Genomic DNA, 111,638 nt, shown 5'->3' with positions numbered 1-111,638 from the left:
TTTGACATCTTGCAAAATGGGGATAAACTACATAAACTGACTGCTATCTGATCTCAGTCATTTTAAAGAATAGTTGAGTGGAAGGAAAAAGTATTAAAAGATTTCAATTTCAAGATTCACCACACAGATGTGGTCAGTCAGCAGATCCGGAGCATACAGCTTTGAGGTTGTCACTATTTGTGCTATACATCCAGCAGAAACCTTCTCTGGTATTTTTCATTAAAATACCTTTTCTGATATATTAATGAAAGTACAACAGAAGAACTTTGCACCTTGTTGCCGTTAACAGGCTCTGGCCAACTCTAAACTGTAGCAATCTGAATAAAAAACAGAATAAACACACAGTTGCTTGAATTAAACTGTATATTTTACAGATCTTTGTACACTTTAACAAAACTGTATAGTACTAAAGTTTTAAAATCAGTTTTTTTGGTCAGAGAAGATTTAATCGTCTTGTGTGCAATTACCATGTATATACAAAGTCTCATGTTAGTGATTTTCTCTCAAAAAGAAAACAAAAAGCAACCAAATAACTCAAACGCTCATACACTGAACATAAGACATGGCTTAAAGATAAATATATTAGCAAATAAATATTCAGAGAACATAGTTCCATTTATGAAATGTGTTTGCTATACAGGTACAGAATATACACAGATCGATTTCTAGCCTCTTTTTGTCTTTTTAAACATTTGTAATCGTATGACAGAAAATAATTATTCTTAGAAAATTAAAAAATATTAATTTTTTACACATTTTTTTTATCTTAAGTGCTAGAAACAACAGAAAAAATTAAATAGTGACTCAAGTACCCGAAAATGTTATATTTGCCGTAGGTACATATCTCTATTGCAAAGGCAAAGATTAGATTCTCACTTGATTACAGCACTGGGTTAACTTTTATAAATAGGGTTATTTCAGGTTTTCCTCTGTGTAGAGAACGTGTATATTTCATAGAAACAGTATAAAAACAAAACAGTCTGCAGTACAAACGGAAAGGCATGAATGACAAGCATTGATATTGCATGAATGTATTATGCACGGCACGTTATGATTCAAACTGATACGCTGTGGTATGTAGAACTGCATCATTTAACAAAAAGTCACAGTACAATAAGGAACCCTTATGAGATACAACTTTAGCTACTTTCCTTTGGCCTTAAGATACAAACTAGGATCTTTTACTGGTATAAGAGCACGCCTCACAGAGGAAACTGCTTATTTGACAGCAAAAATACATTTCTTTCGGGTTTCCAAAACACCTGACGCAAATTGAGTCTGAATTTTGACCTTACGCAGTGTTTAATATTGCTGTTAATATCTCACTAGAATAAGGCTCTAATGTTGCTCATGTCGTACAAATAGGCCTCAATGGAAAGAAATTAAATGCATAAACAAATTCTTTATAGTGACTATAATATAAACCAGTGTCAGCCTTGCATTCACATTTCTTTGCTCTTCTGTATTTCATCATGTGGGCCCACAACTACAGACCCATTTTTCTGCTCTTCAAACAAACAAAAAAAAAAAACAATCATGTCTTTCTGTTTTGGTATAGCTATGTCCATATAATTATTTAGCTTTATAGGCTGTCATTATTCATCTGCACAAATACAAAAAATATACAAATGCAGACATGCTTCCATAAATAGTAGACAGTGGACCCCTGGTATTTGCAGGAACTGAGATAAATGTATACTTGGGACCCCCTCTAAAAATGCTCAACTGCTGATTTTAATAGTTCAGACACCAAATGTACCATAATATGCAACAATACACTCGAAACAGTCCTGGCACTACCGCAGACACTAAAATCCACATTCTTCCTTATCTCTGCTCTTGGGATTACAGCTAGTCAGCACTAAGGGAAGTGAAGGTATTTCATCTTTCCAATCTGTTTGAATATTTTTTGATTTGGTTTAAAAAAAAAAGCAACCTCTGAATAAGCAGGGGTCCACTGTGCTCTTGTTCCTTCAGCTTGCACGTACAAAATTGTTTAAATATTGATTTTATCTAAAATTAGGGCCTTTCTTGGTGGCGTACAACCTTTGAGTTGATGCCAATGAGCCTAATCAGCTTTGAGACATTAGGGGCCACAGGAACGAACATGATGCATTTCTTATCTTAGGGTGCGGGGGGGGGGAAGATACCATTTCAGTAGAAATCCACACAATCTTAGATGATAACATTCAGCGCTCAGAGAGCAATTTTAGAGCAAGGCAACTAAAGGTTTTAAACGACTTGCTGACAGCGTACCACTATCCGACTTTTGACTCTTCTTTCCGGACTCGTGCTCATATTCCCAGATCTCCCTCATTTGTTGAAGTACTAGATCCCTGTACGGTCAGGCTTGCAGAGAGCTGAGGGTGGAATAAAGCCCTCGTCTCCTCTACCTGGCCCAGCTGTCCTGAGGGGAAGTACCTCTCCTTATGCTCATGGTGCTCCCCTGTCTGCAGCTCTGCCTCCATTGTTATGCTCACAGGTAAAAAGCTGCTCTGGGTCTCTGCCCCCAAACCCATTTCACAGTCTGTGTCCTCGGGAATTATGGGTATCCTGTGGTTGAGTTCGCAGCAGCCCTGTCCTGAGCAGGCATCCGAGTCCGAGTGTGCGTACTGCACGTTAACGGCGTAGTCCTCCGTGTAATGTCCCGCTTCGGCCCTGTGCACCTTCATCTCTTTGTAGAAGCAGCAGGGCAGCCCTTCATAGCTCACCTGCTCAGAAGGAGGATACAAGTGCTCGGGTGTGAAGTAGTTCTTAGGGGAGGAACTCTGAAAGTCTACACCCCGTTGACAGTGTCCCGAGGCTACAGGCCCTGCTTGGTCCAAGTCCTGCCCTTTGCTTTCTGCATTGGGAGGAATCACCTCAAAACAGCAGCTACAGGCTGCAGCCCCAAGTTCCCCCGACGACTCCTGAGCCCGCGTCCCCCTGTCAGCTGCAGCGGCCTCTGGGGCCCCGGCTGAGGTAGTGCTCGTGTTAATGTTCTCCCTGGGTTCCAGTGACGAACGACTGCTGTAGTTGGGCTCCAAACTGCAGTTGGAGTGATGGTCCCCCAAGTTGTATCCCGATGCGCCAGCCGGAAGCTGGAGGCAGTCATGTCCCAGTGGAGCAGGGATTGGTGAGTCCTCAGCGGGGGCAGTGGTGCAACCCGAAGCACCCGGTTCCCCCATGGAGCCCCGACAGGGACTCTTGCTCCTGTAGACATAAGGGTCGTAGTCGCTGCTCAGCGAGCTGCGGAAAGTGGAGCAGCTTCCATAAACCCCCTGGTTGCTGACCTCGGTACAGTCCAACATGGAGTCGCTAGAGGAGCAGTGGCACTGGCCTGAGCTGCTGCTGCTGCTGTCGCTGCCCGGACAGTCGGCGAGGTAACCGCTGCACACAGAGCGGTGGCCATGGTAACAGCTCAGGCCAGAAGTGCTGCCACTGTCCCCTACCCGTGAAGAAGAAGGAGGCGCCATGTGTACCACTGTGGGGTACAGGAGTCCTTGCTGGAAGGCTCTGCTGTGGTGGCCCTTGTGGGCTCCTGCCCCTCCTCCCAGCTGCCCAGCCAAAGGCCCTTGCGCCCCCTCTGGCTGCTGAGGGAAAGACAAGCCCTGGAAGTAGTAGTGCTGATACATGGTTTCATACTGGGAAAAACAAGCTGCTCGGGAGAAGCTGCGACCGTGGAACTTGGGTCGTTTAAAAGCGGTGTGATGCTGCTGCGCGGAGTAGGCGGGGGGTCCGCGGTGCTCCAACCTGCAGTGGTGGGGGTTGAGTGAATGTTCCAGATGCAGGGCGGGGTGGTAACTCCGGAGGAAAGCCGACGTCGACTGGGGTGGGTACAGACCTTGAGGGTCCGAGTGCTGGTCCACCGTGAGAACGGTGATAGGGTTGCCATGGGGGTCCATGCTGGTTCTGGTCGGGTATGCAGTCACCTGGCCGGCGCGGTGCACCCTGCCAGGATAATGGACCGGCAGCACCACCCGCTGCCTGCCGTGGAGCGAGCTGCCAGGGTCCATGCATGCTGGTCCTGGGTTTCCCTTCTTTTGTTCTGCATCATAGAAAAACAGAAAATAAATGGTTAAACATTTAATTAAAATGAATGAAGGGTGGCCTTGGACAGGTTCAAACAGGTTTATGGGTTATATATAATAAAAAAAAAACATGCTCATTACACTTATCACAAAATCAAATACTTAGATAATGATTTTTGTCTGCTCAAGTCTGCCTATTTTAAGCTTTCAGAATGAGTTGTTGTAGGACCTCCTGTCACTTTCAATCCAAATAAGCTACCAATTTGTGACGTTACATTCCGCTAATTTTCTAGACACCAAAATAACAACAAAAAAATATACGTATTGCCAGAAAACGCCTGGGCAGCTTTTTTAAGAGCTTGGGCTGTTTTTAGAAGAAGTAGAAGAAAGTCGGAAATTGCGTTCAAACATACCAATAATGTTGTGTCTGCAGTGGGGACAGGTGTGATGCTGAAGCAGCCAGGGGTCAACGCATTTCTTATGAAACCTGTGAGCACAAGGGATCACCCGCAGCTCCTGTAGAGGAAAAGAGGAGGAATGAATCAATTCAGTTTATTTAGGTAACACCAATTCATAAAAAATGTCACCTCAAAGTACTTTCCAAAAGAGAGGGGTTTTAATTCGTTATATCCAGAAGTATATGATCAATTAAATGAACTACAATGCATGTTGTATAGCAATATTTTAATTTAGTCCTAACCATAACATAAACCAATCAATCTCAGATTAGGTTAGCCGAGTCCTTTGCAGCAATCTGAGCAGTCATTAATAAAATCGGCCATTAATATTATATTGTAAAGGCCAGCTTCATAAATGCACATTAAAAAAATCTACTGGATCATATAAGTAATGTATTTGGTGTAAATATCTGTTAGATATTCATTTGGATGTGGAAATACGTTATGTTGCCTCTGTCCACAGGGTGGCAGTAGAGCCACACAATTCCCAATTGTGGGTTTAATACAGTCAATAACTGAAGAATAAGATTCAACACATGCCTCAAACTAAACTCGGTTATTTCTTCTGAAGAAAACAAGAAGTTCACACTTGAGTATTAGTATAAATATAATTGGATTTAGTTGCCATATTGGCTAAAAGGAATTTGGAGACAAAAGCTGGAACAGTTAGAATGTTCTCCACCAAGAAGTCTCTCGTTGCCTTTAAAACTGTGGCTTAATACATGACTCATCTTCAAGCTCTTTTCCATCAAAGCCTTTGTTGCTTAGTTCACTCCTCAAAAACTGCTTTGATGCCATTCAGCCTTTTATATCGCCACTTCCTTCTGTGCAATCCTGGCGCCATGCTTTGTTGTGTTTTCTTCTCCTCACCAAAAAGACTCATAACCACAGAGAACACACACTCACAGACTCTGTGCCCCCAGGGGCAACAGGGTTTGTCCCTCCAGCATCCATGAATAAAGGATGAGCAATGCAGTTACAGTAAAACCCTAAAGTCCAAGACTGGGATACATATTTTGATTGTGACTCCATGGAGATTTAAAGAAGGCCGTGCTTAGGGGGTGCTGGGACAGGAAGTGTAATCACAGGCTGGTGTACTCTGGGCACCCCTTATCTCTCCAGGTGCTGTGAAAGGCTCAGCTACATGTCTAAAAAGGCGCCGGAAAGAACATCGGTAAAAAAAAACCCTCAAGGCTGCAGTCCCCAAGCACATCAGGGGGACTTCCATTCTATTGTCCACTGCAATTTTGTTTCATGTCTGCAGAATATGTCATGAACAGAAAACAAACTCAGTGGCTCCGTGAACACAAAGGTCAGCCGAACATTTAACGTAACTTGAAAAAGCCTCGACAGCCGTTGAACTTCTTTGTATTTTAATTAGTTTTAGTGATAACTGAAAGTAGAGAATGAAAGTAGAGAAAAAGGAATATTTGTAGATTTTTAAGGTGTATCTTGCATATCTAGAGACCTGCTCTGATTTTTCATCATTTCTTGGAAAATTGCTAAAGTTCAGTCAGACTAATAGAGCATCAGCAGACAGCAATTTTCAAAACTCACCCTGGACTTTTAATAGACCATTGCAACCCAAACTTTTTTGTGACTATACCGTTGCAGAAATCGATGCAAAAAAAAGAAGAAAAAACAGATCTCCACATTTTTTACACTATGCAACAAGCTCACAATTTTGCCAAATTTTATTTTATTTTTTTGCAAAAAATGGTATATAAAAAAAACTTTTTAAGTGACAGCTAACTCCTATATGATGGCAGCAGTATTTCTTACATCTACTACACTATTGCGTCATTCGTACTTGATGTCAAGTTATAGTCTGTGATCAATATTGCGAGTAGCAAAAAGTCACATTTCCCATCATGCATTAAGTGAAAACATTGCAAAATCCCTTGCAATCAGAATCAGTAATTCGGATTGCAAAAAATAAAAATGCAACATAAAGTAATCAGGAAAATTTTATTTTAGTTTAATTTTGTTTAACCAGAGCAGCTCCTCCCACATGGCTTGTGATAATTTTCAAACACAATACTCGTTCTTTTGGCTTTTTTCCCCCAATAATGGCATTTTACAAATCAACATACTTCTGAAGGTAATTGGTGGCACCGGATTTTAGAAAAACATGCATCATTTCTGTTTTACTTCAAAGCTTTTAACAACTTTCCCAAATTCCAGTGACACTTTTAATTATCACATGAACCAGCTGAAAGGACAAAATGTATTTTTTTAATCAAGCTTTATGCCACAACATCCATAAAACAGACTCTTTCCTTACCTCCCCATCGATGTATTTCTCCAGACAAATGGCGCAGTCAGAGGTGGAGCTGCTGCTCAGCGAATCAGAGGCTCCACAGCTGCTTTCGCGCAGACCCTTCCCTTTCGCCTTGAACTTGCGTGTCTCCATCTTTTCCAGCGCCTGGATGGCCATTCTGTTCATGGAGCTCTGCCGTACAAAGGGAAAAAATATATATATATATTTTTTTGTTTGAGAAAGTTTTGCTGAACCTACACAATCACTGCAAACATTCCCTAAAGCATTTATAAATGTGAGATCAGAACTATAGCAGAGAGAGGAGGTTATACGTTTAGACTTGCCCTGGTGACATGTGAGGAACATTCACAGAAGACGCATTAGGAGCCAGATGTCTAATTATCCTCCGTCTCTAATTTGCTTCCTGTAACCTTAACAGATAAATGACTTTGTAGAGGTCAAGTCATGAGTCATGTCCAACAGATTTGATGATTTAAAGCAGACGGCGACTCAAGAAAGAAATATTTCTGTTGACGATTAATTAAACCGCAGCGTGGGCGTTTCTGCCTTTTTACTCCATTGTGTGTAAGATAATTGCAGACGGTTAAGATGGAGACATCAGATCAACAATGAACTTTGGCCAAAACATCATTCCTAGACGAGGCTTTGAGGAAAGCTATGAATTACTTTTTACATTTACGAAATGAAAAAATGAAAACTGAGCCAGACACTGGTCAATCCCAAAGAGCGTCAGCTCACTCTTGAGGAAAATTAAAAATCAAAAGCAGGCAGCTCATGCATCCTGGCTGGATTACATTCGTCTTAACGGATGCCGCTGCAGGTTTCCTGCCCTGTCATGACATCTCTGTGTGCTTTGCGCCGTCAGCCGGCTTCTCATCAGCATTAATTAAATGCTAATTCCAATTCATGCATCTCGACATGAGCCTCCACTGAGAGGTTTTTGTCAACACACAAGAGGAATCCATCAGCGGCGGAGCTGCTGTCGCATGACTCGACGCCTGCAGTGGAGCTATTGTAGAAAAAAAAAGAAAAAAAAAAGACACGTGCTTCGGCGCTCACAAGTTTGTAGCCGAGTGAGTTACTGACCTGACTTCTCCTTTGCTTTAGTTTGATCTTGATGAGGAGGATGAGACAAACCAGCGACACCACGACAAAAAAGGCCAGGAAGATGCCCATGTCAAAATACTCCGTAGGCTGCTGTGGAAAAAACACATTTAAAAAAAAAATCAATGTTAGGAAGTTTCCACATGCAGCTCATAAAAAGGTTCATATTGACTGTGAAGACATATCTAATAATTTATATTCACTTTAAATATTTATTCCCTTATACATGTTCTGTGACAGAAATTTACACAAGTTACAACTTTGCCACGGTTCACACAACCAAATTTGACACGACTGAACAAACAAATCGGTATGGGGAAAAGAATGTGTACAATGCTTTGTTTAATCCTCTTTTTATTCAGATTTGGATTTCAGTTTTCTTTGGTAGAAGTGATTTGGTCATATTCGCCCAATCTGCCCAGCAACAGCTCATCAAATCTGTCAGATGTTGAGAAAATCTCCCTTCAGCAGACAGCAGAGATTTTCAGTCAAAATGAACTTGTTTTGATCCTTACTTCTGAAATGCCTCTTATTCTATAGCTTCAATCAGAAACTTGAACATGTTGGGAGAAAATGTACTGGTGGTTTGGAATAATTCCATCCTCTCAACCAGAAAGCCCGACATGATGCAGCCACCACCGTGTCAGGAATTGGTCAGGAATGGTTTCATCAGACTATCAACTCTTCCACCAGGTTTTGGGAGGTTTTAGATGCTTTCTTTGGAGGAAAAGGCTTCCTTCTTCCAACCATATGCTTTAGGCCATGAATATGAGAATAAAGAAGATTATACTCCCATGTAGAAAATGACTAATAATTGCTATAAATTCCTCGTCACCCTCTTGGCAGGAAGAGGGTGACATCAGCAGCGACATCAATTTTGGATGTTGCTGCTGTCCAATATTATTAATGACTTTTCCTTACAGTGCGACACAACACTAGATCTTTTCACTAAAGGATGACTGAATGCTGAAGTTTTGTCACACTGTTTTTTGTTTGTACCTTTCCCTTTAACAGATTTGTTTTTCAGTCATCTTGCGGTTGAAAAAAGTTTTGAATTTATTTTTTTGCTATGTAGCTTAACTTTGTAAGACAGATTACATTTTTTTTCTGTCAATTTTTCCAGTATTTGATCATTTGTGTTCCATTAAACTCTTAAAACTCGCTGCTTTGTTCTGAATTGAGTCTTAAGATCTAGAGTAAAAGGCGAATACTAATACTTCAAAGAAGTTCATTTTATTCCTCACCAGAAAAAAAAAAGGCCTTTTATCCCAGAATTTCATTATGTTAAGTTATTTGACCTCCAACCTTGCTGGCCTTTTATCAAATAGCCAAGCAAACAAACAGGCCTTTGACCGGCTGATATTAATCTGTCACAGAGCTGTGAAAAAGCCTTCAGCCTCGGGGCACCAAGCAACTCAGACGAAAGACGGAACGATTTCACAGCTGGAATTTACACGGGTTTCCTACATCTGAAACTTTCACCACCAGCATAAGCTCACAGACATTTTCCACGTCTTTGTCGTGATCCAACATGTGCTTCAGATCCGTCTCACGCGCGCTTGCAGCATCTTTGCTCTGAAGTTGGAGGCGTTGATGTGAACTCTTACCCTCGGCGGCCTGTGTTGGATCCGAGCTCGGGCCACCTTCTGCTTGTTGACGATGTTCATGAGCTTGACGGCGTCGTTGCCCTTCACGTAAACCACCGGCCGTTTCAGAGGATCCTCCGCAACCCGGTTGAGCTGGAGACAGAAGGAAAAAATACTCTTTATCTTAACAACATGCTGCTAATTTTGCCTGAGTATGTACAGCGAAGGGAAAAGATGAAAAAAAACATGGATCAGAAACTCCAACACCTTCTGAAATGATCTTTCTTTATTTAGCGCTGATAAAAATAATAAAATTACAACTTATAAATCTCAGGTGATTTAAAAAAACCATCAATATTGTAAAAAATAAGATAAAAGAAATTGTTTGATAATGACTTTAAAAGTTGGTGCTTTGGATTTTCATGTTCTTCTCAAATGTAAGCAATATTTGGGTGCAGCTCTTCATCTGATATGAACCTTTTGACCTCAGTTGAAAAAAAAATTGGCAACGACAAGAAACCACCTGTAGTTTTTTTATAGGGGCGATACGTATAACCACTTCACCTATGTGGTTAGACATAATGAAGTCTCACTCACTCAAAATATTACTATAAACCCTTCTCAACTGTCAAGTCTCACACTAAGCAGTTAATGGTTCAGCTTTAGCCAAGTTGGTTGCGTCTCCGTTGGTAGTGCGTTCCTCACTATGTGGTCGACGCTCTGATGATGTCATTTTGTGCGTGCGCTCAGCTTCTCCAAAGTGTCTCGGTGTTTTTGTTGTGGGGTCCAGTGGACGCCGAATGTGCCGCAATTAATAAAAAGCTTTGGACATCAAGACTTGACCATGGAATTATGGTTTTGCCTCTTGCCAACTAATACAGTCTGATTGGGAAAATGGTGGTTGAGATATTGTTGTTGACATAAATCAACGGGCCAAACAACAAGCCAATCAAATTGCTTGTGCGCAATACCCAGCTAGGTCCAGCATGCACCAGTGTACCAGCATGTGTCTCTGGGTGGATCCAGAAAGGAAGAACTGTGCAGTATCTCACAAATCTTTCCTGCCAGAACGACTCTTTGAAGATATTTGGATACGACTTATGACAATATTTAATTTCCTGGATAAATAAGGAATTTTTCTAACCTTACCACAATTTTTGGTTTGTTTGCTACAAACAGATTGTTCCATATCATTAGTATTGTTTCTAAATATAATGTGTAAACATGGATGCAACAGATCATCTTCTGATCAGATGGAAATCACAGAGACACAAACCTATAAAACTGAATCGGAGGGTGTAAAAACACACACTCAACCTTTAGCATGCCTTTCATGCTAAACACGCCGCTGCATGAAACGTATGCAGCCCTGACACAGAGATGTGTCACAGCACAGAGTCTGACGTGGATTCATTTTATGAGGTGACATGACTGTGAGTACAAATGGTAACGTCTCCTCTCAGTTATCAGGTGAAACTGTGCGTAGGACAAAAGATATGGAAACCATAGCAACAGTTTGCCAGGCAGACTAGAAAGAATGAGTCAAGACTTTTCAGTCAGTCCCATCTGTCCTCCCTGTCCTACTTTCCCCTCTGCAGGTTTCATTTCTTCAGTTTGCATCTCGTTTAAGGAAAGTTTCTAACCTTCTAAGTTCTTGCAAAGCAGCCGTCGGCTTTGCATTATATGACAAATTTGGAGAGAGAAAAAAAACAAAAAAAACAAGGTCAAGTGTATTAACTTTACAAGACTTCATCTAATTTTGGCCCAGGGACCTTAATTCTCCCCGAGCTCCTCCTCCCTGCCCCTCGGCCTTGCGGCTCCTGTCTCTGCTGATCGCTCTGCTCTGACTGGAAAAGCCTCTCGGGGGAATTTAACACAGCCGCCCAAGCGCTGCCTTTCATGTGGTCTGCGCGCAATCCCTTTTATCTCTCAGCTACGCACTTTACGACCCAGCAGCAGAGAAGAAGAGGAAAGGAAAAAAACTCTCTCTCTCTCTCTCTCTCTGCAAGTCCAGGCCTGGCGTTGCAGGATGAATACCACAGGAGAATTCTTGTGACAAAGGCGCTCAAGGGAGCAACTGAAGCATTATGCAGCAAAGACATGGGAATCAGAAAGACTGAAAAGGGCAAGCATGTGGATGTGTGACAGCAGATTTATGTTACTGTACTGCATGCTTTGAGGTCTCAGGAGGTGAGGTAATGTTCTCTACCTGTGCAATTAAGAGCTTCACAGCGTTTGGTCATGGTCAGGGAGAAGCTAAGCTTGAATCCTCCAAAAGTGCGAGTTGTGGAGTCGAACAGCAGCAAAGAAAGTACATTGCTTAGACAAACAACACACATGCAGACGCGGCGAGGAGAGCAGGGCATGCGGCCAAGCTGCTTTCAGAAATAAAAAAAAAATGAAAAGGCCAAACAAGAAGGATTAAATGGAGAGAGTGAACGCCTGGGTGATTCTAGGTGTGTACAAACCTGATCGATGGCATCCGGATTCTCGGATACATCAAAGATGACGGCCGTGGCTCCGCGCTGCACTGCTCTCTTCGCCTGCCAACACAGAGCACAGGAGTAATCAGACATGAGCAACAAATGTGCACAACAGGTTGCATGATCAGCTGCAACCATCTTGCTTGTTAAACTGACAGCCACTAGAGGGCGCTGTCTCCCTGAGATTAACCCTCTACAAGCATGCCATGAGAAAAGAGAGTAATCAAAGAGAGAACCAACAGAGAGAAGTAAACAAGTCAGTGATTACATTTGCTGGGATGCACATGTGGCCCTTTGGTTCATTCCTCCAAAGTCCCGTGATGTCATCCCATGTAAATCAGCACCACATTAAGGCAAACCCATGTGACAGAAACCAAAAGCTGCCCCCCTCCACCCCCTGGCCAAAGCCAGGACTAACGCACCAATTTTCATGTGATGCAACCCTGCACGGCAAGAGAGGAATTTGAACTGAAGTCTTTGGAGCGCGCTCGGAAAAGTTGAACAAAGTTATCAGGGGTTTCCAGCTGTTAGAAAATGTGAGCGTCTTTCATGTGAGAGGCAGGAAAAGTTACAGCGCAGAGGCCCTTTTGAAGAGTTCTGCTACAGGCGAGAGATAAAAGAAACGCTTGCATTCGCAGAACCCAAGGTATCTCCTCGCAGAATCCAAATTGGCATTCCCTCGTCAAAAAGGAGGAAAGGAAAGGAAAGCTGTTGTTTTATCTTAACTCCTGCCTTCCCCAACCATCCTTCCTCAACCCTCTTGATTCGTACTGCCCTATTTAGACAACGTTTTGATGTCTGCTCTACAAGATCTAAAGGAGCGCAGCTAGGATCATATCCTGGTATTATCAAGTGCCCTTGGGTTCCTGCCAGCACTCTTAATAACTGGCGGGAAGAGGAGGGGGTGAGGATCAAAGTGACAAGGCGCAGCGCCGCGACTCTGCTGCCGCCTGGCTGGAGAGTGTCTCCACGCCAAGCTGCAGGCCAGCTGAAAAGGGGGGCGCGTGGCGGTATGTGTGGGTGAGGCTTTCACAGAGCGTGACGTTGATTCCTGAGGTGACGTTTTCAGAAATGTGATGCGGAGCAAGTTTCTGGACAATTTGTCCCAGAGAGGAACAGGTTCAAGGAATTAAAGCAAAAAGAAACTTCAGTGATGTTTAAGAACAAAGGAATTCTGAAAGATTGTATTGTTATTCATCGGGCGCTCATTCTTTTACCCCACGAAGAGAAGATACGATCTCCTTTTCAAGTCGGTTATCTCAAAGGCCTCAGTTATGCATCTCTAATGGTTGTTTCCAATCTAGGCAAGACTCAGCTTTTAGGTGATCATTTCACCACTTTGTCATTTCATACATGTGAATTTTTTGTCAACGAAAAGTCAACGTCGTGTCCCGACCTTGGGACAACTTGTGCCCGTTTTGTGGACGTTTCATACTTTGACGAGCAAAATGTTGTAATCTAGTCAGTTTACTACAAGAAAATGTGGTTACAGTTGCTGACCTTTGGAGAGGTCAAGAGTTATCCATCATACTTCAAACAGAATGGAGTTGGGATGCAAGGTAAAGTCTTAAGACATTGAACATCAGAGGTTTCAGGTTCCTCGCCAACTTGAACATCATCTGATATTTCGAAACATTTGATGAACTTTGCATCTTTTGAATCATCAAAGACTTGATCATATGTAAAGTGACTTTTGCTGATGGTCTGATGCAGCCTGCATCTCTGACCTCTTCTCGTCCTCTGAGGTCTTCTGGTCTACGGGTGTTAATGGTTCAAGAACACATCTTAAGACTTTAGACCAGCACAATTCACATGGATTGTGCTGCTTCTGTCTTTACACTTTTGGTTGTGTTGATTCTTTTCAGAAACACATGAAAACTAATTTATATAGACAAGGTTTTAGTTTGTTTTTGACTGTATGATATTTCTATGCCATATATGCTTTTTAATGCTTTTCTGTTTCGTCCTTCATGTTTTTATTTTCCTGCCTGTTTTTATAGTAGAGAACTTTGTGATTATGCAGAGCTGTGAAGTGTCTTAGAGCATTTCCTTACTATGACTAACACACAAAACACTCAGAGCTCTGGTTTGTACCTAAAAACAAATTAAGCCGTGAGCCACATTGTCTCCTGTAACCGTTCTGCATTTAACCTGAACTTGGCGTGACATGAAAAAAGAAAGACAGAATTTGAAACCTGTCATGCTTCAGACTGATCCATTTGACTTTTTCACCTGTTTAAACTGGCAAAGACTCCTTAGGGAAAAAAATAAAATAAAAATTCAAAGCTGAATCCAAGATCACATTTTGTGACAATGTTGTCAAACATCCGCAATGTTTACGTTGAAAATATATTTAATCAACTAGTTTTTTATTAGTTTATCATCATTTTATATCATCTATAAGTAAATTATGATATAATCTGCTCATCAAAAACAATTGGGCTGAATAGAAAAGTTACATAACCAAACCAACAGAAGGTCTCTGATATTGAGACGCATATTTATCATTATCTGTTGATTTAATTTTGAATGTAAACACATCACGACCCTCTGACTCAATTAGATTTCCCCTTGGTTTAATCCACAGAGAAGATGTTTATGAATCAGTTTTTCAGATCTCATTAAAGGCCAATTAACCCAGCAGGCCGATTCCATCTCTCCCAGCGGTAAAATCAGCGACACGCCATAAATACGAGCCTCCTGTTCCTTCGCTCCTCCACATAAACTAACATCACTCTTTTCATGCTTTCATCCATTTTTGTATTCGGAAAGTTCAAAAGAAGGAAGAGCGGAATCTCAGCTCGGCTTTTTCCTTCTCACCCAGTTTTCTCTCAGCTCCACACCGATGCTGCCCCCCCCCCCCTCTCTCCATACTGCACATTTAATTCAGCACAAGTCTGCTGCTTTGATGTTAGCTCTCGCAGTTAATAATTAATAGCTCTTGGTAAGACGCTTTGAGAAGAAAGAGATCTCCCTCCTGAAGAATCTCCACTCGGGCAGGCCTGCGCTGCAGTGCAGGGACTTGCCTGACGACAACAAAAATGCACCCACAGGCAAACCTCTCCTCCTTCAAACACACGACACAAAACTACAACCTCGGACAACACAGGAAGGATGAACGCTGCTAAAAGATTGCTAAAAACCCAAACGCTTCAATGAACAAATGCCGTTTACCTCACAGCCTCAAACCAGCTATAGAGTTTCAAGTGGCAGCGTTCTTGTGTAAGGAGATAATGCTCAGGCAATTTGAGATGGCATTCAGTCTTCTGTGGAAAACTTTTAAAAAAGAAGAATCACTTAGGAAATGCAAGCCTTTATTCATACGCTTTTTATTGAGACCAAATGGGGATTTTTTATTTTTTATGTTTTGGAAGTACGGTCATTAAAATGACCAAGTGCTTCTCCTTGAAGACGACACTGAGACAAGATAGATGAAAGTTTCATAAAGTGAAGAATTTTGCAGTAATACTCAGATTTACAGATTCAGTTCTGAAAACAAGGGACTCCTCCTGCAACTTTTTAGCAAAGTTTGTTTTTTCCTTACAGTCATTGTTAAATAAAAACACGGATATTGGCAATAAAACACACAGAAACAGAGCTGTACATTATGTGTTGCAAATGTAAAATGATAGCAATATAAATATATTATAAAAATTGGAGAGACCTGCTTGGACTGCGACAAACGTTAGCCAATTAGCATGAATTAATTCAGCTTCTATGCACCACAAACTTCCATAAAACTGCAAAACAGCTGAAACACTGCTTGATAATTTTCAAGAATTTGTTTATCTACCAAAACAGTAGATGCAACCACATGTCACTTTATCAGCAAAACTGAGTTGTTTAGATAAAAATAATGAATTAAATATTTTTCCAGGAGTCTGTGGTTCAGAAAGACATCAACACTGTCAGGTATTTTATTATTTAGCGCAAAGAACCAACAGAAATTCATTCATTATCGCATATCACACATTTTCCTAATATCACGAGGAAGCTGAAATGAAAAAGCTGAGATTGAAAGTGCAACCTTGCTACTTCCAGATGAGTTGAGTCTGAAAGTAGCAGCCAGGAGCTGCTAATGTACTTCATGAGATGATCGTCATTATTTGTGAACTCCATAAAAGCGGTTCTCAGCCAGTTTGCCGTTTTAGAGCATACATGTTGGTGAGGAACAATTGTTCATGTGGTGATTTCCAATCTATTTAGACCCATCAGTCTACTGAGAGGAAGAGTATTTATAGGTGGAAAAAGGTTGAGGGCAGAACAACTTGTTCTCCTTCGTAAAAATATAAGCTTACATTAGGAAAGCTCATATTTTGTCATGATGTATGACATGTTTGGTGAAAGCCAAATACAGCATATCTGGTGGTAAACATTTTTGCCAAATGTCAAACACGGTGGTGGAGGGATGATGCTGCAAGTCAATCTACTAAGTTTCTTTACATCAAAACATTTTTGAACTTTTTTGAATAATAAACCAATCTTGACTGGATTGTTTGATAACTAGGATCACTTGCAAAGTGTGCATGACTGAACTGAATTGATTTTTTTGTTAGTTTTTTTTTTTTATCTTGATATGATTGGTGATATTTAAGCAAACTGAACTGAAGTGAGTGATTATTTGGGCTTGTTTTGCAAAAACAGGACCTTGGAATCATTGAGTCAACCACAAACTCTTTGTTTCAGATGAAATGTGAGGTTGTCTGTCCAACAACTGATAATCAATGAGACAATGACTCCAAACAGCTGCAAATTTACAAGACAAAAAAAAGGAAATATTTGTCGTTTCAACAATCTAGTTCAGTTGCATACCACAACGTCACGTAATGCTTTATTTGCACATTTCAGTGTTAAGAGTTGTTTTTAATTCTTTTCATTTTTTGAGTGAACTCCACTTTTCAAAATAACAAAAATGTGCATTTTTCCTATTTTCTTTTTTTACATTAACACTTCATTTGGATTTAGCCTCAAGATCTTTCATCTCATCTGCATTTAGCAAAATGTGATAATTTGATGACAAACTTGTAAAGTCATCTATAGCGCCACCTGCTGATGAACTATTGCAGTCTGCGCTGCTCACCTGATGCACAGTTGTAATTTACCATCACCTGTATGTGCAGCCTGGTGCTGAAATCCTTGCATACCTGTAATCTTGTAATAATCCAGATGTCATGGAAACCACTGCTGGTTGCCAGTGATACTAAACACAAAAACAAGAAGTTTCCCCATCAAAAATCAAAAATATCATTGATGGGAATTAATATCCGAGTGTTGTGCCAATTTCTTTCACACCACTAAAACTGAACACATTCATACTCACTAATTATTCTGAAACAATTTCATAGTCAAATTATTATCCTAATCACATATCAACATTTTTACAAAACAAAGTGTTTAAACATGCATAGATCATCATGACGATGTGTCATGTAGTGATCTGGAAATGTAACTGTAGAGCATTTGCAACCTGACGTTTAACTCCAATGTCATTCTAATGACGTTAAACTGTTATAAAAAAATGCAGTCATTTCTGTATTTTTATGGAGATTGGCGCCAGAGACCTCCGTGAATCTGAAAAAGTCAAGCTGCTATAAACACTGGATGATTGGTTAAACTCGAGTGTTGCCACAAATCCTAACTCATGTAACGCTGAGACAAAATGTGCTCAGATATACTTAAAACTGCAGCGGTCAGGTGTGACTGCATTAAGCTGTGACTTTTTCCTTCATCTATTCTGCACCCACAAACTCTTACTCCCTGCTTGCATCAGACCTCTGCTGAGTCCCAGCAGGAAACGGATACAGTTTACAAGATGAGTGCATGAGTTTTCTGTATGAATTATGCTTAAAGCCATGAGGAATATGATGTAGAAATACATTTTCAATAGCAGGTCTTCATAGAGATATGTGGGCAGCGCACAGAAAACACAGCAGTCACCACCCTCTCAGCTTTAAGGGAAAATATCGAAGCTCTTTCTGCATTTTTATGTTTTTACATCTTTTATTTGCTTTGTGTGATATCAGGGAGAGGTTTGTTCAGCCCAAAGTGGACATTTTCAAACAATAACATGTTTGTGACAAATCGACATAAATTTGGATAGAAAGTTACAAAAAAAAAAAAAAGAGATGAAACATCATCTTTGGTCTTTAGTAGAAGGTGAACTCTCAAACTAATCTGTGTGACCTGAAGAGGCGGTGTGGAGGGGTGGGGGCTTCTCAGGCACTTCAAAACACTGCCGGCTTAGCAAACTGCCCACTGGCCCGAAGGCATGAGAATTAGGGAATGATCTTCCCAGAGCGAGCAGAAAAACCACAGCAGAAAGTACTAAGAGCCCAGTCTAGACACAGAGAAAAATGAAAGCTATGTTTAGCATCCCTAAGTAAGCCCGCCAGCTTGTAAGATCTGAGGGAGAGACGTTTTCGCTCGTCTAGAGAGAGACTTTTCTCAGCCTTGCACCCTATCCATCACTCACACGGACAAAGGCTTCTCGGATTTCACACACCTGCAAAATAATGTATTTAGTTATGAACATATGAACAAGAGACTTGCTGAAATCCAGACAAACACACACAGATACACCTGCAAAGCATGGCCGACATGCTTGTTCCTTTATCACATTACTCCCTCCGTCTTCCCTGCTTTCTTTTCATCTGCTCTTTTCTTTTTTTCCTCCTCCTCTCCATGCGTTCCCTTCCCTCTCTCTGCACTGCTATAATTAAGGCAATTAAGTCTTCAGAAGACTCTCCACTGCTATTATGCCGTAATTTCATGTTGCCTCCTGGCTTTACGGTTTATTAAAAGATAAAGGCATACTTTTCTCCCATGGATTTTCTCATATGTGGTCTCTCCTCCTCCTTTTCCCCCTCTATCCATGTCGCAGCAGGCGAGTGTGCCAAGGCATTATTTTCATTCAGCTAAAATAAAAATCCTGCTTTTCAAACGAGAAAGCAAAAATGAGAGCTGCTGACTTTTGTTTTTTATGCTCCCTCATGAAGTCATCAGTTGTCCAACATCCAGTCAGACGACATTAATCACTCCGTTTCTTACTGTTTGATGTTAGCACATAATGTTGATGTGTCATAGCATGTTGTTTTTTAATAATTTATATTGGCTGCGGATCATTTAATCAACAGGTTTGATACTTGTTCTGCTGGATCTGCTCACTTGCAAGCTGCAAAGTGAAGGACTTTCCCGTTCCTGCGTTCGCTCAGGCTGTAGTCTGCAGCCGTTTTTGTGAAGGCAAATAACCTTTGAATCAAACCTGCTAGTAATGACTTTTTATGAATCCATTTTTAATCAGATGATGAGAAATATCTTGGAAATGTGGAATCTTACAGGAGTTAAAGCTGGGTGAATCCTACGTCTGACTGTAGGTTTTGACAATTCTTGCATAGTCTCAAACTTTTGAACTCTTTTTTTTCCCCGTTTAATATTAATGCTGTCGTTCCTTCACTTGAGATATTTTAAAGTAATCTCTTGGAGAGTCTGATGCATCTTTTCTTCTTAAAAATCCTCTCCTGTGGCCTACCGGTGAGCGTGTCTCCTCAACACTAGTGATGGGTAAATGAGGCGTTTCGACTCATAGCAACACTGTATTGATACTGTGTCGATACTGTGTCACTCAATACTGACATCTGCTGGACATTAAAAATTCCTACAGGCAAAGTAGTGATTTCATGACCTAGTCTATACAATAGGATTTAAGTCTTTGTATTTTATTGAATATTATATGTTGTATTATGTCACATCTTCAGTTACATTTAAAATATATTTGATATACAGTCAGTAAAGAATGTGAACATGTACCATAAAGTGAAAATTTAAGTGAATGTGTTTGGAATGAGGATGCATGGACTGTTTTTTTCCAACACATTTTTATTAAAAAAAAGTTTTTACAACCTTTTGAAATTAAGCCTGTTAAGCTTTTTTGACAAAACTTCTGCTGTAGAAAAAAAATTAAGTAAACACTACATTTACAGCGAACCCTTGTTTTTCGGTTGCGTTCCGAAAATAACCCGTGAGGCGAAATCCGAGAAGTAGTTACCCTTTAGTTTTTACTACATATTTATTATAAATATATACTACGTATATATTTATACTACACAGCATAAATAAATACTCTACATTGAAACCAAAGAACAAAACCTGTTTTCAGGTCAGCGGATGTGCGTGTGCATCAATCGGGCCTTATTAATGTGATCCGCAGTCATGTCATTAAAGCGTCTCCTCCAACCTGCACCGCCAGATTCACAGCTGTATCTACGGCAGAGCGACGGATCTCATCAAACGAGCCTCCGGTTGGGTTTTGCGCTGCCTCTGGCCAGTTTTTTTTTTTCCCAGCAGACTTTGAAAGTTTCAGTTTCCATCTCCTGAATGGCCAATCTGTATTAAACACCGTAACGTTACTGGCACTCAGGTAGCGCGGAAACTGTTTTTACCAATCATATGGTCAATCAGGACGAAGAACACTGGGGGAAAAAAAACTGCACAAAAAAATCTGCGAAGCAGCAGCGATACCGTGAAAAGTGAACCGCGTTACAGCGAGGGTTCACTGTATATGAAATAATTTATAAAAAGCAACTGAGTAATTTGTAGAATGGCTGCATATCTGAGTTTATCTGGGTGAATCTGGGACTTCATTCTCATGCTTGGCCTCATAATGCCTCAGCATTTAAAAAGTGGATTTATTTAAATAAGACAGTTTAGTTAAACATATGCGACACTTAACCTGCAGAACATAATATAAAAGTAAACTAAAAGTCAGTTTCAGCTGAATTTGACAAGAACCGGATGAAACGACTAAATGAAAACACATTTATTTTCCAATATAAGATGAAAATGGTCCCACACTACTGCGGAAACATTTCCTTTGAAGCTGCTCCATAGATGACAATGTAAAAGATCAAGAATTTGTTTGGCAAATGCTTTTGACAGATTCGCTTCCTTATAAACATAGTTTGGCATCCAGTGTCATTTCGAAACAGTTCCTGTATTGGTCACGTGACTTGCTGAAACCAATACGCGCACCGACACAGGTGTTGGTCTATGGCAGGGGTGCCCAAAGTCGGTCCTTGAGGGCCGGCATCCTGCATGTTTTAGTTCTCTCCCTGGTGGTTGTAACAACCTCCTCAGCAAGTCAATGTTCCTCTTAGGCCTCTAATGAGCCATCATTTGATGCAGGTGTGTAAAACCAGGGAGAGAACTAAAACATGCAGTATGCCGGCCCTCGAGGACCGACTTTGGACACCCCTGGTCTATGGGCTTGACGCATGCGCCGGCGCGTCGGTGTTGCTGGACCCATCACTACTCAACACCTCTCCTCTTAAACACTGCATACAAACTGAAGGTTTCCTGAATATGAGGAAAACAAAGATGGTTTGAACCACTGTGGTAACCCTGTGACCACCATTCTAATATCAAACATGCACACAGGAGGCAGGGAGAGAAAGTGAACGGTGAACTGGTCACTGCTGCTTCTAAGTGGGAATGACTGACCTAAAATTGGCTGCAAGACTCCGGCTCTCATTCCCAGAGACCAATAAAATGTTGACGCAATAGGACTAAAAGTAAAATGTCCCCACAAGTCAGGAGTTAATGGGCTCGTCTCGTAAATATGGCACATAATCATTCAGAAACCCAGGCAAAATTCACTCACTTTCCCCCCATATAAACTAAAACAAATGACTGAATATCCACCAAGAACACTGAGTCCATATTTTCTTCTATTTTGTCTGTTATTTGAGGAACTTTTCTCTCTGATGATGGTTCTAATATAATTTTGAAGAAATGCTTGAGCATAAGTAGTCAGTGTTTTAGCTACATTTTTTCCAGCATTCAGAAAACTTTTCACTAAAGTAGCAATCTGATCCCTAGCAAGCCAACTCTGAGCAAACATGTACCCTAAGCTGCTAGCTTGACTTTGGTGTTGGTTTCCAGAAGCACAATTGAACCGCAAAAGTCCAAATGCAAAACTAGAACCATTAGATGTAGTTAGCTTGACTTTTACGCAAATTCCTTTCAATATGAGAAAAGGATTTACTTTTTAATCAATGTACATTCATTGACGCAAGTTGCTAAGTAAGGAAAGTGTCAAAGGTTGTTTTAAAAGTAAGATTACGCAGATGATACACAGTTCTACATTGCTATGTCACCAGATGACTCTGAACCAATCCAAACACCAAACAGATGGTTAGAACAAATTATTGCGTGGGTGTGCCAAGGTTTCTGAATTTCTGAAGTTATTATCTTCGGACCTAAAGAAGAACAATCAAGATTGGCACATAGCTCCAGTTCTTACAGATAGAAACCAGAGATCAGGCCTGAAATCTGGGTGTAGCGATGGACTCAGACCTGAACATTCAGAGACACATAAAGATAATCACAAAGTCAGCCTTCTATCACCTGAAGAAGAACTTCCCTAAAAAAATATTTAAGAAACTCATCCATGCGTTTATCTTTCGTCAAGTCGTTTACTGCAACAGTCTCTTCACAGGTCTTTTCAGAAGATAAGAAAGTATCTGAGCAAGAATATGAAAAATAAGAACTGTTGATCTGAAAGACAGATTAATTTCTGATACATTTTGATTATCAGATGTGAGACTTTTTAGTAGTCATGGTAAAGGCAGTTAGCGATGTTAAATTTGTTTGGGTAAAAAAAAAAAGTTTAAACAAAAAACAACTATAATATAAAAAGTGAACAAACAGAAAAAGCTGCAGACTTTTTGTACAGAAACCAATACTTTCATATAAAGTGTTGAAGTTTATGTAATATTTTGAGTTACAGGCATATAAGCCTGTAACTCAAAAGAGACGTGGAGCGACAGATCTGAAACGTAACCATGCAGAGAAACCAATCCAGCCAAGACTGCAATGATTCACTCCTGTCTGTACCAACCAGTATGCACACACTGCAACAAAAAGTAAAGCCAGTCTGTCCTGCAGTGATACCAGTCAGGAGGGAGAACCCGTTCTCATGGGTGGTTTAAATCCCCAAACGCAGGGAGGAGCTGAGCAACAAACACAAAACCACATGAAGACTTTTTGGAATCGGTTTTCATCAGAGGTTCAATTCTGGACGCTTCTCCACTTCTCCAAATCCACAAATTGTTAAAGCTAAAAAAAAAGGAAAAAAAAAAAAAGAGAAATCACTCACTACACATTTTGTTTGTCTCCATTTCCAGTTCAGGCTTTCTTCAAAGCTCAGCTAAGAACTTAAACAACAACCTCGCTCCTGTTCTGCATCTGCCTCAGCGCACAATATAGGGTGGCTATTCTCCCAACATTGCGTAACATCAATTATACAAGTGAACTGTGCGATCAAAATGTGTTTTTGCACAGGCGTGCATGCATGTGTGCGTGGAGGCACCTCTCAGGAGGCCTGCCAGTGTAACTTGGCAACCAGCCGGCCCCATTAAAGAGTTCAGGGAGGGAGAGAGGTGTACTGAGAGGTGCCTTCTCTCATCATAAGACATGTGTTTGGTACTTGAGTTACAGTGAAACTTATGAGCAATATTAAGTCTTGAAATAACACTGAGGTGACAGAAATGAAGCTGCTCTGCCAGATTTTCCAAAACGTGTCCAATTTGAACAGAAAGTTGTCTAAACTGGGTAATTTTATTATACTATATTCTACTATAAATGAATTGTTTCTAATCTAATCAGAAGTCTTTGCAAGTCTTAGATGTTACTTAGAAAAAAAGTCCATTAAAAGATCATCACATGCTGAATCTCTACAGAGTATATAGGGCAATGTGCAGTGGGTAATTCTCAGCATGTGATTGCCACTACTAATTATAATTACATCAGCAGATCAAATGTTTGCCAAGCATAACTTCCTGTCACATGTCCTTATAGAAGAAAGTTTTTCTCAGATTATTGCTATGGCAGCTATAATCACTAGAATAAACATTGTATATTAGGAATTTTAAAAAAAGAAGAAATTAATGAGTGCCGCTGCAGCTACTAGAAAAATCCTACATAGATCAGTTTTCTATTATAGCCTGATTGCTAAACTGAAATAAAATATAATTATAAATTATCAGTTTAAATAAGAAGCTGATGAGGAATAAAAGAACCAGAAAGTTGGAAGAAAAGTGAATAAGCAACTTTACTGGAGTTTATCTCACCTTTTTCAACAAAAGTACATTTTGATTTATAAATTACATGGATGGAGATAAAACCGTGGGGCTTCAACATTAAAATATCACAGATAAATACCAAAAAAATCTTAAAAAACAAATTGTGATTGAGAAAAAATATAAAAGTTATTAAACTGTCAGTACAGTCTTTAAGCTTCTTCAGCCAGTATAAAACTTTTGTTCTTTTCAATACTATTTAGCAAAATTGCAATCATTTTTTTTTTATGTCATATTACATTTTTCATAGGAACAAAAATTAAGAAACCACTTAAAATGATCAGTTTCGCTGATTTTACGTCTTATGAAATGAGTAAAATGAACATTATTCTTTCAATTCTATGAACAATTGAAAATGAGAAATGGTGAAAATAAAGATGCAGTGCTTTCAGACCTCAAAAAATGCAAATAAAACAAGTTCATATTCATTTAGAAACAACAATGCTAATGTTTTAACTCATTAGATGTTGGGGTGGATTTAGCTTGAGAAAACCAACATGAGCTAACATGCTCCACCTAAAACAAAAATCCCATAAATATTGGCAACATTTTCTGCACATAAAGAAAATATGCTGACTTTGTTATTAAAGCAAAATCAAAACTATGGTATATACCTTGATCGTATTTTGGGGGATAAAATATATCCTAATTGCTGTTTAGTGTACAAACAAGACATTCTGAGTTGCATTGAAGTGAAAGTTAAACAAATGTTTTGGAGATCGAGACCCAACAACTGATTGGAGAACAAAGTTCACCAAGTTTCAACATCAAATGAACCGGCGCAGAGCTTTAATCAGGAATTATGTGAGAAAGAAAGAATATAAATCAGGGCTTCATGTTGGATTATTGGTTAGCATTATGACCACACAGCAAGAAGGTTTTCTCCTTGTTTTCTCTGAATACAGTAAAAAAAAACATCCATCTCATCCACTGTGCAGTCTTAATCATTTTGATGCTTAATTTATTTAACTTGGGAGACTGAACTCAGAAGTTCTTATAAAGTGACACATTTCAAAGTTTGTTCAAGCTCAGAGTTAGATTTTCTTTTTAAGCACTTTTACTTTCTAGAACCCACGTTTTTCGGGAAGAAGTGGAGCGTGATGTTAGTTCTTTCCGAACTCATGAGATTGGATAAACATAAAGTGATGGATGAGTCTCCATCCCTTGATTCCACCTTCCTGAGCAGCGCAGAGTCGTTTACATCTCTAACCATAAGCTTTTCTTCTGCTTTGTGCACCGCAGGAAGCATTTCCTGCCTTTCTCCGAGCGCCTCGATGTCTTTCAGAATCGCTCGCACACAAAAATAAGAGCGCAGATGCAAATTCACAGACTCAGACCGCCACTAATCAACAAGCCCTTCAGTCTTCCCTCTCCCGCTGCCCATCATTCCCGTCCTGCTGAGAACAAACGCCGAGCCGGGAGGAGCGGACAACCGCTAATTAAATTTCCTCCTCTTTTCCTCCCTGTCCCCTTCCACGTTGTTTTGTTACCGGTTTTGGTCTCTGGTCTTTTGTGAGTCACAGGAAAAACAAACATGATTTCCGGCGAGGCCCAGGAACACTACTCTTTAAGTGCCCTTTTCTCCTCCTACTGACTAAACAGGAGTTCTTTGGAGAAAAGTGGCCTAAGTCTCTGAGACGTTGACAGATGAACAGCATTTTTTCCTCGTTTTCTTGAGCAGTTTTTGTGGAGCATAATTCTCGTTATTGATTGATTGAGTGTTGCTACCCACCACTTTATATGAATTCACAGAATTCGTTTATATTTCTGAACTTGTAATAATATCTAATTGTGGGCTGAGCTTCTCCTAGAAACAGAAAGTTTTTCAAATGTTTTCAAACATCGACAGACATAGAAATTAGAAAACAAAACCAGAAGCATGGAAAGAATATTGCAGAAGCATATTATGGTTGAAAACATGCTAATCGAAAACATGCTAATTTTTCTTCTCCGACTAGAAAGTCAAGCTGAAAAATTACTGTTTTTCCCATCAAGTCACTACAGAAGAATCTGAATGTCTGTTTTTACTGTAAATAAAAACAAAATTAAAAAAATCCCACTTCTTTCAGTATGTAAACAGGTCAACAAACTTTAATGTGCTGTTTGTTTTGAGCTTAGTAAAAATCAGATAAAGTTAGGGATGTTTAAGTTCATGCATAAAATAAGGACAATCACCTTTGTTTCACTGTCTGGTTCAAAACTTCAAGGTATGTGCAACACATTTTTCTTTCCTCTTTGTGTAAACATTGTTGTTACCGATCAATGAAATGTGACCAATTTATATTGCGTTTTAAAAAAAAAGAAGAAAAATCAGGTCAGAACTCTAAAAACCACAGTAAATGTGCATGTCTGTAACAGATTGTAATTCTTGTTTTATAGTTTTAACTGAAGGCAAGTCTTTTCAGATATTTAAAGATAAAGTCAGTGATGGCAGTTTGAGATGATTATTCTTATGCAAATAAAATCCAAACACAGATCTCAGTCAAGCCAAGCCATCTCCACAAACTGACACTTTTCCTTTACTCCTAATTCGTCTGAAGTCAGACGATTCTCACTAATCTCCCTCCACCTAGAAGCTGCTGAAGGAAACCGTGTCCCTCCCTGCTGCAGGCAGAAGCTGCTGCCTCTGCTGCTGGTGCCTCGCTCTCTTCAAACATCTGTCCAGCTGCTGCCTGCTGTCGTCTCTGCCTGGGCGAACAGCAGAGAAGTTCAGCCTCATTTTACACTTTACGTTTTGATTCTCACTGGACAAGCCAACCAGATGAGTTCCAGTCATCGAGATCAACCAAACCATTAACTGTTTGAGCTGAACAACAAGAAAATAAGCACAGGCAGAAGCAGCCTGGCTCAGGCAGATCAGGACCAGCTTCCTTCTCACTGACGGCTCAAAATCGAAGCAGCAGAGCGAGGTATATCGTTTTTAGTTCATGAATTCATCTAAATCAGAACTGGCGTCTGCATTAGTCACACTTCAGGCCTACAGCTAGGTTAGAGGAGGCTACTACAAAGTTAATTTAGCTCATCCTCCTTGAACAAAGTGATGTTACGCACCAGAACATGCACAGAAGCATTTATAGAGGTGGAAACAGACACTAATTGAGAACGCACTGCTATTTTTCTGCTTTTAGTGGTGAATGACAGGCTTGAATTCTTCCAGTGGAAGCATTAACTGATCACAAAGCAGATGACAGCATGAAAAAACTGAGGAAAAGGATTTTCATTTCATTAGGGTTGCACCGATTACAGTTTTCTGATCCTTTAAAGCCGACCCGACGATTCCGATTTTACCCAATAAATGTTTTATTTTTGTCTGAAAACGTTGGTAAGAGTGTGGCGACTATTGTTAATCACACACATGCAGACATGACCTGGTGGGCCTGCTGCTGAATCCAAAGTCTCACTCTGCACTAAACACTTTGTTGGATATGAATTTAAGATATCTGGTATGTTGTCGTTTCATTTTTTGTGAACTGTCCAACAGATTGGTCAACAACTGCACACATAAGAGGGACGACTCCCCGAAAGCTTCATGAGGCATTCCTGTTTGGCCACCGTCAACAGAAATAGTAAATCATGCAATAATGGCAGCAGGATTTATGCATCTACAGTAGAAGTGGTGAAGACGACATGCTGGAGTTAAAGCCAGGCAGATGCGCTGGTCTGAGTATTTCAGAAACTGCTGACCACACACAACCTTATCTCGGTTTTTCAGGAAATGGTTTGAAAAAGAGAAAATATCCAGTGAGTGGCAGATCTGGGACAAAACATTCCTTGTGGACGTTAGAGATCAAGAAAATGGGCAGACTTTTTTTAGATGATAAAAAAAAAACAAGCAACAGGTCAAATACACGCCTGAAAACTAAGATATGCAGCTATGAGGACTGTAGCGTCTACCGTCTCCACCCAGCGCCCCAAAAGAACAATTGCTGAACTGCAAAGTTACTAGGTGTCACTTCTGTCAACCAAGAACAGGATTTACAAACTCCTCTATTGGAGAGGAGTCTTAAGCTTAGATTCAAAATGCAGATTCAGGTGTCAACGCCATAAAAAGTATGGATCATTCTGCCTTGCATCAACACTTCAGACTGATGGTTGTGACCTCCATCCCCTTGGTGACCACAGTGCACCAATCCCTTCTCAGAGTACCAGGTAAAAAAGTTAAAATGACCTCAACAGTGAAATATTGATCCAACAGAGCAGGATGCACTGGAACATCAGATCTGAATCATAGACAACAAATCCTCATCAACTTGATGCCATCATGTCAAAATGAACGAAAAAAAATATAAAACATTGTTGAATGTATGCCATGAAGTAGTAAGGCAGTTCCAGCAAAGTGCTTCCCATAAAGTGGCTGGTAATTGTAAATGCAAGAGTTTTGTCACTCGCAAAATACATCTTAGGAGTCAGATAATTACCCAACGAAAGATTTATCATGTGTTCCCACATTTCCGCCGGGTTCCCTTAATTGTATTGTCATATTGGGCTCTAATAAGTAAGATCCCCACTCTCTGCCAGACACATTCCCGTTCTCCGTCCGCTTCCTATCTACATGTTTCATTTCTCCTCTTCCATTACCTCACCATCTTAAAGTGCAGCCAGCTCCGATGTTGCCCCCATATATCCGCACACACATCGTCTGTTTCCCTCCACCGTTTCCAACTTTGCCGCCCTGGCACGACTTAAAAGAGCGTTCGAACCGCAAGAGCAGGATAGTTTTCACCCCTGCTAACCCTCCACCAGAGGATTTGTGTGTGCATCAGATTAGCTGTGTGGGACCAGGAAGCCTTAGTTTCCAGCTGCACTGCCAGGCCATGTGCCCGGGTTTCAGACAACTTCCCTTCTGATTCACACAGCCAGGAGAGCAGAGATCCTCATCCACACAAGTGTGGGCTTAGTGGGAGCTGCAGAGAGAAAAGACGGGGCTTTGTTTGGTGTGGGCGGATGTCTGTCTTTTCTGAGATTTACTCCTTCCAAAGCTCATCTTTTGATCCAGCGCAGGACCATCTCTGAGGCGTTTTTATCCTAAAACCGGTGTGTGACTTTTTGAATAATTATAATTACGGAACATGACGGTTAGAGGGGAAAAACAACTTCTCAGAGATGCCGACCAAACTTTCCTCTTTTCCATCATTTCCGACTGTCGTCTCCCATCACCTTCCACTTTCTCTCCCCCAATCTCTCTCTCATCTCAGGTCCCCTGGGCTCCTTTCTTCTCTCTTTAAATAGAGGCCTGAGCTGTGAAGTCTAATAATGGTCATTTGGCCTCCCATTGAAAGGCGGGTAATTCGGCCCAGGAACGGCTCACTTTGAGCCACATGACACAAGGAGCTTCCCAGTGACCATGGAAACAAGCGCAGTGGGATCCCGGGTGCCTCCAACTGCCGTGAAACGTGGTGAAGCAGTGATTTAAGAGGAGGGGAGAAGGGCGGGGGTTATTTGGGATTGAAATAGGAAGGAAGGTGAGGGCTCCAACACAGGCTGGTCAGAGTGGAAACCTCTCCCGACACCCCGCCAGGAAGAGCGGCCAAGATAATATCAGCAAGTTGAGGCGTACACAAACATGAAAGGAGAGCTGGGAGGCAAACCCCTGAGTGCTCCATGCTTCACAAGTTTTTTTTCTTTACTTCCCTAACCTTTTTTTCCCTCTGTGTTCTCCCTGCTGCTCCTCCTCTCTTTTGCAGTTTCTCTTTCTATCCCTCCCTCCATGCTGCTGTGTTTGTGCAGTGGCTTTGAAGCGCAGAGCAGGGGGAGAAATGGCTAAGCTGTTAGCGCGCACTTTACCCCGCAAGCCCAGAATGCAGCTGCGGATTTGAGCTGGATTTGGTCGTAAAGTTCAGTTAATAACGTCTTGATTGGATTCAAAGTGTTAACGCACAGCCATTAGTCTTAAAAGCATCAGAGGAAACAAAAAGTATCCTTGAGAAGAAAGCTGCATCGCCCTCCACAACTACTGGCGTCTCTGTAAAAATGTATAAAAAGCCTTGAAATTGCATTCATCTTTTCTTGCTGTTGCATATTTTCCCCACTTAAAAGATTTACTGCGCATATTAGATGTCCTGTACTCTAATGGGACTTGAACTTGGGTCATGTGATTTGGTTGAATGAGAGAAAGTTTGAGCTTTTTCGGCAACCAGGTGGAGCCTGGAGTGATTTTTGTTTTAAAATGAGAAAAAAGACACACCAATCAGACTTTTTCTTTTTATATTCTTTGTGCTTCAACTTCCTGATTGTGATTTCTTTCCTGTCTGAACTACGACGTCCTGCAGATTCCCTGACAGAGTTAGTAGTTCCCGATTCAACAGATTAGCTCCATTAATGCATCAAAGCAAGTCTCATCTAATCTCTCAAACTCTTAAAGGTCCAAAGCACATCCTGTTTTGCTCATCAACCCCAAATGTCAGCTACTATTTTTTTTATGTATTTAATATGGTTTTCAGTATTTATCAAGTAAAAATTGTTACATTTTTGTTTGGCCAGTTGATTGGTGCATCTCTTGTCTTTTATGTTTGGGTGAAACTCAAACTCAGCCCATAATTTACCCAGATATCATCTGTCATTTCAATTTTTATTGAACAAACGTGACAGTGATACCGATTTATCAATTTTAAACCACACATCTTATTAGAACTCAACCTGATAATATGAGTGTGCAGAAGATTCTATTTCGAACTTTATGAAATATTTTCAAGACTGAGAGTGAAAGAAAAAGACTTCTGAAAGGGAACTTTTGTTGTGTTGGAGCCCAGCAGAGCTTAATTGACGAAGACGAGAGGTTTGAGACGTTACCAATAATTAGCCTCAGTTCTGGTTCATGGAACAGCTGCCTGAGTTAACCACAGTGTTTTACACAACAAAAGATATTGATTTTCAGTTTTCAGCTCCCAGCTGAAAGGAAGTAAGCCCCATCAATTTTGCACAAGCACAGGGAAAAATTGTCTCGTCAATACGATGCGCCATGAAAAGATTTCTTTCACAAAGTCGGAGCATAATCAAACTTCTTCTGTATCGAACAAAAGAGGCTCTTGTTAATCGATAACTACTGTGGCTTCACAGTACTTTACACACAGGGTCTGGAGTTTGCAGAAAGAAGAGCTGTATGGATTTTTTCATTTTCTTTTAGGCTCCATTCTTCACCAAGTTTTTCTCCAGTGAGGGAAGAAAAAGGCACAGAAAAAAGGATGGTGATGAGACAGAGGCGGTGAGTCATATTCAGCTGTCTGCAGCAAAACAAGCTGACAGGCCAGCCTTCTGCTCGTCTTTTCCACACCACTCAACACTTGATGATGAGCATTTACATCGTTTTCATTCAAAGTAGCTAATTATCTCACTGACTGGACTGATTCCCATTTTTATTTATTTATTCTTTACTGTAGCTGGGACTGAAAGCAAGGTCAAGCACAGGCCTTTTTAGTGGAACGTCGTTACAACAAGCCATATGACACCCTACTGGCACTGCCGTGGCCTCGGGGCGACCTCCAACACACACCTGAGTGTGTAGAACAGCCAACCTGGCCAAAGGCTGGAAAACCAGTCGCCAGTAACATCACACTTATCTGTCTGTTGCCATTTTTCTTTCTAAACGCGTCTGCCCCTTCCCTAGCTGCTCTTGTGTGCCTTCTGCACCCTGGTCTTCCCCCTCTCTCCCGCTGCTTTGCAAACATTCATGCGCACTCTGGCAGCTAAAGCCGACATGCCAGACACAGTTAAGAGTCCAAAAGCCACTTAGCACTAAGATGCAGCAGCTGTTTGCTCTGGCCCGCTGTCCCGCAGTGCCAGCTTCGTAGGAAAAGACACGCTCGTTCGCTCACTCACTCGCATTGTTCCATGGCAACTGTGGTTTTAGGATCATATTTGTGTCTGTGTCAAAGATGGAGCTTCCCACACAGGATGCACTTTTTATGGTAGTGTGCCTCTGGCAAAAGAACTTTAAAGCAGTGAGGTTTATTTCTGGGAGGATGTCAATAAAGAGTTCTGAACTTTTCTCGTTGCCCCAGCTATTCTTAAATGCTTTTTTAGCGGCCGGACAGAGGCCAGCTGTGACTGTTGTCTTTGGCTGGAGTTTAGTGGAAATGATCACAACTTTGAGACAAACTGGTTAAGGGCAGGACAAGGCCACACAACAATCACATACCACGGAGTTTTACATGTAATGCCAGCCGCAAGCTGCATAACTCTGTGGGAGGATGGGTCATATTTTTCTTTTTAATTTCCAATACACAATCTCTTTCTTCTCGTCGTCTCCATGTTAAGAGGGCCTCCGGCAGGATGAAAGACAGAGGGGCCCGGTTTGGCCTGCTGGACTTACACCGCGGTCCTTGAAAGAGGAGCTATGGGACTGGCACGGCGTCAAAGACCCCCCGACCGGTCCGAAAGCCAGTGGCATGACTTTATGTTCCAGAGGAGCTGCCAAAGACTGCAGAGTATGTGTGCAAGGCGAGCGCACAGAGCCGGGACGAAGGTCAGTTCTGAGAAAGTCAAGCAGCAGGAAGGAAATGACTACTAAGAACACGTTACCGAATGCAATAAATAGTCCAACTGGAGAACGGATACATGCATGCAGAGGTGTGAGCATGATTTACAACATCTACAAACGGCCCGGAGGAGGCAAGGACTTGATAAGCTGCAGCTGAAGCGAGTTAACATGCAACACCAGGGCTCTTTGTTATGCAGTGGAGCTCTGGCAAGACAGACTCTTTCAAAAATAATCACATGCCTTGAACTTTTACCCTGTTTTTTTTTTCTCCATGCAACCACAAATTTTAATATATTTTCTGTGATGGACCAAAGTGCATTACTGAAATGGACAGAAAAGTGGTTTTACTACCTTTCAATTAAGGCAGGGCAACAAATCAATAATATATATCATGATAGGCATGTGATCAATATTAGTAGAAATTTCATCTGATTGTTCAATAATTCCATGAACTCTGATCCAGAACCGCACAGCACTCTGGGGGATGTAGAACTGGCTTTAGCTAGCTAAGCTAGGTGGGTGGCATCAACTAACTCAGTTTTGTGTTTTGCTACTTTGCCTTAAAACTGCTTAAATATAAAAAAATGGCAGAGTGTAGTGAAGGGAGAAATTGAGTACAATACTTTAAGAGAAAACTGTACAAAATGGGAAAGATTATGTTACCAGTTCAGCAATATTCAGACATTCAAAACAAACAAAAAAATTATAATTATTATTGATACTGATTGAGATAAAAATCCATATCTTGATAAGTTTTTCAGTCTTACTTTTACCTAAAATTACTCCCAAAACAACTAAACAATGGGGAATGCATTAGGCCCACTTTACTCCAAAATCTCTAAATTAAACCCAGTGCAACCACAGTTGTCTTCAGGAAGGAGATTCCTAATCAGAGAAACTACAAAAAGACTCATAACTCTGGAGGAGCTGCAGAGATCTTTAACTCAAGTAGGAGAAACTGTGAACAAGACAGTTATTCGTCACATAATTCAGAAATCTGGTCTCCATAGAGGAGTGGCGAGAAGAAGAGAGCTGGTGAAAGAAAGCCATGAGAAGTCAAGACTGCAGTTTGCCAAAAGCAATGCAGGGACACGGCACACATTCAGAAATAGTCAGAGTCCAAAATGTACGTTTAGCTTCTATATGATAAAATGGTGCATAAACTAACCTTAGATTCTTCTGCAACTTCTTCCGCATTCAAACACAGATTGAAAAGTAACTTGGAGCCCAGTGCCTTGCACATAGATACCATGACATAAGCTGGGGACTGGAGGACAGCAGGCCTTCATTTCACCTTACAGCATCTGATACAGAGCAAAACTAGTCAGACATCAGACCTGAAGCTGGGGCCGTTAAAACTACAGTGATATCAAAGCTCATCCACGAGCTAGAATGACCTAGCCAAAGTTCAAACCAGAATCCAAATGAGTCTTTGGGAACATCCAATTTCAAGTTTTACCAGACACACTGTGGACATCAAACTGACTGATGATCCAATAAAAGAGAATAAAGTTATGTCTCTAGATATGAAAGCAGGTAGACATTTACTCCAAAAGACTTGCATTCAAGTTATTTGTGTTTAGCCTTCCTGATCCAGTGGCTTGTAGCACACGTGCTACATTTTTAAAATGTTCAGAGAAATGCTGTGTACCACACAAACCGTTTCTTCAGATTAACAGTTATGCAGTGTAATTCTAAAATCCTAAATAAAACACATACACTTTTTGGGGGTCTAACAAAAATTATTATTTTTTTATCAAACCACATGAGAAACACCTGAAAAAGACTTTGCTGCAGTTGGAACCGATTTCTCGTAGCTATTTTTCCTGCTCTGAGGGGAGGAGCTGCTGCTGTGGCACACTGAGGTCAGAGGTTTAACAGTCCTGGAGCTCTCACAGGAACCACACAGGAAGAACGGGAAAAAACTGTGTACATATATATGACACAGCAGCACTTTAGTTTGGTTTGCAACCAGACTTCAGAGGGTGGTGTGACCGACCTCGTTTCCATGTCTTCCTCAACTGTAAATATTTTAGATGTTGGAGCGTCTCGGTCTCAGTGAAAGCAGCGGAAAACTCCTGATTCACTAAATAATCAAATAAAGGAAAGAAAAACAATACTTCATATGAAGAATGCTTCTTCACCCCAAAACCTACAGAAGTGTACAAAGTGTACATAAATCAGCTAAATAGTGTTACTTCCACGGATGTTAAATTATCCCTCTTACTTTATATTTTCATAATTAACAGTATTTTTTGCACATTTCATTGCAACTCTGAGTAATGCATGTTGAGCAGAAATAAATGTATAGCAACACCATGGACAGCAAAGTGGCAGCAAAGTGGGTTCAGTCAGGGGCCAGTTGGGCAGGGCGGGGGTTGCAGATCACAGGACCAGACTGTACAGGGTGAGTGTGATGGAGGGCACAGGCTCCAGAATAGGCCTGGGCATTGTGGCCTGGCTGGCCGGGCAGAGTAAGCAGACTGGCGGGGGGTAAACACTTCCCCGTCTGGCCTGGCTATCGTGCCGGTGCCAATCGCAGAGCACCCAGCTGTGTTTGGGCCCGGGGGCGAGGGATTGTCAAGATGCAACAATGGACTTTCCCTTCTCTAATTATAGTTCTGGCTGGATAAACAAAGAGGAAACCGAGTGGTCTAGAAGTTGGGGACGCTGGATGGAGGCCAAAAGGTCACAGGGCAAGATTCCTGCCATCCTGACCGAAGTGTCTCTTAGCAAAACTTCAAAAGAGAAGGTCTAAAATGGCCGGCTAATTAGCAGCCTGCTTTGATTGAGTCCTCCGAGTAGAAGGTGAGGGTCTTTCATCTTTGGGGTGACCTTGTGATTCTGTTTGACACACCAAGTACTCTACTATAAACTAATCGGAGCTCTAACCTGCACATAGTTTTTTTTCCCAAGTCGTTTCTGGTGAAAAAGGCTTTTCTTTTCTATTTTTTGTGAAGATCTGAGCTTCATCACTAAACCAGTTCTCCAAATGAATTGAAGATTTTGTGGATGTAGGACAGGATAGTGGATGAACATGGAGGAATGTTCCCTCCTACTCTTAATTTAATTGTGTCGCACATTGGAAGGAATAACTCGTTTGTGAGATATCTGAAGTTTCATATATTTTTCTTTAGGATAGAAACGCACCACAAACCCATGTGCAAAATGCAAAAACAAAGCAGGCCAACCTTGGGCTTCCCATCTCGTAAGATGGAACCGTAGAAAAAAATACAGCTGACCTATTTGGACTATTTATAAGTTATTTTCATGGGGTAATAAAATCATCTGTCAAGTTTTGATTGTGTCTTTTCTGTGTTGATAGTCTGAATAGTTAATAAAGGACCGTTTTCATGAGCGGTTCCATCTCAACTTTACACAAACAGACAAACATGCAGTGAATAAACAGATTTTCAATCAGTTTTTTGCACCAAAGAGTTAAGACCATTGAAGCACGTTTTCACTGAGGCTCACATATGAAATATTAAATTGAGATTCATGACTGCATACAAAATGTATTTGCTAATTCTTGGTCAAGAAATGCAAAACTCATTTCCAGGTAATGCAAAAAAAAAAAACAACAAAAAAAAAAAACGTTCAGATTTTTATTTTAAAGAAAACAAAAAAATCTGCTCCATCAAATAAGTTGTTATATTTGACATGTTATTTGTGGATTTAATGTGACAAAATGTGAAAAATATTTAGGGGTATAGCACTGCAAGGCCACTGTAAACACTAATTCACTTTGAAGAGACTTCTGGAGTAACGGATAACTTCAGGTGTATTTGTTAGCTTATCCTTTTTTGTTTTCCCAAATTAAAACCTCTAATTAACTTATCCTTGATCTTTTATAGTTAATCCTCGTCTTTATTTTGTTTCTTGCTCTCCGTTGCTAGGAGAATACAAACGAAATCTCTTACCACGCCCATCCGCAGATTCCCTCCTCCCCTTCCTCCGTACTGTCCTCGGACCCCTCTGGAGACTCGGAGCAATATTTTATCATGCTCTAATTAAATGTTTTCCTTAATGGAATGTACCAACATTTCCCCTGAGAATGGCTGTGAGGTGGGAATGACTGCAGCCTCATTTATCCTGTGCTTTCCCACTGACAGAAAGGGAGCAGCCATTCATGATTTAAGGAGCCCTTATGCCGTCTAGACATGCTAATGCACTTTCCTGCTACCGAGATTATGCTGAGACCCAGAAACGGAGCAGAATTCCCTCTCAGCTGTAACAGAGAAATTCTCGCTGGAAAACCGCCTTTGTTAAGGTGATGGTGATATTTAAGGAGCCATCAGAACGAACAAAAAAAAAGCTGAATTAGCTTCAACTTCAGCGCTAGGAATTGTGATTCCAGCAGCATTTCTGCTAAATAGTCAGAAGTTTAGAGCCTATTTGCCATTGTATTCTCGTAAACAGGTCATCTCGTATTTAAATTTTGTAAAACACCCGAATCTGTAAGTATTTGAATCTTAATATACATTGTTTTCCTTGATTCTGTGACAAATGACTCATGTAAAAGAATAATAAACTCTCATCAACCTCCTTCTGGTATTTATTATTTATCACTTATAAAAATGTATGACTAGATAGTAGGAAATTACTTCAATTAGATATGAAATATCTTCTTCATCAAAGTGGTCTGTTTGTGTTCATCTGTTCCTGGTCAATACTTTGTAAAACCGTCTTTTCCTACAAATACAACCATAAGTCCTTTGGAGTTTGTCTCTTTTACCTTTGCAGATCTAAAGTTTGAAATTCTGCTTTGTTAAATAACTGAAGGTCAGTTAATATACTTTGATCTAAAGCATCCTTTAAGGGAGGTCTTTCCTCAGATTTGCCTTCCGCATTGCCCTGTATCCAGCTGAAGCATGCCCACAGCATGATTCTGCCACAGCTGTGTTTCGCTGTGGAGGTATGGCATTCATGGTGATGGCCATCTGCAGTCGTAAAAAGTTTATGTTTGATGTTATCTGATCAGTTTGTTTAGGCAACTAACAATTTTTGAGATGTTGCTCTCTATTTTAGCTAGACATAGACCACAGCTGTAGCTTTGTTCTGTGTGGCGACTTGGTTTGTGGATTTTATTCTCCGATTCAGTTCAGAAAGAGTCTGTTCTTTACCTTTCCCAGGACCGTGAGGCAGCTGGGGTCCAGCTCCGGTTGCTCCAGCTTCACAACGCCGACCCAGCCGTACTCATAAAGGTCCTCCTCGTCATTGTTGTTGCATAGTCCCAAAGGATGCATCTGAAAAAGATGAAAGAAATGGGTAAGAAGTGCAACTTCCTTTGAATAATTGCCTTTTAAGTCTGAAGGTCTTTTCCATCACACTTCAATAAAACTGTTGTTCTGAAGTAAAGCACTAGCTTATAGCTGCACCGTTCTCCCTTGGATACTTGAGTCTGTTGAGAGAATATGCTAATTTGGCAATTCATAATCAACTGTTTTCCTAATGAAACAGAAGACCTTAATAGCATTTCACATCTCTGAAACCAATTACCGGCTCTAAAAGGTACACCAGGGTTTTCTACTGTAGCAAATAAGCTAAACGGGTTTTATTCACCTTCAGTTATTTGCAGAGGATGCAGATTTTTGTTGAAATTCTCAATCTTTGTCTACGTTACTGCTAGAAAGATTAATGTCGCTGTCATTTCCATTGCACCAGTGCATACGTGCAAAGACAGTAGAGATTACTCTGTATATCATTATGCTGTAAATAGTACAGAGATGTCTTATAGCACACCGAATGCAGAGTATCAAACTTTCCTCAGATGTTGTCTCATTACGTTTTCGGCTGCTGAATTGGCCCACTTCTCAGCCAGAAAGCTCTTTAGAGCCAGCACCAACACAGAGCCTAAGCAGCGGATTAAAGGTAAGAGGGTGGCAGACATCACAAACACCGACTGCTGCAGAGCAGCCTAGAACAGGAATGTAGGTGGCCTCTAGAATTTCAAACAAACAAAGGCATTCACTCCGACGCTCTTCATCACTTGTTCAACAATACAAAGATGCTGATATAGGTTAAAACATAATAATAACCTTAAACTTTTTCACATTTTAGAAACAGAAAACAGCTGGTCTCCCTTCCAGGAAATAATTCAAAACTGAACGCATTGTCTGAATTACCTGCAATAATAAGTAGGTCAGTAATGTAGACAGACAGCGACTGAATGTTAATTTTCATGTTGTTAGGAATTTAAAATTGTAATATAGTAGCTTAAATAATTGCTATGAGGGCACTTTCACAAAAAAAGGTCATTACTTGCAGTTTTAATTTGAGTGCTACATACAATCGGCATGTCAGAGAGGGATAATATACAAGCAGACAGAAGATAAATCGTTAAAGCTAATGGTATAATGAAACTTATTTTATTTCCCTTAAACTTACATATTTCTTAAATTTTAAAATTTCTGAAATTCTTGCAAAGCCCATCGTCTGACAGAAAAAAGAAAATCATTTACAAAATCACAGAGTCAAAAAAAGTAAAAGAACAAGAAGATGAGCAAGAAATTCAAGAAGAACAGAGGTCAACTGTGGCTGACGGCCGTTCACGAGGATGAAATGATGATGAGTTTAAACACGCCTGGATTAAAACTGTAGCCAAGCGGAGTCCCTAAATCCTTGAATCCTTTACCCGACCTGGCAACAGTGCAAAGACAGGCTCAAGCATTAGCATTAGAACTGGGCCAAGCTGACCCGCAGGCTACTTATCCTATTAACCCAGAGACCACGGCTCTCCAATCAGGGAGCTCCCAACTACTCTGGCCCCTGGGCCACTGCCGATGACCCAAGATACCCTTCTCTTGCATGTGACCCCTGACCTTTAAGCCCCACTTTACTGCGCTTGGAGCAGGTTAGCTGTGCAGTAGCCCAAATGGAAAGAAAGAGGCTAAAAACAAGGCTAAGGGGGTCACACGCCTGACCTGAAGTGTTTTTGGGGAGGCTTAAATGCAAATGAGATGGTCAACTGGTGAGTCATGAAGAAGCAGCTTCTCATTAAGGATGAAACCCAATACAGAGATCCGACAGAAGGCTGAAAATACAAGACAAAACGGAGGAAATACAAGTCTGATATGTTTTCTTTTGGATTTCTAAAATGGACCTAGGAAGAATAATAATAAAAAAGTCCTCTTTGAATCCTTTTCCTCCTCCTCAGCTCTCCCACACACAGACTAGATGGACAATGATGAAACATTAAAGAATGAGCTCAGATGTTCAGTTGCAAACCTTTGAGACAAACGGATCTGTCTTTCAACAGCACAAAGGAAAACATGAAAGATTTTTAAAAATTCAGGCTAAGCTCACAAAAAAACAAAAAAACCTTTCCACAACTCCACAGGATGCAGCCTTACATAGATTTACCGATCATTTCTTAAAGCTGCTTTAATGTTATGGGAAGAAACACAATTTTGACACATATTTCCAGAGTTCTTTTTTTTAAGTAGAAATCTAAAAGTGCACTATGAACATTACGGAGGCCACAATCCACCGTTTTTACATGGACACTGAAAGTCAACGACTTGATGGAATCTACTGAATGTCCTGAACTAGAAAATCTTTTCATCAACTTGAATAATAGAGTGAACTTCATGTCACTGTTTGATAATAAGGATCAAGTTAGAATGTATATAATCTATTTTATTGGGTTGAATTGATTGTTTTTGGTAAAGTGCTGTGAATTGTAAATGCAAAACCTGATGGATTGATAGATGAACTAATTGTCCATCTGTTTGTCATCCTCCATTCACCAGACAGACCAACATTTATGTCCTCCATATATCACTTTTTTTTTTACACTTTTCCCAGCATAGAAACTCTGAGTTATTCTGCTGCAAAACTAAAAACACAACATGCAGGTTTTGTTGGAATATTTTCTAAAGATGCTCTCTTTTTCCCCTGCGGCTGTAAGGAGTGTCAAACCTGAAGAAGTAAATATCCAGATTTCCTTCAAAACATTCAGATTTTTTACACAAAGCGTTTCTCTTCGCCTCTGCTTGCCAGCGTCTCCGTTTGAGCGGGGACCAGGAAGTGGAGCGCTGTTGGCTGTGTGATTGTGACCTCGCTCTCCTGCTTGGCTAACAGTTTGGTTGGCAGCGGGGAGCCCCGCCTGCACCCCTGGGCCCTGAACACTAGGCCATTGTGCAAGGGGCTCTTGCACTCCAAATGGGACAGTGTTGTTGTTGTGGACCATGTTGTTATTTTAGAGGCTGGCCATTGCGCCATTATCTCTGACCGCGCGGGGATTTTTCCTTTTTCTCAGATGTTGACGTAGGCGTTGATGGATGTGGGGATGGGAAGGAGCTCGGTTTGGAGGAGAGAATGGCGAGGGGTTGAAGTGGGTCACGCCTTCAAAAGATACACCAACGCATTTGTGAACCTGAACTCTGGACCGCCAAGTCAAACTCTGCCATCCCGGTCAGAAAACGTTGCTTTTCCTCTCAGCACCCAGGGTTGATGGGTGAGGGTGTCTGGCGCCCCCTTAGTGCCACGAGGAGGCAGATCTGTTCCTGCCCCCGTCTGTCCGGCCTCTGGGGGAAACTGCCTTTCACATGAATATCCTGTTACACAGCCCACACTCTCAATGAATCCCTGGCAGGGATTTAACCTCCACCTGTCAGTTAAGTTCACCACTCCCCTCCAACCATCCACCTGTGGTAAAAGTACTTGTGATACTTCTGTGCAATAGTCTTAAACCACTGTTTTGCTTCCAAGGAGCAAGACTTTTGCAATGTTTCAAGGCATTTTTCCCCAGGATTTCCTGGCCTCTTTGGCTTCTTTTTCCACAACTTTTGACCCTAAGCCTGTAAACTGATCAGTATTGATCTCTAGGTAAACTGGACTTGAAGAAATAAAAGCAGCTCTAACAACAGTACTCATTTGTATGATCCTGTTCTCCAATTCTCAATGGCCACACCAAATAGGGATTGGAGATATGGACTTAAAGTTTTATCACAACATTTTGTGATTAAAAAAAGTGCCAATATGAACAATTGATTACTTATTTTTCAGGTAACTGTATGTCTGTGACTGCATGGTACAGCAATGTTACCATGCAGAGCACAAATACTGCTCTTGAGAAACATTCCTATTTGAAATATAATTCTTTAGGACACCAGTCACAAACTAAACTGCACACAGTAAATACATTTAATCATATTTTCAATATTCAAATTTATTGATACTCTGAATACAAGGTGGAGAAAATGGCAAGAATAATCTGATTAGTATTGTGATTTATTGCGATAATGACAAATAAAAAATCATATGATAAATACAATAAAGGTCCATCGCTACCATCTAAAGCTGTTCTTTGATTGCGACATTTCTATCAACATTTGATCAACAGCCACTTCTACCTTTTCTCTCTCTCATCTCGCAAATCATTCGCCCCCCTCATGTATTTCCAAACCAGCCAACCTTTGCTGCTCTCACCACATTGTGTGCAGAAACTCTAATAATCTCCATTTGTTGTGCAGCTTCTTCTTTGAAGATCTTTATGAGTACATGAATATCCCTAGGACCAATAAAACTTTTCTTTCTGAAACAAAGCAGATACTTCAAAAAGATTACGGCCCCGTTTTGCTTCCAGCAGACGCAGCCAGGAAAACCCGTGGAGAACATGAATGTACAAATTTGCTGAATTGCATGCCTATTTAAGGCCAAACACTGGGAAAAACATGAGTGATGGTTTTGCATTTTTCGGCAGCTCATCTTCGTTTCAGCACAGCAAGACCTTAAAATGGAACATCAAAGGGAAGCGAGGGAAAGAAGTGAGTGGATCTAGAAGAGATGCTTCTAAAGCTTAGGAAATTTATACAAGTTATCTCACTAACATTTCAGCCAGATACACAAAGCAGAGGCTATTGTAACAATAAAACCTGCTTTGTTTTCTGCAGACAATTTATGCATGATCATCTTTGTAAAGTTTCTACAAATAATTAGCATTGGGGAACTCTTGCTCCTTTGCATCCTTTCTACATTTTGGGAGAGTTGCTGGCACCTATTTCACATGCACACACCATCTAGAAGAAGAAAAACCTGGGCAAGCAGCCATGGCTCACACCCACCTGCTTCCCCGGTGCCATGCATGTGTTTACACATCTCTCTGTTTGAGCACAGGCATGTGTAAGAGGTTAGCATGTTCAGCCTGAAATGCATCATGGCTGACCGAGGGGTAACCCAGTGGCATTTTTCCCTGACCGTCCTCTCGCCCTGAACTCAGTCACCCTCAGCCCCTTTTCCAGCCCTTCTCCAGTGCTCCTCCCCAGCCCTGCGCCACATCTGTCTCTGAGGAACCAGTGCTGTCAAACTGTCATTGTGTGCTCATTATTAGCGCCTCGATCCCTCATCCTTACACTAAGAGTCATGCTAAAAGGAAATAAAGGTAAAGTGGGAGTTGATTTGGCTGCTAAGGACAAAGAAAGAAAAATTCAACTTGTCCTGCTGTTTGAAGGAATGAAAAAAACCCGAATGTTCAGGTATGAATGCGGGCCTGGTTCGCTGGAAATTCAACCAGGGCACAACAAGGGAAATTCAACAGATTCTGAGATGCTGCTGATTAGAAGATGTAACACTTTCCTAAAGTCTCCTAAAACATCATTGTATTCCACCAATATTTTTTTTAAAAACCACCTTCAACCATTTTGTGCTTTCCTTTATCGTCTTGGAGGTTTTTCCCACCAAATTGTTGTCCATTCTTTGTGCATTGGCACAACTTACTGAGCAGTGAGTGGGGAAAAACCTTAGGATATCCAAGGTATAGCTAAAGCTGCGGTATGCAACGTTTAAAAAAATATATACGGTTTTAGCACATTTGTTGAAACTGTCACCATGTCGTGACGGTGTAATATGAGACAGATAATCTGTGAAAGAATCAAGCTCCTCCACCTTCTCCCTGAGCTGCTATTCATGTCTGAAGAAATGCAACGCTCCCGATCAAAAACAACCAATCAGAACCAAGAAGAGGGTCTAAGTTAGTAAATTCAACTTATAATTAGTCTTGAATATAAATGTAAGGACTTTATGCTATGAAATTTTGAGACTCTGAAACAGGAAAGAAACCTGTTCTTCAATTACCCCAAACTATCGATGGATTCATCTGATGGAGCCTCAGGCTGACTGACAACATTTCACCAAAGGCAAATGATAAAAAGGCTAAACCGGATGCATCGATACACCCTGACAAATTTATTTCTGTTTTGTCAGATTAGGTCTGATTAGGACTGAGTAAAATGTAACATTATGCATATACATATTATGATGCTGTAGGCGAGCAGTGTGAATCAGTGACCTAGGCTGCACAATCTAAACCCAACAACAAGCTGCTGGGTCACCAGGAAATAGCCAGATCCCCTGCCATCCTTCGCCCTGAAGGGTTGCCATGGAGGGATGCGTCATCCTATAACAAATGGGCTGGTGCTTAACTCCAGAATCTCTACTGGAAATGTTCCTGCACACAGACACACTAGGTCAAGGTAGGACGGATACGGGTGACTTTCAGTTTAGATCTTCAAATTCAGGGAATGGGGCTTAAAAAAAGAAACTTGTTTCAAATTGTACAAACTTAAAAAAAGAAGAAAAAAAAAAGAAAAAAAGTATATTTCTTGTTTTTGCCTTTGTCTAGGTCAAACTATGTGAACTCCAACAGGAAGTTTGAGCCAGAAAATTACCCAAAAATCAGGCCATCTGTGAGGCTAAGCTGTGTTAGCCAAACGATGCTGTTGGGTCAAGTTGAGATGAGGATTTAGAGGAAGCGAATTAATATACAGTTACTAATCTTAATAAACGATAAAAATTCCTGATTATGGGTTTGAATTTCTAAACCATTCCAGCCTTACTTATCTTCCCAAATAGGTTCAGACAGCAAACAGAATGAGCAAAACCCCTTCATGAGTCTTTACAAGGAAGAACACACTTAACAGCGTTCCTTTGCATGGTGCATATACACACACGCCTTCCAATATCATTCATTCAGGCACTCTTTACCCCCTTCTTGATTGCTCTCTGGCTCTTTTTCCCAGCACTAGAAATAACTTCAAAGAGTGCTGGTAGCCTTGAGGAGAGGGGGATCGGGATCCGGTTGCAGCGGAGCAGCTGGGAGGGCCCTACAGGTGGGGCTGGCACTCCTCCTCCTGTAACACTATCAGGGATCCCTCTGCTTCTCCTCTCACATAAAGACTTCCTCCCTTTTGTCTTCTCCACTGGGGCCAAAAGGAACAATCAGCCAAGGTAGTCATGCATCCAACATTTAGAATAAACCAACTAAAAGCTTGACTATTTGTTATGCAACAATGAAGGAGCTAAACTGATCAATGAAAAAATAAAAATAAAAGTCCCACGGAAATATCAAGTGTAAACCCTGAATAAGTGCTTCAAAGAAGTCCCCCTATGGCTGCATGTCCTCCCCGCCCACTGCATGCCCCCTGCTTAACCTTCCCTGAAAATCACCTCTATTGCATCTTCATAGCAACGGGCAAAGCAAACAAGTGTCATGGTTTCAGTATGAACTGGGGATGCTGGCAGAGGACACCCAATATCATGTAAATGTCCCGATATGTAGCACAAGTCAGTGGGGCTGACAGCTTTAACACTGAGCAGGACGCCGAGCTTGTGACTCTATTAACTCTCTGCAAGTGCATCCTGAAACCGTCAATGGCCTGCATGCGTGTGTGTGTGTGTGTGTGCGCGCGCATACACACACTCAGAAGTCTTTCTGGTGTCAATTTCAGCTCTTCAGGCTTCAAAACCTAGAATGACACGAACAAAGGAAGGGCCGACAAAGTTCAGGGGTCAACGTTGGGCAGGATGCCACCATTTTAGAGAGGGGGGAGGGTGGAAACAACTGCACCGGCTTCTGAAGGGATCATCACAGCACCACTTTACAAAGAATCAAGCTGGCAGGATGGAAGTGCTTCATTTCAGCTTATATTCAGGTAATCTAAAGTATTAAAAGTGCCTGCATTTTCCAAAATGTCGTTTCTGTGGTTTAAATTAATTTTACTGAGCTTAATTGAGTTATTTAGCCCAGGTATATGGAGAAAAGAGCAGTGCAACCTCCTCCCTCCCCCTACTTTGTTCGCTACATGCAGATTTCCCTGAGACAAACTCAGCTGAAAATTTCCTGATCCTTATATTCTAAAATAAATAAAATACATTTTGAAAAAAATAACACTGTGTGAAAACTAACAGCCACACTTAGGACTAGCATTGTGTAGTGCTCAGCTCGAAAAGCTACAATACACACGTCTGTTAACCAGCAGACTGCAAACTAGCTACATCAGCAGATTGCTCCACTAATAGACTTAGGAGCAGATAAAAAAAAGGTTATATTCTATGTTATACTAATTTAACTAATGTAAAGCTCTGTTAACTTTAATTTTTTATAACTAAGAAATGTTGGATCCAGTTGCTGTAAATTAATTTGTCCTCTCTTTCCACCTTTTCTTTCCATTTTTTAAATGTACTATTTTAACATGAATACCATAAGACTATGGTACTTCATTCAAGGATATTAAACCATAAAAATACTTCCAGCCCATGGTTAATTTCGTAAGAGCAGCTATAAATGTGAACACCTGCATAAATTCTTTGTCAGCATAAAGGCGGAAATGTGAATTAATTAGCATGACTAACAATGTCAGAAGAAGAGGGACATCTGCTGAAAACTGGGTGCACGTGTTTTTCTCTACATTTTTATCACAAGCTTTTAACTTGAAAGATGCTTCTGGCACTACATGTTCCTTGCAAACCAAAAACATTCACTAAAACCTCTAAAAGGCCAGTAAGGTGCCTAAAAGCAAAAATCGTGCAGTCAGTGATGACACAAAATCGTGCCTTTTCTTGTCAAATTTCGAAGCTACGTTCAAAGGCTTCCCCCGCTTCGGCTCAAGCTACTCATCTTTGACCCGCCACCATAAAACAAAAGTCAATGTCACTACTTAATGAGCTATGATTAATGCTGCTGAAGCCCAGCGGGTGAGGACGGACGGAGGCCGGAGGGCGCACATACCTGCCACAGTCCGCCCGCTCTGTGTGTGGGTGCGTGCGTGCGTTCGAGGGCTGAGGGGGTTGAGGTTGCTAAAAGTGGACGGACGGGAGGATTGCAGTCATCAACACCTTGGCTCTGAGTGGCCTTTGAAGTCAGGCGGCATCTTTGATGGCCCCAGCCATGAAGGAATGCTGCTTGCCCTCCCTCCCCACCCCTTAAAGCCCCCAGCGCTGTGGAATGCAGTGCAAGCTGCTGCTGCTGCTCGATCTGCTGGAATGGGATTAGACCATGTTGCCCCTTCCTCCCCTCCTCCTCCTCTTCCTCCTTCTTCTCTATCCGACCCTGCCCTCTCGAGAGGACAACATGGCGGCAAGGTAGTCCCAGAAGAAGTGTAAGGTAACAGCCTTATTTGGATGCGAGTTAGAAAACATAGTACTTCTAACAACCCCAGGCGAAGCAAACAAGGTTTGACTTTAAAGTGCAATACAACCCATACCTGGAGAATTTACAAGAGATGCCGCTTGGGACTGGCTCTCGAGGCTTTTGAACACTTTCCATGTCCTAGTGCAAAACCATTTGACATTGTGCATTTGCCAGCATTATTTTTTTTCAGCTGCATCACAACACTCGACTTGTCTGTCTACACAGTAATGCCCAGCATGTCCCACTGCAACAAAACATAATGTTATCATATTTTGGTATGACATCGACAAGTTTCAGGTCATTAGAAATAATACAAACTAACTTAGAAGTAACTTTTCAGCAAGAAATACGAGCTTTAAGTCAATTCCTTAATGCTGACAAAGTACTAGCAAAGAAGTACTTTTTCATCAAAGTACAATTTCAAAAAGTACAGGCAGTTTATTTCACTTATGACTAGTACTAGTTCATCTGCGTTAAGGAAGTATTGACCTAGACATGCATCTATATCTTGCTGAAAAGTTACTTTTAATCAGTTTTGTCTTATTTCAAGTGTGCAAAGATATTTTCAGTAGAAACTAGACCACAATACTTGGTATGATTTTAGTATTGCTTGTCAAATATGCATCCAAAACAAAAGCTCAAGTCATGAAAAGTAACTTTTCACAAACAAAAAAACAACGAAATACTGCCAAATGTTCGATTTTCCAACCTGAAAAACAACGAATATCTTCCATTAATTAAAAAAATATATATTCTTTTTGGACCATATTTCCTTTTCAAATATGGTTATGTCTGATTCAAAAGAATATCTAGTCCTGCTGAGGGATCGAACAGCTGAGAACACATCTGCTGCGCTCAGCTCATCAATGCTGCAAATGTGCGTTAAAACCATCCACACCACAGTGGAAAATTGCTTTGTGATGCGTTTGAACTTAAGTGAAAAATCTGGCTTTTTCTTCAATACGGATATTTGTCCTTTAGATCAGTTCATCCCAGACATGTTGGATCACTTCAGGCCAGCCCAGCATCCAAGTCTGGCACACAATCAAAAGCTGCACCTAAACCAGAGGCTTTGAGATATTATTAAAGGGGATGGAAACACTTCAGATGACCATTTGCCAAACATGCACAGAAGCCCCGGCGCATCAAAGAGACGAGCCCGACATGAAATCAGAGTGACCGTGGACTCTCCCACAGCGTGTTGGGGGTGTGTGTGTGTGTGTGTATGCGTGTGTGTGTATGCGTGTGTGTGTGTGTGTGTGTGTGTGTGAGTGTGTGACAGTTACAGCAGGAGATGAGTGTTGTAATCCAGCCGCTCTCAGAGGGGAGACAGACGGGGCTTTCTTCAAAAGGTCAGGTTCATTTTGTCCTCTCACACACTTAACTTGGTGACTGACCTTCCTCACGACAACTGCACAAACAAGCCGTTTTGGCCAGGCATGCCGGTGTCTGTCAGGCCAACCTGAAGACCGGCTACAACCGCAATCGCTGCCTGTTTGCAGAGGATTGTTACTGCCTGCCAGTCGGAGCTGAGAGGAATGCGAGCTGGTCTTACAGTGCATGTACATGTTCACACACCTAAATGAAATGTGTACACAGACTGAGGGGTTCAGGCAGTAAAAGCTACTCCCCTTCCTCCCATATCGGCTCCTCTGTGGACACGGAGCCCTGGGAGAGGGAAGCAAGGTGGAGCGGCACTCAGCATTAGGGCTGGTTTCAGGTTTCTCCTGCCTCTGACTTGTTTTCTTTAGGAAACACTTACTGGAGCACCGACTACATCTGAGGAAGCGCTCACCTACATCACTTCCGGGTCAACCGGCCGAGGTCACGCTGCAATAAGATCAGGGGGCTGAAGAGTGGGGAACCGGAGAGCGTTTAAAATACATGTGGAATGTTTTAAGTGTCTCCAGCGATTACCTTTGTGATTTCATTTAAAATGTTGTGACGTTTAAGGAAAACAAAAATCAATCAGTGGTTTAAAAGGGGAGTTTACGAGTTGATATTCCTTGTGAAAACCAACAATGTCTCAGAGTCAGTCCTTAACCTTCGTCTTTCTGCATTCCTCTGCTTCCTTAATCGATGTTTTGGACAACCTGAAGGAGTGGGGGGTCTCTGGAGAAGAGCAAGATCCAGGAGCTCAAGACTTCCTAAGCAGCTAATGATATTCCACAGGAAAGAAGAACACAAATAAACAAAACAAGGACCAAAATGTAGAGTTAAACATGGAATATGGAGCGTCATCGATCAGTTTTATTCTGGCATTTCAAAAGGAAAGAACATGATGAGAAGAACAGGAAGATATCTGGACACACTCTAAACTGATAATTGCTTGAAAAAAAAAAGACCGTTTCTTTTGCCCTCTGTCACACAAAAACTTTCCAATAAGTTTTGTTCATTTAGACATAGCTAAGCAAAACCTTAGTCGTGCTGCCATAATATCTTTAAAAAGAGGCACATTTCTCTTCACAACCATTCAAATCAAGCCATACTGGGCTCTTTCAAATTCTCCTGACATAAATGTTGACATGCTAACTGAGGCTGAATTTACTAATATGTCCACTGATGGAAGGATCAGCAGATGTCCTTAAATATTTCCACATGCAGATAATGGTCATCTTTGTGTAACAACAGAATCAGAATTGTCTGGAAATTACCCACCATCATTCCAGATTGTTGGGCAGCAACAATTGCCAAGACTCGGTGATGTAATACAACAACATCTCTATGTCAAATAAAAACAATATACAACGGTTGACCTTTCTTCTAGTTTTTTATCCAAATTTTTACACAGAGAGCTGTTATTTGCTGTACTGGTTTATTCAACAGAGCAGTAAATGAAATGTTCACATTTCCTGGGTCATCATTTCAATGTGTAGAACATGTGTGCTCTACGTATTTTTTGTGCAGTACCTGCAAACTCATTTTATATATTTATCGTATTTTCATGAAACAAATTTGAAAACATATTTTCATCTCCAAAGTACTTCCACACAACCAGTGGTTGTACTTTTTCCCTACTGTCTATGCTAACAGTAATGAAACCTTCCTTTCTCCAATGCCAGAGTATCTAAAACGTCATGATAAAATAAGTCAACTGGACACAACCTTTTCTAGACACCACACCATCTAAGCTTTGCTTTAAAGCCAAAGCTGTGTAATTTTATGATATTTCTCACCTGAAGACTCCATTTGAGGCCCATTTTCAAAGCCTTCACAGGAGTGAGAGACAGGAATTGTGCTCAAGGCATCAAGATGGATCAGTGAGCAGGTTTTCCACACCTCTGAACTTGAAAGCAGCGGTCATCTCTGCATGTGTTTTCTGAGCCTCTCCCTGTGCTTATTCTGACCAGTGATCAGGTTAGACAAGTCCCTCTATTCAAAGCTACACAGCAATAGCGATATCCCCAAAGAGAGGGAGGAGGTGGAGGAGAAGAAGGGAGAAAAATCCTATCTGAGAGATTAACTCGCAGCACCCAACCGAGCCACTGCCGGGTTCACTGGCTCGCTCAGTCCTATCTTACCCACCAGCCTCTTGTTCTAAACCAAAGCATGTCTTTGATAGTCGACTAGAAGGAATCTGGAGGCGTTACAGGTTTCTTTTGTGCGTTTTGCTGTGTACGCCAAGGCTGGGATTTCTTTTCTTCACCCCCCTCCCTCCTCCTCTTTTTTTTTTCTTTCCCCTCATCCTTCATCTCCTGCTCCCCTTCCCCCACTTCAAACATCAAAATCAGTGAATCATAAATCTTCTTTGATTGTGTTTTTGGTTACCATCATAAACTTTTGTGTTGTTTGAATTGTAAGTTTCTGACTTGTGTGCTTCAAAGCGGGACGATCTGGGTGTTGACCAACGGTGGAGACCACTTAAAGAGTTTAAAGACTTGGATGAGGGGTGGAATTTTGGACAGAAGACAAGTGGGGGTAGTTGGGGCTGGGTGGGTGAGGTTTGACTCCCCTTGGAGATTTTCTTAAACCCATTACATCAGCTTTTTTCTGCTTCACGGGCTCCAAGTCCAGGGCTTTTGTGAGGGTAGAAAATGACCTAAATTGACATTCAGAGAGGTTGTGGCTGGTTAATTGTGGCCAAGCATTTATGGCATAAATAAAGCAAGCTTCCAGAAGCCGTCACCTTTAAGTCTTTTATGAATTCCTTTTAAGCATGGCCTCCAATAAATGCAATGTTGTCATGCCTGAAATAACTCACTTCTCAATAAAACCTTTCAGATCCCAAAAGAAAAGAGAATGTCATCATAACTATAATGAGATGCAATAAAGAAATCAGAAAATGAAGACATAAACACCAATTTGGCTTAAAATTAAACTGTTAAAGTGTTTGCAAGATTTGTGGGGCAAACACTTAGAACAATGATATAATCAACTAAAAACGGTTATTAAACTTATTCGGCCACAGTCCATTTCCATTACAATGCAAACTTTTACAAAAACATTCACATTGGAAGCACATAAATGTGGGATTTCTTGTTATTGAAGTACTGAAATTTCATACAGTATCTGATCAAAAATGTTGGTATGTTTGCCTTTACTTATTAAACACTTTCAGATTTCGATATAACGAAGTCTGAATCGTCATACCGAGACTTCAGGATAGGGTTGACTCAACCTTTGTAGCCATTACAACTTCAATACAATATCTCATGCCTACAAGATTCAGAATAACAGTGGATCCCTGTCTACTCTCATGGTTTGGTATTCACAGATTTTTTTGTGGAACGCAACTCCCAATTTTTTGTGAACATTTCTCTATTCATGGAAACCTGTGGATGCCAGGATGATTTCCACCATGCGTATCAATTCATATTAGTGTATATATGGTGTTTTAACAATCAAAATACGTAGTTCTAAGCATTTCTACAGAGTTTTCAAGTATTCGTGGATTTTAGCTATGTCCCCTGTAAATACCGGGTTCCAATGTAGTGCTAAAGGGAATATTTGACTATTCTACCATGTAAACATTTGTAGTGTCAATCAATAATGTTCTGGCATTGAATTCTTCACTCTAACTCATTCCAAAAATGCACTATTGGGCACCAACGTCTTTGTATGTTGCAGCATTAAGAATTAGTTTTACGGAAACTAAGCAACTGTCTGCTGAAAAACAACCAGGTACCCATATCTTCCATCCACCAAACTTTACATTACTGTTCTCCCAATAAGCTGACCAAGCCAAAACAAAGCAATCAGTCTGCAAGGAAGAGAAACGCGCTCCATTAATACGTTACCATTAATTACCTCCTTGAGGTAATTGAGTCTGTAGGCACCGTTAGACCCTTAAAACTGTAGACCATCAGATTTACCAAAGTTACTGTTTTCTCAACTTTCACTTTGTTAGGATCCCTCAAATAGTTTTCCATGGAATATTTAGTAACTTATGGTGCAGTCTGTTATGGAGCCAAGCTCCTGAAAATGAACCATTTCTTCATAAATGTATCAGTAAATTGCATGCCTAGCTGCTCGTTTTAGACACATACGGCCTTCAGAAGTGATAAGAAAACCCGAGTTCAATGATTTGTGTAGGTGTCTAAACTTTTAGACCAAAAAAATTTCCATTAAGAGCAATAAATGTAGATCGTTTCCAAACAATAGTGATTTCAATCTTAATGGAAATAATTGTCATTATTACTTTTTTTTAATAATCAAGCAGCTCTAAGTGGCGCATCGCGTCAAAGCATGGAGGCTTTTTGGACTAATAAGATCAAAAGAAGTTGACATTTATAGAAAACATGAGCCTTCCTCCTAAACAAAATGGTGTGCAGAATCAATGGAAAAGTGTTAAATAGGAAAAGTGTGAAATAAGAAATGATGCGGCAGTATTTCTAAGCTCTACCCACACATTCTAATCAAAAGGCTTCACAATAGCTGGCTTTAAAAAAAAAAAAAAAGGATGAAAAATCAAAAGAGGCCACTCGCTGATGTGAGCAAACTGATCAGCTGCGTATAGGCTGTCAAAAGCTAGAAGGAATGTCAAAAGAACCACTGATCTCTCTTTTTCTCCCCTAAAGTGATCAAACACTGGTCCATTCCCTGGAGGAGGTCAAACAAAAGGGAGTGAGAGAAAGTAAACGGGAGCTTTGGAGCGCCATAGGAAGCCGGCCACCAGCAGCATAACCAAGCAGCTAGCACAAAAACAGCACACTGTCTCCCCAGCTTTCTTTAAGTTCAGCAGTGAGATGGAAAAAGAGGAAGAGTAGGCCAAGTAGGAAAATAGTGGCTGCAGTCAAACAGTGTGGGGTAAGGTCTCAATAGGGCCTGGTTACCCCGGTGAGGAGAACTCAGAGCTGCAACAATGTCCACATCAACTGTCCGGCTTTGGGCCAGGCCCCGCAGAGGTGCGTCTCAGCGAGCCTGGAGGTCAGCTGCGAGGACAAAAGAAAAATGGAGCTGGGATTTACAGAGCTGCAGCTTTAGGTGCGCGCACAAGCTCGACATGAAGCACTCTTTCAATTATTTCAAGACACCGAGGACCAGCTTTTCCTTAATTATGTGCATGGTTGCACAACTGTTACACAACTGGTGCTGTTAAATCTGTAGATGCTAAAAATACAATGTTTCACAAGTCTTTTTTAAGTGCCGTTTTTGAAATACTGACAGTTACAGAGTGATAAGAAGCTCCCCAGTTTGGTGCTTTAAGTCAAGGCAACAAAGCAATTCTAAATGCTCAGAGCAATCAAAACACAACAACAGACCATGAAACAAGCGTGGTTTTACATCTTGTCAAACGGCGTCAAACTCATCAAGCACAGTAATCAAATACACATCAAATGTATTAATCAGTGTTCCAGCTGTTTTTAGTCAACTCTAATAAAGTGAGTTTTTAGCCTTGATTTAAAAAGGAACTCAGTTTTTCTTTTTTTTCAGTTTTCTGGACAGATTTGTGGTGCATAAAAACTGAATGCTGCTTTTCCATGTTTAGTTCTGGGGATGCAGAATAGACTTGAACTAGAAGACCAGAGTGGTCTGGACTACAACAGATATTTAATGTATTTTGTTGCTAAGCCACCTAGTGATTTCTAAACTAAAACAACAAAGAAGCTCAGTAGATGACATAAAACACACAGACAAGATTTTAGCTCCATTTTGGAGACAACCAAGAAATCACATTTATACATTTTCTGCTTTGTGAAACTGCTTTTGTTAGAGTAGTCCATACATTCTGGTTTATGGTTTCCTAATTCTAAGACGGTTCCCATGTCATAAAAGCAGAGGAAATGCTCCATTTTGGTGGTTTTACTAAAACTGTCTATAAAGTCTAAACATTTTAGACTGTAATCAAAACTGGACCAATAGGAAGCTGCAATGCAGACATTAACTTTAGCATTGTAAGTGACTTATCCGCTCACATGCTCATGAAACAGTTTTTAACAGAGCATCTCTGCTAAATATTGACCTAAACCCCAGGCAGGGGTTGATATAAAACACACAGACAAGATTTTAGCTCCATTTTGTTTTATTACAGAGAGGCAGAAAGCTTAAAGCAGAGGAATATTATTTTGGTTGTTCTCTGAAAAAAAAAACCTTAATGCGCATTTTTATAACAGCTCAGTTGCACTAACTATTGTTTGTATTTGAAATTTCACAACATATTAAAACATCTGTCCCATTTTTGATTTCTGCAGACTGATCCCACAAACTAGCAACTACAAAGATCTTTTATTTCCAATTCAATTTTCCATAAAGATCCAGCCACACCTCCTTCTGGCTTCTTGATAAACAATGTGCACACAAACTTTTTACGCACTCTCACTGTCCCTCGATGTACGCCAATAAAAATGGGGGTGGGGCTGCAGCGGCGATCGAACAAACAGAGTTCTTGGACCTCAGCCGAGCGGCGCTTTTGCCAAGGGGCACAGCAGAGAGACAAGGAAAGAGAAAAAAGGTTGAGGAGGTGACGAGGGGTGGCAGTGCGAGCATTAAGGTTGCTTTAATAGGAATTTAAAACACAGCAAGATGCAAATGTGAGATCTGGTGAAGGTGGTCAAAAATGGAGACGTGAGCAGGTAGGTGGAACCAAGAGAAGGTATTCACAACATCAGAGTCACGTTAGTGCCACGATTTTTATTTTTTCCCAAACTACACTGCTCATCCTTGAAAAAGGAAGCAAAATGGATCTGCAAGTGGCTTTCGGTCGTCACCTCAGGGCGTCATGAACAGAAGGTCTGGGCGTGGATCCATGTCATCCGACCACCGAGTATTAACCCACACCACCGCCTGGGGGTAAAGTCTGTGGATTTCATACATTCCAGTGTTGGAGGGCATTCACTTCATTCTGCCATTCAAGTGGTTTTGATTTTTGGTGCCATAAAGAAATTTGCTGTGTCTGTACATAACTGTATTTTACAATAAAAAACCCCAAACAGTTTTAATTAAATATAGGCAGCAGTTATCGTCAAAGAAAAGAACTTGGTTACGCACACACACCCCCTCCCCTCAAAAGTTTAAGTTTGTTCTTTGGTGTGACAGAACTTTTCTATTTTCACAGCAGGGGCAAAATAAATGGTATACACGAGGGCCACAGACAGAAAAGCAAGTTCTAATTGGTGTGGAAATAATTCCATTACCATATAGCTATCACATAAAGGATTATTTGTTCTTTTGATCACCCCAGAGAGCGTTTATGAAGTCACTGTGGGATAAGCCTGGGCTCAGGGGCAAGGCCAGCCACTAGAATTCCTCCGAACATTTGTTTAGCAGCAGGCCAAGTGCAGAGCGGTGCACAAATGCAGTATTGTTCCTCCCGTTCTCACTGGCTGCATTGCCAGAGGTAGGAGTCGGCGGAGACCGAACGAGAGACGAGAGGAAAGCAGAAGAGAAGGAGAGCAGAGGGTTGGGGAAGAGGCAGACCCAGGGGACAACTGCCGCTCAAGAGTTAAACTTCAAACCTGCTTCACACACAAACACACACACATACGAGCATTTCCTGTTAGGAACGACCACGGCGCGCTTTGAAAAGGTAATGAGCAACATCTAAAAAGAGCGGGCTGTTTCACAGTTGAGAAAACAGGAACTTTCTTTACCCTCAATTTCCAAACTTCCAACGTCAAGTTGAACATTTTCAGCTGAAGACCATCTGTTCCCTATGTGCATTTAGAGATATTTGGAGGCTCATTCATCTCAGGAATTTTCTCAACTTCTGACAAAACAGGTGTTAATCTTTTTTTCTAGACTTATTAAATGTCAAGACAAAAACCAGACTAAAATAAGTCAGAAAAAAAAGAGATAGCCAAAACCTTAGAGGCCTAAACATAGATGTGCAAGAATATTTGACAGTGTAATATGCAATATATCTGAATTAGTCTGGCAAAAAAGGCAAAAAATAAAACAAGTGACGTTGGGCAGTTTGTGCTAAGATTTCATTAAATTTTATGTTAAATGATGACAATAGTTGCAGTATTTTTATCCCTTAAGATTGAAAAACCTACAGTTGAGAAAATTTGCACATTTCCAGCTTCGTCACCTCAGTCTGGTGACAGACTAATTCAGTATGTAAGTGCTAACAAGCAGCACTGACTAGACTTTCAGCAGATCACAGGAAAGCCAAACGTATTGCAGCAAAGTAGCTCTATTTTGATCATTTTTACCTTTCAAAAATAAATGTTTTACATTTTAATGGACTTTAGTGTCCTTTGATGTCTTATATGTAAAAGAAAAGGTATGCAGATTTTATTTAATGTCGTCTTGAACTTACAATATTTTTGCCAGGGCATCCTTGAAAATGAAATTAAAAGTTCTGAACAAATGAAAAACAAGTAGTTGTTCAAGAAATATACAAGTAACCAGGGGTGAAAGTTGTTTTAAACTCTTGGGGGTACTATGACAAAAGTATATATATATTTTGCTTCTTTGTGTGCTTTAGTTTCTGTGCTGATGAATTTTTTTGCGAAGCGATAAAAGCTGGTAGTTCTTGAATTGTTACAGAATGGAGCTGTATTTCCTCCCTCAGCCCACTGGCTGCAATGTTGACACCTTGAGATGCCATGAGACCTAAATTCTGAACATTATGGCATGGAGTGCATCCCAGTTTTCCATGTCTGGTATATAACTGTTCATTTTAGCTTTTAAACTGGTTCTATTGATCCTGTGTCCAGACAGAGGGATAATCAGTAGCCCAGCATCATGACCTGTTTGTTCTGAAGATCCTGCAGCTTCCACTTCTCTTCCTAACATGGCGCCTCCTCATCCTGACTCTCATACTGACAGGAGGAAACACAGAGCTCTGTTGGGTTAAAAGCACATCTTCTGAAGTTGGGATATTTTTCCTCCAACAGGTTCCAGAGGAATCACCTCAAACCAGATGTTGGACTGGATTTTATTTCAATGTTATTTGTGAATGTTAGAACCTCATTTTCAACAGTGGAGCTATAAAGGTTGAAAAAGGTTATTATTTTGGAGAAAATCTCATCAACATGAATGTTTTCACTAAAGAAGAAGCAAAAAAATTTTTGATAGAGGAAAAATGTCTCAGACTCTGAGCTCAAAGCAAGATGCCAGAGAGCAATAAAACTATTATTTTTAAATTAGACAGGTTTTCAAGCTTGATATTTATTTTTGCGATCATTAATAAGCCTCTCATGAACACAGCGGTGGTTGATTAATTAATTTTAAACTCCTGATCTGCTCGTTATTTTGGTAATGGAACCGAAGCGCACAGAATTGTGCAACACCTTGTTGAAACAATAATTACTGAGATTATTATTTTTGTTGGGTCATTAATTTGAACACGTTTTGTTGATTTTTTTTTTTGCTGTTCTTTAATAAAGTTATGAACGTTTTTATAAGCCAGTCAGAGGAGGACGTGCTGGTCTCAGCCTCCTGGTGGCGTTCAGTTTGTCACCTAATGCCGAGATCGACGTGTTGCAGCCCTGCTCTAGTAAAGCACGAAGAGTTAAGAAACAATATGAAATGGGGGGGGAAAGCTATTTAATAACTGATTAAGTCGTGTTTTGGATTGTTCTTGAAAAACTAATCAGTCACGGCTGATTTGTGGGTGAACTCACGGCTGCACAGTGAACCCAATGATTCTTTACAGCTGACAGCCGCTCCTCTCTCTTGCAGGTACTGTGGACCCCCGCTAAATCTTTTAGGGGTACTCAGTACCCGACCGTACCCCCTTACTTTCACCCCTGCAAGTAACTACTATTTTAGTAACACTAACTAAGCATACCAATCCCAACTATGAAATGCTAAATTCTGTATTTCTTTCTCTTTATTTTAAAATAAATGTCTGTTTTCAAAAATGGCATGGTGTTGCTTCTATTTCCAATATATATTAGCAGTAACAGCTCTCAGAACTTCAATGTTGTTCTCATATATCCTAGTATCAGTTATTAAAGGTAAAAATGGGCCAAAAGCACAAACACCAGTTTGGAGAACATTAATAAAATTTTGCTTTTCTCAATTTCTTTTAAACTGGACCTGGTAAATAAATATGAGACGAAAAGGCAAAGACAAAGGATCAATGAGAGGCATTTCCAACTCTGACCCTTCTCATTGTGACTTGACACTTTAAGTATGATACCTACTTCTACACATCCAATGATAATGCATACTAAAAAGAGAATGAGTGGACATTCAGACAGCGTGGTAAGTCTGGCCTATTTTTGCATATGAAATTCCACTACAGCTATGGGTCAGGACCTCTGGGTCCTTAGGAAAGAATGTGTGACTTGAAACGGGAGACCAGAAGGGCTGCTTGCATCCCAATGGCTTTCCAGCTGGGAGGACAGCATTCAGATCAAAGAGGCTCTGTGACTCTTCAAGATGGGCAGTTGGGACAGACGGCAAGGGCATGTGAAGGGCCTGGGAGAGCGCTCGCTCTTCGTGCATCACGTGTGAAGGCCCCATGCTCCGCTTAGACTGTATATGGCTCCTCTGCATCTTGTTAACTAGACTCGGCCTTGGCCATTCAGGCTCCCATCAGTCTGCTGAGGCTTGAGCCAAACAGTTTCTCTTGGCCATCAATGTGGTACTAGAGCAGGATGGTGCTCTTGTGATGAAGAAAGTGGAAAGTTTTGTTGGAATGTCAGCTGCAACCTGATTTGCGTGATGCTGAAATTCAGCACATTTTTTTCTGTCTTTTTGCCTCGACATACTGAAACAATATAACCATCTTTGCTATGGATGTTGTTACTGGATCTGAACTGGTGGATCATATGGTTGTTGAAAGACAGTTGGAAAGCACAAAACTAGGACTGGATGAAAAGGCTGGAAAACGTATCACAATATAAGCATATCACATCAGTCAATATTGATAATTATTGATTGTTTTTTTGTTATAAATATCTGAAATAGTCAAAATGATGCTGTGAACTTTCCCGTTTTCCCTTCACACCTTTGTTTTACTTTTAAGCAGTTATGAGGCACGGTGACTAAACCTTACACTGTGCAAGTTACTCAACAGGCAGTTGCTAGGTAACCAAAGAAAGAGTGAGTTGCTAGGTAACCAAAGAGTGAGTGAGTTAGTCGAGGCCTCTAACCTGTGAGAGGTGGAGTTGTTAAAGCCTTTCCATCTGCCTACATCCCCCAGAATGCTGTGCGGTTCAGTGAAATTATTGAGCATTATCTATTAATATCGACGTGTCCATCACATTATTGACATATTGTTATTGAGTTATTTGCCAGCCATCCATCATCTTCAACTTATCTGAGGTTAGTTTGAGGAAGTAAGTAGTTCAAAAGGAAAACAAGCTACAGTTGCTAACTTATTCTTTAAGATAGCAATATGTTTGTGGTATAGAAGGAAAAACTTAAAGCTCTGGTTCTGCTCTTTTTGGAAGAAAACTTTCAAAGAGAGGAATAATCAGATGACCAAACCACCTGCTTAAAACCCATTTTGAGGTGTTGAACCAGTGGCTCTAATCTTAATCTCCCTATGGAAAAAATCCCTCACCTCATCTTTAATGCAGAGGAAGCTCATTTTGACTGTTTCGATTCAGGATCTCATTCTTTGTTTCATCTAATAACCACAGGCAAGGGTTGGAAAGTAGACGGGCTGGTAAGAAACTGCTTTACTGCAGACAAGGTCCCAAGCTGTCTATAAATCCACATTTTCATCTGACCATCACTCATGACCCAGAAACCAACTCAAGTCAACTTGATTTGTATCGCACATTTTAGCAACAAGGCAGTTCAAAGTGTACAAATACAAATAATGGCATACAAAATGTATTAATTAGGTGTTATAATCTGTAAGTGACCAGAATCCATAATATGTGGAAAAAATTAGCAGACTGTCAACAATATCCATGGGAGGTTCAGTACACTCGACCTTTTACTATAATTCGACTATCCATGCAAAGCTACAACGTTGTTAAAGACATGCTACATCGAGTTTCACGGCTTTTGATTCACAGGCAGGATTCTTCTGAACACGAGATCGAAGCAAACGTTTCAAAAGTGTAGAAGTTGTACAGTCTGTCTGAAAACTTAGCACCCTGACCTACACCTCCAGCATAGATGCTGCACCCAGGCACATCTTCAGGACACTGCTTATTTTGGCAGGTTTACAACAAGGTAAGAAATTATAAAAATATTTACCAGCACCTATTACTGATCTCTCGATACATCCATGTAAAAACACAATGGAGAATACAACTGGTCCTGTGGACTCTCAGCTGCCATCTAGACCTGTGTGTATTAGTGTAACAAGTATGTCACAATAATAAGAACTGAGAACAGAGAGCCTTTTGTAGGGAAAACCATGATGACCAGCATCCCCTGTCAGGCTTCTGCCCCTATGGGAGAGATGAAGTCTCCAGAGCTCCAGCACCTTAGTCTGCCAGCCAGTCAGGTCTCAGCCTGGAGAAACCTGTCAACACTACCACAGAGGCCTCTATTCATCCCCACAAAGACAAAGCCAAAAGTGTACAAGCAGCCATCCAAGGAATCCCAAGCATCCAGATATCCACCAGCGATATCGTTTTAGGCTTTTGTGAGGCTGTGTTTTAGTTTGGTCGCTGCTCAATCCCTTCATCCCTGCTCTCCTTCTTTATCTGTTGATCGTTTTGTTACAAAAAGATTTTCCCCAGTGCATATTAACTGTATAAGTGAAAATAATTTTAACACATTAGATATGCATTACACGTAAAATTATTCCGTTTAAATATAGACTCTGTAGAAATTTTTTTTTTTACTCTGGAGACACAGGAATCTTAATCTTGAGCTCTTTGATTTATTTTTAACATAAAATAGACAGTTTGCATTTTGCTTTCAAACATCTTATTTCTCTGTTTTGATACTGAAATCCATTGGACTTCATTTTTAAACAAAGCACTGATACTAATAATGATTTGTAGCTTTGAGCCATCCTTTATAAAAGCAGAATAGTGTTTTTGAACGTCCCACTGTCCAGGCGTAAGTCAGGATTGATCAACCAAATGGTCCAATTCTGGTAAACGGCCCACTTCAAGTAAAAAGTAAAACACTTGGATATTCTGAACTGCCAGACGAAAAAAAATTTTTAAAACTGCAACATAAAATACAAATTTCTCAATCATAAATGAAAGTAGTACTTTGCTGAAATAATTATTTGTAAGCAAGAGCTTTTTCAACAGTCCATCAACATTGTTACAAGTACTGCAAATATTATGCAAAAGACTCCTAATATCACAAAATAAAGATACTTGGATGATTTAGAAGTTTGCAGGAATTTGTGTCTGCTTTAATTTGGACTCTTTTCGGCCGGGCCCTCCTTTGGCTGCTCTGGGCCCCTGAACTCGAGTTCAGAAATCTCCACCTGCTGATAATATCAGCCGCCCTCCAGGATCTCCCTCCCCTCCTTTTCTTTTGGGCATGTGTGGCGGCTGCTGATAAAAGGGCTATAGATAAGAGGAAACACAAGCTGTGATGAGGAACACGTTGCCAGCCGCGAGTACCTCAGCGCAGTGGAATGGTAGGAGGAGGAGACGGATGGGGGAACTGAAGAAAAACCAGGTAGAAAAAAAAGACGACAAGAATGGAAGCAAAAGCTACATTTGTAAATCGTTTGTCTTCAGACGGTACAGAAACCCTGTTGTGAAATCTGAGATCCTGACTGATGTTGTAGAAGTTTGAACAACCAACCATCATTTAGGATTAACAGCAAAAAAAGAAAACAAAGCAACTGTCCATCTGACAAGAATCCAGATCGAACAATCCAATCTGCCTTCGCTTCCAGATGACAGTGCACTGAAACAAACTGAAAAAAGGAAAATGTAAATAAATCTGAGCTGCTGACACAAGCTGAGAGTGGTGGGGACAGGTGCCACAATGACACCCGCGACCTCCAGGGGATGTATGCATCCCATAGCGGTGTCCCCTTTCCAACATGGACACCGCTGGGACGAACCAGTTGGTCCACTTCACGGCATGAGCTTGGTACTTAACACAGACTGAACGGAAATCTGCTCAATTTTAAAGACTTTTTTTCTTTAAGTTCATTTAAACATTAAAATGTCTGTGCTTGCTCTTTCACTGCATCTTGTAAGCGGCCTTGCCATGTTTTAGATGTAAATAAATAGAGATGCTTTCAAGCCTGTTTTAAAATAGAGCATGCCCCGCTCTGAGCCTTGCTGCCTCCCATTGGCTCAGAATCAACTTAAAGTGTCCCGCTAATCCAACAGTTGTTTGGCCATGCTGAAAGTCACCTCTGAGTCCAGCTCTAGCACTCGTGTCAGGAATCCACAGGCTCTTTGCATACCGGGCAGCCGGATATCCTCTAGTTAAAGAGGGCCCTCTAAGCCAGGGACATGTGTTGGATGACTGGGAAGGGTGACAAGGGGTAGGGTTTTGTTTTTTTCTTCCTTTTTTTTTATTTGGGATGAGGTTGGTGGCAGGGATTTACAGGCTGTGCTTAAAAAGCCTTTAGAGTGACATCAGCATCACATTGAGCTGGCACAGGAAGCGAAGTCCCTGGAAACTGGTCTGTTTTCTCGCTGATCCTCGGAGCTGCGCACTGCGGCCGGGCGGAAAACTGCAGTTGTTCCCGTTCTGAGCCCGCCGATCTGCGGGACTCTGAATGGCTTTTGTGTTGCTGTCGGGGCAGAACAAAGTGAGTTCAGGTTACTGCACTCCTCCTGTTATTGGCCCACATTGTCTCTAATTATTCCAGCAAACATTGACACAGCATGTGTGGTCTCACATTTATACACCCTCCCCCTTCCCCTCCTGGACTAAACAGAGAGAACAAAAAAAAAAGGAACTCATGAAAGAGAGGAAGGGAAATGACGTGCAAACAGATGAACCTGTAATCTTACGGAGAAGATTTTACAGAAAGCTGCAGGGATTATCCATCCTTTCAGGTTAACACACAACTTAAAAGTTTCGCTACACGACTCAGACCAACCAAGAACTTTGTCCAAAACACTACAAACTCTAATTTAAATTCTGAGCCTCTCTCGTTGCCAGGGCAATACAAACCTCGGCTTCTGCAAAACAATAATTACGATGAACGCATGCATCAGTACATTACCAAATCCTCTGTCCGTGAGCTTAGCTTGAAGCAATGTTGCAGAAAAGCCAACTACAGAAGTGGTTGCCAAAGGAAAAGTCATAACCTCTTCCTTTAGGATGGAGGATGTAATAAAAAAAAAAAAAGCATGACTGAATCTTGCCAGTTAGCCTACTGTAAAATTGTCACCATCCTCTTATCACTTAGAAGCAGCAATGCCGGAAAACCTCAGAGGAGCGGAGGGCATGATGAGAAATTCATATATAAGACTATCTGAGCAAACACAAACCACATTTTTAGTAGAATGTATTTGAAATAAAATGGAGTGATCACTAAATTTCAAGCTGACAGTGACAGAGGAAATATGTTGTCAGTATGAGCAAAAACTATGAAGATGTTTCATCAGTTTGGTCGAAAGACAATAAGGTTCAATTCTGTTTCACATATTGGGTTCTAGAAAACTCCACAACTTTAAAGTTAAAGAATCAGAGTTGGTGGTGCAAATATGTTCATACCAAAAGCAACTACATGAAGCAGCTGCAGAGATTTTAAAAGGAAATTGAATAATTCTGTAATCTCGTAGACATCATCTGCACCATTCCTTTTTAAAACCAGCATAACAATAGACATTTGTTAATAATAGATGATGTTCATTCATCACTAATCACCTGATGGGTTCTGACTTAACAAGAGTGGAAGTTAAAACACCTCAGTTCAATGTTAACAGAGAAAAAGGCAGCTTCAGAAGTGGAAATCCCCTGCTGAGCTGGTTCTTGGGCTTTGGCGTTTGCATCCCTCCAATGGTACACCAAGAAGAAATCCAAAACCTCCCCAGAGACCAATGTTGTTTGTCCAGCCTTGTCTATGGACTCAAGGAATGGGCCTTTCGCCAACAAGATTTGAACAAACTTGAGATTTTTTCAAACGGACGAGGCATGTTTGTCTCTACAAGACCTGAAAGAGACAAACGCCATCAGAGAATGTGATGCCAACTAAAACCAGCTATTAAAGTACAAATCGAGGAACACACAGTGCAGTGGTTGGACCACATCTTCAGAATAAGCAATGACCAACTGCTCCAAAAGCTCTCGTAATGGCAAAGATCTGCACACTGCAGACCAAAACATGATGCACATAGGAAAAAGCAACTTGAAGACGATCGAGGCGCCTCAGTCAAACTAAGACTAGTAAACATGAAGTGGGCAATCCAAAACTCACAGTATCTCATCTCTAATGAGTGGTTTTGTGTTGAAGTTGTGTGGGGGAAAAAAGATGAAAAAAAAATAAATCAGGACGTCCCTCTGAAGAGCAATAATATGAGTCTTCCAATAAACAGCCATCACCTGGTTGTAATGAAGTGGAAATGCTAACTGGAAGAAATGGCCAATACCCACATTTAGCGCTTTGGACAATCAATATGCCTTGGTGTTTAAGGTGAAGGGTCAAGTTATTTCTGTTTTCTACAGCATCATTTTAATCCTTAAAATTCAGTGTTTGTTTCTATTTATACTCTAACTGATATTATAGCTTTTAGACTTTGCTTTATTCTACTGAGCTTTTAGTCGTTTTAATTGACTGGAGTGGTAAATGCTTCCATGGCAACTTCTGAAATGCTGATGGTTTCTCTTGAAAAATGCTGAAAACTGAGCTAATGATGACAACAATTCAACAAACGGTGAATACAGTTACTAGAAATGTCTTTTTTACTTCTTTCATATCTCTGGATGTTTACGTCCCTCCTACATTTTTGCCGAGGGTAGCAGTAATGTTTTACAGTATTGCCTCAAAGAGAAATCCGTCTTTACACAGTCTCTGGCCTTGCATGATTTAATAGAGCTGGCTCTATTAAATCTGTATCCCACTCAGGTGTGCACTTTTATAGACAAGGCCAACGTCAAAGAACCTCCATGGTCTGGAGAATAATTCACTGGGGTAAACTTAAGAGTTCGACACAAACACATGCTGAATATCTCTCCGATTCTAGCTGGTAAAACCCCTTATGCATATAACACGCATCAAATACATCCATCCATCCATTTTCTTTACACCCTTGTCCCTTAGTGGGGTCGGGAGGGTTCATGCATCAAATAAATGTCTTCAATTCAAACTGCATCAAATCATATAGATGTTTCACCACAGACCTCACACCACACAATGTTGATGCCTACATTTGATTTTGTTTCATGGTTTCAAGCATAAACTCTGTACAGCAGACTGAAGTGTGATCTGTCCCATATCGGCAACTGATGGACATTTATGCACCTGGTGAACTGCACTATATCCTTTCCAATGCGTTATTTTATTTAAATATCACAGCTGGTGTCATTATGACACCAGCCAAATCATTCATATGGATCCATCTCCACCTTGTTTTGAGGGTTCAAGGTGCAACAGTAGCCCTGTTTCTTTACAAATGCACGTAAAACTTGGTCGATATTCCACTGATGATGGAAAAAAAAAAAACACAATTCTGCAATTGCTGTGTTTCCATTAAGAAACAAAATCACACTTGAATAAGTTTGGTCACACAGTAAGTAATTTAAAAACATGCCGTGCCATCATCGTCCTACCACTTTCTGACATCATCTTCGTCTTTTCTGTCAATAGTAACATCTGCTTGTTGATCACATGACTCGTATGATACGAAAAAAGTTTCTCCATTGCAGTTTGGCAAAATACTATAATTTTAATATGCCCGAAACCCACCTCATCCTACAGCAAAAACTTAGCGAAAAATGTGAATTTTTTTTTTAATTGTGTTTCCATTAAGATAATTTATTTTTGGAATTCCAATTTGCACAATTATACAGTCCATTGAAACACAACTAGTTACAGGTTCCTTCAAGAAATGACAAAGAGGACCTGAAGATGTCTAAATGCTGCCTTCAGAAGAAGCTAAATTAAAAGTAAACTCAAATAGCACAGGTTTTATAAACACAATAATTTAAGTAATTATGGCTCCAGCAATTAAAAGATTGAAATGTCCTAAAATGTGTCATCTAAAGTCAAACGTTAGCTTGGGTTAGAACTGTAAACAAATAAATATCCCTAGAAGTAAACCAAAGGCTAACTTTAGGAAAGAAACTATGTCTTCTGGATAAATCCAGTCTGAACATATATTTTGTGAAGGATAAAATGTTCCTTCCAAGAGTATATGGTGAGGCCACTGTCCAAATGTCAGTGCCACATACTCAGAGATGTTTACTTCGACATGCCTGCGGGATGCATGTCACCTCGGGGTGACAGTTGGACTTTGGCACATGCCTGTGGGATGCAGACAGAACAGCGACGGCTCTGAACTGGCTCATCTTTTTCTGTTATTCCCGTCATCTCAAAACCCATCTCTACTTTCTCTCAAAACAGCATTCTGAGAAGTTACATTCCCTGACATGTCAAGGGACAACTTGTCATTAGAGAGCCAAGTGTGTTTGGACAAACTGCCCATGGAATCACCCCAGAATAACTTAGCCTCTTCAAAAACAGCCAAGACTGAAAAGTGCTGCTGCTACAGAGACATGCGACAGAGGAAAGGACCTGGATAAATGCGAGGTGTGTCAGTAGAGCGACACAAATGATGAAGTGCAGCAAAAATATGATCACTCCTTCCTGTTGTCACTCAACTCAGTGACCTGCTGTAATGGGCAATAAAGTAATATGAACAAATGGAGTGCAAGGACAAAGAAATGGCCACAGCTGGACAGGAGTTATTGTCCTGACCTTTTCCTGAGGGTTTAGAACAGTGGTCCCCAAACTACGGCCCGCGGTCCACATTTGGTCCGGCCCCCTGAACAATACCAGAGAGTGTTTAGATTTTTTCAAATACCGTATGTTCCGGACTATAAGCCGCTACTTTTTTCCTAAGCTTTGAACCACGCGACTTATAGTCCGGTGCGGCTGATATGTGAATTTTTCTTCAACCATCAGGGGGCTCTTTAGCAGGAAGTGAATCATTGAAAGTCACAATTAGAAATAAAAGAAGAAAGCGCCCATTAAAACGGAATTAGATTTTAATAGGGAATTAAAATTTGAGAATGTTGTTGATTAGTTAAATAGCATTGAGGGGAAAAAGAAGATTTTTGTTTTTTTAAATAATACTGGGATTATTATGAGAATTTGAGGTATAGATATTAGGATCCAATAGATGGCAGTAGTGCAACAATAATGGATGCAAGCTGCCATTGAAATCTAAAGAAGAAGAAGAAGAAAGCGCCCATTTTCATTTAGCAGATGCTAGTAGCACAAGGATCAGCACTTTTACCGTTACAGTTACCGTTCGAAAACTACTGTAATCAGTTCAGATAAATCTAAACTTGGCAACTTTTTCTTTATCAACCATAATAAATATGATATTCAATTGACCTGTTACGTCTCAAATTTTGAGTGTCCGCCCCCATCTGCTGCTGCTGCATCATTGTGGAAAACCTAGAGCGGCAGAGATATCTGCGGCTTATAGCCCGGTGCGGCTTATAGTCCAGAAAATACAGTATTTATTTCATAAATAGTGTCATTTCCTGGATTTTTTCTGTGAAGAACCCAGAGAGGGTTATTTGATTGTGCTTTCTGGAAAACAATACATTTTTACATTTAGGCACTCCTGCAAATGTCACACTTTTTCTGTTACAAACTGACTCAGGCCCTCAACCAGAGAAGGGAAAAGTTACGTGGCCCTCACAGGAAAAAGTTTAGGGACTCCTGGTTTAGAAGGTGGAAATGGATTATGCTATGATTAAGTACAAGAAGGCAATGCATTAGATGGAAAATGTCAAATTGATTAGGCAAACTGATCAAAGTCTAGAGAAAAGTCAAAATGTTCTTTTGGGAGCACCAATTACTTCAGTGATATTATTTTAGCTTTATCAGTATCTCAAAATGTTTTGCATGATACACATGGCTGAAAAGTATGGATAAGAAGTTCTACAAAAAAAATAATTATGTAAATATTTAGAATCAATGCTTACGATTCTGTGGACAGTTTTACACAAACCTGTGCATTACATTTGGACTGACTTTCTTTTTTGCCACATGTGGATTTTACATGTTGGTCTTTTCATCCTTTTGAAGTTTTAAAATTTTGCATTTTTAATCATTTTAATCAGTTAGAAATTGTCAGATTGTCCGTTTTTTTCCAATTCCAATAGTTTTATAGTTTACTGTAAGGAAATGCATAGTTTTATAAATATCTACTAGGAGGTGAACTCTTTGTTTAATCAGGGTTCAAATATGGCAAATATAATAAAATGAGGGTGATGAGGATTCTATGACAATGTATTACTTCATAAAGAACATTTCTACTTCATAAAAAGTACTAGAAATTTCAGTAGAGTAGTAGTAGAGTATTTCTAACAAATATAAAGCTGAAGTTTTTTATAACTTTAGTTATTTAGGAATTAAATTTGCAAATGGCAGCAGCTATAATTGAGAAAATCAGTCTTTTGAAACCGTCTGTCGTATGATTTGTGTTCCGTCTCCTCACTTTAAAGTAAAAACGACCAGTTGGACGATCCTGCGACTGCCGACAAGTGCTACAGTCTCACTGTGCTGGAAACAAGGGGGTCACTCCATCTCTTCAATTAGCAACAAAGGCTTTATGCTGCAAGCTTTGACTTCCAAATTCATACAGGAACTTCAAATGAAAGACGGCGCAGGTGTTTACAGCCAGTTAAACATCAAAAGGGAAGCACAATCACCAAACAGGGATCAGGAAAACAAGCGCAAAGATATGCAAATAGTTAATAGCAGATTATAGCTTTGCGCTCTGAAAGCAAAACTGTGTCCAGTATGAAGCGCCTTTTTGTGCCATCCTGGAAGCCGACTACGAGTTATCAGCCTGCTGGAGGCGCTTTACAAAGATCTGTGGTCACGCTTAGCTTAGCACACATTACAGGGGAAGTAGATGTGCACATTTTATCAAACACAAACAGAAGCTCTATATAAACATTACAGAGACACTATGCTGTTCCAGCCGATGTGTACTTTGGAAACGTCCACTAGAATCAAAGTTTTCTGTCACAATGCAAACCTGTAGCAGTAGAGCGATATGTTCAGCTATCTGACCTTAAGCCTAAAAGCACTAGATGGGTATGTCTTCTTGTACATAAGCAACACCTCCACCTTTATTTGTATGGGAGCGGATTTAGCTCGAAGGCCTGCAATTACATCATCATCATTCAGTTTTGCAGCTCCGCATATCAACGCTGGCATTAGTCATAGAGGCCTTTGAAGAGTTTGGCCCAGCCTTCGCTCCTTTTTCTCTCACTCTCTCTTTCCTCGCTCTGCTTCTCTCCAGCTCCCCCCCACCCCCTTTGGTTCTGCCTTTGATGTTAGCACGCGGAACTGCGCCGAGCACCGTGGCCTCCCAGGACTCCCCGCCTCGACTGATACTATCTGCTCAGGCAGCGCATTCATGTGGTTTACACCAGCGGCAAGACTCCCGGCAAGCTATTCACCCAGCCACACAGGCCCCTCCCCGTTCAGGGTCCAGGAGTCGGAGCGAGCGACGGCGGTGGCGGCGGCGGCAGCATGGCCAGGGCCGCTGACAGAGAGAGGGGAAGGAAAGTAAAGTTTTGATACTTTTCCTATTCTGTACCATCAGTCCAGAAACAGCAGAAAGAAAACATATTTGCCTTTTTTAAATAGTTTTCAGGAAAGACAAATCCTACACATGTGTCCCCTGTGTTTTGAGAGGCACCCCTGATACAGGAACAATATAAAAGACATTTTTTATATTGAAAATCTAGGCCGCTTTCTTATTGCCAGAGCAGGAGCCGCGATAGATGCAGCGATATCTCATTACTCAGGAGACGTGCGGCACAGCGCTCTGCAGGAAAAATAAGCATGCAGAGATAACCCAGCTTGTTCTCATCTGACCAAGCAGGTCCAATCCATCACGCCTCTGTCCTCATTATGTTATGCAATTCCTCTTTACTGCTTTAGCACTTTGTGAAAATATTCATACCCAAGTTTTCTCACAGTTCACACACAAAAACATTTTCTTAGGTTCTTATTTGACAAACCACATCAAATTAGTGGATAATAGTGAAATGAATAATATACATAGGTTAAGTTTTTTTATATGAGTGAAAGATTTGCATCTTTCTATGCAGCCACCAAGAGTCAAGACTTTGCTTCCCGTTTTGTCCAGTCTTATTTCTATAACAGAAGTTCCGTCAGATTGGACGGAGAACATCTGCAACCATCAATTTTCAAGTTTTGTCAGAGTTGACAATTGGATTTATAGCTGAACTTTGACTGGACCATTCTAAACATATAAATATTCTTCAAGGATCCATTGAAGCTCTGTTTTTCCTCCTGCCGTAAAGTTAAACTTCATTTCAGTTTCATAGTTTTCTTCCAACCTTTAGCAGTTTTTCTTCAATCTCTTTCCTGCATTTCCTACAGTCCAACTCCCCATGACTACCCTCCCCATGGAGCTGCAAACACCATGTTTCATGTTGGGGAGAACATCTTCAAAGTGATGTTTACCTTTACTTAACCGCCACATGTGGCGTTTTGCATGTCCCTTACTGGTTTCTGCCACATGTTTGCTGTGTCTCTACATGGCTTCTAGCAAACTTCAACTAGTGACTTTCTTTCAACATATGTCGCCGTCTTGGCATTCTTCCACAAGTTTCTAGGGTACACAACTAACAGTTTTCTCCTGCAACTCCTCCAGAGTTACCTTAAGCCTCCTGGCTGTTTCTTTATTGGCTCATCAGTCATTTTTGATGGGCAGCCACGTCTGTGAAATAGTCTTTTCATTTTCAGATGATGGATGGAACATTGGTTTGTAAGATGCTCACAGTGTGGAAAGCAGACTATACTTAGTAATTACATGAGTGAAGGCAATTTGATATTTCTAAGAGTAAAAAGGGGGATGAACATGAATGCAAACTAAAAAGCACACCTTTTTAGTTTATAAGCAAAAAAAATTAACATGAAAACCAAAAGAGTTCAAGGGGTATGAAAACTTTTGGAAAGCACTGTGCCCACAGGCGGACACGCATAAGGAGAAGGTAGAAGGGGGGTGTGGGATGTGAGAAGACATTAGCATTTTGGGCCAGAAGCATTCACCTGAAATCTACTGGAATGTTGTTAATGACCTCTGCAGCAGCTGCGAAGGAATGCATTTACGAAAGGATGAAAGAAAAAAACCGTCTCCGATGCCTTTGATAAAAAAGAAACACGCACAACCAGTCGCAACAGGAAACTAAAGTGATATTCTTCACAAAAACCTGTATATTAACACAGCATTAACATCAGCATTGTGGATGGGCTTGCACATTATGCAATGTTGCACGCAAAAGACAGAACTTTGAACCCAGTGTTCCTGGAGTTGGGTAAGTAAGGAAGATCTCTGATAAGTGGAGCTCTCCTTTTATAAAAACAAAGATCGGAGAGACGACTGACTGCTAAAAATAAGCAGAACAAGGAACGATTAAGCAGGAAACCTGCCCTTCTGTCCACCTACCTTTCTAGTCCATTGGCATAAAAAACTTCAACAAAGGAGGCAGTTGGCATTGTGGCCTTTCACAGTTAGTCAGCACATTCCTAACCAACAACAAAAGGATGCCTCTGCCTGGATGAGCTACTACAAGCATTGTCATTTTATAACCCTCGACCCCTTAGCCTTTGTTCTGTGGACCCCATGTGTCAGTGGATAAAAATGTGGGATGTCAGGATGGACTGTGCCTTTCAGCGCCGTTTCATAAAACGAAGGGAAGGCACACCGCGTGTTGCACAAAAAAACAAAATCCCACTCAGGACTCCGGTCAGTCAGCGAGTTTTCAAAGCCACCCGAGATAAAACAGAAGACGGAGAGATAAAACAGTTCTCCACCCGCCTGGATGCTTTTCCCAAGCATCGTTCCCAAGAAAAATGTGTAACCTCTGGGCAAACTGGCTAATGCTTCCTAATCAGAAAAGCGTCGAGGGACAAAACAAGACACTCAAACATACAAACTTGGACACATAATCAATGTTGGATCAGGAGGGGAGTGACACAAGAGAGCAGCTGTCCCCTGAGAGGAGAGAAAGCTGGTCGGACAACATCAAAGCTCGGCCAGTCAGTCCGTCGCTGCTGGGGCCACCAGTACCAACACGCACTGGTTTTAGGTAGATTTGTCCTCAGACAGGGAGAGAGTGAGGCACAGGTGTAGAAGTCGAGATCAAAAGAGCCAGGAGAGGAAAGAGAGTTTGGAAAACAGTAATATAACGTTTGAGAAAGATTAGAAAAGCGCAAAGAGATTCACCAGTAAACAGAGAAAACACTGAAATGCCAACCCACTGCCTCTCAGCTGGTTAAAATAAAAATGTTCATTTTTTTTTTCCCTCACTTGAAAATAAACAAAATTGTTAGTGGAGACAATCAGATCACTGATGTTTGTAGCAACTCCTATCGACAATGATATACACTGCTGTACTCTTCCCATTATGTAGTAAATATGTCTTTTTAGCATGCTTTATTGTTTTTTATTTTTCAACTTGTAATACTTTGTCTCTTTTTATATTCACATACTTGTTGTAACATTAATTGTTACACACTCAAGTTCCTCAAAAGGGCTTTAATTATTTCTCATTACATAATGCTATCCCAAGTAAATAAATGACAATTTCGAAGATTCATGTTTCCGATTTATTCCCCACTTACATTGTTGTTATTTTCAATAAACTTAGAAAGTTGTTGGAAAAAGTTTAGCTACTTTATGAAAAAAAAACCAGAACTATTCTTGAAGCAAAAAACTTGGTGACTCATGAGTGAGCACCTGTTATGCACACAAATCCCTCTGTGTGACGATCTGTTATTGAAAATGTTCTAGTAAGCCAATCCCGTAGCTTCATACGCAATATTAAACAGTCATACCATAAGCATAAGCAGTTTTAGATTATGCCACGTTGTCTGTGCACCCAGTTTGTGTCGTTACTGTGCAGAACCTGCTGCTGGCAGGGAGTGAAATCAGGCGTGGGTTTGCAGACAAAGCAAAGAAGAGCAGAGGAATTAGCCCACACCTTAGTGCATTGTCTACCTCTCATTGAGACAACTCAAGCTAAACTATCAGTGTACGTCTTTTATATACACACAGAAGTTTATTAAATAAGTGTAGCAGTCTGGTAGTGCCCTGACAGTCACTACAAACCAAAATATCTTAATTGGAAAATGTATTTTAACTTATTTTGTCTTCAGACAAGTTTCAAAAATAAACTTTTCAACTGTGAAGTGAATGTGCAAACAGCTACTAGCTTAAAGCTTTGGCAGCAAATGCTTCAGATAATTCCTTAAAAAATCCACTGTGTTGAAGTACACAATTTCTTCAGCCAAAAATTAAATAAGCATTTCCTGTTGTCATTGCCGAAGTAACATGAAATGGTACAAAAGGAGTTTATGGGAACATCTGCCAGTAAAACAGCCTCCATATTCAGGCTCCCAAAGGACTCAATTTAGTTTGAGAGACTACTTAGCCTTAGCTGATTGGTTTGTAAACATTACTTGAAATCATCCACTTGCAGTCTAGGACGCGTAACAGTTTTTGGCTACATTTTAAATACCACACTGAGGGCGAGACGGTGTGTAGCAAAGGGCAGGATGGGGGGCGAGCGGGGTGTTAAGCAAGAGAAAGAGAAAAACAGTTTAGTCTGTTCTATTCCAAAAAGAGGAGAAACGCAGCCTCAAATTACTTTGGCTGAGACATGAAAGTGAAGCAGGGTGGCGGTTAAGAGACGATAGCACTTAAAATACAGCTGCAACCGCCAAGCCAATAACTGGAAAAAAGTAGGGAGCGTCGCTTTCAACCTTTCGAAACCAGCGTTTGTGTACTCTGCTACTGTTGCTTTGGCGCTGGGAGTGGCCCCGGACCGGGGCACCTACTGTCTGGGCCCGGGCCCCATTATAGCCTCTTGGGGTTTCCAGGCTGCGGTGAGAACGCGCGCTGGATGCCTTAAACCACTAAAGCTCTCATTATAGTCTAAATGCAGCGCGACACAAGCCCTGCCAACTGCAAGGTAGGAGCTCCAGTATTCCAGCGCATCGTTGTCTCAACTGAAAACCACTTTCCCCCCTGAACATTTAGTCAGTGGGAAACAAAAGGCTGCAGGCTCTTCAGATGCTTCAGGAGATCAAGTTCAAAGGTCAAACCGCTCGTGGAAGTTGAGAAAACTAGCTGATCTTTTGTTGTTTTTTTTTGTTATTTTTTTTTTTGTTTGAAGCAGGATTTAAGGGATGCTCTGTCCTCTCAGAAAGGAAGTCAGGAAAAAGCCACATTATTCCCTCTGGTTCTGGCCGACGACGCTATGCGTTCCATCTGGAGCTCTGCGTGCCCCTGCCACGTCCCGGCTCCTTCAGTCGCACGCCGACAAGCACAGCTCCGCTGGAAATCAGAGGCAGATGTGAGCTCATGCATCTGCAGGTCGCCCGGCGACAGGCAGAGCGGCGCAGCGATGAAGAGCGCAGGAATGACGAGCGGCAGATGGCGCTTCGCTGTGAAGCGGTACGGATCAGGAGAACTGTCGGCAGCGAGGAGAAGGATTCAACAGTCCTAGTCCTGGGCACTAGGGCTGAAACGATTAATCAGATCAATCGCAAATATTAAAATAATTGTTAAATAATTTAGTAATCGATTCATCGTTAACTGGAGTATATAAACTCAAAAGAAGGTCATTTGATGCAAAGCAACACAGAGCAGAAATTGAGCCACAGCTCTATAAAATATACACACATTTTGCATTTAAGCTGAAAAACACTTTTGCCTGTAAATATTTTACCCAGAACTCCTCAAGTGGCATGGTTTAAGCTTCACCCAAATCAATCAGGTTCAGGTTAAAAAACAATATTTCAAGTTAGGAACAACTCAGGGAGTCAGTCAGTCATCTGGGAACAGAGAAATGATGAGACAACTCCAAATCAGCACATGGCCATTCATCTAAAACGAGTTTTAAACACAATGAAGCAATCAAAAGAAGCAGCAGAGATCCACATCTGAGGAGGGAGAATCCACTGACAGAACAGCAATTAGTCCTGCACACCTCAAATCTGGCTCCAACCACCCACAGTGTGTAACACGGTAGTGGCAGCATCATGAATGCATCATTTTCTGCAACGAGTTGATAAGGAGCTGGAGAGCTAGCTAAAGAAGAGCTGGGACAAGACGCAAGCAGGACCACTTTAACCATACAGCAGAGCTACAATGACCAAAACACGTTATTGTGTTTAAACGGCCTAGTCAAAGCCTTGACCTAAGTCCAAAAGAGAGCAAGAAAAATGATGCTCAGGACTTTCCATTTGGTTTTAATTTATTCAAGAAGTTTTTAAATATGGAAAGCTGGTTACCCAAGACTTACCCTGGCTACTGCAGTGAAAGATGTTGATTCAGGGCTGCTGAACACAAATGCACGCCTACGATTTTTATTTGATAAAAATTGTGAAAAGCATGCATCATTTTCCTTCCGCTTCAAAATCAATCACTGCTTCGTGTTTGTCTCTCTCATAAAATCCCAATAAAAAACACTGAAGTCTGTGATAGTACTGTGAGGAATGCAAATCAAGATCAAGTGTAATGAATGGATATATTTGGAAAGCAGAGCATTGAGTAGACTCTAGTGGATCAAATGAACAAACATCCAGTTTCCTAAATTAAAGCTTCTCCGTTTAATTGCTCTTGACACAAAACTGCTGCTTCTTCATTTCCCAAGACACTACAGAGCTATAACGCTGTTTTTTTTTTCCTTCAAAAGGAGACGACATACATACACAACTATCTATATTTAGAAATGTTCCACCGTGTTTTTATTGAGAAAAAAAAATCAAAAAATCAAAGCTCAGTCAAAGTTGCTGTTCAGCTCCTGTTGCTACGCAGACACTGACACTTTAAAATGATTTATAGAGTCGAGCTGTGGCAACGTGGGGACTGGCTGGAGGAGCCTGGGGTTTTGGCACCGGGGCCAAATCTACATCATCGTGCTCCCCAACCCCGACCCTCTGAAAGAGAGCAAAAGCAAATTAACTTAATTTATTATTTTTGGCCCCGGCGGCATGTGCCACTTTTCGCACTCTTCAGGCAGAGCCGAGGCTGTGTTAACTTCAGGGAATTCGAAGAGGAGAGTTGGGAGAGAACATGTGGTGATTGTGGTTGGATCTTTACTCAGGAACAGAGCCAACAGAGCCAACACAGCCCTCTGCCCCCCCCCCACTCCGTCTGCAGTCCATTAGAACCCATACCTGCTCAGGGTTCTGATCAAGCAGCAGAAAAAGACCAAAATACTCCACAAACCCAATGTTTTGACTCCAAGGGGTCACACTTGATAACTGAATACTACCCAAATATTTGGTTTAACATAATTCCACTTCTTAAAACATCACAAGGATTTCCAGAAACTTTACAGGAATGTTGTAACGCTGTAGAACGCGATACCCTTTAAAAATTATGTTCTCCAGATTGTCATTTATTGCCAGTTCCGACTCGAAAACCTAAAACGGGTGAAAAAAAAAAAATCTTTGGCAGAATACAAGGTACAAGAAATTTAAGACAGTTGCTCTGCGTTGGACGGGCCGCCGCTCATTACAGCCCAAACTGTCTCCAAGTGGTCAGCAGCTATGTTTGTAAAGAAAGGAAACCTAAATAGATGCGGGTTCTGATGTAAAGCTGAGGTCCGGCATGGCTGTGCGGTTATGCAGTGGCGCCGAGTGACCATCACTGTGTATCCCCACCTCTGATCACCACATATCGGCTTTCTCCTAACGTCAAAGGCTCTTTGGAGAAAAACAAAACTGTAGGGACGCATTTAGAAGATGCTGAGTTGTACAAACGATGTAGATGAGCAAAGAGGAGGAGGACAAATGTGTCATGGTGGACGCTTTGCAGCAATGCAACAATGCAGCATCCCTCAAATGATGCATCAAAGTCAAATGCATGTTTAGCTTCTAATTCTGCAGCTTTCCTGCAACAAATCACTGGCAGCCGAGTTTCATCTCCAGAAAACTGACCCTAAACTAAAAGAGAACTTGTGTCTATAATTTTGTAAGTGCAGATCAACTTTACTGCAGTTTTGGTTTTAAAGGCAACTAAATATATGCATTACCCAGAAGAGGCTTGGAAATATGAAGGGGAAGAGGGAAAAAGAATTTGAAGGAGCTGTGCTCCTCAGGATTCTACCAAGTTTAAGGTCATTAAAAGCCCTGGCTCTGCACAAGAAGAGAACTCTGTGCTGCCCTGTAGTCGGTGGCCAAGCAGATTAGGAAAGAATTAGCCCATAAAACTTCAAATAAACACCTTGCAGCGAGGAAAAGCTCCATATTTCCCCCCGACTCCCCTGATCCGAACACTTTGCAGCTCCAGCCAAGTGCACTTGACGCGTTTAGAGTCCAGGAAATAAAATATTACATATTTGTATTAAAGTTACTCTTTTTTTATGCAACAACAGCTAAAAAAGAAAAGAAAAAAAAAAGTTTAATGTGGACGAATAAAGCCTTTATATTTGGCAAAGTACAAATTAATGTTTATGTTTGGAACTTGGTATCGATCATGTGTGCAAAACTATTTTACGCGGAAATTTGCATTAGAACGTGATCCAAAAAAGTCAAACATGCGCATAAATACACGCGCAGTGTTGCTGCTATTGCGAAACACATACAGACACACACGCACACACAAAACCTGCTCGGTGAAAGTTTACGAACTTTTCATAGTCCTCTGCGATGCGTTACCAAAAAAAAATCTCCCGCTACTATTTCAGCGCAAATGACTGAAAAGTGCGCACCAGTTATCAACCAAAATAACTTGCAAGAGCATGTTTTCCCTGTGAATGAATTCCACAAGATAGGAGCCATCTTGTGACCGCATATGCTTGCAGGCTTTAGTACCATCCTCTCTCTCTCTCTCTCACACACACACACACACACACACGCACGCACGCACGCACGCACACACACACACACCATATCTTGTCAGCTCCCCCACAGCCACTGTGGAAAAAAGTTTTATAGAGGGCAGCTTGGTGAAACTGCAGCCGGACCGGGTGTCGCCCGGTTCTGCGGAGCAGCTTAGAATAAAAACACGTACTTGAACGATCTCCCCCTCCGCGCTGATAGTGGCTCCAGCTTCGGAGAACCGTCCCTGCAAGCCAGTCGTGTAGGTAGTATAATCCCCATTGGGACTGGACTCGAACAGCACCACTTCCACAAAGGCTGTATCCTTGGCGAGAACGGCGCCCAGAGAAGCGGCCAGCAGCCAGATCACCGGGACCACCGAGTCGGGCACCCGAGCCGAGCCTCTCCTTGGGAAAATCATCATCTTGCCGGCTTGATCTGCGCCGATCGGGACATAATTTCACACGGATTAATTAATCGGGTGAAGGTAATTGGAATCAGTTGTAGTCGCTGCGGGCGATGCCTCCCCCCCCCCAAAAAAAAAAAAAAAAAAGAAAAAAAAGGAGTCGGGATTGTGCAATATAAACTGAGCCCCTGCGCCGAAGCGTGTTTATTTCACCACTGCGAGCCTTGTCAATTACATTGCCTCAACGCTGCCTCGCTTTCTCCCTCCCTCTTTCTTTCTCACCCTCCTCCTCCTCCTCCTCTACAAAGCGGATCTCCTTTGATCTCCAAACACGTGATTTTTTTCTTTTTTTTTCTTTTTTAGTTTCCCCCCCCCCCCTCTCTCTCCCAAAAGGGCTTTATCCCCACCCACCAGTCTCTCTGACCCTCTCCTTTGCACTCCCCACTCTGAAGTGCCAGCACTCAGTTAAGGAGGCACCGCGGACTTTCTGTTCGCCCTGAAAGGAGGCCTTTATTGTTTGAGGGAACTTCAAGTTACACGATAACTTTTGAGTTAATTGAGTTCCCCCAGTCGGACGTGAAGTAGATCCCGCGTGTTCGAACCCACGTCTCGGTCCCTGGCGTTCACGCGCTGCTCTCTCCCGCAGTTTCACGTGCTCATCATCCGCCGCGCCACCTTAAACCTACCTGCGTGAAGCTGACACCCCACCCACGTCAAAAAATCCAGCAAATAGTCTGAATGGTTAGTGCTCCGTTTGTGCAGGTTTGTGCCGTTAAAATTTTCGTTTGTGCAGTTTTGGTTTCTGAGATATTAAACATTATTTTTTAGGTCATCTAGAGTTCACCATCCCCCCATATCGCTCCAAAACAAACCAAAGTGGGCTAGTTCGTTAGTGCTCCGTTTGTGCAGGTTTGTGCAGTTAAAATTTTCGTTTGTGCAGTTTTGGTTTCTGAGATATTAAAAGTTATAATTTTGGCCGATGACGTCACCATCCCCCATATCGCTCCAAAACAAACCAAAGTGGGCTAGTTCGTTAGTGCTACGTTTGTGCAGGTTTGTGCAGTTAAAATTTTCGTTTGTGCAGTTTTGGTTTCTGAGATATTAAAAGTTATAATTTTGGCCGATGACGTCATCATCCCCCCATATGCTCCAAAACAAACCAAAGTGGGCTAGTTCGTTAGTGCTCTGTTTGTGCAGGTTTGTGCCGTTAAAATTTTCGTTTGTGCAGTTTTGGTTTCTGAGATATTAAACATTATTTTTTAGGTCATCTAGAGTTCACCATCCCCCCATATGCTCCAAAACAAACCAAAGTGGGCTAGTTCGTTAGTGCTCCGTTTGTGCAGGTTTGTGCCGTTAAAATTTTCGTTTGTGCAGTTTTTGTCTTTAAGATATTAAAAGTTATAATTTTGGCAGATGACGTCACCATCCCCCCATATGCTCCAAAACAAACCAAAGTGGGCTAGTTCGTTAGTGCTCCGTTTGTGCAGGTTTGTGCAGTTAAAATTTTCGTTTGTGCAGTTTTTGTCTTTAAGATATTAAAAGTTATAATTTTGGCAGATGACGTCACCATCCCCCCATATGCTCCAAAACAAACCAAAGTGGGCTAGTTCGTTAGTGCTCTGTTTGTGCAGGTTTGTGCCGTTAAAATTTTCGTTTGTGCAGCTTTTGTCTTTGAGATATTAAAAGTTATAATTTTGGCCGATGACGTCACCATCCCCCCATATCGCTCCAAAACAAACCTAAGTGTGGGCTACTTCTTGTAATTCTTCAGATTCTCAGCTGTTGTACAATGTGTACATTTTGTTTTGAACTTCAATAAAGACTTAGAACAAGAAAAAATGTGTCTCATTTCAAGAAATGTTTTAAGATAGCAATGTTTTTTCACGAACGTAGCGCACAATAATTGAATCCTGCTAATAAAGGACATGCAGCCTGACCCTAACGTAATGTGTATAACCTGTTCAACTGTGCTTTGATTTCGGAGGTGGTCTGAAGAATTATATTCACATTGTTGATGTACTGTCTGCTGATTATGCAGCAAACGTGTAAAAAAATTACATGAGCCTATAAAGGCCAATTTGCTAGTTGAGCATTAATTTGATTTTACCTTGTTAAAAAATCAAAATCGGGGTTGAAAAAATTCCAAAAATGACTTATTCAAAACGATTTGAGACCGCTAGAATATTAACGAGAGGTTGAAATTACACTTGCTCTGCAAAACAAGATGGGAGGGGGGGGGGGGCAGGAGGCTCACTACAGTGTGGGTGGAGCCAATCCCAGTTGTGTGAGAACTATGTCAAAGTTCGCAAAACATGTCTCCTTGAAGCCCATACACATTTAATTTAAGAAATTGGATGAAATGAAAGTCGTTGCATTGAAACTATATTTACTAAATATTAAGTACATTACTTGGATGAACTTTGAAATAATGACACATTTCCGTTTTACTCGGCAAAATCTTTGCTCAAGCAACTAGCAAATTGGCCTTTATAGGCTCATGTAATTTTTTACACGTTTGCTGCATAATCAGCAGACAGTACATCAACAATGTGAATATAATTCTTCAGACCACCTCCGAAATCAAAGCACAGTTGAACAGGTTATACACATTACGTTAGGGTCAGGCTGCATGTCCTTTATTAGCAGGATTCAATTATTGTGCGCTACGTTCGTGAAAAAACATTGCTATCTTAAAACATTTCTTGAAATGAGACACATTTTTCTTGTTCTAAGTCTTTATTGAAGTTCAAAACAAAATGTACACATTGTACAACAGCTGAGAATCTGAAGAATTACAAGAAGTAGCCCACACTTAGGTTTGTTTTGGAGCGATATGGGGGGATGGTGACGTCATCGGCCAAAATTATAACTTTTAATATCTCAAAGACAAAAGCTGCACAAACGAAAATTTTAACGGCACAAACCTGCACAAACAGAGCACTAACGAACTAGCCCACTTTGGTTTGTTTTGGAGCATATGGGGGGATGGTGACGTCATCTGCCAAAATTATAACTTTTAATATCTTAAAGACAAAAACTGCACAAACGAAAATTTTAACGGCACAAACCTGCACAAACGGAGCACTAACGAACTAGCCCACTTTGGTTTGTTTTGGAGCATATGGGGGATGGTGAACTCTAGATGACCTAAAAAATAATGTTTAATATCTCAGAAACCAAAACTGCACAAACGAAAATTTTAACGGCACAAACCTGCACAAACAGAGCACTAACGAACTAGCCCACTTTGGTTTGTTTTGGAGCATATGGGGGGATGATGACGTCATCGGCCAAAATTATAACTTTTAATATCTCAGAAACCAAAACTGCACAAACGAAAATTTTAACTGCACAAACCTGCACAAACGTAGCACTAACGAACTAGCCCAATTTGGTTTGTTTTGGAGAGATAAGGGGGATGGTGACGTCATCGGCCAAAATTATAACTTTTAATATCTCAGAAACCAAAACTGCACAAACGAAAATTTTAACTGCACAAACCTGCACAAACGGAGCACTAACGAACTAGCCCACTTTGGTTTGTTTTGGAGCGATATGGGGGGATGGTGAACTCTAGATGACCTAAAAAATAATGTTTAATATCTCAGAAACCAAAACTGCACAAACGAAAATTTTAACGGCACAAACCTGCACAAACGGAGCACTAACCATTCAGACTATTTGCTGGATTTTTTGACGTGGGTGGGGTGTCAGCTTCACGCAGGTTAAAAACAAACACTACCCTCCTCAGGACGTTTCATGATTTACCCGGGCTAATTTTTTTTTATCACATTCATGTTTGCTCAGCAACTGACTATGACATTTGTACTTGTTGGAAAAAATTATGCGATTAATAAAATTGCAATGGATTTTTTTTTTTTTTTAACGACACAAATTGGAGGATGAACTATGACCAATTTAAACCCATTGGGTAAATTTTGTGACAAGTTTAGAACTGTTTATCCAAACATTTTGTACATGTAAATAATAATTTAAAAAAAAAACATTTTAAATGTGTCTGTCAACAAGTAGTTACAATTTTCAAAAAGTGTTTTTTTTTTTTTTTTTTTTTTTTTATGTCTGTGTTTTGGAATGGGTGAAAATGCGATAGGAAATAAAAAAGCGTAATGGCTAAAGTCCAAAAATAGTGTTTCATATCTGTTGGAGAGAACATTTTAACTCAACATTTTCAAGGAAGTTTTCGATGTTTATCAGATATTTAGTTGGTGTGCTCCTGACTGTTGAGTTGAGTGAAAACAAGGGTAAAAGTGAAAGAACTGTCTGAGCCTTTTAGAAAAATCACTGCAGCAGCTTATGAATCAGAGAACAGTTTAAAAAGGTCTGAAAAGAATTTGAATTCAGCCATTCCTATGTGCAGAAAACATTTTACTAATGGCGGACGTTCAAAGCAACTGAAAGTGTCTATTTTCAGGGAAAACTTAAACAAGTAGTCTTTCAAAACAAAGATCTTGTTCTCAAAGAAAAACACAAAGGCTATGCACACCTGGCAGATATATCTTGTTTAATGAGTTCAATTAAGGTTGAGATTTGTTTTTTTGCGCAATTCATTAATCCTAAAAGAGCATTAAAAACTTCTCTCTAGTAATTCTATTTCCACAAACACAACAAAGGTTTTATAAAGTTCACATCGTGAAACAATCCAATCCATTCACAAGCCGTCTGATTGTGAATGATTAAATGTGTAGGCCGTGTAATATCGTGAGCTAAAAAACCTGAAATTATGAAACAATCTGTGTGGATTGCAGGTACCATGACAAAAATACCACCCGGGGTGGAGAGCCATGTTCCTAAGACAAAAAAACTATCCAGGCTGACTTTTTTTTTTCCTTCTTTGGATGTTTTTACTATTTCATCAGCTAAATTAATGGCACTTAATTTGTTTGAACTTCTAATTGAGTCCAATTTTAACAAAGCAGCTAGACATGTCTGAAAGCCAGACCAAAGATAAATTCTGATTTTCGTTTAAAGGTGAAATCACATCCATCTGGAGAAAGTCGCTGGATCTCAAATTGGCTGCAGGTTTAGGATTAGTCCAATGTCTTACAAAAACTTTGTAGTTTAAAAACATAGCAATCATCGTGCACTTTCTTTTTTTCTGCATAATCAGGTTCTGTTATTTGCTACTGAAGATAAAGCCTCCATTGTGCAGCTTCTATTATGAATAGTTCCTGCTGAGCATCTCCTGCCTGGTGCCTTTTTTATGCGGTCTGTGAGACTTCATTATGTCTGAAAATAAGTGCATTGTTTTTTTTAATGACCTCAGAAAGCAATTGAACTGTGAAAGTGATGATGATACTCCACATGTACTGTCTTTTCAGTTAACATACATGTTTTTTGCATCAATTAAAGAATAATAAGACATAAAACTTGTGAACTGGAAAAAACTTCAAAACAAATGAGGTCTTTAAAATGATTTATGTTCAAAAGGAAAACGCAGAAAACAAGTTTTCATCTTGCTGTCAGCTGTGTGGCAGTGTGATTATGAAAACCAACTGTTGGGACTTTTTAGGCCAGGAATGCTGCCGCCTCTGGAAGATAGCTGGTCAACATGTGTTTGGACTCAAGAAAAGAATGAAAGAAAAAAGGAGAAAAACAGTTCAAAGCCAGAATCCGAGAAGTTCTTCAACGCCTTCAGAATAATTTAGAGATTGCATCAGACGTCACTTGGTTTTATGAATCCTGATCCACACCACATGTCACAGAGCTGCTTTGTGGCACTCCTCTGTCACAAACACCCCCCAACACACACACACACACACACACACACACACACACACACACACACACACACACACACACACACACACACACACACACACTTAAGAAATGCACACAAGCTGTGACCACAAATGAATAAATACATAACCAATGAGGCTCTGAAAGCAGAACATTTGACGATTCATTGATGCAGATGAATTAGATTGACATTCTCAGCTGATTGATGTGCCACACCCTGCATCAGGTCAAGTTACTGATCCAATTACTCACATCTGAGCAGGAAATTCTTCGTAGCAAGTTCGCCCTCTGCTGGTTGCTGCAATTTTGCAAATTAGTGCAACTTTACTTAATACATTTTGACTTCCAAGATAATTTAAAGTGGAGACCTTTAGTGAGTATTTGAATTATTGAGTTGTTGAAATCTTGAATTAAGAGCAGCTGTGGATCTCCACACCATGTCTCAGATTAGCCTGAAATAATTAGCTACTGATTCAGGCTGACAGAACCTGATGATGGAGAATGCTTGACTGCAGAACATTAATGTGTAGATTCATCCAAAATGGAGTAAGTCTGTAAGGTGAAGCTTGAGAATTTATAACACGTCTGTGTTGTGAATTGTTTGTCTGAAAAGCAAATCAACTGGGTGGAGGTTTGCATAGTATTTGCAGAGGTAAATTCAGAAAAGAGATGGTCAGAAAATGCTATTGACACTGAAAAAAAAGTCAGTTGTGTACAACTAGACTCTAGTTTATCGCATAAAATCCCAGTAAAACATTTTAAAGTTTTCAGTTGTAATTTGACCAACAGTGGAAAAGATGAACATTTTGTGTTTGGCTGCCTGTTGGACTTTGTGTAGTCCTTTCAGATGTTCCCTTCTAATTGGTATAAATAGTGAATTTATCTTCCATTGGGGAAGGTAAATGTAAAGTAAACAAAAGCTTACAAGTTTCTAATAATAAACCCAGTGAGAGCATTTGAACATGTCCTTCAAGCAGCCTCAGTAAATCGCCCCTTTGTTGCCTGCACAGCGCTGACGTTTGTGTTTTAATGAAGAATAGAGACGATGAGGTGGCTGGGTGTTCCAACATTCATCGCTCCCAGAAGATCACGATGGCACATTATTACATAAAGCAATTAGGGGCCTGCCTAATGCCCGATTATTGGAGATGCTTTCCTCATAACGACACCGGATGAGGACAACCATTGACTCCAGCCAGCTCAGTACGTTTGCATGGTTGCAATGATGTCAGCGGACTAACCGCAGTGGGAAATTCTCCTGGAGTGATCTACAGCAAATTATATGTTTAGAGGGCAGAGGGGGGAGAAATACTAGCATACAGAAAGGGATGAGGAGGAGTCATTTCATAGTAACAACGGTACAGTATTCATATGGGGCGCCCACCACAGCAAATGAGCTTTAATAAGGATGGAGACTTATAAATACCATAAAAATAAATATTCATCTACTGACATTTTGGAAATTATGACAAAGTGGAAGCTTTAGGAAAACCAATTAACCGTCAGTCATGTTTTCGACTGTGGATGGAAGCTGGAATACCAGGAGAGAAACATACATGCACAGGGAGGATATTCAAACTCCATGCAGAAAGACTGCAGGCTGGGATTCAAACCCACAACCTTCTTACTGCAAGGCAACAGTTCTACCAGTTCTACCAACTGTGACACCATGTAGCCCCTATCTGGACCTGGAACTAAAATAAATGGATTAATATTCTTCTCATTAAAAAATTTTTTTTTAGTTCTATTTATTTGCTATGCTTTGGTTAAGATACTGAATAATAAATATATTCAATTCAGTTTTATATTTTTCCCTTATATTTTCCTATATTTCATAGTTATTATTGACTTTTATCTATCCTCATTATTTTTTTTAGATTTTATAGTTTTGTTTACTTATAAAAATAGCTTTTTTTAATTTTATGCAGTTTTGCAGCATTATTTAAATGAAGCAGATTTGTTTTAGCAGATTTTAATATTTTTTGTACCTTAGCTGTTTTCCAATTATGTATTTATTTAGCTCTATTTTTTTTGAAAACCTTTTAATAAAATTATTGTAATTTTTGCAACACTATTGTTGTTCTGTACAGGATGTGGTTATTATACATATGCATCATGCGTAACTGATACATATGGAACCAGTTACAGTTTATTACTTGTTAGAGTAAAACATATCAGTCATTTTACATTTGATTCGTTTCAAGATGAGAAATAGTTAAGAACTAAGGAACGTAAAGATCTCCACCAGGCGCCGATGTTACTCTCCTGTTTTCACTGATTGGACTATTTCTTCACATACCAATGCAGTGAAACAACAGCTACTGATCTTATTGAATCTAAAGCTTATGCTAAATTTGACCTGCTTATAATCAAATCACATCAGAGAGGCAGTTACCATATTTCAGATTTTGCATTCTATTTAGGCACATTCATTCTAGTTTAAGTTAAATGTTTACATTGCAACCAAATAAATGTGAAAATGGCTCATTACTGTGACATTTCAAGCTTCCAAATATCGGTTTAAAACTGGATAATGGCTGAGCAATGGAGTGGGTTATAGGGTAAAACTAATAATGTAAAAATCAATTTATGCATTAGAAAGTTCAAAGTAAATAAAAAAAACAAAAATACAGTCTTCACTTTGAGTTTCCTGGATGATAAAAGTGCTTTTGTGTTCACAGCCAAACTAGGCGCTATTAGAATGTATTTTATCTGATCAAAATTTTAGTGAAACAATTTAACCTCCAGTATCAGCTGTACCGTGGCTACACAGCAGCATCAAATGTCCTGGTGTTCTCTGATTTTCAAACAGCTCCTAAATAAACGCAACACACTTTGAAGTCCCGGCTCTTCAGGGACCGGGACCCTTTCCTGCTCGGACGGCCTCCCTCGGATCTGGCTGGAGGGGGAACGTCTACTTTGAAGTGCAGACCAGACTGGAGAAGATATTTCAATAGTGCTGTGGTTCGGTTTTAGTGTAGAGTTGCAGCCGTAAGAAGGGGGAGGTAGAAAACGAGGCAGGTAAAGGAGGGAAACGGAGAGGAGGTGTGTCGTCTTTTGAAATGGGGCACCTGCACTTTTGAGGCTTGCAGGAACAGGTATGTTCCCAGGGGTTAGGGGCTTTGGAGAATTCAAAGCCGCTTCAGCCTCAGCGCTGAGAAACTGTTCTGAGACACGAGGGGGGATATGAGGTTGAAACACACACACACACACGCACACACACACACACACACACACACACACACACACACACACACACACACACACACACACACACACACACACACACACACACACACACACACACACACACACACACACACGCAGGCGCGAACATGTTCTCTGACGGGATAGATGGAAGGAATCTGCACACTCTTTCTAAAACGCAGAAAGAATCAGTTGGAGTAAACAGAATATAATGTAGAAAATACATTTCAGAGTTTTGTCTGATTAGAAATAAATGAGAAGGAACGAGAAGGAACTGCAACCTTCACAATTCAAAAACAAGTATCTTTTCCCTCATTCCAGGAAAAATAAAACTCATTTAGAGCTGCAAATATTCGGAGAGCTTTTGAAAAACAAAAATAAAAAATAAAAAAACAGTTGTTTTTTATATTAATACAGACATTTTGATATTTGTCAACAACCAGTGAGCAACCATTTTACTTCTGTTGTGATGTTTAAGAATAAAGTAAATATAAAATAAAGGATAGACACATTTTCTTCTACGGGATGTTGAAGTTTGTAGAGAACAAACAAAACAAAAAACAAATAATTTCCATTGACAAGAATAGACCTAAAAACTATTAGTGGTATTTAATTACATTAATGATATTATTAGTGTCATTCTTTTAGTGTCACATCTAACTTATCACTGCTGAAAAACCAAAAAACTGAAAAACCATTTTCTCTCTAAAATCATTTTCACATTTTTATGTTTTTTTGGATTGAAATGGCAGACACAGGTCTGCCATTTTACTGTGACAAGTATAGGAAAAGTTCAGAGGGTATGAATAGTTACGCTAGAAACTGAATTAACTAATAACACTATCTGAACTTACACACCTACATGAAACCTAAATAAGATTTACAGAACAGTTTTTCTTCACTTAAAAGTTTTGTTTTTTGGTGAGGACACAGGAACAAAATTAATTTGTTGGATGAAAACGCAACACAAATAAATGTTGCTCAAGATTTATTTTGTTTAGTTTTCTGAGCCAAGCAAAAGTATAGATTTAACACATGTTGACATGTTTTGCAGTAATGAAAGATGCAGTTCCTCTCTTCTTATGAAAAATGATCAAACTGTGAAAAATGATGACATTTTGTGGTCTAAATTGCCAGCTGCTGTGTCCTGTTGTCTGCCACTGCCTGGTCAGATTGTCTCTCCGGTGAAGGGAAACGATGCGTCACAGAGCCAAATCCTAAACATCCAAGTCCTCAAATGAAAAAGCCACTCTGCACATCACTCATACCGGCCTTGCGTGAGAGGACACGCTGACATGCAGTACAACAATCTGCCCCATGTGCTGCCACACGGTCGGGTGGCAGTCAGAATGAAAAGACGGAGAGAGGAATGATGGGAGAATTTGGTCAGGGAGAGAGAAATGTGGTTCACCATGTCTGGAGACAGATCGTCCTCCTGTTTGAGCCGCCTTCGTCTCCGTGGGACTCACTTTTTGATGTCTGCTGATGTTGTGTATACTGTTTGTACATTCGTAAACACACACTTGCAGACGCAGACACAAGTAATCACTAAAAGTTCAGACTTGAGCTTTGAAACCAGACTTAAACACGTTACCGGCTTGGAGCGATGCTCAAATTGATTCATAACCCCGACAGGACAGACAGATTATCCCAGATTTTACGTTTCTCATGCAAAGAGAAAAATTATTTAGAATTTTTTTTACTTTAAGAAAAAGTTTTCTCTGTTTTCTCCGACGGGAGAAAACGTCAAACAGTATATATAAAGGGAAAAATGTTACTAAAGGAGTGTGATACTGAATATTTTGGTATTAATGCAATACAAAGTAAACACAGTGTATCACTCTTCCCACTTAAGTATGACAGATCAACAAACTCCTGATCTTTGGGTGTTTTTGTTTTAAATGTTTTGTTAAAACCTTGGACAGAATTCAGATGTAGTTTATAAAAATACTTTAATGATATTTAGATGATAAATAGAAACACAGACACAAAAAACTAAATTATCTGTGTTGTTTTCTAAATTAAAAAACGGGGAAAAAAATATCATTTGGGAGCAAAGCAAAGTAAAATGTTTATCCAATGGTAAAGCTGAGAAACTCAAAATAAAGTAAAATATCAGGAGGGAATCTGAAACTGAAGTGTCAAGCTTATTATGTTAGTAATATTGATGCAAACTTCAACACAACTTCAGTGTTTTTAGATGACTATAATAATTAAAATCTGTACAACTAAATAGGTAATAATTATTAGAATTAATAATGTTGATTTTTACTATGAAAAAAGCATGAAAACAAGATAAGTTTAAATTAATCAAAATAGACAACTTGGTCATATTTTATGCCGTTTGGATTAACATGGAGAGAAAGAGCATAAAAAATAAAATTCAAAAAAGAAAAATAAAATCATAAGCAAAGTTTGTTAAACATACATGGCGAAACATTTTGCTCTAGTTTGAAACTTTAAAGCTCCAGAGGGGATGTAATGTGCGATTATAGACAGCAGGTGGCGGTGTCACCCATGACTTCTGTAAGGTCAGACGCCAACCATGCAGGACTTTATGGAGTAAATCAAGTAAAAAGTATTGTCATGCTTTTCTGCATTCTTGCTGTATGGTCTGTTTATAAACCACGCTTCTCTGAGCTGAACGGCGCTAGAAAAAACGGAAGTCATGACAGAAAAAGACGGTTATAGTGAGTGTAAGATTAATGCAGGTTTCATCACTTCGCAGGCTGGACAGTTGCCTTGTTGCATCTGTGTTGCAACAGATCGAAGTTGCATCATTATGAAGCGAGTCAGAGCTGTCCCAGCAAAGACGCAGTCTTCCTCCTCGCTCCTAAATGCACACATGAGATGATGTGTTACATATTTCATGGTTTCAGTTTAACATGGCAGAACTTATTTTATATTACACAGCAAAGTAAAGCTGGAAAAAATGGCAAGTATGCAGCAATAACCTTGCTGGTGTGTGTGAAAAGCTCTGTCTCACTGAGATAATGTTACACTCTACTGTTTGATAAGTTCCCAGCTGTGCAGCTCAGTGGTAAACAGGATTATTGTTCGTCTGGCAATGTGGTGACAGCAGGACAAAAAGACTGCGGTGTCAGCTCGGTTCCTACAAAGAATGCTTCATCTGAGTGGACAAACACGTCTGCAGAGACTCTTAAGATAATTATATAGAAACATCACATCACAGACCGTGTTTTAGAAGATTTAGTCGATGTGTTCTCTTTTTTTTTTTTAGTGATGTAGCAAAGAAAAGAGTGATCTTTGACATCTTTTCTATCTTTTTCTCCTCTTCTCTTGTGCATGCAAAGCAGCTAACTCATGTTATCTCTGCGTTTGCTTCCACACATGCTCAGATACGGAGCCAGCTGCTGGCAGATGTATCAAACAGCTCAAAGTGGCAACGCAGCTAAAGATTCAGTAAGAATGCAACAGCATAGGTCTGGCAAAGAGGGAATGACAATGAAGCAGCATGAATACAGAAGTAGCAGCAGCAAAAGAGAGAAAGGGCTTCTAATGTGATGGGAAGAAGGTAAACACGACCACAAACAGCCTTCTGCAGCTGGCTGCTGTCCCAGGGTGTGACCCTGCTCACCCCTTTTGTTCACCCAGGATTTTCCCCATAACAACACTGTTTACTGGAGCGCCCACCCTGACGAGCACACACGGGTGCTACTGTTTACACTGCATGTCTTACCTTCACTGTATACACCATGCCTTTCCCACAAAAACGACAACTGATGCAACAAAACATGAATATTTAAAGAAGATAAGCAACAATGCTTACATCTCTGGATAAGTGTTCTCACTCTTCTGTTGTGAATTCTTTTATTTCAGCCCAAATGGAGGGTTTTATAAGTTGTTTTGGGTAACTCCACTGCATCTCGGTTGGACTTAACTCTAAAATCTTTATTTTTTTATTTTTGAGCCAAACAGATGTGGACATGTTGATGTGCTTTAATTAATCATCCAGATGTATACAGTGGATCCATGTCTGTTCCACAGTGCACAGACATTAAGCCTCAGAAATTGCTTTGTCATCCTTTCCAGACAGATAGATGTTGACTACTTTGATTCTAAAATGTTTATGAAGTTCATGCAGTCAACACATAATCCATTGCTTGTTTGGGTATTTAGAGCCACTTTATGTTGTCTGGCAGGTTCTGTTTTTTTAAAAAAAATTGTATTGTGCAGGTGTGGTAGGTGTGTGGATCTCACTATTGAGGAGAACTTTCTACAAAAAATTGATTATTCACTGTTAATTCTGTTGGAGCTTTTTTCAGTAGGTCCCTGAAAACTTATGCAAAACTTGGTGTTGCAACTTCAGGAAGTTGCGAAACCAGTGGTAATAACCACTTTGGGTGGTGATCTGAATGATCAGACTTTAAAGATAGACAGAAAGTGTCAGAAGTGCAAGTAATCAGCTAATTTCTCCAACTTTTACTGCATTTTATATCTGAACTTGGGGTTAAACATCAAAGAAAGCTCTTGAGAGACAACGATGCTACGTGTTCTTTGAAACAAGTGAACCAAAGTCAGCTTTTTGGTTTTAGTCTGTAACACTATAATCTATTACGACACGCAGTCCACATCTGGAGAAAAAAAAGGCCCTTTATGTGACCTGAGGAGCTTCTTGGTGGGTTTTTTTGGGGCTCCACCCACCTTAATCACAGAGAGCAACACTGAGCTCCAGGGAGGACCCCCGCGTCTGTATTTATGAGTCTGTTTCTCTTTGCATTCATGTGTGAGTTTTTAAATATAGCCTGAGCAGTCTGGCAGACAAGAGGTGTAGTTGTGCACAGGATCTCTCTCTAAGGCCTCTGGGTTAAAATAAATGAGCACATTTGATGATTTATATCTGAATAAATCAGCAGGGTACATGTTGTTGTATGAAAAACATTATCAGCCTTCATTGGTGATAGTAGAAAGGATGAAAACAAATGGCAAGTCCTATTTTTGTGATATGCAACCAGAACACTCAAAACAACATAATCCCCAATTCTGACCTCTGACCTTTAAGACACGTAAACTAGTACATCAGTACGCTGCTGTCTGGAGCCTCCTTAAGAGACATTCATTTGGATCTGTTGCATTAGAGAAAAAAGGTTTGGCCAGGTTCATTGCCTTTTCCAGAGAAACGTCTCGCTTCAGACGATTTCTAAGTTCTCCCAAAGTAAACTTTAGATGCAGAAACCTCTCAGGACAGCAAAGACCCTCTCATCAAACGAGTACTTTAATCTCTTCACTCTGAGCTGTATTCAGTGAGCAGTAATTGTTTGTACTTGCATTGTGTTGTTACACCCATGTAAGCAAATCGTGTTGTAAGAGGATTTTCATTAAGGACTTACAACTCTGTGCTCTGTAGGCTAAAACATGGTGCAACACTGTCAGCGCACGGGGCCTCCCTGCTAGTGAGTGTTGAGAAACAGCTTGGACATAATTTGCATTTCAAATGCACAGAAGATCATTTTACACAATATTTAACTGATCACATCCTTCACATTTTGATGCAGTGTTTTTGTTTTTTATCGTGTCAGATTATGAAAAGAGCGATGTGAGACTCATTAGAAAAAAATCCCTCAGCAGAAATATTATTTTTCTTGTCGTCACACATCCATCCCACTGTGGATTGAACGTAACTTGAGTGCAACATAAATATAGTTTTGTAACTTCCCTGAAAGCAAACTATGGCACTTATCTCACCCGTGATGGGACATTCCCGACTGACTGTCAAAGTCAGAAATAGCATTCTCTTTCATTTTAATCTCTGGAGGATTTATTACAAGATTAATTAAATTAATAATTATTTCACTTTCTGTGCATAAAGAAACTTTGAAAAAGTTTTTGAGTTTTCCCTATTTGCTCTGACTCATTCCATATCAAATGAAGCACATCCTGTGTTCAGATCCTGTACTCCTCCCGCTGCATTAAACATTCCCACACAGACTAATGGTGTCGCTTTCTCCTATGTTGATTCTGTAGTGCCAGGAAGGCTTCGCAAACAGACGCCTATTTGCTCTAGCTGCTGCTGCAGTGACTGGGTGAGGGAGCAAAGGTTTGCATTTCAAATGCAAACCTTTGCTACAAGCAGTAACTGTGCCCAAATGCTGCAAACATGTTAAACCCCATATTGGTTCAGGAAGAGTGTGTCTTGTCTACTTGCTGTCTCCATCACAGGCTGGAGTGCTTTAAGAGGCAACGATTATCTTCAATGGTGGCACGTCTGTCTGTTAAAACAATGCAAAACACGAGATGAAAGGTTGTAAATGTACATTCTGCACTGTTTTATCAACTCATATCTTTTACTACAGACTTACCATTCAGAATGTGCAGTAAAATGAGTAGTTGAACTATTCTCTTGATATCGGTTGCTGCTAGCACCACATCTGGTGGTTTTGCTCTGATCTGTCATGTGGTAGGCATCGTTTTTTTCAAAATAGCGAACAAAAGCCGTGCAGCTTTTTTTTAATGTCAAGTACGTAAAAGCTACTTTAAATGAAGACATTACATTTATTGAAAACTTCCTCTTGCTGTGATAAACTGTATTCTATTTTTGCAAATATTTAAGTAAATATTAAATAAATATGCTTTATTATATATTTACAGAGACTCGCATATACTTTAAGTATTAAAGATGCCAATGTAAGTTTCTTGCTCTAAATAGATTCAAATACTTATAATGATGTGAAATTCATACGAGACTTTGATAACATTTGACATTATCCACACATACATGAATAAACAAGGAAATAAACACAAATTAGACCATACATTTATTTATATTTAATCATCAACATGCAAAAAAAGAGCCAAGAAACCTGCTGTTCTGACAGTATTTAGTACTTAGTCATATCATTTTAATTTCAAGTGATGTTCTATAAAAATATTAGAAGTTTTGCTTAAATTGTAGGATTGGTAAAGCAGAAAGATCTTTTACAAAAAAAGTCTTACTGTTGCAAAATATGGTCAAGGTAATGGCTGCCACTTCATTTTCTAACTGCTTAAGAAAAAGCTTGTTGAAATTTGCTTGAAGTTTGTTGCAAAAAATTTGGACAAGTGAATACATGACTCCAAAATCACCAAGCCAAACTTGAAAACTTTAAGTTTGTACCTCCAGGGAGAGCAGGGGCAACCATGAAGACTCTGTGATGGCATCAGCCATCTTTTATAGTGTAGTTTGTAGGAGCAGCAGCTTTTCTACAGCTGAGAGAAACCAATTAGATAAGCCCATTAGGAAAATCAGCTCCGTCCTATGCCCCCTCGACCCAGAATGGGTGCTGGGAGACAGAAGAACTCCAGATAAAATGATGTCTCTCTTGGGTAAATACGTCTCCCACCCCATGTATGAAGCTGTGGCAGAACTGGAGCGCTTCATACTGCTGCGTTTTTGGTGCACAAAGGAGTGCTATAGCTGATCCTTCCTCCTCGTTACACTTTCACCATCGCTGTAGCCAATAAACTCAGACTCAGTAAGGGTTTAAGTTCCTGCTGTCACTTGCACACTGATGATTTTTGTTATTTCTTATAAGTTGGTGTTTTCTGTGCAAAAATACACTTGGGCAATTTCTTTCATATTACTCTACTGTTTGTACATCTTCTTTCTAAGGACGCAATTTTAATAACTGTTCAACGTTATAGTTCATTTGTTGTAAATATGCTTCTATCCGGCCCATACTGTCTTATTTTTTGGATGAGAAGTGAATGTACAACTTTTTTTTTTTTTTTTTTTTTTACCTTACTGGAAGAAGGAAATGTCATTTCAGGGAAGGCCGAGGACAGAGTCGTACAGCTTGATGTGTTAGTTAGAATGACTTGTTAAAAAACGTAAAGAATGAGGAAGTTATTCTGTACCAGACGAGAAACATTTTCTAAAGATCACGTAGTGAGATTAAAGTAGGTGAATGTTTCTTTCTGGAAGGAAACGCTTCCTGTTTTCACAAGAAAAAAAAAACAGTTGCGAGTACCAGACATTAATAAAGACTCGGTGGGACTCGTTATTATTTTTAAGTCTCAAATTTGTGACGTGATATTGGTATTACACTAAAAATAAAGATAAAAAACCCAGATGACAAGTTGGCATGGTCTGTGTGGAACTTCAGTTGAAAACTTACATCAGCTCCTCCACCAATCATAGCTCACAAACCGATTACGTCAGTACCTCTGCGAGCCAATGAGGTGTCTACACGATAGTAGAAAAGATCGGCGTTGCAACCCACTTCAGTAACGCAGTTGCGAAGAGTCAGGCAACGGGTCGGCAGGGAAACCCGAAGGTTTCTTCTGAATCCAGGACGGATACCCCGTGATTCTTTTTTTTTAAAATACATACAGCCCCCAAAAGAAATAATCTAAACATGGTGGTGGTAACAGCAGGAGCTGGAAGCCACAAAGTGCTCCTGATATCCGGGAAGCAGTCCGGCTCATCAAGCGGCTCACAGACGGCCTACAGCCGGCAGATATCTCTGGTTTTACCGTCAGCGGCCAGCCAGGTGTCGTCGGACTCGGACTCCAACACGTCAGTGGGGCCGCCGGTACGGAAAAGGCAGAGGCTCACTCATTTGAGTCCCGAAGAAAAAGCGCTTCGCAGGTTAGTTTACGTAATAAAACAGTCATTTCTAAATATATCTCTGTCTAAACGCTTTAGCCGAGGCTAAATGAACCCATTGTTCCGGGCATTTAAACGGAGACACGCCCTAAGATTTACTAAATTTCATTTAACACAAAATGGCTAAATATGCTGCTCGTTGTTGTGTATCTTGGGAGTTTAATTTGCGTTTTTAGAATGGTTAACTGTTATCTTGTTCCGTACTTTGCTCGTCCTCATAAAACTGTTATCTTGGTGAATCAGCTGATCCCGGATCTGCTGCTGCTCTGGTTCCTCATTGCCTGCGTGGCAGCAGCGTGACCGGTGATCCCACTCAGACTGAGTCAGCGTCATGGAAACTGTTAATTCCTCTTTTCCTCACACCTTATGCCCTTTTTCCCCCTCAGGAAACTCAAGAACAGAGTGGCAGCTCAGACGGCAAGAGACAGGAAAAAGGCCAAAATGGGGGAACTGGAACAACAAGTTGTAGAATTGGAACTGGAGGTAATTTTCATGTTTAACACCCAATATTAAGCATTTAATGCTTCATTATTAATTCAGTCACGTCACTTTTTTGTTAGATAAAATTCTTTTTTTTCCCTCTCTCTCCCAACATGTAGAAGTGGGGAAGCTTTTCTGTTTCATTTCTATAATTTGCTTTCTCACCCAGGAAAGTTCATGCTTCACTTCTCTATAAACCGTTCAAAGTTTCATGTGCAACCATCTGCTCTTTTCTCACAGAACCAGAAACTTCACATCGAAAACAGAATGCTCAGAGAAAAAACGAGCGGCCTCCTGACAGAAAATGAGGAATTGAGACAGAGGCTTGGGTTGGACACCCTGGAATCCAAAACAAAGGTAGGGATGATGAGGGAGAACTGATTATTTAAGATGGATTGAACTGTTACTGTTATTAGACTTAATTGATGTTTTTTTTTGTTCTTTTTTCTCTCTAAGGTTCAGGCTCTGTTATCCACCGGGAACGACACAGGTTTGGGAGTCGGGTCTTCTGAGTCCGCAGCACTCAGGCTACGTGTGCCTCCGCAGCAGGTGCAGGCCCAGCAGTCCCTAAATCTGAAGACTTCTCAATGGATACAGATTGTCTTGACTCTACAGACAATGAGGTGAGACTTGGTCAACATTTTTGCTTTTAAGGAGGTGGTGATATTTTTAGAATGTTTTCACACCCGGTAGACTTGGTACGCTTGGGAACCAAAGTTGCAACATCTTCAGTAGGTGCAGTTTTTTTCAAATATCAAACCAATTGAAAAACTTGCTCCATCCCACGCCCTTGCCTGTGGTGTCATTTCCTCCCCTGGAGGAAATTGGCATGTAGACCTCTGAAGATGCTGGGTGCAACTTTCTCCTTCATATAATGTAAACAAATGTATGTCAGATTTTGGCGGTTATAGGATTTGTCTTTTGTAAAAGACCCAGAGTCATTTCTCCTGCTAGTCCTACACTCTTGGGTTTGTTTTGGTTGTATATACCCAGAATGCCCTGCACGGCAGTTCACTTCCTGGTTTTGGAACAGTCTCCAGTCCGCATGCATTCGAACCTTGCCAGAGTTCACTTCAACTGAACCGAAACTTCAGTCTTTAGGCAAACAAGATTTCACTTTTTTGGTCAGACTGAGCATTCACATTGCTCAAACAAACCAAACTTTATAGGCTGATGACCTAGAATTCAGTTGAAGTGGCCTAAACAGGAACTGTGTGTATAACATGAACCATAATCTTTTAAGCACTACACAGCAGTAGATGGCTCTTCAGTTTGAATCCTGGCTAGTTGGTCCTGGAGACTAAAGCTAAAGGCTAGCCCTAGAGGCTACTCTTTAGCCTTTCCGGGGTTAGACTTTTTGAGACGGTTGTCTTGGCACCTCTCTGTCTAGCTTTTTGCTCCAGACTTTGGGAAATTATGCTAGATTCATGCTAAAACAGTTGCTTAATATGCAAGGCTACTTGGAATCTTTTGACAGAACCTTACTTCAACAATGAAGACCCAAGATTTATGTTTTTAAATTCTGGGTGATGGGCTACCAGACTAATCCTCTTCCTACCTTCCCTTCAACAGTCTGATCTGCTGCTGGGCATTCTGGACATCCTTGACCCAGAGCTGTTCCTCAAGTCTTGCGAGCAGGAGTGCCCGGAGCCGCAGGTTCTGCTGGCTGGAGGGGAGCACCCAGTACCTGCCGCCCCACCTGCGCCTCTGGGGGCCCCATCAGTTAAGCTGGAGACCCTTAATGAACTGATCCACTTTGACCACATCTACACCAAGCCAGTGGAGGAGGTGAGCAGCGAGCAATGCAGCGACTTGGAGAGCGGCAGCAATGAGAACAACGAGGCCTCCTTCGCAGACGCCGAGGTCGTCGTCGTCGGGGAGGAGACGGTCGACGTCAAAGACGAGCCGGAGGAAGTGGTCATCCCCACCTGTAGCTCTCAGAGTCAGGTGGATGACCTCTTCCCCAGCACCTCTTCCCCTGCTCTCGGCACCCTGGAGAAGGAAGCCTGCCTTGCGGACACCTACAGCGACTCTGGATACGAAAGGTCCCCGTCCCCGTTCAGCGACATGTCCTCCCCGCTCTGTTCCCACAGCTCCTGGGACGACATGTTTGCCAGTGAACTCTTTCCCCAACTGATCAGTGTCTGAATTAAACTCTGCCCAAGAAGTCTAATATGTTGACGTATTGTAAATACACAAGCTAATGTGTAGCGTTAAATTTTCAGTTATAGTGCTCCTCTGAGCTAGCTAAATGGAAGTCCATCATCTTACAGCAGGTCTGTACCACTACCAAGATGTGTGGTAGAGATCACGACAGCTTCAATATGCAGAGGATTTAAGATTCCCAATGAATCTTTCACTCATTCAACAGTGAATGAGTGAAAGATTCAGTCATTCACTGTGAATGAAGTGAATCTTCATTCACTGAAGATTCACTTCAGTGAATGAAGTGACACTGAAGTCACTTCATTCAACATGAAATCTGGGCAGATCCAGTATTTGTAAATTTGTTTAGGGGGGCAAATGGGGACCCATTAGTTAATATTACACTTATTTATTTGTGTATTTTGCCAGAGTCTAATGTCCACATGTCTTGTCTTCACATTTTTGCTCGCTCTCCTTGTAATCTAATTTCGATATTAAATAATCTTGCATTGCATTTTGTCTCCTATTTTCCTTTCAAATGTGTCTGCTGCTTATCTTTAACAGTTCTTGGACTTTCTTTGCTTCAGAACACTCAATTCTGTGTTCAAATCAATTTTAATGTCTAGGTAAGTCTTTACATTCATTGGTTATGCATCTACTCAGCCACCATGTATTTTGAATCATTTTAGGTAAAAAGTCAGGCAGCTAACCTAATACTGGCAATTGAAATTACAGAATTTTATACAAAAAATCCATTTTGTTGAACTAGAAATGCAGTAAAACCATACAATTTTAAATGTTTTCCCTTCAGTTACAATGTCTAGATTGAATAATTTTTTTCAAATCAAATCCTGAGATGGAGATTAAAGTCTCTCCTGCCTTCTGGTCTGCAGGAAGGCCTCTAAAATCCAATATCACCACATGCAAAAGGGCTTAAATGGGTTTTGTTGCCAATGAGATGTGTAAATGGTAAATAAGGTACAAAGCTTGGACAAGTCTGTTAAAAATGTGCTATAAAAATGTAACTAAAAGTTTGAATACTGAATTGTGCCTAATTTTAACAAACAGCTCCCAGAGAAAAGCCAAACATGCACAGGGAGAACATGTAAAATCCATGAAGGCAGGGATTTGAACCTACAACCTTCCTACAAGGCAGCAGTGATGACTGCTCCAAAGTTCATCCCCCACTTGAATTCAGTAGAAGACACTTTGTTGCAACAGATGCTACATGCAGTTCATTAGATTCATTAGATGTAGCAGTTCATGATACAACTCAGGATGTTGAGATCAAATTATAAACAGGTTTTCAGGGTTAAACCTTCAAATCAGCACATCTATCACACCAATGCACAACCATAGGATTATTCCAAATGAGATCAGACTGGATTTGTTTATTCATCCAATCTTAAATAAGATTTAGTGCCGAATAACGTAAAGTACAATCATAATTCGCCATAATTGGTTTCAGCAGTTATGGATATGCAAGTGGTGGCAGAGTGAGCGCGCGCAAGATAAAAACGATTCCAGAGTAAGTTATCAAAAACGGGTACAGACAGTTTCAGCTGAAAGTACAAACAGTTTCATATCACCTTGCAGAGATACTGATCCATGTCCTCTCAGTTACTAAACATTCATTACACTGTTACAAATCTCATGGTCAAATTTTCCATCTCTTCCTCTGTGATAATTGAAGTACCAATCTTAATCGGAAGTCACAGAATGTTCTGAATACGTCTGTTGTTTAGCTCCAGGTTTCTTTAGAGGCGAAGCTCCATTGCATAACACCGTCTACTGTTTCCTGGGAAGCTAAAGACCGTCTCTGCTCATCAACAGAATCAGGTCACTGTGGGTATTGTTGATGCAGGAGAAAAGGCAGATTTTTACCCTCAGGACTTTCTTCTAATTTCAGAGAAGGTTTTTTCCCCGTCTAGAGGAGTCAGTTTCTGAGCCTGTCATGGGGCTGACCCACCCACTGGACAAAAGCCCCTGGAGTCCCTGTTGTTGTGTGAGCTGATTAGATCAAGTTCTCACATGCAACACTGATGCAATTGATTCAGCTGCAGCTCAGCAGGACCTGGTTGCATGTTAGTATTTTTCAACCTGACTGCAAAGAATTGTTTTATGATTTTTGCCCTCATGGTTTACAGCAACTCCTTCTATTTGAGAGTAAACCACAGGCCTACCTAGAAAATCTGAGCTCAGCCCTTTCATAGTAAAAATGACCTCCATGTTTTGCTCTTGTGGGTGGATGAAGACGACCGCAGGGGCCTTTTGACGTAGCCGTGCCTCAGCTGCTGAGAGCGCAATGACAAATTCACAACTTCCTGTCTTTGAGATGCAACCACAGAAAAGGCAAAATCAGGCCTACAGCTGCTGAGATGAAACTGAAAAATGTGTAGATTTTTCAATTTCAATTTCTGGTTTATCTCAGGACACAAGACTCATTTCAGCCTTCTGTTTCCTTTTAGTTGTTCACACATGGTTCAACATGCTTCGTTTCTGGCACCTTCCATCAGTATTTTATAACTGGGATGACCTGGATGAGAAAAACAACGGTTTGAAGAGTTTCTGCTTTCAGAAAACAGAACCCTGATGGCCGGTTGCCATGGGGAAAAGTGGACACTTAATCCTGGGCAGGTGAGACAACGAGCCGTGTATATTCAGTCTCATCCTTACAGCCACCAGTTTACCCACATGCACATAAGCCACTTTCAGAGTGACCACTTCTGAAAGCAGGAAATTAAGTGGTTTACTGGTCTGAAACATGTAGGTGTGTGCTACTCCATTAAGGAGGAAAGACACCCTTCTCTCAGACTCCACTGATAACTTTGTTGATCTTTACAAAAAGTCCTCAAACAAGAAGTATAATTTTATTTTATGCTCTATTTAGGCTTTGTTGCAAAGGTAAATCAATGTGAAAGAAACTGATTTTCACTGACGTTAATGGTTTCATGCTTTAAAGAAAATTGTGAAATGTTGCTTGCAGAAATCAGACTCCTAACTTCCATCTATCCATTTTCTGTACACACTTGTCCCTGGCGGGTAGGGAGGGGTGCTGGTACCCATCTCCAGCCAACATTTCGGGTAAGAGGCGGGGTACACCCTGGACAGGTTGCCAGTCTGTCACAAGGCAGACTGGCGACCCACAGTAGCCAGTCTCTCACAATTCAAAAACATGACAGTCATGTTTTTGAACAGTGAGGAAGCCAGAGTACCTGGAGAGAACCCACACATGCAGAACATGCAAACTCCATGCAGAAAGACCCTGGGCTGGGAGTCGAACCCAGAACCTTCTTGCTGCAAGGCAACAGCTCTACCAACTACACCACTGTGCAGCACCAAACACCTAACTTTTGTGTTATTATTTTTATATGTTTTGGTTATTCTAGATTTGAGTAGGTGGCTAAGAAATGGTTCAGAATGCACTGTGCAGCTTATATTTGATTCAACACAGTTTCTGATATACAATATTCACATTTCTACAGCCTTAGCTCAAAAAATTGTTTTTTTTTTTGAGGAAATTGACTCCTCCTTTTTCTTTCTATCTACCACAACCCTAATGCAGCAGTTGTACTTTTCAGATTTTGTGAAAATGTATGTGATCACAAATTGACCATATAAATATCCTGTAAATGCACTGATGGTTATATTGGTAAAATCGAGAAAAGTTCCAGAGGTATACGTTTGTTTTTATTTCCACATGGAGCCAAACCTTCACCATGGGGACAGAACGAAACCAACTTTGTCTGGGATGTCAAAGCTCGTGCTTAAATTAGAGCCGGACTCGCCGCGTAACTTATGCATGGATTTGGATAAAGCTTTCAGCAAGTCTCATGTTTCCACACTCAGCAGGATTATAAAGAGGATTGCTGAACCTCCACTAACAGCTGCCACTTCAGTACATATACACACAGGTTCACAGTGGGAGCTTTCCCTCTTTACAGGCTAAACGTTGAGCTAAGTGAATGTTTAGATAAATAGAAGGGTCAGAATGCTTTCATGACTGAATGAGCTGACATTAACTTTGCAAGTTGTTCAGCAGCTGGTCAAACAGGTTAAAGACCAAACGAGTCACATGTAAAACAAACAAAATGTCCCGGTGGCCATCAGGTCTCATGTGATGGTTTCTCATGTGAGGAGATAATGTGAATGGTTTTGCTGTTCAGTGGAGGGAGGTTCACGTCTTCAATGTCAAGGAAATTCAGTCAAATAAGTGAAAACAGGAGGACTTGAGTTTACTGTTTGGGCCACTATAGATGATTTGTGAAAGGGAAAAGGTGAGTCATTGTCCGTCCAACGCAATCACCCACAAACATCATCTGTCCGTCTCTTCCAAGGACATCAGGAAAGACATTTTCCCCGTAGGCGCAGAGAGCACCCAGCTGCACCCAGTCACCTCTTAATAACCAGGAAGTGAAGCTTGTTAATCCCGTCTTCCAGCTCCAAAAGGTGTGTTTCTGTAATCGCATCGCAAAGTTTCTACGTCTAGCTTGTTTTCCTGGATTTTGCTTTGTTTAGGCAACATGTATTTAATAATTACACAGGACAGCCATCAGTAATCAATGTTTTGTTTTGTACAACGTGTTCAGCATTATGCTGAGAAATAATCTACACGGATGTTTTCAACTTGCTCAACAACCACCAGAAATTTCCACTCTGTTGGACAAATAAACCATTGTTCTGTTCTTTTCTATGTAATAGAATAAATGTCCCATCCTTATTCCATTTATGACACAGATCCACCCTTTTCTTCTATAACTGATTTAATTTCTCTGGGGAAACTGTCCGAACGGTTTATGGCGATATTTGATCCATCTTCCAAAAGCACTTCTGTGAGGTCAGACACTGGTGTTGGACTTTAAGGCCTTAACTGGAGTCACCTGTCTAATACACTCCAAAGGTATTCCATCAAGTGGCCAGTTAAAAGTATTTCACACCAAACTCATCTGTATCTTTCTGGCTTTTCCAAAACTGTTCCCACAACGCTGAGATTAACAGATTGTCCAAAATATCATGTGCTTGAGATTTCCTTTCACTGGAATTAAGGATTGAGCCAAATTTCACCAATGAAAGTATTGCGAGATCAGGTGGCCTGAAATCACCTCTGATGATCAAATTATTTATGTAGAAACTCAGCACTAGGGAGACTTTGATTCGTTGTTTGTAATTATGATGTAATGTAAGCAGACAAGCCTGCAAATCTAAATGTTATAACAAATATAAATTCCCAGTTTATTCACAGAATCATCTTCCAAGACACAGCTTATACTGACGCTTTAAGATGGAATAATGACTTTAAAATTGTTAATATGTGAATTTGAAGCATGCGTCCTTCATTCATTTCAAATCTGATTGTTCTCTGAAAGTCGAGCCATATAAACAGCGTCCGTATCCAAGCTGTGGACCTGACTGCAGGCTGTCAGTGACGCACATGTAGCAGCGTAAACACACACACTCCAACCTTACCCTCCGTGACGGTGGCCTTCTCAAGCAGCGGATCAGATCTCCATGCATCGTTGCTGTTGGCAACGAGGCCTGGTCAGTGTCGCACGTGTCGTCTCCAAGGCTGCACCAAAACTCCCACAAGAAGCAGAAAGACAGATTATGAAGGTGTTTTCTTTTTAAGACTTTGCATGTCTTGAAATGATTGATGTTTTCTGCAGCAGAGCTCTTTCTGGGTATCATTTAATTCAGAGCAATGTAGACGGAGGAGTTTGTCTACAGATCAGTGTTTTGTGAAGTCAAATTCAATCAGCTGCACATTTTGTAATGACAGGACAAGAGGACAACTGACAATAGCCAGACTTGATCAACCGCCACACATCAACCGCCACAGACGTTGACAGACAATGGTTCCTGTCAAACCAGTTGGTCCCACCATGCCTGCATCTCCAGTACAGTTTATACAAGGGATGGGCAACCTTTTCAGTCCGAAGAGTCATTTTTGCTTTCACCTTTGCTGAAGAAATTTTTTCTTGAGCCCAAAGGCCTGCTTGACACATTACATACATTATATTTAGATTTAGCAATGCAGACCATATAGAATTTGCTCTGACCTGAGAGGAACAAACAGGCCAATGGATCCCCTTATAAATATACAGTATATGAAATATATTGAAAATATATAATCAAAATAAGCCCATCTCAATCAATAAAGTGCAGCGTAATGAGACAAAAAACAACCATTATTGCCGATCTACAGTGAAAATCCTACGCAGATGCAGCATAAAATAACATGTAGGAGTTGCTAAATCGACAGCATTTACTTTTAAAATAATGTTATGCAAGTATTGTTTGGTCAAAAATATTGAGAACCACTTTTGAGGGGCAAAAGATTGCAAACCCCTCGCCAATACCATTAGCTTCGTTCTGGCCAGCACCAGGGTAAATAAGAAGATTTTCTATCCTTTGCTGTAAAAATGCTTCAGAATCTATAAGAGAGTTTATGGCATCTCCAACATAATGTGAACTAAAGCAAACAAGTCACCCTGAAACTAGCTTCTTTGGGATTTATTTCTATATTTGTGAAACTCTGCTTTTAAAATTCATATTTGTTTTTCTATCCAGAAATGTTTTAATCATAACTGCACAGATGTTAAAAAGGAAGTGCACATTTGCTTCAAGGATTCAACAACTGATGTCAGCAAGGTGGAATAAACCGAGATGAGGCAATCTATCAAAAACAATGTCAGCGGGTTTTATTAGGGCGTCCTGGTTTGACGTGTAATTTAAAAGGCACAAGCTGATGCACACTGCAGGACGACTTGCGTCACTCATTGCACAAGGCTTCATTGCTATGGTTTCACTTCCTGTACATGTGGCAGATCTGCTACAGGCAGCCTGTATGCTGAAAGAAAGCATTAATCCGCCTAGATTCCTCCCACACAGCATGTCTGATCTTTTCTTTGAAGCTCCTTAAAATGCATCAAACTAACCTAATAGAGATTTACCTCAGATCAAAGGGATTTAAACCTCGCATCATAAATCAGCGTTTACTTTAGGTTAGAGCGTAGTATGGCTCTAACCTCATACTATTGTTCTAAACAGAATCAGGATTCGTATTTCCTTTAAAATGTAACACACAGGCAGAGCTGAAACCATTTTGCAAGCCGTCTGCTGAGTGTGGGCCTCGGTGATTAGAGGCTCGTTCTACAGCAGCATGATCACAGAGCACAGACAGGCAGGCACTCACATTTAAAAGCCAAGTATGGTAATTCCTGTTTGGAATTTCAGCTTTCATGCAATTTCATCAGGACCACCTGAGACAACAAGTTGTTGTCACAGCCTGCACACAATCTGTTGCAATATCACAGACTCCAACAGTGAGTCATAGGTCAGCGCTGCCAGGGTAAACCTTAGTACACAGAGCCCAACTTTTTAACATCACACATTAATCTAAGCAAGGATCTATAATCACACCATTAGTTTTACCTTGGCAGCACAAAGTGGTTTGTTTCTATTAAATTTAGTCCAATTTTCCAGCCAACACCACCAACCATCTAACTGAGGAACCACAGCTGTTCCACACTTCTGTCAGGTAGGTTTGTTTGGTTTCACAGGCAGGGTCAAAGGGCATTCTGAATGTCAAGATGCTTAGAGTTTCTACCGAGCTGAAAGTTGATCCTGGAAAGCACCCAGTAATCTAAGTGTTTTCTAGGTTTTAAACCAGAAACTAGAAAATCCCCAACAGTCCAAAAAGCATCATTAATACTCCAAACCCTAGAACTGAAAATCGATTGTGGCTCCTTGAGATCTAAACATTAGTTTATTTACACTTTTGTCTAGTTGTATTATACTAAATCAGCCAGTATTTAAGTTGGTACTTTATGTACGTAGAAAATGTGTGCAGATGCATCAGCTCCCACCTGCTGCCACCGATGAACTGGCTCTGGACTGGTGGTCTGTCTTGTGCATCACCACCATCCATAAGCTTTTTACATACAAGTGCTTGATAATCTGGAACACTTATTTCCTTTGCAACAATTTTAGTAGCAGTTTCTTTATTTATGAGGTCATTTTAATTTAAGAAAAAAACAAAAAACAACGGCTTCACGCTTTTATTGGACAAAAACACTACAAGTAAGCATCAGATAAAAGTTTCCAGCAGCTCTCTCTGTATTTACAGTTTGCTAATTAGATTGAGAATGATTCAGCTGGACTGTTTCACAGCTTCACCTGCTCTGATGATCTGATTACATTGTAAGATGGTTATTTAATGATTTTGTTGTCATGGTAAGAATAGCCTAATTCACTTCATAATCTCTTTAATGCTAATACAATCCTCTACAGTCTAATTCAGTCTAAACTACAACACGTTACATTCATACTGAATTAGTCATTTAGAGCCAATTAGTGAAACGTCTGAGGAAACAGCAGAGAGAAATGACTTTCTTCACAAGAAGAAACTTTTTGATCTTCATTAATGAGTTTATGCAAGACATAGAAGCAGTTTAACACAGGCAGGTTTTTACGTAAAAAGCAGAACAAAGGTAATTTAAGCAAAGTTCTGCAAAAATTAAAAGCAGAACAGTGAAGCAAGTGAACATGCTCTCTGCTTTTTAAAAATTTTATTTTAACAAGGTCACTGCACCTTATTTGAAATCCAAATGTTTCATGTCTATATGGTGCTACGCTGTCAAACAATGTTAGTTAGTTGTATCTCTGTGGTCACAGTCTAGCAGACAAGCTGCTGTTGCAAGCAGAAAAAAATGTCAAACAGCCACAACTGAACCCAGATCAGATGTTTAGCAACAAATCTGTTTTGGTACGTGTTGAAGACAGCCTGACAAGTCGCTCTGAACTTTGGGAGAACAACATTGTCATGATGACACAACTTCAAAGAATCACACATTTCTATGCTGATAAATTTCTAAAAAGAAAAAAAAAATCAACTGTATTTGGATAGAAAATTCGAGTGTGGGACTTTGAGAGCGATGTCAGTGCCCTTAACTGTTTAAGTAGCGATAAGGGAGAGCAAAGAGCTGCAGCAGCTGCTGGAGAATTTATCAGCAGGACAAAGGGCTGCCCTCAGCCAGCGAGCATTCGGGAACTGATTAAAGCACATCTAGAAGTCAAAACAGCTCCCATTAGGCGCCGTCATCTAGCAAAATACAGGCTTCAGTTCTAAGTAAAAGATTACAGAGAACATTGTGTCCAATTAGACCAGTGAGGCAGAAACATCTCAAACATTGAGAAACAAGACTTTGTATTTCGCAATTTTAAGTGTCTTCATCCAGCTGCTGTCATCCCAACTTGTCTCTTTTTTCTTTTTTCCTTTTACATAATGTCAATATTCAGGTTTTGCTTGCGCAACTTTTCCCCACAGAGCAAACTCTAGAAGCAGCCATGTTAACTCAGTCAACCTACTGACAGGCTGCCAGGGATGTTGAGCAAATATTGGACTTTCCTGGAGGCGGCTTTACAGATGTGTGTGATCCAGTATCTCAGCATGGAAACAAGGATAGGGGCTAAAAATAATCAATCTGTTTTTAAAAATGGTTTCATTTCTAAGCAATTATGTACATCACCACGCAAAATGATTCCTAATTTATTTAGTTTGGCATTCTAGTAATGTTTTGAAGAGGATTTGACTCAACATTGCTTTAGGTTTTATGATCGTCAAGTAAAGTTTTCCTTCAGACTTTAGCTGCTTTAAAACAGATTTCTTTTGAGATATTTGTCACAATAGTTTTCAGCATATCAATTAGTTTGAAATTTAAAAGAAATCAAGCACAGGAAAAACAATAACAATGAACAATAAAAGCTTTTGACATTAATTTCACAATAGAAGTTTGTTTGACAGGAAATAAGACAGAAAACTCTCAGAAGGTAGTAAAACAATGTAAAAAAAAAAATCTAAATTTTCATCTACATTTAATTAAAAATGAAATGTTCAAAAATATTTCTATACTTCTTAATTAGTGGAAAAAGTTTAAAAGGCATTTTTGATGAGTTTAAATATTTATTTTCAGTGATGAGCTGTAACTCACATGGAAAAACCTCCTTCCCATCACTCAAATCTTTACTTCACAGATTCTGTATCAGATTCAGGTTTGGACTCCAGCTGTGATGAAAACAATTATTTTAATTACTTTAAACCTAAATCTGCCAGAGGTAAATCCTTTCAGGCAGTTACGGGGTTCTTGTCAAGTTGAATTCTGAATCCTAAGCTGAGAAAGACCTAATGTTACTGCTACACTATTAGAAAACTAATTTTTATTAATTCAGATTCAGATTCACAGACGTAAAGTGTGAAAGCAACAGCAAAATTAACTTGGTACCCAGAGCTTTAATGTCATCTTAAATATTTTGTAATTCAATCAGCTCAACTTAGCCTGTTAGCCTCCAGTCTAATTACTTGGTATTTTACTTACATGTGTAATAACTCTATTCTTTAGAGCCAATTATTAATACCATTTTAAATTCTTACACTCACTTTATTTATTCTTAGTTTTCCACCCTGAGGCAGAGATTCTAAAACCAAGAGAAGTGGAAAAGATTTCCTGGTTATGTTTTTCCTCTGGCGTTCTGCAGAACTACCATCCCCCCTGGGTCCAAGGCTGAGCTCAGACTCTGTGGTATTTTAGAAATGTGTGTTGGCTTGTTGCTGTCTCATTCCCAGATCTGGGCCCTCCTTGTTACCGTACGGAAATCTTCTCCACTCATGCCCAGTTACACACTTTCTCCTTTCTGGTATGGAAAAAAGGCTGGAACAATTTTTTTAAAATAAAATATTTAAATTTCGCTCTTGGTAGAATAAACATCATTTTTAGGACATGACTTACCCATAAAAGTATACAGAGCCTAAAATATTTCTATTTAGATCCCCACTTCCCAAAACTAAAACACATTTTAGTTTCATTATCTGTGGTTGATTCTCTAAATGTACATTTAACAAATCTTTTATAGTAAACAAAAGAATGTCCTTAAGTCAACTGTACAACAGAAAGTGATTTGAATGACAAACTCATCAGTGACATTGTATAATCTAATAAATCAACTGCATTAAGAGGCGACAACTGGAGATAAATAGTGCAGAGTTGTGCCAGATCACACTTATCAAGATCTGGTTCCAACAAGTTCAAATGAATGAATGAATGTTCATAGTTCACCACTTCAACAGGTTCACAACTCCAACATAATCTAGTGTTCACTTATCATGTGCTGTCTGAAATAAAGTTTAAAAACTAATGAGTAAACCAAGTATTGAACATTTTAATGTTTGGGGCCATTGATATAAAATTTACACCAGATAAACAAATTACTCAATTAACCAACTAATTAACCCATGAAATGAAAACTGAGCTTTTTGAATTTCATTGAACACAAAATGTTCAATGACGTGTCCATCACCGAACACGACATCAAACCTCAAGCACTGCGAGAAAGTAAAGTCTGCAGGTAAGAAAAGCAGCAACATGCCACAGACCAACTTTGTATAATTGTGTACAATTATGACTTAAGGTATTAGTTTAAAAATAACATGCATTTGTGCAAAAACATAAAAAATTAGAACCATTCATATTTTACTTGACAACTTTCTACCAATCTAAAGTATATGATTAATGCATTTTATTTACACTGCTGCTTTATCAGTTTTTAACAGGAATGAATTAGTAACTGACTGAGGAATTTATGACTTAACTTCCCTGTATTGTAGCTTTCATAATATGTTACAGAAATATAAACAATTGTGCTTTGCTGGTTTGAGGTTTTCAAACTTTATCGACAGGACAGAGACGGAAAAGGCTTAGTGATAAGAGTCATCCATTCTTTTAACTGGATGCAAAGTTTGCCCAGACAAAATGTGTTGGATATAAAGTTAGTTAATAGAAGAAAGGAGGAAGTGATACAAATGCTCTGCAATATTCACACATCAACACAGAGTAGGGTTAAAGGTCACAAAGCAAACACTGAGTTAATAAATGTGGTCTGTTTTAAAAAGTAACCAATGTAGGTGTTTTCGCTGGATTTTAAGAAATATGACAGATTAATAAATATGTTCTGGCACATCTGTTAGAGCGTTTTATGTTTTGTCACGCCGAGTCAAGACAAAACTTCCCAAGTTAGTATTTGCAAACAGGAAGATGTGGGTTTGAACGTTTAGCAGCATTTTTAGTGATCTGCTTGAAAAAGCAATGAGCCTCAGTTATTTTTATTTTTAAAACAAGCTGCTAAAGGAAGTGATTATTGGATGTACAAATAAGAACAACTGAACGTTGTGGTTTAGTATGCACTCCTCCCTCAGTTACTGGTATTTTTCAGCCTTGTGTCAAAAAATTGTATTCCAAAGAAGACTGAATGCATATGTATTAATAGATTAGGTTTCCATTTGGGTGTTGCTCAGTTTGGCTAATCTGGTGCAAAAGGTCATTATAACATGATAAGATGCAGCTCAGATGAAGATGTCACACTAAAAAACAGATAATGGACTTCCTGTAGATTTCATTAAAAAAAAAAAAAAAAGTGACAACTGATTTCCTGTTTTTACCCAAAACTATTTTGGGACACCAGTCCAGCCTTGCTGAGAGAAATATTAAAATGACCAGTAGCTACTGAGAGTGAACACAGGAAGAAAGTGACCTCTGTGCATCCATCGCCACTCTCCCTTTAAATTAGGAAACCATCTGCACCGTCTTTCAGTGCCATTCATCAAATGGTTGCCTGTCAAAACTCTGTGCAGAGGTCCAGAAAGAACCTGTCCTGACCTGTGGGTGTGTTGCCACGACGACTAGTGGTGGTGGGATGGGTGCAAGGCTGTCCTCTAATTGATGGTTTACTGGAAGCTACCATGAGTATAATTTGA

General features: G+C 40.4%; 2 protein-coding genes across 3 annotated transcripts; one reads left to right on the top strand and one right to left on the bottom strand.

Annotated features, from left to right (window-relative positions):
- Positions 1 to 1,924: 1,924 nt before the first annotated feature.
- znrf3 (zinc and ring finger 3) lies at positions 1,925 to 78,931 on the bottom strand. 2 transcript variants are annotated; one of them, XM_017306852.2, is made up of 8 exons: positions 78,427 to 78,931; positions 37,656 to 37,778; positions 11,908 to 11,982; positions 9,461 to 9,592; positions 7,836 to 7,943; positions 6,753 to 6,920; positions 4,424 to 4,526; positions 1,925 to 4,027 (listed from the first exon to the last, which is right to left on the bottom strand). In XM_017306852.2, exons 1-8 carry the CDS (start codon positions 78,655 to 78,657, stop codon positions 2,295 to 2,297), a joined length of 2,673 nt encoding a protein of 890 aa, XP_017162341.1. In that variant the 5' UTR covers positions 78,658 to 78,931; the 3' UTR covers positions 1,925 to 2,294. The 2 variants fall into 2 exon arrangements, with proteins under 2 accessions (XP_017162341.1, XP_008416079.1); XM_008417857.3 differs by having other exon boundaries at positions 7,836 to 7,946; positions 78,427 to 78,930.
- A 16,883-nt stretch (positions 78,932 to 95,814) lies between these two features.
- xbp1 (X-box binding protein 1) lies at positions 95,815 to 99,347 on the top strand. Its single transcript, XM_008417858.3, is given in 6 exon segments — positions 95,815 to 96,190; positions 96,595 to 96,691; positions 96,929 to 97,045; positions 97,145 to 97,225; positions 97,228 to 97,311; positions 98,261 to 99,347. Coding segments are annotated over 6 exon segments (1,188 nt in total). The 5' UTR covers positions 95,815 to 95,957; the 3' UTR covers positions 98,837 to 99,347.
- The last annotated feature ends 12,291 nt before the right edge of the window (positions 99,348 to 111,638 follow it).

Source organism: Poecilia reticulata, chromosome 9 (genome assembly GCF_904066995.2).
Source record: "Poecilia reticulata chromosome 9, P_reticulata-male-v2, whole genome shotgun sequence".
Lineage (NCBI taxonomy): Eukaryota > Metazoa > Chordata > Actinopteri > Cyprinodontiformes > Poeciliidae > Poecilia > Poecilia reticulata.
This window is presented reverse-complemented; position numbering and strand designations above follow the sequence as displayed.

Coding starts and splice junctions, on each gene's coding strand:
- znrf3 (XM_008417857.3), bottom strand. CDS start 78,657: ATGATGATTTTCCCAAGGAGAGGCTCGGCTCGGGTGCCCGACTCGGTG. Junction 37,779..78,426: donor CGGAGGGGGAGATCGTTCAA/GTACGTGTTTTT, acceptor CATCTTTTTCAG/ATGCATCCTTTGGGACTATG. Junction 4,527..6,752: donor AGAAATACATCGATGGGGAG/GTAAGGAAAGAG, acceptor TTTCCTCTACAG/GAGCTGCGGGTGATCCCTTG.